This window comes from Phyllostomus discolor, chromosome 2 (assembly GCF_004126475.2).
Source record: "Phyllostomus discolor isolate MPI-MPIP mPhyDis1 chromosome 2, mPhyDis1.pri.v3, whole genome shotgun sequence".
Classification (NCBI taxonomy): domain Eukaryota; kingdom Metazoa; phylum Chordata; class Mammalia; order Chiroptera; family Phyllostomidae; genus Phyllostomus; species Phyllostomus discolor.
Genome location: NC_040904.2, coordinates 148,402,296 through 148,512,784, shown reverse-complemented (window position 1 = coordinate 148,512,784; position 110,489 = coordinate 148,402,296). Strand labels below are relative to the sequence as shown.

The 110,489-nt window shown below is 36.3% G+C and overlaps 1 protein-coding gene, 1 long non-coding RNA gene and 2 pseudogenes across 3 annotated transcripts; 2 read left to right on the top strand and 2 right to left on the bottom strand.

Moving 5' to 3' along the window:
• Positions 1 to 41,913: 41,913 nt before the first annotated feature.
• Positions 41,914 to 109,227, top strand: TBC1D15 (TBC1 domain family member 15). 2 transcript variants are annotated; one of them, XM_028531649.2, is made up of 18 exons: positions 41,914 to 42,017; positions 59,424 to 59,522; positions 59,932 to 60,006; positions 67,480 to 67,618; positions 71,110 to 71,320; positions 80,562 to 80,664; positions 81,561 to 81,611; positions 81,916 to 82,113; positions 84,484 to 84,612; positions 85,014 to 85,117; positions 86,944 to 87,038; positions 94,247 to 94,363; positions 99,743 to 99,843; positions 103,633 to 103,732; positions 104,116 to 104,213; positions 106,668 to 106,784; positions 107,304 to 107,390; positions 108,106 to 109,227. In XM_028531649.2, exons 1-18 carry the CDS (start codon positions 41,988 to 41,990, stop codon positions 108,325 to 108,327), a joined length of 2,076 nt encoding a protein of 691 aa, XP_028387450.1. In that variant the 5' UTR covers positions 41,914 to 41,987; the 3' UTR covers positions 108,328 to 109,227. The 2 variants fall into 2 exon arrangements, with proteins under 2 accessions (XP_028387450.1, XP_028387451.1); XM_028531650.2 differs by lacking the exon at positions 81,561 to 81,611.
• LOC114512684 lies at positions 82,304 to 83,635 on the bottom strand (annotated as a pseudogene).
• Positions 85,124 to 85,678, top strand: LOC114512685 (annotated as a pseudogene).
• LOC118499016 lies at positions 87,924 to 92,560 on the bottom strand. The gene is made up of 2 exons (XR_004901516.1): positions 91,985 to 92,560; positions 87,924 to 90,192 (listed from the first exon to the last, which is right to left on the bottom strand). It is a non-coding gene; the product is annotated as an uncharacterized LOC118499016 (long non-coding RNA).
• Positions 109,228 to 110,489: the final 1,262 nt, after the last annotated feature.

Below are 110,489 nucleotides of genomic sequence, written 5' to 3'. Positions count from 1 at the left end.
GAGACTAAAAAATTTTTATTTTATTGCAATTTCATATATAAATCTAAGGAACAAACTTACAAACTAAAGGGCCTGTTTTGTTGCACTATATATATATATATATATATATATGACACTTAAAAGATTTCATTGTGAGAGGAGAAAAGAATTAGATGCTATGAATGAACAGGAAGAAAATTAGTAGGATCTGACAAAAGTGCTGAATAAATGAACTGGGCAGATTGATAATTTAGCAGGCACTTTGTGTTTCTATTTTCATAATAGAGGTTAATCATGGACCACTCAATGCAGAGCATTTTACTGGTGCTCTGAAAAGTATAAAAAATGTACTGCTATAACATGTCCTCAAGGACCTTAAAAACTCAGGGGGAGAGTTAGAGTATTTAGAGACATTAGAAATGGAGGAGGAGGTATAACGTTAGTATTTGTAGGAGACAATGCAAAGCTCAAGAGAGTCAGCTGAAAGTATCCTAAAACTAATAAAATTGCTGGGTATAAAATTAGTCACAGAAATTAAAAGCTTTCATTGATATAAACAACAGCCAGTTAGAAGACATAATGGAAAAAGAGGCCCCTTTTAAGAACAAAGGAGAGAAAATAGGAATAAACAATAGGCAAAACTCAAAAAGAAAACTATATTTCTTCTGAAGAGAAAGCTCAAACATGGAAAGGCATATATTCTTGGACAGGAACACTCAAATTATGTACATGCCAGTTCTTTCTAAATGAATCTATAAATGTAATGCACTCCCAATGAAAATATCAGGATTTTTCAAAACTGGAAAGCTGATTCCAAAGTTCCTATGAAAAGCAAGACTAGCCAGGAAAGCTCTGAAAAAGCAAAGAGGGTAGATGAGTCTTATTAAAATAGAAAACTCCAATAATTAAAAGTTTTGTCCTGGCATATAGGTAGACAGGTCATTAGAACAGAATTAAAAGGAATTTAGTACAAGATAAAGATGACATTTCAGTTCAGTGGGGAAAATAAGGTTTACTCATTAAAAGGTGTTAGGATACCTGTGCAGCTTTTTGTAGGAAAAACCTAAGTTGTATTCATAGCTTGTAACAAAATAAAATCCAGTTTTAAATAGGAATACTGAAGTGTTTAAAGTACTTGAAAAAATCATGGGGGAATCTTAAAAGATTTTAGTGTGGTGAAGACATTCCTAAATTCAATTAAAACATACAGAAACAAAAAAAAATATTTTCACTATAAAATTACAATGATACATCATAAATACATTCTTCATAGCAAAACCACCATAAAATAATGACAAATTTGGAGAAATATTTGCAATTTCTGTCATACATTGCTTAATATAAAAAGAACTCCTGTAATTCAATAAGAAAAAGTTCAATAGCCCAAAAGGAAAAAGACCTAAAACTATAGAGTTTTTACAGAAAAGGGTACTAATGACTCAAACTAAAAAAAAGTTCAACTTCACTATTAAGAGAAATCAAAATAAAACTATACACTAGACACTAGTGTACAGTACTAGTAGACACTAGTTTTTTAAATCTATTTGACCAAGAAAGATTTTTTTAATTTTATAGAACATTGTGTTGTGTTCTAGATATTACTTTTTAAAGATTTTATGTTTAGAGGGAGGGAAGGGAGGGAGAAAAACAGGGAGGGAAACATCAGTGTGAGAAAGAAACATCAATCCATTGCCTCTCATGTGCACCCCAACCAGGGACCAAACCTGCAACCTAGGCATGGGCCCTGATCGGTAATCAGACCAGTGACCTGTTGCTTTGCAGGACGATGCCCAACAAACTGAGCCACACCAGTCAGGGCTAGATATTATTGGTAAGAATTAGGAAGCAACTGTTTTTACTGGTAGAAGTATATATTGGAACCACCACTAAGGATGGTGAACTGTATATTTTGGATTTTCTCACCCTTCAATTTACATTCCTAGTCAGAGAGGATGGAAATCAATACATTTCCCAGAACTTATTGTAAAGCTAGAGTTCTGGAAACATGAAATTTTCTCAACAATATGTTTTCCATCTGATTTGAAAAGAGAAGTGAGGCATAGGGCATCTTCTTGAGGTTCTTGAATGTTGCAGTGTTGTGGGGAAACATGTCTCTTAGAAATTCAATAGCTGGTGTATTTTATTTTTATATTTATTTTTTAAAATGTTTATTATTGTTATGGAAACATGTTTCCAATGCAGCAGCCACCAAGTGTTCATCCTCCAACTTCCGGATATGGAGGAGTAGTGATGGTGGCGGGAGCATCTTAACCTGACATATTCCTCAATTGTGGTTATCACCGCTTTCTCCAGTTTCCCAGGTGTGAGAGGTCGTGCCGGCCCCTGGCTTCCTGCATGGCTCGGTGATAAGCTTGAGGTAGAAGCTCCCCTAGTGAATCAGTGTCATGGTTGGGTGTATTCTGGGGGGCTCAACCCAGGTTCCTAGACCTTCTTCCCCTTCAGCTCTCCCAAAGACTTTGTAAGCATCATATTCCTTAAAAGTGCCTTCTCATTTAAAATACCTAGAGTGGTTTTGTTTCCTGTATTGAAAACTGACTGATTTTGGCAATAGCAGTCAGAATTTTAAATATAAACGTATTTATTTCAAAAGGAAATATATTTAAACAATTTTACTTCTAAAATATATCCTATAAATATGCTTTTATATGAAACATGTTTGTAAGAGGTTTTCCAATGTATTGTTTGTAAATTGACATCAGTAGGAGAATTGTGAAATGAATATTAGGTGTATAATAGAATCCTAGGTAGCTATAAAAAGGAGGAAGATTTGTGTATTTAAAAGATAAAATCAACAAGCAAATTAAGTGTTTAAAAAAAGCCAGGTGGCAGAACTGTGTATAATGCTTTAAACTTTTTTACTTAGCATTGTTGAAAATAATAGACATAGGATAAAGTACATATAGTTGAAGTTTGCAATTTGACAAGTTTGACCCATGAAACTATCATCAATCACCAATGAAGATAATGAACATATCCATCAATTCCCAAAAGTTTCCTTATGTTTCTTTGTTATCCCTTCCCCATTCCTGCTTTCCCTTATAATAGTTTAGCTTGAATTTTCTAGTATTTAATATAAATAGAATTATACAGTATGTAAACTTTTGAGTCCAGCTTCTTTTACTGCATAATTATGTTACAACTCATCCATGTTGTAGTGTTTATTGATAGTTAATTCCTTTTTATTGCTCAGCAATATCCCTTTGTATGGATATATAACTTTTTGTTTATTCATTCACTTGTTTTTCATTTGTGGTTATACAAATAAAGCTTCTGTAAACATGCATACAAGTTTTTGTAAAGATAGATGCTTTTATTTATCTTAGGTAACTACCTAAAAGTAAAATGGCTGGATTATTTGGTAGGCGTATGTCTAATTTTTCAAGAAAGTGCCAAAGTTTTCACAAAATAGTTGTACCATTTTACATTTCTACCAGCAGTATGAAAATTTCATTTCCTCCACATCCTTGTCAACACTTGATTTGGCCAGACTTTTTAATCATAACCATTCTAATAGGCTTGTATATTATTCTGGTTTCAATTTGTACTTCCCTGATGACAAATGATAAGCATTTTTTATATGCTTATTTGACTTCTGTATATCCTCCTGGTGACATGTGTGTTCAAATCTTTTGCTAATATTATTTTTTAAAAATTATTTAGTTTTGAGAGTTCTTTGTATATATTTAGGCTATAAGTCCCTTATGAGATACATGATTTACAAACATTTCCTCCTTGTTCAGCTTATCTTTTCAGTCTCTTACAGTCCTTCAAAGGACATAAGTTTTAAATTCTGATGTCCAGTGATCTCCTTTATGGAGTATGCTTTCGTGTTGTTTCTAAGAACTCTTCACTTAGCTCATGGTCTTAAAGACTTTTCTCCCACGTATTTTTCTTTGCTTGACTTTTTAAAACAGAATGTATTGAGGTGACAATTAATAAAATTATGTAGCGTTCAGATGTACCGTTCTGTAACACATCGCCTGCAGACTGTGTTGTGTGTTCACCACCCCTGGTCAAGTCTACTTCTATCACCATTTATCCCCACTTTACCTTCTTCTGCCTCCCCCAACTCCCTTTCCTGTTGGTAATCATCAGACTGTTGTGTGTGTCTATGAGTTTTTCCTTTATTGATAGGTACATATTTATTCCCATTTTATTCTTATTTGTTCATTACCATTCACCCCCCCATATCCTCTTCCACCTGCACACCCCACAATCACCACAGTGTTGTTCCTGTCCATGAGTGTTTTCTTTTTTCCTCTTGCTAGATCCCTCTCCCCCACAGCACTCCACCACAGCACTGTCAGCCAGTTCTTTTTCTATGAGTCTGTCTCTATTTTGCTTGTTATTAAGTTTGTTCATTAGATTCCACATATGAGTGAAATCATATGGTACTTGTCTTTCTCTGACTGGCTTATTTCACTTACTATAATGATCTTCAGGTACTGCCATGCTCACGCAAAAGGTAAGATTTCTGTTGTTTTTATGTCCAAGTAATATTGCATTGTGTAAATGTACCAGCTCTTTTTTATCCACTCATCTACCGATAGGCACTTGGGCTGCTTCCAAATCCTGGCTATTGTAAATAATGCTGCAATGAACATAGGGGTGCATATATCCTTTTCAATCAGTGTTTTAGATTTCTTAGGATATATTCCTAGAAGTGGAATCACTGGGTCATAAAGCAGTTCCATTTTTAATTTTTTGAGTTAACTCCATATTGCTTTCCACAGTGGCTGCACCAGTCTGCAGTCCCACCAACAGTGCTTAAGGGTTCCCTTTTCTCCACATCCTCACCAACACTTGCTGTTTGTTGATTTACCCATAATGGTCATTTTACCAGGGTGAGGCAATATCTCATTGTGGTTTAATTTGTATCTCTCTGATGATTACTGACATTGAGCACCTTTTCATATGTTTAATGGCCATCTGTATGTCCTCTTTGGAGAAGTATCAAGTCCATGTTTAATTGGATTATTGTTTGATGTCAAGTTTTATAACTTCCCTTTGTAATGATTTCTATTCTAATTAAGCTTGCAGTCTGGTGGGCACCTGGGGCTTCAACAAAATAAGCAACCTCCATATGTCCTTTTTTTTTTGGCCTTCGTTTCAAATTTTGGTTATGAATTCAATCTAACACTCTGAAAACCTCTAACCGTTTGCTCATCCTTAGACATTGCCATCTCTATAAAAATGCAAGTCATCACTTAAATAAGCCCTTTGGCTGCCACTCCCCCTCTCTGTTCACACTTATTCAGCGCAGGGTAGGGATTGAGGGAGACTCTAAGGCCAGATGCCTGGACTCAAATTTTACTTTGTCTTTCATTGTGTGACTTTGGCAATTTACTTAACTTTCTGTGCCCAGCTTCCTCATATAGAAAATGGGGATAATAATAGAATGTATCTCATAAATTTGCTAAAAACATTCACTGAGTTATTACATATAAAGGGCTTAGAACACCCTCACACATGGTGTTATTCATAAATGGTAGCAGTTATTACTATTAGCAGAAGAGCCTGCTTGTGTCATTTCACCCAAGGCTAACAATTCCCAACAACTGTATCCCTCCCGTCTTCTCCCACCCAGTGGTCTTATAGATAATCTCATTTTCCCCCACAGTATATTAAACAGCATTCCCTCTACTGGCAATTTTTCTAGAATTAGGAACATGATCAAGAACCTCCCACTTTAAACAAACCCGTCCTTAATTATGAGCATGTCTTCTCCTTTCCTATTTATAATAAAATTAACTGAAAATCCACATTAGTACCTCTCTCTATGGTCTCTTATTTTCCTTTCATTCCTCAAGCTACTTGTAACCTTCTATCTACTTCACAAAATTGTTTTTACCAAGGTCACTTGAAAGTCACACTAGCCAGGTGACAAAGTGGTTTCTAAATTCTACTCTGAAACCATACAGCTCCAATGAACTGATACTAGAATTTTGCAAACAATGGAGATTTCAGTTGCCTGGAGATACTGTATAAGTCAGCAGTCTCCAGAGAAATAGAACCAATAAGGGATTATCCATCTATCTATCTCTCCATCTCTCTATCTCTCTATATCTGTTTCTCTGGAGACTTTTTATGAGGAATTGGTTCATGCAACTATGGAGGCTGAGAAAACCCAAATCAGCTCTCCGCAAGCTGGAGAATCAGGAAAACCAGTGGTGTAATTCAATCCAAGTCTGAAGGCCTGAGACCCAGGGGAGCTGAGCATGTAATTCCCAGTCCCAGGGCAAAAGAGGGTGAGATGACAAGTCCCACTTCAAGCAGTGAGATAGGAAAAATGGGGTAAATTCTTCCTCTCTCCACTTTTGTTCTATTCAGGCCATTAACAGATTGGATGAGGCTGAAACATACTGGGGAGGGCATTTCACTGAGTCCATTAATTCAAATGCTAATCTCATTCAGAAACACACACACACACACACACACACTACGTTTTATTCGGGCACCTTGTGGCTGTTCAAGCTGACACACAAAATTAACCTTTACATTGTTTATCCCTTTAATTCATTTTATTTATTAGGATTTTTTGAAAACAGTTCTGTTAAAATAAGTTTGAATCAAAGACAGGAAGGAGAGAAGTACAGAGAGAGAACAGAGGACAAAGTTCTCAACCTTGAGTACACATTTGAATCACTTGAGGAGTTTGTGTCCAGATACCTGGTCCCCACTCCCAGAAATATTGGTCAAGGCAAGAACTGACCGTAAATATATTTTTGAAAAATTTCAGATGATTTTGAATCACTGGAATAGGTAATCCTTAAAAATGGGGCACAGACAAAAGTTAGTCTGTTGAGAGAGGCAAATTGTCTTCAACAGTTGCCAACGGTCCTGTTTAGTAACACTGAGCAGTGGTAAGTCCCTGTTACTGTTTCTGTTGCTGCTGTTTGCAGCCACAACTAGTAATTGGATCCAGACACTTGAGGGGACAAGAGAGCAGATCAAGTGCTTAATTGTTATTGTATGGGACATTAATAGCACTTAAAAAAAAAGTCTTCCTTGAATCTTTCTAAAGGTTAATTATCAACCAGTTCTTTCAATCCTTAAATTACTTTTAGAGAGTATATTAGAAAGAGGAGCATGAATTCTATTAGGAGACTGTAGTACTAGTGTAGATTAATTATTCTTATTAATGGTACCCTGTTGTTTGTTTTCCACTACAAAGAGGTTAACTTAATCCTTGTTGCAAGCTTGCATATTGAGCAATTCTGGATAACTGCATGTAGGACGATAACCTTCATAACAGGCACAATCCAATAAGGAGAAAAATTTGTTTTTGAAATGCAATTTCAAATTCATAAAGTGAAATCCAGTATATTTGAAAGAGAGAATATGAGTTTCGTGCTGTATTATTGTTATTCCTGAGGGAAATTTCCAATATTCTATGACTCAACAGAGACTCAGGATAATATATGTTCTCGGCGCTACCTGAGGCATGCTAACAACTTAACCACATTTGACTTATTAGCAGGTAGGTATGGTTAATCAAAGGTTACACGACTTTGGTCATAGCTACCTATATTTTGTTATTACTCTCTTTATGAAAATACATTTCAATAACAGAAAAACTCTCCATGTAAAGAAGGGTATGTTTAAATACAGTTATTTGTAAAGAGTAAGCTATTTTCATGAGACATATTGAAAGTTTTTTCACTGGCTCTTGTGAGTAAATTTAATAAAATGGTTCATTATAAGAATTGCCTTTTAAATTCAAAAACAGAAGCATTAAAATGAAAGTTAACTTTAACAGAAATAGATATTGCATGATTTCTTCCACAAGCGCCTGTACTTTTTATTTTGTAATGATTTGTGTTTCCTGATATGCTTTATCTCATGCTTGACTGATTACAAGTGTGAAGGGGGGTTAAATGTATTCGCTGTTGGCAATTTAGCATTAATTGTAATACACTGTAATCCAAATTACAATCTGTCATTTCCAGTCAGATTGTGAAGCACTGTAATTGTATTTTAGAGCCCCACTGCCATTGATTATAGCTACCTCATTTGTGTTTTAATATACCATGACGAATTTGTGAATGGAAATACAATGTTGTAACAAGCCAGGACACAAGTATTGTTCTTCCTACTATAACAGCAAGAAAGTTATTTCTTAACAAATGAAAAGGAGATAGTAAAACAGTAAAGAGGATTCATTTAAGGATGAAAGAGACACAAAAAGACTTCAATTTTCTAGCAGTGCATAAAAATAAATGAGCCATGGAATTTTTTAAAACATTTTAAAGATTTTATTTATTTATTCTTAGAGAGAGGAGAAGGGAGGGAGAAAAACATCGATGTGTGAGAGAAACATCTCTCATACCCACCCAGTACCGGCCTACAACCCAGGCATGGGCCCTGCTGGGGATCAACCAGTGACCCTTGGTTTTCCAGGAGGACACTCAATCACCTGAACTACACTGGTCGGGGAGGGCTATGGGAGTTTAAAAACCACTTTTAAACAAAACATTATAAAAATATCTTTTAAAGATTTTATTTATTTATTTTTAGAGAGGGGAAGGAAGGGGGAGATGGAGGTTGCCTTTCATGCACTCCCCACTGGAAACCTGTCCCACAACCCAGGATGTACCCTAGGCTGGGAATTGAACTGGCAACCCTTTGGTTCACAGGCCAGCACTCAATCCACTGAGCCACACCAACCAGGGCCAAAAATATTTTTAAAATTAACATTATTTTTGAAATCTAGTCGTGCTAATAAGGATTGCTTTACTTTATTCATTCAGTTTGCCATGTAGTATTCCACAGCTTATTGGGCATTCTCCCCTGATGATCATTCAGGTTGTTTATAAGTTTTTAGTATTACAAATAATGCTGTTGTGAATATTTTTGTACATGATTGTTCATACAGGTGGAAGATTCACTAGGGAATATATTTAAAAGTGGGATTTCTGAATTTCAGAGTATGCACAGCCTAATGCAGATATATAAAAATATTATTATAATTAGCATAATATAATAAAATATATAATATAATGTATAATATTTATAGTAATATAATACATGTTATAAATGTGTGTTTATATTTATAATATTATTATATATTAAATATATGTATTTATATTTATAACATATATTAAATATATATTTATATTTATAATAGAAATATATAATGTTATATGTTGTTATATATTATAATATAATATGACATTATATAATATTTAATTATTGCAATAATATATAATATTACAGATATTATTATAATACAGAGATCTTACTTTTTTAAAATTAAATCTCATGTAAAAACACTCTACATGAGACCTGCCCTCTGGACAAATTTTTGTAAACACTATCGTTGATTATAAATACAGTGTTGTACAGGCAAATCTCTAGAGTTTACTTATCTTGCTTAACTGAAATTTTATGTCCTTTTATTAGTAATTCCCAATTTACCTTCCCCCCTAACCCTGGCAACCAGTTTCCCTCTTCGATTCTATGAATTTGACTACTTTGGATACATTATATAAGTAGAATCATGCAGTATTTATTTTCCTGTGACTGGCTTATTTCACTTAGCATAATATTCTCAAGGTACATCCACATTGTCATATATTTCAGATTTTCTCCTTTTAAAGGCTGAATAGCATATATATGTGTCTGTGTATAATATATATGTAGTACATATACACAGACATGTGTATATAAATATATATATATATATATATACACATACACACACATACATACTACATTTTCTTCACCCACTTAACTATCAATGGCTATTTAGGTTAATTCCATGTCTTGGTTATTGTGAATAGTGCTGCAATGAACATAGGAATGCTAATATCTATTCAAGACCCTGATTGAAATTCTTTGGATAAATACCCAGAGTGGGATTTCTGAATTTAGTGATAGTTCTATTTTTAATGTTTCTTTCTTTCTTTTCTTTTTACCATGAATATGACGTTAGCTGTGGATTTTTCATAAATGATCTTTCTTATGTTGAGATAATTTCATTCTATTTCTAGGTTTTTGAGGGGTTTTTATTACCAAAGTATATTAAATTTTGTTAAATGTTTTTTTTTATGTATCTATTGAAACAATCACATGATTTTTATCCTTTCTGTCATTGTGGTATCATCACATTGACTTTTCTATGTTAAACCACCCTTGCACCCAAGAGGTAAATCCCACTTGATCATGGTATGTGATCCTTTTAGTGTGTTGTTGGGTTCTGTTTGAAAGTATTATGTTCAAGATTTTTGCATCTATATTCATCAGGGATATAAACCTATAGTTTCTTTTCTTATATCTTTGTCTGATTTTGGTATCAGGTAATGATGGTCTCCCACTTCTCTTTTTTGGAATTGTTTAAGATGGATAAGCATTAATAATTCTTCTTTTTTAAAGATTTTATTTATTTATTTTTAGAGAGGGAAGGGAGGGAGATAGAGAGAGAGAGAGAGAAACATCAATGTGCAGTTGCTGGGGGTCATGGCCTGCAACCCAGGCATGTACCCTGACTGGGAATCGAACCTGCAACACTTAATAATTCTTTAAATATAGAGAGAATTTACCTGTGAAGCTATATGGTTCTGGAGTTTTCTTTGTTGGGAGATTTTTGATTCAATGTTCATACTTGTTATAGGTCTGTTCAGACTTTCTATTTCTTTATGATTTAATCTTGGTAGATTGTATGTTTCTAGAATTGAGAGTCCAGAAATAAGTCCACATGTATACAAGCAACTAATATTTGACAAGGGAACCAAGAATACTCAGTGAGGAAGGGATAGTCTACTTAATAAATGATGTTGGGAAAACTTGGTAATCATATGTAGAAAAATTAAAGTAAACCCCTTCTCATACCACTCACAGGAATGAACTCAAAATGGATAAAAGACTTAAATGCAAGCCCTCAATCTATAAAACTCCTAGAAGAAAACATAGGACAAAATCTCCCTGATATTGGTCTTAGCAAGGATTTTTTAGATATGGCATCCAAAGCACAAGCAATAAAAGCAAAAATAAGTGGGACTGGATCAACTTTAAAGACTTCTGTACAGCACAAGAAACAATTATTAAAATTTCCTGCCTTCAGAATGGAAGAAAATATTTGCAAATCATAGACAGGTGGTCCTCGAATAATGCTGGCTTGTTCAATGCCATTTTATTATAACGCTAATAAGATAACATAAGAACCTAGTTCTTGTTTACATCAATTAGCCTATGTTAAAATTGGTTTTGTTATAAGTTATTTTGCCATAGTTCCAAGAACCTATCAGTGTTAAGTGAAGATGTATGATATCTGATAAGGAGTTAATACTCAAAATTTATTTTTAAAAATTGCCCTGGCTGGTATGGCTCAGAGGATTGAGTGCTGGCCTGTGAACCAAAAGGTCACCAGTTCAATTCAGGGTATACAAGAGGCAACTGATTGATTTTCTCCCTCTCTCTTTCTCCCTCCCTTCTCCTCTCTCTAAGAGGAAATAAATAAAATCTTTAAAGATATATACATATAAAATATTTTTTAAAAAGTGGACTGAGGAACTTAATAGACATCTTTCCAAAGAAGTGATACAGAAGGCCAACAACTGCATGAAAAAATATACAGCATCATAGATCAAAAAAAAAAAAACAACTCAATGTCACTAATTTTCAGGGAAATGCAAGTCAAAAGCACAATGAGATATCACCTCACATCTGTTATAATGGTTGTCAAGACATTGAGAAAAGAGAAAAGTATTGCATTGTTGGTGGGATTGCAAACTGATACAACTGCTATGGAAAAAAATACTCAAAAATAGGACTACTGTATGATCCAGCAATCCCACTTCTGAGCATATACCCAAAATTAAATCAGCCTCTTGAAAAGCTATCTGCACTTCCATGTTTATTACAGCATTATTTGTAACAGCTAAAGTATGGAAACAACCTAAATGTTCATCCACAGATTAATGGATAAAGAAAATGTGGTATCTATCTATCTATCTACTATCTATCTACTATCTATCTATCATCTATCTACCTATCTATCTATCTATCATCTATCTATCATCTATCTTTACCAAAGGCACTATGCTAAGGGAAATAAGCAGACATAGAAAGACAGACACTGTATGATACGACTTACATGTGGAATCTAAAATAGCCAGACTCTCAGAGACTATAGCAGTGGTTGCCAGGGATTGGAGGTTGGGAGGAAAGAAGGATGTCGGCCCAAGGGTACATATTTTCCATTACAAGGTGAATAATTCCTGGGAATCTAATGATCATAGTTAACAACACAGTGCTATACAACTGAAAGTTGCTTAGAGAGTAGGTCTTAAATGTTCTTACCACAAAAAAGAAGTGGTAATTCTGTCAGGTGATGAGGTGTTACCTAATGCTATGGTGCTAATCATTTTGCAGTATATGTGTATCAAATCAACACATTGTACATCTTAAACTTATGTAATGTTATATATCAATTACATCTCAATACTGCTGGAAGAAAGTAAAAATAAAAATATATGAAATCTCCAACAATATCAAAAATTTTAAAAATACATGAAAATAATGTATAGCTCAAAGAAGAAATCGTATTATAAACAAAAAAATACTTAGAGTTAAATGATAAATAAAATTACTACATATCAAAACTTGTTGGATGCAGCAGAAGTGGTCCTTCTGAGAATTTATAAAATTAAGGTTTGTATTAGAAAAGAAGAAAGGAAGAATAGTAATAAGAGAAATGTTTAACTTAAGAAACTAGAAAAGGAACAACAAAATAAACCCCAAAGTAAATAGAAGTAAAGAGAAAATAAAAGTGAGAGAAGAATTTTATGAAATAGAAAACTAAGATATAATAAAGAGAAAAAATAAGTTCAGAAATTGGTTCTATCAAACTCTTAAAAAAGTTTTTAGAAATTTTTCAAGGAAAGCACACATAAGCAATATAATGAATAGGAAGGAAAACATAGTGACAATTACAAATATAAAAGATAAGAAAATATCAATAATTTTATGTACATAAAGTCAAAATAATTAAGAACTGAGAATATCTGTGATAACATTACCTAGATAAGACTGTAGACATCTATATCAACTTGACTTTGCTGTTTGTTCAAAGAAATTTTGCCTAGAAATGGATAGTGCTGTGCACAATAAATGTTTCACTTCTTTACAAAATCCACACAGATTGATTTATCTGAGATGGTTAACTGTTCACTTCTGCAATTAGCTTGCAGGTATCTGCCATCATTTATACTTGTGACAAGTGATGGCAAATCATTTCAAGATTCTCTCTTCTCTAAGTCCACCAAACTCTAAATAATTATATCACAAATTTGCCTAATCCCAATCAGCTCTTTGCCTTGAAAGACCCATTTTAAACCACTTGAACTCAGAATCCAAACCTCACAAACATTTCATTCTGACTCCCCACCACCACCCCGCCACACACACACCAAGCACCACACACCACACACTGCTTAGGCTCTGTCAAGTAGTGTTCTCTTACTGAAGTAACTTCTAGTTACAGCTTTGCTTTGGTAATAGGTCTGGTGCTGTTTTGCAGAGTTCAAAAAGATAAATTCCATCTTCTGAGAGCAGTTCAAAGGGATAAATTCTCTCTTTTTATGAAACTAAATATAAAAAAATAAATTTCTGTTGTTCTTTGTCCTTTGTCAAAGGAAGTCGTAAGTACAGCTCAGATTCAAGCAATAAGGAAATATATTCCACCTCTCGATTCCAGGAGCTGTAAAGTCACCTTGCAAAGAGGCACACACACATATATGAATGGATGGATAAGTGTGACTATTTTTGCAATCTACCACAGGAACAGAGAAGACTTCTAACTCAGTCCCTGCATCTTAGAGATTGGTTGATTTGTGAAAGGTCACACAACAGTTAAGTGACAGCATCTCTTTTGAGACTGTTCCTAGATGTTCCTCTTCAGGACTTTGCTCAGGGTTTCTTGATTCCCGAAATTTCCAGCACATAGCAGGTACTAAGAAAACACAAGACTAGTGAACATCTACATTTTAAAGGTGGGGAACTAGTCAATTACTTAGAAATTCTTACTCTGCCCTCCCACTCTTCAAGGAAAATATTCACATTTATTTGAATAGAAGAAAAAGAGTGAGGACTTGGAGGCTTTAATTCCTCAGTTCTCCCTGTAAAAGAAGATATAAACAGAATCACCAGTCATAAAGTCTTTATTCTTATTTGGTGATTCTGAAAATAATCATCAAATAAGCAGAGCCAGTGTTGAGGAGAGGGGAGTCTTTCACCAAGTTGTCCCCATCCTCTGACCTACAACCTATGGGAGTCTGGAGGGATTCCCAGGGGAAAAGTCAGCAGGAAAGTGGGAACACTGCCCCCAGCCCCAGGGCTATAGCCTCCAGGAGCTTCACAGTCTGGAGGTGTTCAGTGTTCAGACTGCAATGATTCATCCAGATTTCTACTTTGGACTTTGACTGGTCTGTGTGGCACCTGGTGGTGGTTCCATCCCAATTAAGCTACCAGACTTCTGACTCATAGGAACACAAGTTCAGGAGCTTACATACCATCACACTTGAAGATTAAACTACTGCGAAGCTGAGGGAACAAATATCAGAAAATTAGATCACTTGCTCAGCGTCCTACAGCTGGTGGGGATTTATACAGGATTGCCTGCAGATATCACACCTCTACCACCCCTCTACTTTCAACAGGGAATACGATTTCAGTATAATAACTTTCTTTTTTTATAAAAATTTAGGTCATCCTTAAATTCTTTCAACAATATTCTCTTTTTTATTGAGTTTATTGGGGTAACATTGATTGATAATATAGGATTCAAGCATACAGTTCTATAATACATCATCTGTATATTGTACTGTGTGCTCACCACCTCAAGTCAAGTCTCCTTCCATCACCATTTATTCCCCCTTTACCCTTTTTTACCTCCCCTACCCCTTTCATCTGGTAGGCACAATACTGTTAACTGTGTCTATGAGGGTTTTGTTTTGTTTTGTTTTGCTTATTCCCTTCACCTTTTTCTCCTTGCCCCACTATGACCCTCCCCTCTGATAGCTGTCAGCTTGTTCTCTACCTATGAGTCTGTCTCTATTTTGTTTGTTAGTTTATTTCATTCATTAGATTCTACATAAGAGTGAAATCATATGGTATTTGTCTTTCTCTGACTGGTTTATTTCACTTAGCATAATGCTCTGCAGGTCCATCCATGTTGTTGCAAAGGACAAAATTCATTTTTAAGGCCAAGTAGTAAGTATTCCATTGTGTACATGTACCACAGATTATTTTTATCCACTCATCTACTGATGAACACTTAGGCATTTCCAAATCTTGGCTATTGTAAATAATGCTGCAATGAACATAGGGATGCATATATTCTTGCTAATTAGTGTTTTGAGTTTCTTTGGATATATTCCCAGAAGTGGAATTGCTAGGTCATAAGGCAGTTTCACTTTTTAAAAAGTAAGCTTTCATTTATTTATTTTTAAAGAGAAGGGAAGGGTGGGAGAAAGAAAGGGAGAGGAACATCAATGTGTGAGAGATACATTTTGCCTTGCACCCCCCCAACTAGGGACCTGGCGTGCAGCCCCCATGTGTGCTCTGAATGGGAATCCAACCTGTGGTTTGCAGGCCAGTGATCGATCCACTGAGCCATACCAACCACAGCCATTATTAATTTTTTGAAATAACTCTATACTGCTTTCCATAGTGGCTGTACCAATCTGCATTCCCAGGAACAGTGCATGAGGGTTCTATTTTCTACACATCCTCTTCAGTACTTGTTTGTTGATTTATTGACGACAGCCATTTTGACAGACATGAAGTGATATCTCATTGTGGTTTTAATTTGCATTCTTCTGATGATTAGTGATGTCAAGCATCTTTTCATATGTCAATTGTCCATCTGTATATCCTCTTTGGAGAAGTGTCTATTCAGGTCCTTTGCCCATTTTTCTTTTTATTTATTTTTTTGTTTGTTTTTGGTGCTGAGTTTTATAAGTTCTTCATAAATTTTGGATATTAATCCCATATTAGATGTATCATTGGTGAATATGTTCTCCCATTTAGTGAGTTCTCTTTTCATTTTGTTTATGGTTTCCTTTGCTGTGTAAAAACTTTTTAGTTTGAGGTATTCTCATTTATTTATTTTCTCTTTTGTTTCCCTTGCCTGAGGCAATATAATCAGAAAAAAACATTGCTATGAGAAGTATCTGACATTTTACTGCCTATGTTTTCTCTAGAATTTTTATGGTTTTGAGTCTAACATTTAAGTCTTTGATTCATGTTGAGTTTATTCTTGTGCATGGTATAAGAAGGGGGTTTAGTTTCATTTTTGTCACGTATCTGTCCAATTTTCCTAACGCCATTTATTGAATAGACTGTCTTTACCCCACTGTATGTTTTTGCCTCTTTCATCAAATATTACTTTAGTGTAAAGTCATGGGTTTATTTCTGGGCTTTCTATTCTGTTCCATCAAGCTGTGCATCTGTTTTATGCCAGTACCATGCTGTTTTGATTACTACACCCTTGTAGTACAGTTTGATATCAGATACCATGATTCCTCCCTCTTTGTTCTTCTTTCACAAGCTTGCTGTGGCTCTTCGGGATCTTTTGTGGTTCCATATAAATGTTTGGATTTTTTTCTAGTTCTGTGAAATATACAATTGATATCTTGATAGGAATTGTAGGATTATAGATTGCTTTGGGTAAGGAACTTTCTAACATGGGGAGGGGGGGCCAACACACACTGTTAAAATTTCAGACAATACAAATTGCATAAAGTAGGGAATATAATTCCTCTTGTAGTCCTAGGAGTTTGGTGTTTGGTGTAAAATATACACTGTAAATCCTTAAGGCTTTTTGTTTTTCCTCTTTTATCTTTTATTCCCTTTGCAGGTGAGGAAATCAAATAGTTCCACTTAAATAGTTGGCTCCAAAGCATTCTTAAATTCTAATGATAGGTTCTATGTATGCTTTATGTCTTTTCTTACTGTTTAATGTTAACTCAAGGTTGAAAGCATGACATAGGGGGGAGTATACTATTTATGCATGTACATGCTGTTATATAGGTAATGTTCACATATACTACTTAAATAACAGTTGTAGAGAAACATACACCCTCAAACTTTAGAAGGAATGCATAGACTGCAACAGCTGTTATTTTTGAGGCTTTAATTTATGCAAATATTTGAATTTGCCAGTTTCGTTTTTCATTAGCTTCATCAGAGTACAAAAGAGAAATGTTAATATTCCTTTTATCAGCAAACAGCTTATAAATTTCCTGTTTTCTTCCCCCATTTTATAAAGAGTAAAAAGAAAGCATTTAACATAAACCTTCATGACATATTAAAGGAGAGGAAAATGTGAGTGCTTAAGCAATGATGCTGAGAAGGGAACATTTGATACTAGGTAATATGTGCCTTGATGGAAAAAACAAGAATACCTCCTCAGGGTCAACAATAACTTCATTTCTCAGCAGTTAGCTCTGTTATGATTCAGAGATAAATGAAAACATTCCATGAATAATCAGTAGTTTGGGGAGTTATTTTTTATTATTTGCCTAACAGGTCTTTCATTTCAAAAGCATCATAGCAATAAAAAAAAATATATATGTAAAGGCTGTCACTGAGATACAAACACTTGACATTCAAAACTCCCTACATATAACCATGCCTCGGGTTTGAAGTTTTTCATTTGTTTTTCAATTGCTCTTCATTGCTTTTCCAGCTCACTCCTACAATTCTACTAGTAGAAACTCTTTTGCTTATCACTACTAGGATGAAGAATTGTGGAGAAGCATTCCATGAGAAAGCGTTGATGTCCTGGCTGGTTGTTAAAGGATGGGAAGCCATTTCCTAGGGCTGGGAATGGGAAGCAAGGGATGCCATACTGAAGGGAACTAATAAGTGAAGGAAGAAATAGCTTAGAGTTTGGAGAACCATACAAAATTTGCAGGGAATAGTGGAAAATAGGCTGAAGGGGTAAGGCAAGAAAGGAGCCTGACTTTCAAAATGTCAATATTGCTGAAAAATTAGTGAATTATTTTAGGAGGGTAATGATATTGTGATTGAGAACAAAAGAAAGATCACTGTGCTTCACTGTGGAGAAGGGATTAGAAGGCAACAATATTTTTGGCAGGGAGTACAAGGAAGTTGCTACAGACATTTATGGGGAGATGACAGTGGTCTTAACTATAATGGATAACTATAGAGCTATTACTTTCCAACTGCATTAAGAGTTAAACAAATTTTTCAGTCCTGGCTATACACATGGTATTGTAGACATATAGGCTCTTTACACAATAGCCACTTTCCCATTCTTCCTTGCTAATTGCTCTCTGGTACTGAAGGCCATAAACTTGAGCGCCCTACTACATCCTGATACATTCTAATTTGGGAATGAGAATAAGATGCAATTCTGGCCAATAAAACTCGAGAAAATGACTCCTGAGGCCTTTTCATTAGTCTTAAAAAAGGAACACATGAAGAAGATACCCACCAATGTTATAAACGATTAGGGGTCAATATCCATAATCTACAAAGAACTTGTACAAATTAACACCAAAACCCTAACAATCCAATTAAAACATGGGCAGAAGACCTGAATAGACATTTCTTCAAAAAGGATACCCATATGGCCAATAGGCATATGACCAATAGGCAAAGGTGCTCAATGTCACTAGTCACCAGAGAAATGCAAATTAAAACCACATTGAGATACCACCTTACACCTGTCAGAATGGCTATTATCAATAAATCAACAAACAACACATGTTGGTGAGGATGTGGAGAAAAGAGAACCCTTGTGCACTATTGTTGGGATTGCAAATTGGTGCAGCCAATGTGGAAAACAGTATGGAGTTTCCTGAAAGTATTAAAAAAGAACTACCTTATGATACTTCTGGATATTTATCCCCCAAAAATCCAAACACTAATTTAAAAAGATATTTGCACCCTTATGTTCACTGTAGCATTATTTATAATAAACAAGATATGGGAAAGAAAACTAAGTGTCCATTAATAGATGAGTGGACAAAGAAGATGTGGCACGTGTGTGCGCATGCACATACACACACATGGTCTATCCAGAAGGTATCCATCCATGTACTATGAAAAATAGAGACATTTAATGAAGAAGATACAAGATACAAGAAACCACACATAGGACAATTGAACCTCAGACCCCTTCAAAGTATGCACTTTGGGACCTCACACAGTTTTCCCAGTCACCATCAGCTGCCCCACTGTAGTTTCCTGAATCTTACTGATGGTCTGAAATCTCCTCTCTTTCAAAGGTGAATTCAGTTTTGGGAGTGGCCAGAAGATGCAGGGTACCAAATATGGGCTATAGGGAGGGCTGATTTACCTGGGTGATTTGATGTTTTGCCAAAAAATTCTGCATGAGATGTGATGCATGAGTGGTGCATTGTCATGATGAAGCTGCCAATCACCAGTTGCCCTTAACTGTGGCCCTCTGAATCATCCAAACAGTTTCTGTGGAGGAATATTCAAGCTTAATGTAAAATTTGGTACAGATTCCTTGCTCTATTCATTCAATCATTTTGAATATGATGGCCACATAATACACATGTTCACTCACTGGCATCTACAGGGCCCACTGGCTGCAGTGAAGTTGTCATTGTTCACACATATGCATTCCAGTCCACTCACCTTGGTTTCCAGGTTACATTAATGTCATGCAAACCATTAGCATTATATTAGCAACGGCTAGACATTTTCCAGACAGACACATATTATATTAGAATATTAACCATAAAAAAGAATAAAATCTTACCATTTGCAACAACAGAAATGGAGGGTTTTATGTTGAGTGAAAAAATTCTCAGAGAAAGACAAATACCATATGATTTCACTTACGTGTGGAGTCTAAACAAAATACATAAACAAACAAAACAAACAGATGCATAGAGAGAATAAACTGAAAGCTGCCAGATGAGAGAGGGTTTGGGGAGCTAGGTTAAAAAGGTGAAGGGATTAAGAAGTACAAAGTGGAAGTTAAAAATAATCATGGGGATGTAAAGTACAGCATAGGGAATACAGTCAATGATATTATAGTAACTACCATATTTGGTCATGGATAATATGTATTTTTTTTGCCCAAATTTTTGAGGGAAAAATAAGAATGCACATTATACATGGGTAGTACTAATTCCACATCTATATAAATGTTTTTAAATTCTTTTTAAAATTTCTTTTTTTGTAAGCAATATAACACTTTATTTTTAGCTGAATCTCTGACCATGAACATTCTAATAGGCAAGACTTGAACATATGGAGCACCATTTTCAGGCCAATGCTACTATGCCTCTATTTTGCCCTCCAAAATCCAGTCTTATGTCTTTTATCTTACCAATGTAGCCCTAGACCTTGCAAGGTAGGGAGAAGAGAAAAACAGAGACAGAAAAAGACAGACACAGAGACAAGAAAGAGAGACAGAGAGAGAGGGAGAAGACAGAGATAGAGAGAGAAATGAGTATTTGGAAATATTTTAATGGCAATGAGCCTTCTATACCCACTAGCTGATATGGCCCATTCCATGACTTGATATCTGATTAAACACATTAGTATTCTTCTTGGGAAGAGCAGAGATAGAGTGAAAATAAAAAATGTGAAGATAAAAAAAAGAGAATCCTAGTGCCTCCCCTCCCTATAGATCTACAATGATAGTGACGAAGAAAATAAATTCTCCCCCTGGTTGGCATAGCTCAGTGGATTGAGCACGGGCTGCGAACCAAAGTGTCATAGGTTCGATTCCCAGTCAGGGTACATGCCTGGGTTGCAGGCCACGGCCCCCAGCAACCACACATTGATGTTTCTCTCTCTCTCTCTTTCTCCCTCCCTTCCCTCTAAAAAATAAAATAAAATAAAATATTTTAAAAATAAAAAAAAGAAAATAAATTCTCTTTTTAAGCAATTTTCCAAGAAGTGCCCACAGACCCTCAGTTACACAAAAAGCTGTATCCTAAAACTGATAGTGACCAATTAGCCAAAATTTAAAATGGATAAAATAGAACCAAGATGGATCTGTAGGTAGATACATTTTTCCTCCTCCACAACCAAGAGAAGGACAACAATAAATTTAAAAACCAAAAATAAGCTGAACTGCCAGAAAATCAAACCCCATGGAAGTCTGATATCTAAGGAGTTAAAGAAGAAACATTCATCCAGACCAGTAGGAGGGGTGGATACAGCCAGACAGGGTAGAGAGGATGCATAGCAAGGTCGCAGCTGGAGGACTGGGTGGTGGCGAAGCTGTGGATGGTGGAAAGGGAAGTTCCACATTTGCATGTGGATAAACAAGGAGGAACAACTGAGGAGCGAGACAGACCGCTCAACCCAGGGTTTCAACTCAGGAAAACAAAGACTCAGATTCTCTGGCTGTAAAAATCTGTGGGGGTTGTGGTGGCAGGAGAAACTCCCAGCCTCACAGGAGAGTTCATTGGAGAGACCTACAGGGTCCTAGAATATACACAACCCCACCCACCCAGGAATCAGCACCAGAATGGCCCAATTTGCTTGTGGGCAGTGGGGGAAGTGACTGAAAGCTGATGAGAGCTGAGCAAGCAGCATTGTTCCCTCTCAGACCTCTCCCCCACGTAAGCACCACAATGCAGCAAAGTGGGTTGCCTTACCCTGGTGAATACATAGGGATCTGACTCTTACAATGTAACAGGCCCAATGAGACAGAAAAATATGGCCCAAATTAAAGAACAGATTAAAGTTCCAAAATGAAGAAAAAGCCAATCTATCAGATACACAGTTCAAAACACTGGTAATCAGGGTGCTCACAGAAATGGTTGAGTGTGGTTGCAAAATAGAAGAAAAAGTGAAGCCTATGCAAAGTGAAATAAAGAAAAACACACAGAGAACCAACAGTGAAGGGAAGGAAACCGGGACTCAAATCAACAGTTTGGAGCAGAAGGAAGAAATAAACGTTGAACTAGAACAGAATGAAGAAATAAGAATTCAAAAAAATGATGTGAGGCTCAGGAACCTCCAGGACAACTTTAAGAGTTCCAACATCCAAATTATAGGGGTGCCAGAAGAAGAAGAGGAAGACTAAGATATTGAAAACTTATTTGAAAACATAATGAAGGAGAACTTCCCCAATCTGGCAAAGAAAATAGAGTTCCAGCAAGTCCTGGAAGCTCAGAAAGTCCCAAAGAAGTTGGACCCAATGAAGCACACACCAAGGCACATCATAATTACATTAGCCAAGATTAAAGAGAAGGAGAGAATCTTAAAAGCAGTGAGAGAAAAGGAGACAGTTACCTACAAAGAACTCCCCATTAGACTCATTCGATGTCTCAAAACAAAGCTTGCAGGCAAGAAGGGGCTGGAAAGAAGTATTAGGAGGCATTTAAGGCAAGGACCTACATCCAAGATTACTCTATCCAGCAAAACTTTCATTTAGATTGGAAGAGCAGATAAAGTGCTTCCCAGATAAGGTAAAATTAAAGGAGTTCATCCTCACCAAGCTCTTATTATATGAAATGTTAAAGGAATCTATCTAAGAAAAAGAAGATGATCAAAAACATAAATAGTAAAATGACAACAAACTCACAACTATCAACAACTGAGCCAAAAAATGAAAACGAAAACAAAAATAAACTAAGCAAACAACTAGAACAGGAACATAATCACAGAAATGGAGATCACATGGAGGGATGGTTATCAGCAGGGACAGAGAGGAGGGAAAATAGGGGAACAGGTACAGGGAATAAGAAGAATAAATGGTAGGTACAAAATAGACTGGGGGAAGTTAAGAATAGTATAGGAAATAGAGAAGACAAAGAACTTATATGTACAACCCATTGACATGAACTAAGGTGGGGGGGATGATTGTGTGAGGGCCAGTGCAATAAAGGGGAGAAAAAAATGGGACAACTATAAGACTATAATCAATAAAATATATTTTAAAAAAGAAAACAGATGAAATAACCTTAATGTCACCAAGATGGGTAGCCATCACTCCATGATTAGGTATTGCTGTGGATAGATTTGCTGCCATTTTTATGGCTCAGTACCACAAAGCAATTAACAGTGAATGAGTGAGCTTCCCAACCTTTGCTAGAAATGGTGGCTCTTTATCATTGTGGCAGATTCTAAAAATCTAAATGTAACAGGTGACTACTTTCTCCATGGTTGATTGCAGTCAATGGGCCTTCAGGATACCTCCTCCTAGTGTGGTGATCCAGACCAATAAAACAAGGTAAATCCATGCAGATCAGAATAGGTGAAGCTTGCTTTTAAACTCAGACATCTGGTTCCAGAGTCTGTGATCTAAAGTAATATGCAAGAGCTTTGGCATTTTAATTATGATGTGTCTTGGAGTGGGCCTCCTTGCATCCATCTTTCTTGGGACACTCCATGCTTTCTGGACTTGCATCTCTATTTCCTTCACCAAATTAAAGTTTTCTTTGATTACTTTTTCAAGTAGATTTCCAATTTCTTGCTCTTTCTCTTCTTCTGGAACCCTTATCATGTGCATGTTGTACCCCTTGAAGTTGTCCCAGAGGCTGCTTATACTACTCTCATTTTTTTGGATTCTTTTTCCTTCTCATTGTTCCAATTGGTTGCTTGTTGCTTCCTTGTGTTCTAAATCATTGATTTTATCCTCAGCTTCATTAACTCTACTGTTGTTTCCCTATAAATTGTTCTTTATTTCAATTAGTGTATCTTTAGTTTCTGACCGGACTTTTTTTAATGCTGTTGAGGTCCTCATTAAGTTCCTTGAGCATCCTTATAACCAGTGTTTTGAACTCTGTATCTGGTAGATTGCTATCTCTATTTTGCTTATTTATTTTTCTGGGGTTTTGATCTATTCTTTCATGTGGGCCATATTTATTTGTCTCTTCATTTTGGCAGCCTCCCTGTGTAGTCCAGGAAGCACAGAGAGTCTCAAACAAGATGGATGCAAAGAGGCCCACTCCAAGACATGTCACAATTGAAATGCCAAAAGTTAAAGATAAACGGAGAATCTTAAAAGCAGCAAGAGAAAAGAAGTTAGTTACCTACAGCAGAGTTCCCTAAGACTGGCAGCTGATTTCTCAAAAGAAACTTTATAGGCTAGAAGGGATTAGCAAGAAATATTCAAAGTCATGAAAAGTGGGGACTACAGCCAAGAGCATTCTACTCACTGAAGCTATCATTTAGAAATAAAGGCTAAAGAGCTTTCTAGAGAAGAAAAAAGTAAAGGAGTTTATAATCACTGAACCATTATTATATGGAATGGTAAAGGGACTTTTTAAGAAAAAAACAAAAAAGATGAAAACTATGAACACTAAAATGGCAATAAATACATATGTATCATTGATTGACTCTAAAAACAAATAAAGCAAACAAGAAGAACAGAGACAGAATCATGGATATAGAGAGTTTTTTGATGGTTGTCAGATGGGAGGAGGAGTAGGGGAATGGGTGAAGAGGTGAGGGGATTAAGAAGTACAGATGGGTAGTTACAGAATAGGCATGGGGATGTGAAGTACAGTAGAGGAAATGGAGTAGCCAAAGTTGTTATATGCATGACTCTTGGACATGAACAATGATGTGGGGACTGCCTGAGGAAGTGGGGGGTGCTGGATGGAGAGGAAGAAAGGAGGAAAAATTGGGACAATTGTAATAGCATAATCAATAAAATACAATAAAAAAATAATATGCAAGAGCATCTCTCAGTGTTAGGTCTAACATAATCATCTACTTTGGGAATCTGAGCATAAGCAGTTATCTGTGATTTTTAACATAGTTTAGAATTATGTACATGAAACACATATAATTTTATTAACTAAAATCACCTTAATAAGGTTTAAAATATTTTTATTACATAATATTGGTATATTATGTCTATGTACACATATATATGTGTATATATGTGTGTGTGTATATATATATAACTAATACTTTGTTCTAACTCATATACGTTAGAAGCCTCCCACCCTGCCCCACCCTGGCTTGTGTTTTGTTTTTTGTCACGCTTTTAAAATAGTGTCTTTTTTTTTATGAGATCCCGTTATGCTAAGTGAAATAAGCCAGGTGGTGAAAGACAAATACCATATGATCTTACCTTTAACTGGAGCCCAATCAACAAAATAAACAAGCAAAATATAACCAGACATTGAAATTAAGAATAAACGGACTGTAACTGGAGGAGAGAGGGAAGGGGATAATGCAGGAAAAGAGTGAAAGGTTTACAGAAGCAATTATAAAGGACACATGGACAAAAACAAGGGGGGGTTGAAACAGGGGATGACTGGGGTGGTGGAGAGAGGTGGGGGGGAAGGTAGAAAACTTCTTGAACAACAATGAAATTCAAAAGTATTTAATAAAAAATAATAAAAAGAAAAAATAGTGCCTTTTTTATTTCAATTTTATTTTTTATCTTTATTACCATACTTTGCCATGTTTAATGATCACTTTATGTCCAAAATCTTGAGGGAAAAATAAGGATGTGCATTGTGCATGGTAGTACTAATTCTGTATCCATATAAATGTTTTCAATTCTTTTATTTATATTTATGAGTTGTATAACTCTAGAAAGCAATAACAATATCTGTATGTTCAAACTAAATACATTCCTCTATAATACAAAAAAACAAGTATCTAAATACAAATAAATAAATAATTAAATTAAAAAATTAAAATGAAAAATTTTTTCTTGAAATTTTGGGCCAAAAAGGTGGGTACACATTACACATAGCAAAATATGGTATGTATGGTGCTAGGTGGGTTCTAGACTTCTCAGTGAAATCACTTCATAAATTACATACATGTCTATGCTGTAACCTAAAACTAATAGAAAATATCAACTGTAATTGAAAACAAAAGAAACCATGTAAGAAACTTTTTCTCTTATAGCCTTTGCATATTTTTGTAGGAGGATGGTGTTGATGAGGTTGCTGCAGTCATTTTGAGAGCATGTGGACTATTTTAGGACAAAAGCTAATATTCCAGAAATGAAACAGTAGAAATATTTTACTTTATTTTTAATTTTTTCTATCGCATTTTGTTTTATATTACCTTTTAGTCCCCTTATACCTACTCCCTCCTGAAAATCACCACACTGTTATCCATGTCCATGAGCCCTTTTTTCTTTTTGCTCAATCCTTTCATCCCCTCACCTCTTCCACTCTTAGCTGTCATCCTACTCTCCATCTGTGAGTCTGTCTCTGTTTCAATTGTTAGTTCAGTTTGTTCCTTACATTCCACATATAAGTGAAGTCATAATTGTATTTGTCTTTCTCTGACTGGCTTATTTCACTTAGCATAATATTCTCCAGGTCCATCCATGCTGTAGCAAAGGGTAAACTTTTCTTCTTTTTTAAGGTGGAGTACTATCTCATTGTGTAAATGTCACAGAGTTGTTTTATCCACTTATCTACTGCTGGACACTTGGGCTGCTTCCATATCTTGGCAATTGTAAATAGCACTGCAATGAACAGAGGGGTGCCTATGTTATTTTGAATTAGTGTTTTGGGTTCCTTCAGATATACTCCCAGAAGTGGGATCACTAGGTCAAAAGGCAGATTTGATTTTTAATATTTTGAGGTATCTTCATACTGCTTTCCACGGTGGCTGCACCAGTCTGCGTTCCCATCAACAGTGCAAAAGGGTTCCCTCTTTCTCCACATCCTTGTCAGCACTTGTTGTTTGTTGCTTTGTTGATGACAGCCATTCTGGCAGGTGTGAGATGGTATCTCATTGTGGTTTTAATTTGCATTTCTCTGATGGTTAGTGATGTTGAGCATCTTTTCATACATCTGTTGGCCATCTGTATGTCCTCTTCGGAGACATATTTAATCAGGTCCTTTGCCCATTTTTAAATTGGGTTGTTTGTATTTTTGGTGTTGAGTTTTGTAAGTACTCTATAAATTTTGGATGTTAACCCCTTATTGGATGTATCAGCTAATATGTTCTCCCATTCCATGGGTTGTCTTTTTATTTTGTTGATGGTTTCCTTTCCTGTGCCAGAACCTCTTAGTTTGATGTAGTTGCATTTGTTTAGTTTTTTCTTTTGTTTCCCTTGCCTGGGGAGATATACCCAATAAAAATTTCTATGAGCAATGTCTGAGATTTTGCTGGTTATGTTTTCTTCCAGGATTTTTATGGTTTCAGGTCAAACATTTAAGTCTTTGATCCATTTTGTATTTATTCTTGTGTGTGGTGTAAGAAGGTGGTCTAATTTCATTTTTGTGCACATATCTGTCCAATTTTCCCAACACCATTTATTGAATAAACTATCTTTAGCCCATTGTATGTGCTTTCTTCCTCTGTTGAATATTAATTGAGTATAAAGGTGTGGGTTTATTTCTGGGCTCTCTATTCTGTTCCATTGATCTATGTCTGTTTTTATGCCAATACCATGCTGAAACACCAGAAATATTTTATGAAGCTGAGTGCTCGATGATTATATTGAGGTGGTAAATTAATCAACCACCAAACTGCCCTATGTCCTGTTAAATGAGACAAAATCCACTTATTTAATACATTTTTATTTGGATTGTCTGCTACATGTAGCCAAAGACATCCTAACTGATCCTTATGTGAAAATATGGAACTGAATTAAAAAATATCCAATACACAAAAACCTTTGGAAATTTGTACCCCAAAATGTACAGGGAGGACCCATACATCTTCACACAGTTTTCCCCAGTGGCACTATCTTATATAATGACAGTATAATATCAAAACCCAGAACCTTAGAACATGTTACCTGACACAGCAAAGATAGTCCACTGAAGTGATTAAGAGTAAAGACCTTGAGCTGGGGAAATGGTTGTGAATTATCCAGGTGGGTGAATCTAATTCCATGAGGAAAATGACATTGGTAAAATCCACAGAATTTACTAAGATTTTACTCGGTTTTCTGCACCTATTTGTGTGTGTATATAGTGTGTATAGTATGAAATTTGATCTCATGTGTTGATTCATGTACTATGACCAGGATATAGAACTGTTCATCACAATGAGACTTCCTTGTGCTATGCTTTTATAGCCACACCCACCCCTTTTTCCTTTCTTTGCAATTCTTAACCCCTGGAACCACTAATCTGTGTTCCATTTCTATAATTCTACTATTTTGAGAATGCTATATAAATGGAATCATCCAGTTTGTTAAACATTTGGGATTTTTTCCCCACTTAGTTTTATTCTCTTGAGATCCATTCAAGTTGATGCATGTAGTGATAGTTTGTTCCTTTTTCTTGCTGTGTAGTATTCCATGGTATGGGTGTACCACAGTTTAATTATTCATCTGCTAAAGGACATTTGAGTTGTTTCCAGCTTTGGCCAGTACAAATAAGGCTTCTCTAAATGTTAATATACAGCTTTTGGTATGTACATAGTTTTCAATACCATGGGATAAATACTCAAGGATACAGTTGCTCAGTCATATGGTAAATCTATCTCAGTTTTATAAGGAACTGCCAAAATATTTTTCAGAGTGGCTATTCAACTTTATATTCCCACCAGCAGTGTATTAGTGATTCAGTTTCTCCATATTCTTACAAAGAATTTGGTGTTACCACTCCTTTTTATTTTAGTCATTCTAATAAAAATGTAGTGATATTCATTTTATCTTTAATTTGTATTTCCCTAATGACTAATGAAGTTGAACATCTTTTATGTGCTTATTTTGACATCTTTATATCTTCCTTAGTGAAATGTCTGTTTATGTCTGATAGGCAGAACAGTGGCCTCCCAAAGATACCGTGTCATAATAAGGTTCTCCGTATCTTATGGAGAACCACAAGGTTCTCCAGAACCTTAGAACATATTACCTGACACAGTAAATGTAGTTTGCTGAAGTTATTAAGGGTATGGACCTTGAGATGGTGAGATTGTTGTGAATTATCCAGGTGGGCCCAAACTAATTCCATGAGTCCCTAAGTGGAGAAGATTCCAGGAAAAGACATGACTAGGAAAGAAAGATCAAAGATGCAGAGATTCCAGAAAGATGGAATATTGTAAGCTTTCCATGATAGAGATAGGGGACCATGAGCCAATGAATGCATGTGATCCCTAGAAAAGCAAGGATATAAACTCTCCTCTAAAATCTCCCAAAAAGAAATACAGCCCTGCAGACAGCTGGATACTTAACTAGGCCAGTGAGACCTGTTTTTGACTTATGATGGTAAGAAAATAAAAATGTAGGGTTTTTTTAGCAACTAAGTTTGTGGTGACTTGTTATCACAGCAATAGAAAATCAATGCAATGCTCTTTACCCATTTCAATTGGATCACTTGTTTCCAAGGGAGGGAGAAAGAAAGGGAGAGAAACATCAATGTATGGTTGCCTCTCATGCACCCCATACAGGGGACCTGGCCAGCAACCCAGGCATGTGCCTTGACTGGGAATCAAACTGGCAATGCTTTGGTTCACAGGCCAGCACTAAATCCACTGAGCCACACAAGCCAGGGTGGATTATTTGTTTCTTTAATGTTGAGTTTTGATATTCAACATTGACTACCCTAGTCACCTCTTTTCATATTCCAGGTATTAAATGTCCTTTGCTGGTTGCGTGCTTTGGAAATGTTTGACCCTAGTCAGTAGTTTGTTGTTTCATTCTTTTCATGCAGGCTTTCAGAGAACAAAGGTTTTTAACTTTGACAAAGTGAAATTTATCGACTTTCTTTATGGATCATGATTTTGATGCCAAGTCTAAAAACTCTGCTTAACCCTAGATTATAAGCATGTTCTCCTTTTTTCTAATTATTTAAAAAATTATGGTTGAAATGTAATACAAAATTTAACATTTTAGCTATTTTTAAGTGTACACATTTGTGGCATTAAGTATATCACATTTTTGTGCAATTTTCTCCACTGCCCATGTCCAGAATTTTTTATTCCTAACTGAAACTCTGCACCTATTAAATATTGACTCCTATTCTCCCCTTTCCTCTCTCTGCTCCTAAGAATATGGTTGTTCTAGGTACCTTATATAAGAAGAATCATATACAATTTGACATTTTATGTTTGCTTATTTCATTTACCAAATCTTTTCAAGGTTCATCCATGTTGTAGTGTGTATCAGAATTGTATTTCTTTTTAAGGCTGAAAAATAATACCACCTTTTGATAGATTTGGGGGTTTCAACCTTTTGCCATTGTAAATAATGCCTCTAGAAATGTTGGTGTGCAAATATCTATCTCTACTTTCAATTATTTTTGATACGTATCTAGAAGTGAAATTGCTGGATATTCATTTATTTTTTTAAAGTAACTGCTATAGTTTTCCACCGAGGCTGCAGCATTTCACATTCCCACTAGGAACGTCCTCAACATTCTCTGTTACTTTATACCCTTTGTCTGCTTCCCATTTTCTGGATTCTGTATGTTGCTGTCTCATAATTAGCTGTCTTGTTTTGGTGTCACATAGCCACCAGTTGCTTCCTGAGAAAGGGTGCATAAAAGATAGATTTTTTTAACTTGCCTGTCTGAAAATGCATTGTTTTGTTCTGACATTTGATTATTTGGTTGGGTATTTCATCCTAGGTTAAAAGCGTTTTCAAAGACTTTACTTCCTTGAGTTACAGCTTCCAGTGTTTTTACTGGAAAGTTCAAAGAAATTTTTATTTTCACCCTTTCCATGTAACATATTTTCTTTTTTCCCTTTGTGAAAGTTTTTACTGTCTTCTTTTGATTCCTATTCTTCTGTAATTTCACAATTACATCCTTTGTTGTTGGTATTTTCATCCACTGTGCTGGGTACTTGGTGGGCTAATTGAATTTGAAACTTGTGTGACATTTTTGGAATTTTTTTTTTCTTTTTAAAAAATTGTTTAGGCTTCCAGTGAAGATGCCGATATTGGCAGAAATGGCTCACCCTTCGCATAACCACTTCAAAATTACAACTAAAATATAGAACAACCATCACTCAGAACCATCAGAAATCAAGTTGAAAGGAAATCTGATAACTACAGAATTTAAAAAAAAACAACACATCCATTGAGACTGGTAAGAGGGGTGAGATGTGGAACAGGCTGGTTTCCCACCCACATGTGGTGGATAAAAATTTGAGAGGGTTATCTCAGGAGTAAGCAGGCCCAGCTCCACATCAGGCCTCCCAGTGCAGGGTTCCTGTGCCAGGAAGATAAGTCCCCACAACTTCTAGCTCAAAAAGCCAGTGGGGATTGAGTCAGCAGAAGAAACTTCTCGAGCCCCAAGCAGTCCTTCTTTAAAAACCCACACATGGACTCACCTACTCAGACTCATTCCCTCTGAAATCCAGTGCCTGGTGGCAGCTTGAAGGCCCCCAGTGGCATACTGGGAGAGGCTGAAGTGTCTGGCATTGGGGCGATCAGAGGCCATTGTCCCTTCTCTGAGCCCTGCTACCCTGCAGAGCCATAGAACGCACAGGCCGATGCCATATCTGAGACTCCATCAACCTGGCTACATTGTTCAACCTGCCTTGGAGATCCCCAGAGGCTCCACTCCACCCAACTTATGATCACATCCAAGCTACTTTTCCATGTGCATGGCTGATCTTGGCTCTTGTATCACAACTTTCTAAATCCTACCAAACAGGAAACAGTTGGCCTCAGTGAGCTCAAGACCAGGCATTAGCAGCAGCCAGATTAGTTTTGTAGCTTGGCTCCACCTGGGGATCTCCAAGCCCAGCACAAGTAGCAGCCATCTCAGATTGCTTTATAGCTCAGGAAGGGTGGCCCTGGGCAAAACACAGGTAGGGGCTGACCATAGTCTGCACCACCCAGGAAAACCCCAGGGCCAGAGCACCCAGTAGACAGCTACAAACCACTTCGGAGCACTGCCACCATGCCCCTGCACAGCTGATCTTCCACGGAGGGCAGAGGTTGGTGGTAAGTGGTCACAGCCAATCCTTGCAATTGACTGGCCTCAGTAAATCCCTCCCATTGATCTGCCAACAGCAACCAAGGCTCAGCTACAAGAGAAGGGTGTACTCAGCTGACATGGAGGGGCACACCTTGAATACACAGCTTGGATGATAGGGGAGGCTATGCCACTGGACCCTATAGGACACCTAGTACATTAGGGCACACTAACAAGACCCAGAGTCAAAGCAGCTCTATGTAGCACTAGATACAAACACAAGGAGGCTGCCAAAGTTGGGAGACATAGAAACATGGCCCAGACGAAAGAACAGACCAAATTTCCAGAAAAAGAGCTAAATGAAATGGAGATAAGCCATCTTTCAGATGCAGAGTTCAAAACAGTAGTTATAAGGATACTCAAGAAACTTAGTGAAGGCCTTAGCAGCATAAAAAAGATCCAATCAGAAACAAAGGATTCACTAATTGAAATAAAGAAAATTTTTCAGGGAAACGACTGTAGAGTGAATGAAGCTGAGAATCATATCAATGATTTGGAACATAAGGAAGTAGAAAATAACCAATCAGGACAACAGGAAGGAAAAAGAATCCAAAAAAAATGAGGGTAGTATAAGCAGCCTCTGGGACAACTTCAAGAAATCCACCATTCACATCATAGGGGTGCCAGAAGAAGAGAAAGAGCAAGAAATTGTAAATCTATTTGAAAAACTAATGAAAGAAAACTTCCCTAAATTGATAAAGGAAATAGACATACAAATCCAGGAAGCACAGAGAATCCTAATCATGTTGGACCCAAAGAGGACCACACCAAGACAATACATATTTAAAATGCTAAAGGTTAAAGATAAAGAGAGAATCTTACCAGTAGCAAGAGATAAGAAGTTAGTTATTTACAAAAGAGGAACAGGGAGAAAGGGGAAAATGGTGCAGGGATCAAGAACCATAATTGGTAGGAACAAAATACACAGGGGGATGTTAAATATTGTATAGGAAAGGGAGAAGCCAAAGAACTTACATGCAGGACCAATGGACGTGAATTAAGGTGGGGGATTGCTGGAGGGAAGGGGGTTACTAGGTTGAGGGGGACAAAGGGAAAATATTGAGACAACTTTCTTTTCAATTGTTTAAAATGTATTTTTTATTAAAAAACTACAGTTGACATAAATATTATATTAGTTTCAGATGTACAACCCTGTGATTAGGCATTTATATAGTTTATGAAGTGATCACCTTGATAAATCTAGTATCCATCCGACACCATATTTGGTTATTACAATATATTCCCTATCCTGTACTTTCACATCCCCATGACTATTCCGTAACTATCAATTTGTATTTCTAAGTCTCCTCACATTTTTCACCTATCTCCCCAAACCCTTTCCCATCTGGCAACTGTCAAAATGTTCTTGGTATCTGTCTGTTTCTGTTCTGCTTGTTTGTTTATTTGGTTTTTTGGAGTTCACATATATGTGAAATTATCTGGCATTTGTCTTTCTCTGACTGACTTACTTCACTCAGCACAATATCCTAAATGTTCATCCATATTGTTGCATGTAGCAAGATTTCCTTCTTTTCTATGGCTGAATCATAATCCTTTGTATATATACACTTTTTCTTTATCTATTCATCTCTTGATGAACACTAATCCAGGTTGCTTCCATACCTTGGCTATTGTAAATAATGCTGCAATGAACATATGGATTTGTGTGTCTTTTCAATTTTATTTTGAGTATTTTAGGATTAATACCCAGAAGGGGAGTTGCTGGGCTCTTCTTTGTTTCTTGTTATCATCTTTGTTTTAAAGTCTATTTTGTCTGGTATTACAATCTCAGGGGTTTTTTTTTTTTATTTTGTTTTGTTTACATTTTCATGAAATATCTTTACCAAGTCCTTTACTTTCAGTCTGTGTGTGTCTTTTGATTTGAAGTGAGTCTCTTGTAGGCAGCATATGAAAGGGTCTTATTTGTTATCCATTCAGTCACCACAAGTCTTTTGATTGGCGTATTTAATCCATTTGCATTTAAAGTAATTGGTGATAGATTATATTTATTGTCTTTTTATTGTTCATATTTTTAATCTTTTTTCTTCTTTTTAAAGAAGACCTTTAACATTCCTTGCAATACTAGTTTGGTGGTGATGAACACCTTTAGCTTTTGCTTGTCTGGGAAGTTCTTTATCTTCAATTCTAAATAATAGTTTTGCTGGGTAGAGAAATCTTGGTTGTAGGTTCTTGCTTTTCATCACTTTGAGTATTTTATTCCAATCCCTTCTGGCCTGAAACAATCCTGTTGAGAAATCAGCTGACAGAGATGTAGGAGCTTCCTTGTAGATAATTAACTGCTTTTCTCTTGCTGCTTTTAAGATTTTCTGTTTATCTTTAATTTTTGGAATTTTAATTATGATGTGTCTTGGTGTGGGCCTCTCTGGGTTAATCTTGTATGGGACTCTTTGTACTTCCTGGACTTGTATGTCTATTTCTTTCACTAGATTAGGGAAATTTTCCATCATTATTTTTTCAAAGAGGTTTTCAATTCCTTCCTCTCTTTCTTCTCCTTCTGACACCCTCAAGATGTGAATGCTGGTACACTTGAAGTTGTCACAGAGGATTCTGGAACTACCTACATTTTTTAATTTCTTTTCTCTTTTGCTATTTTGATTGGGTGTTCTCTGCTTCCATATATTCTAAATCACTGATTCGATTCTTTGCTTTATCTACTCTACTGTTGATTCCTTTTAATTTATTTATTTCCATTAGTGTATTCTCCATTTATTACTAGTTATTTTTTGTGGTTTCAATGTCCTTTTTTATGCTGTTGAAGTTCTCACTAAGTTCATTGAACATCCTTATAACCATTGTTTTGAACTATATATCTGATTTCCTACATTTCTTTTAGTTTTTTTCCTTCCTGGAGATTTTCTGTTCTCTCATTTGGGAACTTTTTCTTTGTTTCTTCATTTTGGGTGCTTCCCTGTGTTTCTTTCTATGTATTAAGTAGAGCTGCTATATCTCTCTGTCTTGAAACAGTGGCCTATGTAGTAGGTGTCCTGTAGAGCCCCATGGTGCAGCCTCCCTAGTCACCCAAGCTGGGTGCTCCAGGTGCATCCCATGTGAGCTGTGTGCATTGTCCGGTTGTAGTTGAGCCTTGATTGCTATTGGCATATCACTTGGAGGGCCTGATCCCCAGGCCAACAGGCTTCAGTGACTGGCTGTGATTATAGCAGAGGAGCTTCTTTAAAGGGATCAACTCCATGGAGCAGGACTCGCTTCTGTGGAGCTTTGGTGCCTGCCAAGTCCACCCCTTGAGTGTGTCTCTTGTGGTAGTGATTGAGTTTTAAACTGTCATTGTCTGAAGTTGACCACTGGGTGTGATGGCTCTGGGCCTTCCAGGAGATAAAAGTTCATCCACCACCTGTGCCCTGGTAGGGCCATCCAGCATAAACCACAGAGAGATCTACAGATGGCTATAACTTATATTGGGCTTGGATGTGCCTAGGAGAGGCTGACTTGCAAACTGAGGCTGGTTGCTGCTTGTGCCAGATCTGGGGCCACTTAGTGAGAGGTATAGGGTACACACAGGCCCAAAGCTGCTTGTTTGAGAGATTATAGGAATGTCTGAAGAATTAGCCAAGAGAGGTTATTTGTATGGAAAAGCCACTGGATATGGCTTGGGTGGGCCCACAGGCTGGGTGGGGTGGGGTCCTGGAATTACCATGGTGGGTCAAACACTGTTAGCCAGGTTGATGGAGACTTAGATATAATGCCCACCTACTGGCTCTATGGAACAATGGCTTCTGCCAGCATTTTTGTTTGGGAGAATGCTGCCCCACCAGCCCTCATTCTAAAGCCAGACAATTAATTTCCTCCATGTATGTCTCTGGTGCCTTTTGAGTTGCTATCCAGCACTGGAGCTCAGAGTGTGTGAGTCAGAATAAGTCCATGTATGGCCCCTTTAAGGGGAATCCATGGATACCAGGAGCCCTCTGTCTCCCTCAACCACACCCACTGCTGGGTTTTATAGACAGAAGTTATGGGGACATCTCTTTCTCTAACTGGAACCCTGGGGTGGGGAAACCTGTGTGGGACTGGGACTCCTCTCTCCTCAGGTGGGACCTTTGCAGCTGAGGTATCCATGATATCCCATGGTTGTGGAATCACCTTTTCTATGTCTCTGCCCGACCTGCCTGCCTCTATGTGGCTTCTTCTTTACACCTTAGTTATAGGGCTTCCGTTTAGCTAGATTTCAGGCATTTGGAATGATGGTTGTTCTATAATTTAGTTACAATTTTGATGTGGTTGTGGGAGGTTCCATGACATGGTCATCTTGACCAGAACTTCCCTATTTCTGGGAAATTAAAAACATTTTTTGTTTGATTTTTTTCCTTCTATATTCTCTGTTCTCTCTCATTTTGATGTTGGATAACCTTGTCCAATCCACTTAATTTTCTTAACTTTTCTCTCTTTCTTCCAGAGTTTTGACTTTTTGCTTGTCCAATCCAGTTAATTTTCTTAACTTTTCTCTCTTTCTTCCAGAGTTTTGACTTTTTGCTTTTTGTTCTAATTTCTGGGACATTTCCTCAGCATATCTTCCAAAACATTTATGAGTTTTTAAAAGTTTATGTTATTATATTTTAACTTTTAACACCTCATTTTGCTTTGATGAACATTCCTTTACATGACCTTTTATTTTCATTTCATGATTGCAAAATCTCTCATTTCTCTAAAGGTATTTATTATAATTAAAAAGTTTGTTTTCTGTTCTCTGCTTTCTTGTCTTCAATTGCTTTTTTGTTGGTTTTTTATTTTGGTCTCTGTCTTTCAGTTTAAAGGATTTCTTCAAATGTGGAGTGATCCACAATTAACTGTTTATAGGTAAGGGTCCAGAAACAAAAGCTGACTAGAAGTTCTAGGTATGTAGGTGGAGCTCATTGGTTTTTGTTCTTCATTATAGGAAAATGTGGTTGGGTCATTTCAATACCAATCCCCAACTATCAGTAACTGTAGGTCTGATTTCATCTGCTGGTCAGTTTATTTGGAGAGAAATCTTCTAATCTCTTGGCTGTCAGCAAAGTCTGTGCTCTTTTCATAGTACCACCTTGTACAGTTAAGCACCAAAATAAAGTTTTAGTCTGACTGTTGTAAGAGCTCAGGAAAGAGAGATCAATGACCAGTGAAAAAGTTGGGGGATATCTTATCAGATGATGGGATTTCTGAAAAAAATATAGGCTTGTCAGAAACTGAGGTTAGGCATGCCCCTTCAGGGAGCACACCCAAGCCTTTCTTTTCCTCCTCTTCTTTCCCTGCAGGTGTGCATTTCCTAAACTCTGAGGGTCCCCACAAGACTTGCAACCAGGGGAGCAATGGGAAGTGGCGGCTTTTCCTGGGCTTACCCCCTGAGCCTGTCTCCAAGGACTCCTTTTCTCTGACTTTCCAGTGTGCCAAAGTGGCCCTGCCTAAGCTCTCCTGTTGTTTTTTCTACTCTAAACTCTCCCCTGTTTCATCGTCCCTAGCTTTAATAAGTATATTCTCAAAAAAAAAAAAAAAAAAAGAAACTGAGGTGAAACTGAGAGCATCAGATTGAACAAGTAATTATATTCTGTAGTTTAGAGAGGGGAGTGATCCCTTTCACCTGATATTGTAGTACTGATATTCACCTGATATTGCTGACTAAGACATGCATCTCTAATGAAGTCTCTATTCGGTCATAAAATAACCTTGTGACTTTGGTAAGTCATTAATCTCTAAAAAATTCAATTTTTTCAACTGAAAAAATCTGGAGAAACTATCTGTGAAGTCCTGTCTAGGTCTAAAGTTTCTTTAAGGTACTTATTAAGATTTTTTTAATCGAATGACTTTTTGAATGAATGTTATAATTAGTAAATAATTATATAGTTCATGGGAGTGAACTTAAGAACTGTGAAATTACTCACTCCCATGAAAAAAGTAATATTTTGTTTTAAGTTATAGGGAACTCGATGACTTCATTTACATTAAATTTATATGCATGCTACTTAAAAAAGTCTGTCCATCTGTTATATGTAGGTGTACTATGATTATTTTCCTTTTAATATAGTAAAAAACTAAAGTATGAAACAAACTATATTGAAATTGTGACCTTGTTCCTTCCTTTTGCATATAGACAGAGGATATCATTGAAGCCAAAAAATGGTCTCTTTCTTTTTGAAGGCAATGTATAACTGTGCCATTTCTAAATGGGCAAATAATTGATTTAAATTATTTGTTAAACAAACCCTTATTTAGGTGTCTACTATAGGTTAGGCATTTGTGTCAGGTGTGGTAGTCACAGAAGTGAAAAGCATATTCCCTGACTTCCAATAGTTTGTAGCCTAGTAGGGAAAGAAAGGCAATTCAGTACATCACCAAGTATTTTACAGTCTGAGACCATGGGAATGTAGAAATGGAACCTCTGTAATTGATGTCTACTTTGCCTTACCCAGCAGCCACTCTTTTTTCTTGAACAGTTTCCAAATTTTTCTTTGGGAATTACCCTTCCTCTCATTTCATGTACTTTGGCTGGAGCTGTGGGCATATTATTCAAATCTGGCCTATCAGGACATCATATACTTTGGGCCATAGTGATTGGCTCAGGGATGATTGCACAAGCCAAGCCAACCCAATCTGCTGCAGACAGAAGCAATCTAGGGACATAGCATGGTACATTCAGGGGACATTCCAATATTTGACTATAGTTGGGGCTTGGGTCTGAGTGGGCAACATTAGGAGAAAAGGCTAAAATGGTGAGCAGGAACCATTTATGAAGAACCTTGTGTGCTATGCTAGAGATGGGGGAGCTATTAAGGGATTTTAAGCATGGAATTCACATGATCATATTCATGATTTAGAAGAATTAATCTGATAGGGATATGAAATGGGTTAGGAGGAAGATGAAGCAGAAAGCAAGGGAAGAATTGAGATCCCCCAGTAAGTCATCCAAACCATGCGTAATGAGAAACCTGAACTGTGGGGATGGTAGTGGGGATAGGAAAGAGGGACATTGTCAGGGTGTTACCCAGGATCTCTCCAGAAGAAACAACAGAATGGGGAAACATGATAGCAACACTTTCCTAGAGAGATTGTGTTCTGAGTCCATGTCTCATTCAGAAAATGGCGGTAATTTTCAGAAAACAAAAGCAAAATATAAGTTTCACTTAAGACCATGTTTTTTCAAGTTTAACACATACACAAATCACCTGGGGATCTTAAGATGCAGATTTTGATTCAGGATGGGACCTGAGATCCTGCATTTGTAACAGGTTTCCAAGTGACACTGGTGCTGCTGGTCTGCAGACTATACATTGTGCAGCAAAGACTTAGGGCTTTTTGAGATGTGTGTGGGTCATTCAAATAAAAAGGTCCAGCAGTCAGTCAGCGTAGGTTCTAGACTTTAGGAAAGATAGAGACTTGGGCTCAGGATATTTGGGAGTCATCAGCACATAGGTGGTGGTGATACTGGAATATGAAGATAATGGCACAAGGATAGTGTTTGCAAAAAAAAGTAAAAGAAATCCAAAGATAGCCCATGGATAGTGTTACAGAACACCCAAGGGGGGCCTGGGATGATATACTATTATTGAAAGAAGGCCCTGGGTCCGTTATGTCCGCCGCCAGGGGAAAGACGTCTCTCGATGCCAGAGATTCGTGAAAAGGAAAGGAAATGTTTATTTAATGCTATACTAACTTAAAGTAGTGACCTAATTAATGTCTTTACCAAAATCCCAAAGTCCCTTAAAACACCCACAAACAGACACAGTCTTTCCTTCCTTCCCCCTTTGCCCAGTCCAGAGTACCGTATCTCAGGAAAGGAAATAGAAGTCCATGGCTCAGGCAGTCTTCTGGTTCTTCCCAGTTAGTACTCCATCTCGACTGGGAGACCTCCCTGGGTTCCCGGCACCCTCGGCTGAGTCACCGGGATCTCTGCTAAAACCAGGTGGTGGTTCCCCCTTCTAAAGCTGTGGGTGTCCCCACTCTGCCAGGCCGCGTGGTTCTCTCCTCAGGGCTGTGCATGGTTCTCTCTCCTAAAGCAGCATGGTTCTCCTCTCAGGGCTGTGCATGGCTCTCCTCCAATGGCCGTGATCTTCTCTGCACCTCCACAGCCACATGGTTCTCCTCTCTAATGGCCGCCAAATCTGGGTTTTAAATCCCCGCGGCCAATCTTCCTCTGCAGCCCCATTTCCGACTCCTCCCATACTCGGCTTCACATGCCAGAACTCGTATCCTTCCAGCTTTACTGGGCTGCCATCATGAGTCTGGGCAGGCGTGGCCCCATGTCCTGGAGCCAATCCTCTCTGAGCTCCCATGCAGGCGCTGTAACTCAGGGGACCCCCCCCTTCCAAGTCTGGGTGGGGAAGTTACTTTCATTCCCCTGGCTTAGAGCTGATCACAGCTACTTAACATATCTATGCAACCAGCCAAAGGCTATAGATATATTAAATGACCAACCCAGAGGTTAGCTGCAAGGCTGTTGCTATGCAAAACAGCTCTCAATGGCCCTGCTCCATTTGTCCCTTCCCCCAACCCACACTCTGGGGTGGGGGATGGAGACATCTTAAAATCTCCTGGACACCTTAAGTTCTGGACCCCATTTCAAATGCCTATTTGGGGCCCCCCTCTTGGCTGCACCCTGTAACAATAGTACCAGCATTTAAGGGGCAGTTGGAGGATGAGGGTTAAGAATATGAAGAAGTGGCAGATGACTCTAGTGTGTCAAATTTTCAATGATAAGCCTTTAATTCCCAAATTTATTATATAAAAAATAGACACCATTTTGAGTGTTCTATTCCTGGCACTCAACTATTTTCTAAAACATATAAGAGATGTCACATTAAAAATTTCTCTAACCATACCCCATTACTATGAGCTGGTGGAAAATTTAATGTGGGTCACTAGTAGAGCTCTACAAACCATACCCAGGATTTTATGAAGGTTCCAGGGGTCTTACTCAGCCCAGCATTTTTGGGGAAGGCCCTCAAGTTTTCACTGTGTTGGCTACTATTTCTGTGTTTATTTCCCTATCTGTTAGAGATGACCTGCTTTGTTGATTCAGTGCCAACCTTGAGCATGAGGTCTTGGCCATGGATAGAATCTCTGATACTTAGTGTCTGCCTCCCTAATGATACCACACAGCCATTCTCATCTAAGGTCTTGCCACTTCCCTCACCCATTACGGGGTGCTCAATAGTCACAGAACCTGCAACCTTTCTTTTCTGTTATTCCCGTGGGTTGCTACTTACTCAATCAACCTCAAGAGCCTCTAACCTCATTCTACTTTGTGAAGAGGAAGTACCTCAATACATAGGTCTTTTGGTACAAAGAGCCTTTTATTATATCCTGGGGCAATGGAAATCCCCGATCTTGTGCCAGAGCTATCACAGGTAGTATCCAATCATTCTCTAGCATTCTTTTATAGCATTGAGAACAAATTAATAACTTACTACCTTGACAAACCGTCTTACCACATATGCATTGTCCCATGAGATCCCCACAACTACTCCTTGGGTAATTCTCATTTTACAACCCAAAGCTTGGTTGATTTCAGAAACTTGTTTCAAGTCACAGAGTTCCTAAGAGGCATGTACGTTGGATTCTAGATCAGTGAGGGCGTGGTATATTACTGCAGTTCTTATCAAAATACCTTCCTCATTATTATGTGTGAGTGGTAGTGACCAGACTCAAATTCAGAAACTTCACCTACAGAGGGAAAAGTCTCCAGGTGTGCGTCTCGGATAGAGGGCTGGGATTCCTTTAATCTTCACCACAGCCCCACTATCTCGATTTTACAGATGTTGTTGAAGGAGGAGATGACTTGCCTATGGCCACAAAGCGAGGGCTAAGTTTGCTGGTTCCCAATATAGTGTTTTTTAATCAAACTAAAGTGGCAGGTGAATAGTTCAGTCACACCCTCACAAACCCCAAGGCAAAGCACTCCAACTTAGCTTCCCTCTTAGGAAAAGTACCTTGGCACATGCGCACTATGCACGAGAGGCCCCACCCCAGCTGCCTCTGAGCCCTATTCAGCACGCATGCGTCAGGCGGCTCCTCCCGCCCCTCCCATTCTCTTCGCGCAGTTCCCGCTACTCCCCGCCCCTTTCCCGCCCGGAAATAACCCTAGTTTTGCCGGATGTTGTTGTGAGTAGGAGAGACACGTGAGTCTCTGCTACGTCATCACTGGCCCGCGCAAGAAACATGGCGGCGGCGGGTGTTGTAAGCGGGAAGGTAAGTAACGGCCACGGGCAGCACCTTCCTTTTTTCTGGGATGGGGGATGCTTTTGCTGCCTGGAGGCTGGCGGGGAGGAACGCGAGGGCCTTTCTTTATCAAGAACAGCTTGTGGCGGGTGGAGGAGAAGAGGACTTGGCGGTGTCAGCTGTTTTCTGGAGAATGCCGGCTCAGTCCTGGCATTGGACAGCTGGCTACAGCCCCAAGGCCAGCTAGGCCTCCGCACTGTTGTGGTCAGCTCTGCCCCGGGGCGAGGTACTTTTATTTGTAATACTTTTCCTAAGGGACAGGTGGTTGCCCAGTTCCTTTTTTATTCCTAGCTCACTTTTTTAGATCTTCATGTGTGCTCTTTTGACTCCAGCGGCTCTCTCTTCGAGGCCTTTATCTGATTTGCCCCTGCCTTCCTCTACTTCACTCTGGTGGGAAGGCTCTTCGAAAGGAGCTATGAACAGGTGCTGTGCAGCAGTGCGCGTACAAGACAAGTGTATTGAATCCGTTTTACCAGACTGCTGAATTGGTTGGTGGTTGTGAGCACAAGGGCAGATTTGTACTCAGGGAGCTGGAGATTTACACCGTCCCACGCCTGTCTAGGGGGGCATTAGTTAAGGTATTTATTTCCTAGACGTCTGTATGATGTTACCCTGGAATTATCTGTGGTGCCTTCTGAAGGAGACGGTCATTGATCCCCGCCTAGTTGGTTAGGAAATAAGATTGGGTGCGGAGGAGAATTGTATATTGCCCATTCACGTTCCGACAGCACACCTGACTTCTTAAAATTCGCTTGTTATTTAGGACTATCATGACATGCCCTGACAGCATTTCCCATTGCGGGAGTATTTCATACAGTTTGGTCTTGTGATGACTCATTTCACACTAAGGACTATTTACTATCTTGCGCTGTTCCTTGAGTTTAACTCGTTTTCCCTGTGCTGCCCTTCCCATCTCAGTTTGAATTATTTGGCAGCACTTGAGGTTTGGTGTGTGGACTACTAGACTAGGCCACCAAAATAACATGCAGTTGTGGTTTCTGTTGAGCAAGCATGATTTCTCTGTCCTTCATATTGGTTATATCCAGAATGGAGGTGATCTTAGTCATAATTTCTTGTATTGGAGCTGTTAGGATTACATGAAATTAATAAAAACATTAATTAAATAATTACATACTTCCGCATACCTGCTATTTTAAATAAGTTGGTCATTGATTTTTTTGATTATTGGTGCTCTTTGCTTGTCTTATCAGTTATTGTCTTCAGGGCAGATGCTGATCTAACTTGACCGACTACATACAGGATGAGGAGAAAGTATGTTTATAGTTGTTCATATGGAAAATAATACAGTAATTAATGAATAATAATACAAGAATAAACTCTGTGTTTTGCGTACTCACAACTGTAACCTGCTTTTTCCCTACCCTGTATGTGAAGGTTATCCTCTTTGATTTTCCATCTGTGCTGATCCAATCTAAGATTTTCCAAGAAGGGATTATTCCTTTTGAACTAACTACATTTCCCTCTTTGAGGTGTGGATTGGTTTTGAAAGAGCTCTTGAGATGAAACAGCTGTGAAATATAAAACGTTTTTCACCCTTTCTTCCCAGGCACTTACCTTTTATTATCTGGCTTCTTAAAATTAGTCTTTTATTTCATAACTCTGCTCTGTCACCTCATTCTCACTCATTGCAAATTCACACTCATTTCCATCACTCCATCTAAACTATATCTTCATGCCAAAGGCTGCCCCTCTCCCAAGTAATACCATCATGACCCACCAAATCCACTTACTCTTCTCTCAGTAAGCCCACAGCTAGTTTAAAGGCATCATCATTCACCTGGGTGCATGTAAAACAAAAAAAAATATTCATTTCTATGACAGTTTTTTTTTTAAAGATTTTATTTATTTATTTATTTTAGAGAGGGGGAGGGAGAGACAAAGAGAGGAAGAGAAACATGAATATGTGGTTGCATCTTGTGTGCCCCCGGCTGGGGACCTGGCCTGCGACCCAGGCATGTACCCTAGACTGGGAATCAAACTGGCAACCCTTTGATTCACAGGCCAGTGCTCAGTCCACTGAGCCATACCAGCCAGTGCTCTATGACAACATTTAATCAATAACCAAGCCCTAGCAGTTTTATCTTAATGATGTTTCTTAAGCTTGCTGTACCCTCTTCATTCTCAATGCTTTCTTCATTCAGGCCTTTAGTTTGCCTGTAGTTTTGAGTTCTTGGCAGGTTTTTTTTTCCTTGTGTGCATTCTCTTTGCCCACAGGCACCTCAGTACCACTGCGGGAGTTATTTTTCTAATGCACAAATCTGATTGTCTTTTGCTTTAAAAAACAAACAAAATATCTTTTCTTTTGTTACTGTCACCGTTAAAATAGTACTCAAGGCATAAAAACCTATGTTACTTTTCTGGCTTTATCTTATGCCTCCCTACTTCCCAGTCTTTTTTTGGGGAATGGGGAGTAAGGAAAGTATATATATGAGGTTTGTCCAGAAGGTGTCCAGCCATGCAATATGAAAAATAGAGAAATTTATTGAAGAAGATACAAGAAACATTGTACATAGCACAATGACACCTCAGCCCCCTTCAAAGTAGGCACCTTGGGACCTTACACAGTTCTCCCAATTGCCTTCATCTGCCCTGTTGTAGTTTTTTGAATCTCATCATTGGTCTGAAATCTCTTCCCATTTGAAGGTGATTTCAGTTTTGGTAACAGAAGTCTTAGGGCACCAAATCTGGGCTGTAGCAGGGCTGAGTCACCTGGGTGATTTGATGCTTCGCCAAAACTACACAAGACGTGATGCATGAGTGGGCACGTTGTCATGATAAAGCTGCCAATCACCAGTTGCCCATAACTGCAGCCTTCAGAATTATCAGAATAGTTTCTGCGGAGGAACATTCAAGCTTAATGCAAAATTTGGTACAGATTTGGTGCTGTACTCAGTCATTTTGAATGTGATTGCCACACAATATACATGCTCACGTAACAGCATCTATTTTGCCCACTGACTGGTACAGTGAAGTTGTCATTTTTCACTCATGTGCATTCCAGTCCACTCTCCTTGGCTACCAGGTTACATCAGTGTTGCACAAACCATTTTTGTTATATTAACAATGGCTGAACTTTTCCCGGACAGACTATACACCATATTTTGCCATGTATAATGTGAACCCATGTTTTAGTACTAATTCCCATGTATAATGCAAATGGACAAGTACTACCCATATATAATGAGCATCATACAAATTATACATGGGAATCACTACTACCCATGTATAATGCTCATCCTTATTTTTCCCTCAAAAATTTGGTCAAAAAAGTGCACATTGTACACAGCAGAATACGATGTGTGTGTGTGTGTGTGTGTGTGTGTGTGTGTGTGTATTTAAGAGAGAGTGTCTATGTGTGTATTTATTTACCTTTCTCCTGCCATCCCCCCAAAAAGGTTCAGCTGAACCCTGTCTACTTTAGGAACCTAGGGCAGGGGATGTTAACCAGTGTTCACAGGAATCACATGTGGTGCCTTTAAAAAATACAGGTACTGGGCCACAACCTTGGTCTACTGAACTAGAATCTTTCTGTGTTGAGATGTAGGATGTAGAGTAATTTTTTTAATAAGTCTACTTTCCTTGCTTTGAACTTTGAATGTAGGAAGTGTGGAGGCAGGATATTAATCTCTGTCCTATGGATAAGCAGTATAAGAGGTAAGAGTTTGACTCTACAGCTAGTTTCTGAAACTAATTTTATATGTAATATGGGGATGATAATACATACTTTATGGGATTGTTAGGAGAATTAATAAGATATATTAGAACAAAGCCTGGTACATAGTAAATGCTGTGTAGGTGTTATTCATCACCTTCATTTCCCAGTAAGTTATTGGTTGGGTATGGTGGAATTTTGAAGATTAAGAATATGGTTTTACTATGGCTGTGAATTTTATTTTTGAAATTACCTCCAGCTCTAATTCTCATTATTTTGGGAATTTAAAAATACCGTTTTAGGAGTTCTGTATTTTTTTTCTTTTAATTATATTTTATTGATTAATGCTGTTACGGTCATCCTAACATTTTCCCCTTTGCCCCCCTCCAACCAATACCCCCACTCCCTCTGGCAGTTGCCATACTATTGTTCATGTCCATAGGTCATGTGTATAAGTTCTTCGGCTACTCCATTCCCTGTACTGTGCTTTACATCCCCATGGCTACTCTGTAACTACCTATTCGGACTTCTTAATCCCTTCACCTCTTCAACCCATTCCCTCACAACCCCTTCCCATCTGGCAGCAACCAAAATGCTCTCTGTATCCATGAGTCTGTCTCTGTTCTTCTGGTTTGCTTAGTTAGTTTTTAGATTCAGTTGTTGATAGATACGGATTTATTGCCATTTTATTGTTCATAGTTTTGATTTTCTTTTTCTTAAGTCCCTTTAACATTACATATAGTAACGGTTTGGTGATGATGAACTTTAGTTTTTTCTTGTCTGGGGAGCTCTTTAGCTGCCCTTTGATTCTAAATGATACCCTTTGCTGGGTAGAGCAGCCTTGGTCCCTGCTTTTCATGACTTTGAATGTTTCTTGCCAATACCTTCTAGCCTGCAAAGTTTCTTTTAAGAATCAGCTGACAGTCTTATGGGAACACCCCTGTAAGTAACTAATTTCTTTCCTCTTGCTGTATTTTTTTTTTTTAAAGATTTAATTTATTTTTAGAGAGAGGGAGGGAGGGAGAAAGAGAGGGAGAGAAACATCAATATATGGTTGCCTCTCATGTGCCCCCACTGGGGACCTGGCCCGCAACCCAGGCATGTGCCCTGACTGGGAATCGAACCGGTGATCCCTTGGTTCGCAGCCCACGCTCAATCCAGTGAGCTACACCAGCCAGGGCCCTCTTGCTGTATTTAAGATTCTCTCTGTATCTTCAATCTTTGGCATTTTAATTATGTCTTGTTGTTAGTTTCTCCAGTTTTTTTGGGACTCTCTGTGCTTCCTGGACTTACATGTCTGTTTCCTTCACTATATTAGGGAAGTTTTCTCTAATTATTTTTCCAAATAGATTTCTAATTTCTGGCACTTTTTCTTCTCCTTCTGGCACTCCTCTGGTGCAAATATTGGATCTTTTGAAGTTGTTCCAGAGGCTGCTTACACTATCCTTGTTTTTTTGTATCCTTTGTCTTCTTGTTTTGACTGCTTGTTTTTTGTTCTTTTACGTTCCAGATCATTGATCTGATTCTCAGCTTCATTCACTCTCCTGTTTTTTTTCCCTATAAATTGTTCTTTATTTCAGTTAGTGTATCCTTCATTTCTGACTCCTAATGCTGTTGAGGTCCTCACTAAAATCCTTGAGCATCACTATAACCAGTGTTTTGAACTCTGCATCTGATGGATTGCTTATCTCCATTTCGTTTAGTTCTTTTTCTGGAATTTTAATCTGTTTTCTCACTTGGGCCATATTTCTTTGTCTCCATTTTCGCAGCCTCCCTGTGTTTTGATGTATTAGGTAGAGCTGCTATGATTCCCTTGCCTTGGTAGTGTGGTAGGTATCCTCTAGGGTCCAGTGGCACAGCCTTGTCTATCGCTCAGGCTGTGTACTTAAGGTGTACCCTTCATGTGGGCTGAGTAAACACTCCTTTTGTAGTTGAGCCTTGATTGCTTTTGGCAGATCAATGGAAGAGATTTACCTGGGCCAGTCAGCTGCAAGGACCACTGCTGACCACCACCTTTTTCCCTTTGTGGAAGATCAGCTGGGCAGGGGTGGGGTGATGGTGCACCAGTGTGGTCGATAGTTATCCACTGGATGTGCATTCTGTGGGGTTTCCTGAGTGGTATAGGCCAAGGTCAACCCCCACCTGTATTTTACCTGTGGCCAAAGTGTAGTGCCTGAGCTATAAAGCAATCTGAGATGCCTGCTACTTGTGCTTGACTTGGAGATTCCCAAGTGGAGCCAAACTGTGATCCAAAGCTGGCTGCTGCTATTGCCATGCCTAGGGCCACTTAGCAAAAGGTACAGGGGCTGGGGCTCCCTGAGGCCAGCTGTTGCTTGTTTAATAGGATCTAAGAAATTGTGAGGTATGAGCCAAGACCAGCCATTCATATGGAAAAGTCAAGGTAACAGTTTGGGTGGCCCATAAATTGGGTGGGACAGAGTCTCAGGGGATCTCCAGGGCAGGGTAAACAGTGTTAGCCAGGTTGGTAGAGTCTCAGACATGGCACCCACCTGCTGCCTCTGGGGCCCTGTGTGGAGAGGGCTCAGAACAGCAACAGTGACTTGCATGCCTTTCTGTCTGGGAGAAACTGTTCTCCAGCTCTCCCCTTGATGTCAAACGTTTCACTTCCTCCCTGTATGTCACTGGTGCCTTTCAAGGTGCTACCCCAGTGGTGGAGCTCAGAGGGAGTGAGTCTGAGTGAGGCTGTTTGTGGGTTCTTTAAGAGGAACTGCTTGGGACTCCAGAAATTTCTTGCACCAACTCAGTCCCCACTGGTTTTTGCAGCTAGAAATTTGGGGGACTACATTTCTGGCACTGAAACTCTGGTTTGGGGCTGAGACTCCTTGCCTCTGAGATACCCCTCCTGAATTTTTATCCACTACACGTGGATGTGGGACCAGCCCATTCTGCCTCTCTACCCTTCCTACCTGTCTTAATGGATATGGTTTCTTTAATTCTGTAGTTGTCAGACTTCCATTTCACTCAATTTCTGATGGTTCTGAGTGGTGATTGTTCTGTATTTTGGTTGTAATTTTGATGTGGTTGTTCAAGGAGGTGGACTATGTTTACCTATGCCGCCATCTTGACTGGTAGTCTGGAGTTGTGTAGTTTTGATGAGTTTTGATGAATGAAAAAAGTCACAGGCAGGGTTTAAGGAAATGGAACATGATGTCCTGGGTTCAAGCCCTTGCTCCATTGCTTTATAGTTGAGTTACTTTGGGCAGCTTTCTTAATTTTATTTGCCTCATTTTTTTCATTTGTGAAAAGAGGGGTAATAATTATATTTCCATTGTGGAATTGCAGAGAGAGTGAAATGAATTAATATTTGCAAAGCATTTGGAACAGTGCTGGTGTCAAGTGCTCAATAAAGATTCACTGCTGTTACTACTTTTGTTAAGAAAGATCTTTTGGTAAAGAAAAGGATCCTGTATTTCCTCTTAGTATGCTGTTGTTTTTTGCCTGTGGGCAGTTCAGGAGCTCAGTGAATACAGGGTACTAATTTGTTATATTCAGTTATCTGATTTGACTAAATTCAAGGGTAGAGTTTTTTTTTTTGTCAGTATGTGTGTATGAATTTTTTTCTTCTTTTTAAAATATTGTTTTCCTTAGCTGAGCTTTTGAAAGTGGGTTTAAGTTTGACAGTAAATGCTGGTTTTTAGAATTCAGCTATTCTTTGTTGCTATGTATGTATAGACCCATGTTTTTACAACCAAACAGGGAAGGAGTGACATCCTTTTGTGAATAATGAGAGAAACAGGGACATGTCTGTAAAGGTGATCCTTCTTTTCTAACAGGTGAACAGAATTGAATTAGTGGAATGAGTTGAGTTTACCTCATAGAGAAGGTGGGAGAAAGGAGATAGCCTGAAATAGGTTTGTCCTTATACCCAGTGCCCGTGATGGTCACAATTTACTTTCATTTTTGAACAAATATTTATTAAGCACCTAATTTGTTCCAGTCACTGTATTAGGCAATGGGGATACATTAAATAGCCTCTTACTTTGGAACTTACATACTGCAGTTGTTTAGAAGGAATACATTCATTAAAAACCACCTCTTACCATGTCTAAATAGGCAGTGCAGTATGAACTTCAAGTCCTTGAAGTTGGCGTCATTTTAGTGAATATTTGTAGTTTGAAGACCTGAAGACTGATGAATCATCAAGAAGGCAGACCCACAATGTTTTACCTGCATTTAGCATAGATTCTGGCACATAGTAGGTATTCGGTGAAGAGAAATGAACAAAAAGGCAGAGAAAATGAAGGGGAACTAGAGTGAGAGAGATGGGCTCGCTAATTATAGCACTCTTGTTTTGGAGTTAAAAAGTCCTGTATTTTAGTACATTTGCATTTCACTCTAGGTTTGTTTTTACTGTTGTGTTAGAATTTCGTTCTGTTGAAAATACCTTGAAACAAATGGGAAATCAGCTGTTATTTTTTCTTAAGAGTTTGTTTTGGTGGCAATCTTAGTAAGAATGTATTTTGAAGCTTAAATTTGGCCCCTTCCAGTTTCTTTTAGATATACTTACAATCTTGTGAAACCCTTGTGCTTAAGAAAGATAAAGGATATTTTTGGTATCTTGTCAATTTTCCCAGAGACTTTTTTTCCTAGACTAGATCTTGTAACATGGTAGTACCTTTCTGGTATGGGGTACAATATGAGTGTGTTATCTTTATTTTTTCTGGCATTCTTTAGTTTAACAAATGTTTGTGTAACTTCTGTTTGCTGAGTGAGTTCTTTGGATATGAGAGTGGTTAAACACAGACTTCTTTCTTGATGGAATGCAGTGATTTGCAATTTTAAAAAGTTCAATATATGAATTAGTAAAAATATGTCTTTTTGAGAAAGAATTCAAATGAATTCTTAGGGACATAGCTGCTGGGACTAGATGAAAAATTATAATGCAACCTTTTCATTTTCACTTTTTTGTTGAAGGAAAACCTTATGAAATCTGTTAACTGTCTCTTATTGTGCAATACTATAATTGTATATGTAGTTGTTGGTATAAGAGAAGTCATTCATTTAGTCCTCATTGTAGCTCCCCAGACTGCTAAATTATTCCTGCTGTCCTGTCTGGCATTCTTTGGCACACTAATGTCCTTAAGCAATAATAGTTCTGCACATTATTCTTCATTGAGAATTGTACCATTCTCAATATCTCAGTGTCTATATATCTTCACTCAGAATTTCTGTGGTTTGTTTCCCTTAAAACCACCTATGTCCTACATTTCTTTAGTTCCATACTGATTACTGATCGACATGTCCTAAATAAAACTCATTGTTTACTTTCTTCTGTATTCCATCCTTATCTCAAGTGAATGACCTTATCCACTCAGTTTTGTCCTTGACTCTTCTTGCCTTCACCTCCCATGTATGATCAGTCATGAAGTCCTATCATTTTGACCTTTTAAAATAACTTTCTAAGCCATCTGACTTTCCTTATCCCCACTGGTGCTACCTTAGTTAAAGACACGAGCCAGTCTTTTCCTCTCTGGCATTACTGCAGCTGTTTATTCTTGGCTTTGTGCCAGAGTGTTAGAAAAAGACAAGTTGGACTTGGGCACTCCTCTGGTAAAACTAATGGCTTTTTAGTGGCAAAGATTATTTTCTGAGTAAGTACAAACTCAAATTTTTGAGCATAGCTTAAAAACCCTTTATGATCACATCTCTACTCTTATTTCTCAACACTAGCCTCTGCTTTCTGATCTGGGTTGTAGCCATGCACTGAACTGCTGTCTTTATAGAACATATATCATCTTTTCTCAAATAGTTAAAATTGCCATTCTTCAGGTCTCAGCTTTTATGTCACTCTGGTTAAGTCTTCCTCATTTCTCATTCTGCCCAAGCCCCTTAAGTCTAGGTTAGATATCTTTTATAAGAGCCTGCTGTGGCAGCTTATTAATACTTCTTTTATATGTTGTGATTACCTGTTTTCCTAATGTTCAATTACTTTGTTAAGTGCTATGAAGGCAGTCACTGAATCTTATCTTATTTATACCTAGAAGCTTGCTTTGTGCCTGGGGTATTGTAGGTCTTCACTGTATATTTATTGAAGACATAACTGAAATTGGTATCTTTGTTCAGGATTCTGTGCATCACATTCTGCTATGACCTTTGATTTTCTGACTTATATGACGTTCTAGTTTAGTCAGACACTTTTTTTTCAGTATATGTGTTTTTCTGTCAACACCATTTATTATGTGAGAAGCATCAATCGGTCATCTATTTATGCTTTAAAGAAAGAGATTGGTTAACAAATAATAAAATATATTTATATATATAATTACCATTTTGGTTGGATTTTATTTCTGTGTATGGATCCATATTTTCTTCTAGTTTAATTTATTCTGCCTGAAAGACTTTAACATTTTTTTTTGTACTGTAGGTCTGATGGTGATGAATTTTTTTAGCTTTCATGTCTAAAAAAGCCTTTATTTTACCTTCTTTTTTTGAAAGATATTTTCTCTGGGTGTAGAATTGTAGGTTAACAGTGATTTTCTTTCTGTACTTTAAAGATGTTGCTCCAAGGAGGTGGCAGGAAACTTTTGGAGGTTTTGGCTATGTTTATGGCTTGATAGTGATGGTTCCCAGTTATATACTTACCCTTGTACCTAGATGTTAAATATGTATAGATTCTTATACTCGTATGTTAGTCATACCTCAATAAAGTGGTTTAAAGTTGCTCCTTCATTGTCTGCATTGTTTCTAAAAAAGAAATCTGTTATAATCATTATACTTAATGTTTTTTCCTTAGACTGATTTTAAGATTTTCTGTGTATTACTGATTTTGCAATTTTATTAGGATGTACCTTTATGTATTATTCTTTGTGGTTTTTGTACTTTGGAATTCATTGAACTGTTTAGATCTGTGGGTTTATGGTCTTTGTCAAATTTGGAAAAATTCTGCAGTTATTCTTTTCAAAGGTTTTTCTGTTTCTCCTCACCATCATCTCCTTCAGATATTTCAGTAATGTGTGTACTAGACCGCTTGAAGTTTTCCTGCAGCTCATTGATGCTCTGTTCACTTTTCTCAGTCTTTCCCCCTTTATGTTTTGTATAGTTTTATTGCTATAATTTCAAGTTCGTTCTTCTGTAGTGTCTAATCTGCCATTATGCCACTTGGTGTCTTTTTCATTTGAGACATTGTAGGTTTCATCTCTAGAAGTTTAGTTGGGTCTTAGTAATATTTTTGATGTCTTCTCTTAACTAGTTCTAACTTTTCTCTAGTGTCTGAATAATACATAGGATTCAGTTATAATAATGTCTTAATATCCTTCTCTACTAATTCTATTATTTGTGTCATTTTGGGTCATATATTATTGGTTGATTTTTTTCCTCATTATGGGTCATGTTTCCCTGACTGTTAGCATGCTTGGGTGTTGGATAACTTTGTATTCCTATAAAATATTCTGGAGTTTTAGCCTAGAAGTCAGTTAAGTTATGTGGAAACAATTTGATACTATTGGCTCTTGCTTTTAAACTTGTTAGATGGTATCAGCACAGCATTTATATGAAACTAATTTTGCCACAGTGCTGAGGCAAGACTATTTTGATTGCTCTAGCCAATGCCCTGTAAATTATGAGTTTTCCCACTCCAGTGGGAACAGCTTTTTGTGAACCTGCAGACTGTTTTCTCTAATAATTTCAGGTGGCTTTCCCCCTCTCCTTAGGTAGTTAACTGATACATCTGCACTTTCTGAACACTCAGTGACCTCTATAGACCTTTTGAGTTCTCTCTCTGAGCACTTCTCTTTTCTAGTACTGTTTTGTGAAATCTGTCTTGGCTCTCCCCAGTTCCTAGCTCTGTGTCCTCAACTTAGGGAGATTTTTGTATAAGGTGCCTGGTATATTTTAATACTTTTAAGATATTTTCTGAGCTGGATTACTTAGGAAACTAAACTTTTTCTTAAATGAAAAATAGAATGGGCAACAGTTGATGTATGTATGGGAAAGAAAGAGTTGCGTAATGTGCTTCAGTTAGGTAAAGTGTTGCATTTGATTCTTTAGGGTTGACTTCATTAAGCTTCCAGAATCTCTTCAGTGTTAAGAGTATCACAGAACCTTAGATTGTGTTGTAATGATATGCTTTTCTTGGCAGGCGAGTACCCCTTTTTCTGTGAGAACTGTGAAGTTTTTGGTTATTTTAATACCAGAGTATGTTAGACTTAGGTGAAGATACGCTGAAGTGTTGTTTCTGGAAATGTCTCTGATCTATTTGTCACTAAAGTTTGAGATTTTAAGAGATTTTTTTCCATAACTTTTTTCATACATCCATTTTGTGGCTCCCAATATTAATTATCCTGTTTTATGACTTGATGAATGGAAGTCTGGAAAGGTTAGTTTAGCTTTTAGAATTTCTCTGTATTTTCACTTGACTCATCAAAATTATTTTTTAATTCTTATAACAATATATAACTTTTAACTTTGAGATATTAAAATAAGTTAGAGGAATTCACATAAAGGTTACAGTTGTTCTTTCAACCTTTCCCCATCCCATTCTCTCTTCCAGATGTAACTTCTGTTGATAACTTAAAGTGTGTCCTCTTCTAACTTGTTTTATGTATTTTACAGAGGTACAGAAAAACTTTTAAAAAATATAAATGTTATCATACTATATTTAATTGAGGTTTTTCCATATATGTTTGTCCATTTAATCTCTCATTTTTTTAAAACTTCTGAATACCATTCACCATAGAGTGAATCCCAGGATATAGTTGGTCATTTCTCTTTGTGGACATTCAGATTCATACCTTCCATTTTTCCTTTCCTCCCTTCTCCTCTGATGTCATAAATAATTAATGCTATTGTGAATATTATTATGCATAACTTTGTGCATGTGTGTAAATCTATATGCCTTAACATTTTTCATCTCTATACAAATGATAGAACTGTCTCCCACCACTCTCCAACTTTTGCCTTCAGCTTAATGCTAGTTTGTTGCTTCATAACTATTTTATTGAAGGCCATCTTGAGTTTTTGAGATTAGAACTTCTCTGGTGATCTTGATTACCAGAAGATTCTTTTTTGACATGATATAAGTCCCTAGCCCCACTGGCTAGTGTGGCTTAGTTGGTTGTGGTGTTGTCCTGTACACTAAAAGCATGGAGATTCAAAATCTGGTCATGGCACATACCTAGGTTACTGGTTTGATCCCTGGTCCGGATACATATGAGAGGCAACTGATTGATGTTTCTCACATAGTGTTTCTCTCTCTCTAAAATCGGCCAACACATTTAAAAAAAAGAAGTGACTAATGTAACACAGTAGAGGCATTAAAATACTGTGGGAACTTTATAGCACAGTGTCTAAGAGCAGTTTTCTGGTGTCAGATGACCTGGGTTTCAGTCTCTATGCCACTCCTTTCCACCTTTTACTATTTGTGTCATTGGCCTTAGGCAAGTTATTTAAGCTTTATTTCATTTTTTAAAATTATGTTGTATTGTTTATGCTATTACAATGGTTCCAACATTTCTCCCTTTGCTCCTCTCCACCAAGCACCCCCAACTCCCTCAGGCAAAGCCCGTACCATTGTTCATGTCCATGGGTCCTGTATGTATGTTCTTTGGCTATTCTATTCCCTATGCTGTACTTTACATCCCCATGACTATTCTGTAACTACCAATTTGTACTACTTAATCCCATCACAGTTTTTGCCCATCCCCTGACCCACCTTCCATCTGGCAACCATCAGAATGTTCTCTATACAGTATCTATGATTCTGTTTCCATTCTGCTTGTTTATTTTTTTTTTAGAATCAATTATTGATATGTATTTATTGCCATTTTATTGCTCATATTTTTGATCATCGTAAAGAAGACCCCTTAACATTTTATATAATACTGGTTTGGTGGTGATGAACTCCTTATGCTTTTTCTTGTCTGGGAACCTCTTTATCTGTCCTTTGATTCTAAATGATAGCTTTTCTGGGTAAAGTAATCTTAGTTGTAGGTCCTTGCTTTTCATCACTTTGAATATTTCTTGTGAATCCCTTCTGGCTTGCAAGGTTTCTGTTGAAAAATCAGCTGACAGTATTATGGGAGCTCCCTTCTAGGTAACTAACTGCTTTTCTCTTGCTGCTTTTAAGAGTCTCTCTTTGACTTTAAACTTTTGCATTTTACTTATGACGTGTGTTGGTCTGGGCCTCTATGGGTTCATCTTGTTTGGGACACTCTGGACTTCTTGGACTTGTCTCCCATACAAATACTAACCAGGCCCAAACCTGCTTAGCTTTTGAGATCAGATGAGATCTTCTTGGACTTGTGTGTGTATTTCCTTTACTAAGTTAGGAAAGTTTCCTGTTATTTTTGCAGCAGGTTTCTGATTTCTTGCTCTCTGTCTCTGCTTCTTCCCTCATGATGCAAATATTGGAATGTTTGAAGTTGTTCCAGAGGCTGCTTACACTATCCTCATTTTTAAATTTTTTTGTCATCTTGAGGTTCTGATTGGTTGTATTTTGTTTCCTTATGTTCCAAATTGCATGTTGATTCTTGGCTTCATCCACTATACTGTTGATTCCCTGTAAATTGCTTTTTTATTTCAATTAGTATATCCTTTGTTTCTGACTGGATCTTTTTTTATGCTGTTGAGGTTCTCACTAAGTTCCTAAATATCCTTATGATCAGTGTTTTGAACTCGGTATGTAATAGATTGCTTGTCTCCATTTTGTTTAGTTTTTTTCCTAGAGTTGGGTTCTGTTTTTTCATTTGGGATATATTTCTTAAGCCTCCTCATTTTTGTCAGCCTCCTTGTGTTTGTTTCTATGTATTAGGTAGAGCTGCTATGTCAGCTGGCCTTGATACAGTGGTCTAATGTAGTAGGTGTTCTGTGGGGTCCAGTGGCACAGGCCTCCTCTGTTATTCAAGTTGGGTACTCAGGGTGTACCTACCATGTAGGCTGTGTATACCTTTTTGTTGTTGTTGAGCCTTGTTTGCCGTTGGCTGAACCAAGGTCAGCCACTGTCTGTATTCTGTCTATTGTCACACAGCATAATCTCCAAAGGGATTATGTAGCAGCCAGTGGCTGCTACTTTTTCTGGGCTTGTGCCCAAATGAGGCCAAACTGTTAATCAAGGCCAGCTGCTGCTGGTGCCGGGCCTGGGGTATCTTAGTGAGAGGTACGGGCTTGCTGAAGCCAGATACTGCTTGTTTGAGAGAATTTAAGAAAATATGAAACATAGGCCAAGAAAACCATTCATATTGAAAAGCCACTGTAAACAGCTTGAGTGGGCCCTAAAGTTGGGTGGGACAGGACCTCAGGGAATCACCAGGGTGGGGTAAACAGTGTGAGCCAGGTTGATGAAATCTCAGGTACGGCCCCCACCTGCTACACTGTGGCTCTGTGCCAGGAAGGCTCAGAAAAGGAACAATGACTTTTTCCAACACTTCTATCTAGAAGAAAGCTGCGCCCCATCTCTTGCTTTGGTACCATACAATTCTGTGCCTCCTCATATGTCTGTTGCCTTTCAATCTGCTACCCCCACACTGGAGCTCAGAGGGAGTGAGTACCAGTAAGTTGGGCCCAGGCCCTTGAACAGGAACTGTCTGGGATTCCAGAAGTTTCAGTCTTCCACAGTCTTAATCTGCTCTGCTTTTTACAGCCAGAAGTTATGGACACTTAGCTTCCTGGCACTGGATCCCTGGGCTGGAGGGCCTGGTGTGTGGCTGGGACTCTTCATTTCTGAGATATCCCTCCTGATTTTTACCTGCCACACGTAGTTATGGGTCCAGTTTATTCTATATCCATCCTTCCTACCAGTCTCCATGTGGTTTCTTCTTTAATCCCATAGTTGTAGAACTGTCATTCATCTTGATTTCTGACGGTTCTGAATGATCATTGTTCTAATAGAGGGGGTGTCCAGCTCATTTTTACTGGGGGCCACATCAGCCATGGCAGTTGTCTTTAAAGGGCTGAATGTAATTTCATCTCCTAAACAGTTAAGGAGTAGTTACATTTATACAGTCCTACAACTATTTTAGCCCTTCAAAGGCAACTGCAAGGCTGATGTGGCCCCCGGTGAAAATGATCTTGACACCCTTGTTCTATAGTGTAGTAATTTTGATGTGGTTATGTGAGGAAGCAACCTTCATTGCCATCTTGACTGGAAGTCCAGTTTTTTCATTTACACATATGGGCTTCTATCCTAATGACGCAGTAGGAAACAGTTATAGAATTTATGGCCCTGGGTTATGTAAAGATTAAGCTGTAATTTATGGAGGCCCTAGTGCATAAATGTTCCATGAATGTTAGGTAGAAACAGGAGAGAGTACAGCCAATTTATATTCTTAAGCTAGTTGGTGATGGTGATGGACTGTGATGGTGCTTATCTTGCATTGTTGATCCTCATGCTATTCTTAATAGTGATATGATTATATTAATAAAAAGTCTATATAAATAGTAAGTACACTGTATTCCAAACTTACTTATGTCAAAAGTACTTAGGTCTGGAAGTGACTATTTTATTTCTCTTTTACTTATTTTCATAATGAAAAAAATTTTAATGGTTCAAAGGAATATAGGAATATAATATTAATTTATAACATTATTCTATAGAACATCAATTTTCAGCCTTTTTCATTTCATGGCACATATAAACTAATAGCTAAAATTCTTCAGGTACACCCAAAAAATGTATTACACTTTTTCTGATCTGACCAAAAAATAGACATATTTTTGATTCGTTCATACCAGATGGCTATTGTTGTGTTTGGCTGTTGTCATTTATTTTTCAAATTTGATAATATAAGGGAAAAGTGGTCAGTGCCCTTGACTCAGGTATTACATGTTTTAAATTTTTTTATGGACCACCAATTGAAAATCACTGCTATAGAAGATAAGACTTCACTTTGGGACCATGTTTTAATCATGTTTGTATACCTGTGGCCTTTTACTTGCTTTTACATATAGAGCACTCAATAAATATTAGTGATCTTGAACTAGTTAATATAGTCATTCGTAGAAGTCTTCAACATTACTATTTGAAATTCTCATATTATTCCCTGAATTTACATGCCACTGTGCCACAAAAAACACATCAGAATGATCTTACAGTAAAAAATGTGCTATTAAAACCCTGACTGCTGTGGCTCAGTTGGTTGGACACCGTTCTGCATAGTGAAAGGTCACTTTTTCAATTTCCAATCAGGGCACATGCCTTGCTTGTGCGTTCGGTCCCCTAGTTGGGGTGCATATGAGAGATGATCAGTGTTTTTCTTTCTTACATCAGTGTTTCTTTCCCACTCTTTCTCCCTCCCTTCCCCCTCTCTAAAAATAAATGAAAATCCTTTTTAAAAGTGCTATGATGGGAATAGTTAGAAAGCATTGATTCCTGATTGTATTTCATCTGTTCTTATTCTTGAATATTTTTAGGTGTGTTTTCCATTTGAGTTCAATATTTTGTTTAATGTTTGTTAAAAATATATTTAAGTAAAATTTGCTTATTAAGACATAGCCATTAGCCTTATATCTTTGTTTATGGAGTAGGTTAAAATTATGATAATCACAAAACCAAAACTAGAAAGCAAACATCCAGTGTACCTTTGAAGTGATCTTAAGTCTGAGTGCTCTTTTTGTAGTAATAAATTGATATATGAAATAATCAGAAACTTGGTTCAGACATTATAGAAGAACATCTCAATGTTTTTTAATTGATGTTGAAATAGTAGTGAATAAAAATGGTGTGATTCATCTTATTTTTGCTCTTCCAGATTATATATGAACAGGAAGGGGTCTATATTCACTCCTCTTGTGGAAAGACCAATGATCAAGACAGCTTGATTTCAGGGATTTTACGTGTTTTAGAAAAGGTATGTTTCCAGTAAATGATTTTATTTAATAATTGTTCATGGTAGTGCCTCATCTTTGGGGCATTATCAGCAAGTTTGAATTTCATGTGTAAGATAAAATTATGTAATTTAACAGTGGTTAATAAAGTTAACATAAATGATGTTAGAAATATCATATTTTTAGATAAGTCAGTAAAATAGCAAGAAATATTATGTAAAAGTTGCAGTAATTTTTATGATAAAATGTAAGCAGAATTTTAAAATCTATGTAACATTTGTTGCCCAATTGTAGTTTAGATATAATATTGCATATTTAAAGTGCTAATATTTAAGAAGTTATAATTTCATTTTGTGTACAGGGAATTAAAAGCTGACTAAGAATTTAAGATACTGCTGAATAGTAAATATAGTTCATAATTTTTTTCTCTAGGATGCTGAAGTGATAGTGGATTGGAGACCATTGGATGATGCATTAGATTCTTCTAGTATTCTCTATGCTGGAAAGGTATTTAAGAAAAAAATATATATTATTGAAGTTACTGTAACTGAACAAAAAAATAGAGATTTAGCTGTCTGTCACCACAAAATCCACACTTGTGAGGCAAATGCTGGTGTGAAAGGAAAGAGGTTTTATTCAGGTGCTGCATGATCTTGGAGGTTGGTGGACTTTTTTTTTTTAAAGCCCATCGCCTCAGTAAGACTAATACAAAAGCCAGTGTCTAGAGTTCCTGCTCCTATTTAAAGTACAGTCCTTTGGAGCCCATAGGTGGCTGTTAAGTGATTATAGTCCCCATATAGTTAGCTTAGGTTGTTTCTGGCTATTGCCCATTTCAGGCTGCTTCTTGCATGAGAAGCCTGTTCGGCCTTGGGCTATGCAGCTGTTAAGTGCTGCCTGGTTTTATGCTCCTGGCTGAGAGGATGTGTGAATGAACTGGTTTGTGCATCACCAGGTAGACAAGAGCAAGAGAGAGACTCCCTCCTGTATTCTGTGGGCTGCATGGCCCATGGAGAGAAAGGCTAGTGCACTGTGTGGATGATAAGCCCGAGAGAACCTCTTTATTCCCTGGGATTATATTAGTTTGGATGTAGGACAGACCAAATGCTTTTTCAAAATGACCAATGAGCTTACCAAGCTTTCCTCTGCATTGGGTGGGTCCACCTCCTAACCAGTCCTTTCTTTCCCCAGGCTAGACTTACAGGCGTCTTTGGTCCAGCACTTCCCCCTGCACCATTTTGACTTCTATGGTGCATATTCCTGCCTTCTCCCGGTCTGATACCAGAAGGGAGGGGAGGGCTTTTTCCTATTATCTTGCTTAGTTTTCATGCTCAGACCCTCTCCATTGATGTTTTAGCTTTCCAAGTACTCAGTGTAAGAACCTCTGTATGCTACTGTCTTGGACAGTGGGTGAGACTCCTTGACATTCCTGAAAGACTGTCTACTGGTAACCGTATGTCATTGAAAACAAACAGCTTATTGGGGTATAATTCACATATCATAAAGCTCTTTTAAAGTCTATAATTCTGTGGTTGTAGTATATTTACAGTTTTGTGCAACTATCACCAATATCCAATTTTAGCACATTTTCATCATCCCTGAAAAATAAACTACTTTTTATTGGTTATTCCCCAATCCACTCTTCTCCCAGCCCCTGGCAACCACATTGTGGATATTTCATCTATATGGAATCATACAAAATGTGGTATTGTGACTGGCTTCTTTCACTTAGCATAATGTTTCAAGGTTCATGCATGTTATAGCATCTATTGGTATTTTGGGGTTTTTTTCCTTCTGAATAATATAGCATTTATGGATATACCACATTTTATTTATCATTTGATAGACATTTGGGTTGTGTTTACTTTTAGGCTAATAAAAATAATGCTGTTGTGAACAGTCATGTACAATTTTTGTGTGGACATGTGTTTTCTCTTGAAAACCTGGAAGTGGAATCATTGGGTTTTATGGTTATTTGTGTTATAACATTTGTATCATGTGTTGATTTCTCACTATGGGAAATTGATTTAGCTCTATCTTATCTCTTGAAATTCTGGCTCTGCTGTCCACATTTCTTCTCAAAGTATTTAATCATATAGATGATCTAATTTCATCTTCATAGAGACTTTTTTTTGCTAGAGTCTTACTAGCTTCACTCTGAACTGGTTGCTCTTTTGTTTCCTGTGCAGCAGTTATCCTGGGAATTATGTTTTCCTATTTCCCATATTTTAATCCCCATTTTCTATACCCTATGCTATTGTCTACCTATTTTGGATTACTCCCTTGTTTTGGTGCAGTTCTAGTGCTTCCTGAGAAAAATGGTGTATATAAGCAAATACATTTCTTCTTACAGACTTTTCTTTTTTAAAAATATATTTTATTGATTATGTTACTTACAGTGGTCCCAATTTTTCCTTCTTTGCCCCCCTCTACCCAAAACCCTTCATTCCCTATGGCAATCCCACCCTTAGTTATGTCCATAGGTCATGCATATAAGATCTTTGAATATCCATTTCCTATATCATTCTTAACATCCTCTTGCCTATTCTATACCTACCAATTTGTACTTCTTAATCCATGCACCTTTTCCCCTTCTCCCTCCTCCCCCTCCCAACTGGTACCCCTCCAACTAATCTCCATATCTGTGATTCTGTTTTTGTTCCACTTCTTTGCTGGGGTTTTTTTTTTTTGTTTTTTTTTTTTTAGGTTCAGTTGTTGATAGTGGTGAATTTTTGCATTTTAATGTTTTGCTCTTTTTCTTTTTTCTTTAAGTATATTTTATTGATTATACAATTATAGTTGTCCCATTTTTTCCCCCTGTATCCCCTTCTGCCCTGAACCAGCAGTCCCCCAACTTAGTTCATGTCCATGGGTCATACATATAAGTTCTTTGGCTTCTCCATTTCCTATACTATTCTTAACTTCCCTCTGTCTGTTTTGTACCTACCATTTATGCTTCATATTTGCTGTACCTTTTCTCCCATTCTCTCCCCTCTACCTCCTGCTGATAACCCTCCATGTGATCTCCACTTCTGTGATTCTGTTCCTGTTCTAATTGTTTGCTTAGGGTTTTATTTGTTTTAGGTTCAGTTGTTGATAGTTGTGAGTTTGTTGTCCTTTTATTGTTTATAGTTTTTAATCTTCTTTTTCTTAGGTAAGTTCCTTTAACATTTCATATAATAAGGGCTTGGTGATGATGAACTCCTTTAGCTTTACCTTATCTGTAAAGCACTATCTGCCCTTCCATTCTAAATTATAGCTTTGCTGGAGAGAGCAATCTTGGATGTAGGTCCTTGCCTTTCATGACTTGGAATATTTCTTTCCACCCTGTTCTTGCCTGCAAGGTCTCTTTTGAGAAATTAGCTGATAGTCTTATGGGAACTCCTTTGTAGGTAACTATCTGTTTTTCTCTTGCTGCTTTTAAGATTTTCTCTTTATCTTTAACCTGTGGCATTTTAACTATGATATATCTTGGTATGATCCTTTTTGTGTCCATCTTGCTTGGGACTCTCTGTGCTTCCTGGACTTATATTCTGTTTCCTTCACCAAATTAGGGAAGTTTTCTTTCATTATTTTTTCCAACAAGTTTTCAGTTTCTTGTTCTTTATCTTCTCGTTTGGCACTCCTATGATTCAAATGTTGGTATGTTTGAAGTTGTCCCAGATGTTAGTCTTTTTTTTTTTGTATTCTTTTTTCTTCTTGCCATTCTGACTGAATTTTTTTCTTCTTTTGTTCCAACTCACTGATTGATTCTTGGCTTCATCTACACTACTGTTGATTGCCTGTAAGTTTTTCTTTATTTCATGTAGTGTAACCTTTATTTCTGGCTGGGTAATTTTTATGCTGTTGAAGTACCCATTGAGTTGGTTGAGCATTCTAAACACCAGTATTTTGAACTCTTCATCTGCAACATTGCTTATCTCCATTTTGTTTAGTTGTTTTTCTGGAGTTTTGTTCTGTTCTTTCATATTGGCCGTATTTCTTTGTCTTCTCCTTTTGGCAACCTCCCTCTATTTGTTTCTCTGTATTCGATAGAGCTGCTTTGACTCGCTATTTTAGTAAATGTGTCCTAATATAGAAAAGCACATGCACTGGGTGTGGTGGATGGAGCCTTAGTTAATTCCCTGGCGGGGCAATCTTTGTGAACTGCATTGATAGAGTCTCAGTTATGGTATTCCCACTCTGTGGCTCTGTGTGGGGGAGGACTTAGAACGAGGACTATGGCCACTGCCTGGCTTCTGGTGTTCTGTCTGGGAGGGACCTGTCCTCCCACTCTTGCTGTGATGCCAAACACTTCAGTTTCTCCAGTTTCTCCCCATATGCCACTGGTGACCTCCTTTTTTTTTTTTTTTTTTTTTAAATCACTGGTGACCTTCAAGCTGCTGTCCCAGTGCTGGAGCTGAGAGGGAGTGAGTCTTAATAAGTCATAAGTTGGTTGTGGACTCTTTAATAGGAGATGCCTGATAATTTTGCAGTTTCTTTGACCACCCACCTCCTATTGGTTTTTACAGCCAGAGTTATGGAGACTTAGATTCCTGACACTGGGTCCCTGGACCGGGGGACCTGGTGTGGGGCTGGGATCCTTTGCTTTTGTGGTATCTCTCCCGATTTTTATCTACCACCGTGGGTGTTAGACCTCCCATTCCACTCCTCCATATGTTTGCCCCTCCTACCTATCTAATGAATATGACTTCTTTAATTCCTTGGTTGTTGGACTTTCCTACAGCTCCATTTCCTGGTGATTCTGGGTGATACTTGTTTTATAGTTTAGTTGTAATTTTTGCTGTTGCTTTGGGAAGAAGCAAGCTATATTTACCTACACTTCCATCTTAATCAGAAGTCTCCTTTTTGTAAACTTTTCTATTCTTATTCTGAACTGGATTCCTTGGCTGGTATAGAATTACAGTTTAAAGATAAATTTTCCAACCTGTTTTTGAAAGTTATCATCCCTGGTTTATCTGTTTTTTATTTTTTTTTTTTTTGATGTTAGGTTTAATATATTCTAATTCCTATTCCTTTATGTGTTTTCTTTTTAAAATCTTTTAGAATTGGCTGTTATTTCTAATGTTTTATATGTTCTGGTAATGTGCCTTTGTAGTTTTTTTTATCCTTCGTGCTGAGTATTTCATGGACCCTTTTAATATGGAAATGTTTTTGAGTTATTTTGGTGATGATTTGTTCTTCTCCATTTTCCATTTTTTTTCTTAATGGAATTTTTTAGACTTTCTGGACTAGTTCTATAATTTTTTAAAAAGATTTATTTATTTTTAGAGAGAAGGGAAGGGAGGGGGAGAAAGGGAGAAAAACATCTCATTGGTTACCTCTCACACACCCCCAGCCAGGGACCTGGCCCCACAACCCAGGCATGTGCCCCAATGGGGAATTGAACTAGTGATTTGGTTGTCAGGCTGGTGCTCAATCCACTTACCCACACTAGCCAGGACTGGTCCTGTCTTTTTTTAAAACACTTTCTTTCCTATTTTATAATTCTTTGTCCGTGTATGTGTGTGTAGTATTTTCTGGGAAATTTATGCAAGTTTTTGTTCCAAATCTTTTATTGCCTCTTTCGCTTTTATTATAGTTTTAATTTCAAAGACATTGTGTTGTGTGTCCCTCCCCACCCCTTTTAAAAACAGCATCCTGTTCTTAGTTGATGTAATATCCTTCCTTATTTCTAAAGAGTTTAAGGATAGTTTTTTGGATGCTTTTTTTTTTTTAGATAGTCTACTTCCTCTGACTGACTTCTTTTCCCTTGTTTCATTTGGACATTGTCTTTTGTGTAGACATTTGCCTTTGATGTTCTATGATCTTTATAGGACTCATATTTCAGCACACCCAGAAAAGTGATTATACTCTCTCTAGGTATGGGTGAGCTTGGACTCAGGGTGACCTGTCTAGGCTCTTTTCTTGGAGATCCTTGGTATTGAAATCTAGGTCTTTCTTTTAGGCTAGTCATTTTTCACAGAATAATCTTCAGATTCCTGCCTGGAAAGGGTAAGCCTGGATTCCAGTGTTCTGAGAATTGAGTAGGGAAAGAGGGCTAGGAGTCTTGCCAACTAGGTGTCTCGCCAACTCATTGTGTAGGTGGAATTTCAGTTCTCCTGTTTTTAGAGTATTCTCCCCTTACTGAGTGTGCTTAGTTTCTCCTAATTCAGAAATAGTCTGTGTTACCTTTACAAATGAGTAAACCTCTAGCCTTCTGGACTTTTGTTAGTAGTTCTGTTTTTAGCTTGACCTTTATCCTAGTTTCCAAAAGGACCTGATAAGCTAATCCAAGCCTTTGTGTGAGGTGGGGTTCTGTAGATTTTTCTTAACTTTCTCTAGTAGTGATGGTAGGGTTGGTAGTGATAGTGGTAAGGGTTGCATTTTTTAAATTTGGCAAATATGTGGTGGGCTTCCCTATTAAGGACCTGGAAGAAGAAACACTACACTTCATACTTTCATTCATTTAGTCCCACCCACCCAAATTTTTCAGTCTCTATCTATTCTTATTATTTTTTTCCTGTGCCTTTATAATATCTTCTCACTCCTACAGTTTTTTCCCCTTTAAAAAGAAAAGATCGATGCTAGCAATACATGAATACATTCTTGTAAAAATTCAAATAATAGAAAGTTGAAGTCGTTCTGCTTGATTAGAACCCTGTCCTTCACCTGTCCCTGTTTTTTAGTGTATTGTCTTTTGAGAATTTATCAGTTTTCCTCTAGTTCTCTCATCTGTGCTTCTAATTACATGTATACATGCAATTGTTATATTGCACACATTGTGACAACATTTTTATTTACTGTTACATATTGAACATATATAAATATTAACATATCAGTCCTTAAACTACTGCTTAGTATTTCACGGATAACCCCCTAGTTTATTTACTCATTTCTTCATTGATGTATATTAGGAATTTCCAATTTTGTTTCACTTTTACAAACAATTTTGTAATGAAAATTCTTGTATTTGCACCTTAGTATTTCTGTGGGGTAGATGATGAAAAGAGAATTATTGTGGTAAAACACATGCCTATTTTGAATTTAAATGTTTATCTGAATTGCCTTTGGGAGTAAGTACTGTCATCACACTGTCTTTTGTATTTTTGTTTCTTAATTGAATAGGGCCAAAGAATTGAAATTCATCTTAACTTGCTTTTCTTTGACTGTTTTGGAAATTGGACATCTTCCTATATATTAGTTACTTCATATTTCTTCTTTGACTTGCTTGTTCATACCATTTGCTTTTCTCTTTTGATATTTCTAAATAAATAATTTCCATTTGTTGATTTCTGAATAAATTGGTAGGAGTTGTTTTTGTATTCTGGGTGTTTTTATGTCATCTACTATATATTTTGGAAATATTTTCACCCATTCTTTTACATATGTGTGGTATCTTTTGCTGTATAGAAATTAAATTTTTTGATTTAGTCAAATTGTTCACATTGCATTTTAGACTTTTGGTTTTATCCTCTTTTTAAATGAAATATCCTGTAGAACTATACGTTTGGATATGTTTTTTGTAGCTTTTAGCTAATTTTGATTGAGGGAAATATGCAAATACCTCCCATTAGTTATTTTCCTCAACCAGAAGTCTGAAGACTTGGAGCTATTTGCCTGTGGTTCTCTTGCTTTTTTCCCTTATGGTTAGAAGATGGCAGCCATATTTTTAAGTAACACAGCTGCATTGAAAGCAGTGAAAAGGGGGAAGGGATGAGCCTTGCATTAGGAAAGCAAAAGCATTTCCAGAAGTTCTGCAGTTGACTTCTACTCATATTTCATTGACAACCCTAACTGAAAGGAATCTGGGTAAGCTTTTCTTATATTTTTGGTAAAGATGGGAAAGGGAGAAAATGATAGGAAATAGTGTTTCTTGTTTCCACTGGTGATATCTGCCAAAGTATACAAACTTAATTTATATAAATGCTGAGAAGATGTTACTGATTGAAATTAAATTCTACTTTTAGTCCCTAAATATTTTATGTGTTGTAATTATTTTAGGACTCCAGTTCAGTTGTAGAATGGACCCAGGCCCCAAAAGAAAGAGCTCATCGAGGACCGGAACATTTGAACAGTTATGAAGCAGAGTGGGACATGGTTAATACAGTTTCATTTAAAAAGAAACCACATACCAGTGGAGGTATGAATTAAATCTTTTGGAATCTTAAACTGATTGCTGCAATGTAATGTAAACAAAAGTGCAAAGCAATTCTTTCAGATTCCTCAGAAATAAAGGATGCTTTGGTTGATACATATAACTCTCATATTTTTTTAGTTATTCTCTTTTCATCTCTGTTGTTTTATTGGTTGTGACTTCATGAAAAAAGGCTTTTAAAAACTTTTTCTGTTGTGTAGTTATTAATGGCAGAAAATAGAAACACTTTAGAAAATTGCTTTGGCTTTCTCTCATGTACTTTTTTCTTAATCTAGTAGAATAAAAAATAATGTTATTTTATTCTGAAGCACCAGGGGGAGACGGTGTATACCACTAAACCATCTGTTCTAATTTCAGTGTTTACTGGGATCTTCAAAGCTCATTGCAGTCTCCCCTTTATACAAGTTCAGTGACTCTCCTCCTTTATATATAGTTAAATTTGTATTTGCTGTGTGATAATTATCTGCACGTACACTACAGTAACAACAAAAAGCCAAGCTAGCAGCCTGATAGAACACATGTACTACCCCAAGTATGATCTAGCTAGCCCATTTGTGATGTAGCCAGGTTATTTGTGATTGAGCTTTCAAAAACATTAAGCAGTTGTGTAGAGTTAAAATGTCTTTTTCCTATTGATTTCTTTGTATTTTATAATGAAAAGTATATTTTAACTCTTTAATGATTTTGGTTGAATATAGGAATTCATCCATGTTTACGAGATTCAAAAAAGCTGGCCAGAACTTATTGGAATATGTTTTGCTACATTTATACAACATTGTTACTAAGTAGATTTTGTTTTTATACATGCGTGGCCTTGGAAATAATTCTCATATATAATAGTTGTGTTTTGAACTGTATCATTTCTCCGAAACAGTGGCAATTAAATAAATTGTAATTCTCAAGATGCCATTATGAAACATTTTCATATTTTTAAATAGCATTTTTTCAAATAAGTTTCTCATTAATTATAATCTCTTTTTTTAACTCTGGTGATTCACAAAGAAAACTTGGGACAAACCTTTAAAAAATTGACTATCAAAGGCTTATTTAACTTTATATTTCTTAAGAGTTTCTACTGCTAAGTCTTTGTTTTTATGTACCAGATCAAATGTTTTGAAAATATATATTCCCAGAACAACAGACTGCTGGGATTCCGTAAACGCGAACCTAGATTTCTTTATGTCATGTCGTTGGTATTAATTCAGTGTGTTGGAGATGTTTTTCATATGTATTTGGTAACAAGTTCATCAGAACTAATTTTGTTTAGGATAAAGAAGAAAATTTTAGCTAACTCTTGGTTTTTGTTAGTTTTTCTTTGTAACCATTTCTGTTTCTGGTTAGTGATTAGTGATAGATTAAATTGAAGATTACTTTCATGTTGCCTTGATATTAGATTATTCATTTATTCTAAGCATTTTGAGTACTGATTGCATGTAGTCACTCTTCTAGCTCCTGGAGATACAGTTGTGAACAAGATAAAGTTCCTGTTCCTGTTCCTATGAAGCTTATATTCTATTAAAGGGATATCTAGAATTGACTTGAAGTGTTTCTTTCATCATTTATCAGCACTTGAAGTAAGGAAACGTGTGAGGCATTTTCTGTTTTATTTAATATGTAATGTGTCTCTCTCGTTAATGAGGGAAAATCTGTGTAAAATTTTTGCTTTTGAAAATGCACAAATTCCCTCCTGATTTATATAACCTGCATTTATTATTTAATATTCTCCACATGATTTTCTTACATTAATTTGGGTTAAACACTTTTTGATAATTTAAGAGTTTTATATAAAGAATTGTTTATATCTAATTATTCATTATTCTTTTGCTATGAAAATATTTTTGGTCTTTGCAGATCATATAATAATATGTATCCTTTCTAGGTAGTCCAAGTATATTCACACTTAAATGATTCATGAAGATGTTGCAATTGTAGAATTGTTCTCGTTTTGATTTTAGCTCGTAATAGTATTATAAGCTCTATATAAATTCCATTAAAACATGATGTGTAGTAGCCAAGTGGGAACATGGCATTTAACCTAGTTCCAGCCTTACATATGAGTTCACTGTTTGAACTGGTGTGTTGCTTTAGCCTTTTTGGGGTTCCTTTGAAAGGATACTTGCTAGAGTGTCCATGAAATAGTAATGGTGCCTGTATACCTTACAGGTAGAGATTTCTGTAAGTTATAGATTTCTTTGTGTCAGTTTAAAAGATCTTTTGAGGTGATGGAGCTATAGTGTTCCTCACTATATAAGAAGGTGATATACATGCAGGTTAATACCAGTTGACCTGTGCTTTGGTCGAGTTCTAGAAGCATGTATCACCTGTGCAGTTTATCTTTGTAGAACTGACAGTATGGGACAGAATTAGTGAAGAGCTTGAATAGCAGAATAGTATGACACTTCTTAGGAAATAATATTAGGGAAAAGGTGTTTTAAAATTCCAGAGATATGACATGCTTATGTCTAAGTTAAAATATTAAAATGATTAGAAATTATAAACAGATTAGAAAGTATATGCATTAATGAGAGAAACATAACATTTTTCCATTCTCTAAATTTTTATTTAAATAGGTAATCTTTAAGTTGCTTGTTATCAATTATGATATTCACATACCTAGAATTTAAAGCTTCTATAAACAGACCACAAACTCAGAAAATGCTTTATTTTTACATAACTGTAGTTTGGTTTGAACTGAGGTCTTAATTTAGTGAAAGATTGATTTAGCAGGAAAATTTAATGTACTCATTCTTTTTGAAGCATTCACAGCTTAGTGATCTTTTCACTCGTAATTCTCCACTGTTCTTTGGGGTTTTCATAAAAAAATAGTTCATTTATTCCAATGTGATTTTTTTGCTGGTATACTTACCCACATTCAGTGTAATGTAGTAGAAATAATTGTGAAAGGAAGTGAGGGAAATAAAGGTTTTGTTTTTGCTTTTTGTTTTAAAAATGACTGTCCAAGAGCATCATTACCATTCATATTTGGGGAGACTGGAAAAGATGAACATTTTTTGAGTATTTACTGTATATTTTACATTGTATCTAGTTAGTTGACAAGTACTATATGTCCTAATTCTTAGAATAACATTGGGAGGTAAGTATAATTATCTCCGTTTTATGGATGAAGAAATGGAGGCTCAGAAAAGTTCAGTTATTTACTCTGATCATTTAGTTTGCAAGGTGGTGGTACTGCAATTTCAAACCAGCCATCCTGCTTTCAAAACTGTGTTCATTTTGGGCAAAGCTTATATTTAAATATGGATAACCGTTCAAATTTGTGTGCAGTAGGATCATTATTTTAAAAATTATTCTTTTAAAAACTATGATGCCATTTTTAATACAGGTGGAAGCCATAGTGATAATGGAATAGTTATACCCCAGGGTCAACAAATTTCTGTTAGGCAATCATGAAGATCATTGTCAGTACCTTTTAAAAAGGTGAAAAAAAATTTTTGCCCCACTTTCTTGTTTTTAAGATACTCCAAGTCATAGAAATGGGAAAAGCAAATGGTCATTCCTGTTCAGTTTGACAGACCTGAAATCAATCAAGCAAAGCAAAGAGGGCATGGGCTGGTCATATTTGGTATTCTGTCTAAAGGATGATGTCGTTCTTCCCGCTCTGCACTTTCATCAAGGAGATAGCAAACTACTGATTGATTCTCTTGAAAAATATGTGGTATTGTGTGAGTAAGTATCAAATTATTTTCTACTTATTAAAATTGAATTGTGGTAGTGGTCCCAAGACAAACTATTTTTACTTGTCATTGGGTATCAGTAACCTGTGTGTGTATCAGGGCACAAGCAGTTTTTATTTTTCTGAGACGTGACTGCTTTGGATGAATAATTGCATAAAATTTTGCCACTTGAGTAATTTGTATCAGCTACCTATCACCTTATCACTGTTTAAAGAAAAGAGTGTTCTAATATTTTATACACATTTAAATGAGTGATGATACATCAATAACTTATGGATTATTTATTTACCAAATTTACCTTTTATTATGTAGTTTGTATTACACATTGAATTTTATTTGAAGTGTTGCAAACTTTAAGTTGGGCCCTTAAGTTTAAGCCCCTTGTAATTATAAGTATGGCAGACAGGACTTCCTCATTTTACAGAAATCTTGTATCTTACATTTATTCATCTGTGTGCCTTTGTATACACATAGTCTCTCTTGCTTTCACTGTCATCAAATATATTTTGGGTATCAGTTATGTTCTGAGCACTGTGCTAGTTGCTTGATGTTTAGTAGTGAACAAAACAGGCACATTTCTGGATATCTGAGAGTTTCCATCCTTGTGAAGGATGCTGACCATTAAATGGCATTAAAATTCAGGACTTAAGATGGAGGAGGTATGAGGTACTTTGGGATCTCCCAGGAAGAGAGGAAGGGTACCTCATTCATACTGCAGATTGGGTAAGAGTCAGGGAATGCCTTCTGAGGAAGTGACATCTAAATTCAGACCTGACAAATGAGTGAACATTAGCATGAAAGGGAAGGAAATATTAAGAGGGAGAGATGTTTTAGATAAAGGAAAGAATGTAAAATGTGATGTAATATCAGAACAGTAATCGAATATCATAGGTTTGCATAGTGGTGGAAGGGAGGGTACCAAATGCAGAGATTAGACCAGATCTGGGAAAAGGCCAGAACATGAAGGAGCTTGTAAATTACATTAGCAAGTTGTTCCAGTCATCCAGATGAGATTATAATGGCATGAAATAGGAGGGTGACAAGAAAGATGGAAGTGTTAGACAGATGTTTAGGGTTGGAGTTTGTGACTGGATATGTAGAGGCGAAAAGAAGGAAGTTGAGATTTTTTAGATTGGGGAACTGAAAGGATGATTGATAACTTCAATAATAATGTCCTCACTTTATAATAGAAAATAGAAAAATGCTTTTACTTTATCGTATCTAAATTTAGATTATTTAAGTTAGGAGTGATCCAAAACTTGGAAGACATTGATGTTGTGTTCTTTGTGTTTTCTCGCATGATATTACTCCCCTATTGTGTTGATCACTTCTGGCTGGCACTAGGTATGCTGATCAGTACCATTAACCATAAGAAAGTCTGGCCCGCTTGGTAGTGTTTGGATCTTGAACTTCAAGTGAGAAGTTGTGAATAGGCTACCACCCAAGGGGTTAAGTTGATTTCAGGAGGGGCATTATCATGATTGAGGCAGAAGGTTTGGCTGTCTGAATAGCAGGTGTTAAAGACTTGGGGTTTTAGCTCAATATTAATCAGTGTTGTGATGTAACAGGCATAAAAGGGCTCATTCCATCTGAGACTCTTGATTAAAACATAGTATCAAGGATGAAGTAGAACCTCTTTATCTTTTTTTTTTTTTTTTTAGATTTTATTTATTTATTTTTAGAGAGGGAAGGGAGGGAGAATGAGAGAGAGAGAAACATCAATATGTGGTTGCTGGGGGCTGGGGCCTGCAACCCAGGCATGTGCCCTGACTGGGAATCGAACCTGCGACACTTTGGTTCGCAGCCAAATCCACTGTAGCTCAATCCACTGAGCTACACCAGCCAGGGCAGAACCTCTTTATCTTCACTGGTGAGATCATGCTCTGGAGAATTAGTTTTCAGCATTGTATTTTAAGTGTGTTAGACTAACTATACTACATGGAAAATATGACTAGTGTAATGAAGAGAATTAAAATGTTATCATGAAAAACATTAGAAGGATGTGACAATTTAACTTGAAGAAGAGTTTTGGTGTAGCATTAAATAAAGCCAAACTTCCTGCCCTATCTTAGTTCTGTTCATCTCTTAAACCTCATCTCACACTATTCTCTTATGTAGTCTGGCCACATGGTTTTCTTTCAGTTCCTAAAACACTCAATGCTTTCTTGCCTTAGGGTCATTACATGTGCCGTTTCTTTTATATGGAGTATTTTTTTTAATTTCTGATTGTGGAGGTCTCAGTTTAATGGCGCTTCCTCGAGGGTCTTTCCTGGATGCCTTCTCTCCCATTATCTGTGGGTTCCCATGCCCATTCCTTTTCACTGTCTCAGTCCTTTGTTAGCTTCCTTCATGGCCCTTAACAGAATAAAATAATTTTGTCTCTTTTTTAATATTTTGCTCTAGAATGTAAGTCCATAAAGACAGAGATGCTTCTGTCTTATTTACATTGTCTCCTGAGTTCCTAGCCACAGTGTATAATACATATCTGCACAGTAAATCTTAGTTGAATGAATAAATGGCATGTTACTTTTACAAGTAAATTTAAAGCGTTGTTATAAGAAGTAAGTCATATATTTGTGTATATTTGTGTGACTCCAAAGAGAAAAATAGAAGGAAACAGATTTTAGTTCGAGAGGTAGGAGTTTTCTATCCTGGATGGGTTCAAGGATGTACAGCAATCACGTTATAATGTATTGTGTAGCTTGAATGTGCGCTGGTGGTGTTTTAATGAGAGCTCTAAGTGAAACTTTTTCTTTCCTGCATTTGTAAATAATTGAGAAGTAAATATGAAAATCAGACAGTTGGTGATAAAAATATTACCATTTTTGGTGAGGCTTAGATATGTAGTATCATACTAATTCCCCTTGAGTTTGTTTTGAAGTCAACCAGTTTTTGTCACTTTTGGGCAACTGCGGGTCTCCCTGGTGAGGACAGATCACTTACAATGGGAATGAGAGTAGACTAGAGACCACTTTTTCTGTTGGCAGGCAGATCAGAGAGTAGGACAGAGCTGGGTGGGATTATGTTAGGCATCCGCCTTACTCTTTCCTAATCTTGGCAATCAGATGTGTCTCTGTGAGGAAAGAGTTTCTTTTAGAACAAGTGCATATTTCCATTTGGAAACACGAAATTTTGGGAATGGTGTTCCTCTTTCTCCTCCTATTTTTTTACTCAACAACTGATTTATCTTGAGGTATGCCAAGTTCTGGAAAGAGAGCAATAATAAAACGAGATATGAACCCTGCCTTCAGGGAGTTTGTACTATTGTAGGAGAGACTAACATTGGTTATACAAATATGTGTAAATTTTCAGCTGTAGTAAGTTTGTTGGATAAGAGACATATAGCATTATGAGAGCATATAAGATAATAAGATAACATACATAATAATTTTTTGTGTCGGTAGTAATTGAAGCCCTGAGAGAAAATGAGATTAAGTAAGCAGAGAATAAAATGGGACACTCTATGAGCATACCTGATTAATTGCAGTCTTTAACGACCTGGTCAGAGAGAAAAAGCAGAGGAGACTAACCTTACACTTTGTTCTCTGGTCTCTTCCCCATTCTCTTGTCTTTTTCCATTGGGCTTTATCATTAAGTATCTGGTCAGTCAGGGATGTGGCTATTTTGTGGTGAGGAGATAGCTGTTAAAGTAAGTCATTCAAAAGCTCACCCCAATACCAGGCACTCCTCTATTGTGTATTCTCTTGTGATAGTGGGGGTCAGTTTACTCATTGCCCCTGAAGGGTTTATATGTATACAAATAGTACATCAGGTATTTTAACTCCAAGGCTCCTCTTTCCTTGGAGTTAAATTAGCTGAAAATTAGCATTCCCTGTTCTCTTTCCCATCATAAATTATGACCAATTACAATGAGCCTTATAGTTCATCAGAGATTATATGCTGAGTCCAAGTGTTAGAATGTAGATAATCCAGACAAGCAGTCAGCAATATAAAAGAAGTCTCAAATTGGTATAAGCCATTATCAGGTACTTAGGGAGATATTAAAGTTCATTATTCTTTATGTTCATTAGTTATTATCCAAATAAATGGAATTCCCAATTAAGTTAAAGTCCAAAGAAATAAAAATCACCAAGTACCCCCCTCCCTTTTTTTTTTTAACTGGGTGTCAGCCATGTACTTTCATTTCCTGTCACTGTAGTAGTTATCCTAAGGAAAATGATGTTTCTAGAGTCATATTTCTGTGGTTAGAGAGTATTATAGAGACCAAAAGGAGGAGGAATAGTCTAGGAAGAAAACCTTGGTTTAAGCAGCCTCACTGGGATGCCAGCCAGTCTATGCCAGGATACTCCCTCCTTGTCTTCTTCTGAGTTCACAACCAATAGAGGGAAAATTAGTCAGACCATGTTATTTTTTCTCTGATTAATGTAAATTAAAAAATGTGGGGCTTGCATCTTTGGCCATGTTGTCTTCCTAATACTTCCCCAAATGATTTTAAAGGCATGACCATACAGATGGGTAAAAGAATGAGCTGCGAATACGTTTTCGTTACCTTTCTGGAGCCAAGTTGGTTGTTAGGATATGGATCAAGGTTATTGTTTCCACTAAAATTATATTGTGTATTCGCCCTGGCTGGTGTGGCGTAGTGGATTGAGTGCTGGCCTTCAAACAAAAGGGTTGCCAGTTCAATTCCAAGTCAGGGCTCATACCTGGGCTGCAGGCCAGGTCCCCAGTAGGAGGGAGTGCACGAGAGGCAACCACACATTGATGTTTCTCTTCCTCTCTTTTTTATTCCCTTCCCCTGCCTCTAAAAATAAATAAAATCTTTGAAAAACACTTAAAAAATTATATTGTGTATTGGACCATTTTTACATCAATACATAAATAAATATAGAAGCAGTGAAATATTCTTCCTAAAGGCCAAATTCGTTGTACCAGCTGTTTACAAGATTAGGTTACATACCCTCATTTATTTCCTGTGAGAGATATGTATCTCTCATATGGAAAGAGTTGTTAATATGGAAAATACAATTAATAAATTATAATACAGAATAAACTCTCATGTACCCACAACTGTAAACCTATTTCTACCCCACCTTGTATGAGCAAATCATATATATAGTTTTGTTGTAAATATTATGTACCCTTTTAGTGATCTTCTTGATTGGTTAATTTTGCAATGAAATTTTTATTGCTTTAGCTTTACATTTTGGTAATTCTCAGTAGCGATATAAAATAGTTACTTCTGCATCTCTACACACACAATCTTAAATTCTTATAATTTCCGAATTTATGCTGAGGTCTTTGGGAGAGGCTCCCTCAAAAGCCTGGGAAGTACTTGTGAATTTTTAGGAGATATGCTTCAGTAGTTGCAATACTAGACTATGGTTTTTTTAAAGCCCTTTAGTAGTAGGCTGTAATAGAATTGCTAATATTAGTATTATTAAAAGTTTTGTCTTACTACTGCAATGAATTTGAAAGTCTTGAATAATGTTGTCATGAGAGATCAACTTCCTAGAACCCATAGTAGTCCCAGAATACATAAATATAATATTTATAAATCTATAATATTTAATCTTCCCTTAAATCAATGTGATAACCTACAGGTGGAAATGTAACAATATTTAGAATGCCAACCCTCTTTTTCATGAGCTCTGCAATTGCCTACCAATATACTACTTGCGTTTTGCCTCATGTACTTTAAAAAAGTATTTTGTTGATTTCTTTAGAGTCAACCAAGCCTTATATTTCTTATATTTCTCCTCCTGAACCTTCTCCTGGCCCCTCTTCATAGAGCATTGGGTATAAAAAAAATCCTTCCTTTCCAAAAAGTATCTGTGGTTCCTTGTTTGTTGGGCAGTCATTTTTTCCCTTCTACAATTTCCTGGCTACAGCTTTAGGTTTGTAGCTGTAACAATGATCTGAGTTGAGATAGTTGAAGGCTGTATATTTGTTCCCCTTCTCCACACATAGCCAGTGTTTCAACTTTCTTATTTGGATTTTAAAGAAATAATTGGACTTAATTTATTGTTAGAAACAAAAGTAATAACCACTGTGCCAACAGCACTGTGCTAGGAAAAACTATGTTGTCTATATTAGTTGTTCTGGTGCTACACTTAAATGTTGTTCTATCATTTACAAAAAATACCTTGTGAGAACCTCTAGGTTGTCATATAAAGTATGACCCTGTAAGTGTTCAGAAAAAATGGTGTTTAATGAAAGTTGAACATTTTAAACTGATTTTTCCCCCTCCTTCAAATGACTCAACCTCAGCTGCTTTTAAAAAGCCAAGGGGCTTAAAGCTCCTGTAGTCTCTGTAGATTAAGTACTGTTTCTGAATATCTAAGAATAAGATACTCGTTTGGATTTCATACTCCCCTTCCATTGCTTTTGCATCCTTTATGTGAGAATTGGGAGGAGATAACTGTTATTAAAGTTTTTATCTCAAACATTTATAATAAACTAGAAATAGACATCAGCAAAATAACATTTAATTTTTATTTTAAACACAAAACTTGCAGGTTCATTATAGCTAAGTTATCAAACTTACTGAATAGAAGAAATGGATAATTCATCTGATTACTTGAAGTTAGACATCTGTCTATTTGGAATGAATTTTATTTATTCTGTAGCTGTAAAGAAATGTGGGGGAAAACTTGTGTGTAAAGTTTGATAAACAAGAACTAAAAAATATTACTACTGGACTGTATGTTATAACCTTAAATATGTTTGTTGTCAGTAATTATGGTGAGCATGATTAATGATCTTTAACAGATAATTAATCTATTGTATATTGTATTTTTTGTGTCAGAACTAAAATTTAAACTTTTTTAAGTGTATTTTATTGATTATGCTATTACAGTTATCCCATTTATTTCTCCCCTTTATTCTCTTCCACCCTGCATACCCCCTCCCTCCAGCATCCCCCTCGCCTTAGTTTGTGTCCGTGGGTCATACATATAAGTTCTTTGGCTTCTCCATTTCCTATACTATTCTTAACCTCACCCTATCTATTTTGTACCTACCATTTATGCTTCTTATTCCCAGTACCTTTACCCCTGTTTTTCCCCCTCCCCCTCCTTGCTGATAACCCTCCATGTGATCTCCACTTCTGTAATTCTGTTCCTGTTCTAGTTGTTTGCTTAGTTTGTTTTTGTTTTGGGTTCAGTTCTTGATAGTTGTGAGTTTGTTGTCATTTTACTGTTTATATTTTTGATCATCATCTGTTTCTTAGATAAGTCCCTTTAACATTTCAAATAATAAGGGCTTAATGATGATGGACTCCTTTAACTTGACCTTATCTGGGAAGCACTTTATCTGCCCTTCCATTCTAAATGAAAGCTTTGCTGGATAGAACAGAATAATCTTGGATGTAGGTCCTTGCCTTTCATGACTTGGAATACTTCTTTCCAGCCTGTTCTTGCCTGCAAGGTCTTTTTTGAGAAATCAGCTGATAGTCTTATGGGAACTCTAGTTAGGTAACTGTATCCTTTTCTCTTCCTGTTTTTAAGATTCTGTCCTTATCTTTAATTTAGGGCAATGTAATTATAATGTGCCTTGGTGAGTACTTCTTTGGGTCTCTCTGAGCTTCCTGGACTTCTTGGAAGTCTATTTCCTTAGCCAGACTGGGGAAGTTCTCCTTCATTATGTTTTCAGATAAGTTTTCAATTTCTCGGTCTTCATCTTCTCCTTCTGGCACCACTATGATTTGGATATTGGAATGTTTAAAGTTCTCCCAGAGGTTGCTAAGCCTGTCCTCATTTTTTTTAAATTCTTGTTTGTTCATTCTGTTTTGGTTGAATGTTTATTTCTTCCTTCTTGTCCAAATTGTTGATTTGAGTCCTGGTTTCCTTCCCATCATTGTTGGTTCCTTGTACATTTTCCTTTATTTCACTTCACATAGCCTTCACTTCTTCCTCTATTTTGTGACCATACTCAACCGTTTTGTGAACATCCTGATGACTAGTGTTTTGAACTCTGCACCTGATAGGTTGGCCATCTCTTCATTGCTTAGTTTTATGTTTGTATTTTTGATCTGTTCTTTCATTTGGACCATATTTCTTTGTCTCTGTGCATCTGCTATGTTCTAAGGGGTGGAGCCTTAGGTATTTGCCAGGGCGGGCAACCCACATCAATGTGACGTGGTGCTGTATGTTGGGGAGAGGTCTGAGGGAACAGTGCTGTTTGCTCAGCTCTCTGTGACTTTCAGTCACTTCCCCTGCTACCCACAAGGAAATTGGGCCCTTCTGGTGCTGATTCCCAGGTGGGTGGGTGGGTTTGTGTATGTTCTAGCACTGTGTAGGTCTCTCCAGGGAACTCTCCTGTGATGCTGGGATTTTCTCCCACTCACAGGATTCTACAGCCAGAGGTTTTGAGACTTTCTTTTCCCACGCTGGAACCCTGGGTTGTGCGGTCTTTCTTGTTCCTCATTTGCTCCTCCCGGTTTATCCTCACTTAAATGTGGGACTGTCTGGTCCTCCAGCTGCTGCTGCCTTGCCCCAGATTCTCTCTGCCCTGGCTGCCCGTCTCTGTCCCTCCTATCAATCTGAATGAATGTTTCTTCTTTAACTCCTTGATTGTTGGACTTCCAGTTTGATTTTTCTGGCAGTTCTGGTTATTTTTTGTTTTTAAATTTGTTGTCCTCTTTTGGTTGTGCAAGGAAGTAAAGTGTATCTACCTATGCGTCCATCTTGGCTGGAAGTCATATCTTGTATTTTTAATATCTTATATACAGTACTACCAAGCTTTGGAGTGAAATTGGAGCCATTTTAAAATAGCACATTTCCTATAGTGTATATAGTATATGTCCTGATGATCCTAAAATGTATTTTGACTTGCTTTAGTTTTTATGATAATAAAGGAAGATATATTTACAAGGTTTTCTTTTCTTTTTTTAAATTACTTTACTATTGTTCAATTACAGTTGTCTGTGTTTTCCCCCCACTATTGCCCCCCCACCAGGTTTCCTACTATTTATAATTCCAAACAAGAATTTGAGTTCATTACAATTTAGTACTCTTGGCTTTGCCTAGAACAAAAATATACTTCAACCCTTTCATATTTGTTAATTTAATATTTCATGTTTCATGTACTTTTGGAACTCAAGGTAGTTCCTAAGTACTTGTTACTATTGCATAAATGGGAAACAGTTCTTAAACTGGACATTTAAGTTTTCTGTTTTTGTTAAGGAAAAGTAACTATGTACTAGTAGTTATTCAGGTGGTAATTGATGCAATTTTCTAGTATTTTCAACACATTTCTTCTTTTTATTACAGATCTCCACAGGATAAAAGAATACTTCTTGTGAATTGTCCGAATAAGAGTCTTTCACAGTCTTTTGAAAATCTTCTTGATGAACCAGCATATGGTTTAATTCAAGTATGTTTTTTTAAATCTATCCTGTATTGTTCATTTGTAAATCTGTCTTCGTTATTTTATATACCCCCTGCCTCCCAACTTTCTCAGATTATACAGAATGAGGCAAATGTCTCTCTGTGTGTAAAATTTATAAAATTATCCTCTTTAATTTTATAGAAATAATAGTATGTTTCTTATTTGTTAGACTCAAAAGCTTCCTTGGTTCTTAGTTACTCTTAAGGCAGTGTTTTCTTTTATACTGAGATTGGACATCAGCAGATTTTTATTATCATAGCTTTTATTGGTTAAGTGAAAGGTCATTCTGTAAGGCACTTGAATTCATTGATGATAAACTTAGGCAAAATGTGGTTTGAATTTTTATTTTTCACTTAAGTAGAGTCTAATTCCCCTTAAAGTATTTGAGTGTATTCTTGAATTTGACTAAAAATGTTCACTTAACGCAGATAAGAATAAAAGTTAATTTATTTTTCATTCAGATTTCTATGTAAACTAACAAAATGGTGGTTTATTCATTCATTATTCACTTATTTATTCCTCAAATGTTTTGAGTGCTTACTCTTTCTCAGGTGCTCTCTTCTTGGTTCTGAGATGAGTAGTAAGAGAAGACAAAAAGATGAGAGCTAAACACTGATTAAAGTAAAAAGTGAGAAAACTATTTTTGCTAAATATGAATAATCAGTTTGGAATTTAGAAATAACTTTAGCAATAGAAAAGCCTTTTGCTATTTTCCAGGACAGCACTGCCCAGAACAAATTAAGCACGGTTTACTAATCATATAATTAAATTAAAATATCAGCTAATATTTAAATATTGTGAGCTTTTAAACTTAGCTACCAGATGTTTTTGTTAGACTCATATGGTGCTATCCATTTCAAGAAATATATTTTTTTGTGAAGGCAGGACTGCTAGACAGAAGAAAGCTGTTGTGGGCCATTCACCAATGGCAAGTAAGCACTGCATATGTTTCTGATGTGCAGATTGAACGAAGCCTGCAAATCACTTGTTTATCTGCAACTCAATCAGTAGCATTAATTTGCCATTTAATATACTATTTTAACCAAATGAAAAGATTGGCTGAGAAATTTTAAATTTTTCTTCTCAGAAAAAAATAAAATTTTAAGATAATCTTAGAACACACTGTTTTAGTTCTGATTATTCCCCTTTTAAAAAACTTTGCCCTTTTTCCCCATTCGTGAGGTATTTTTATTCTTTATTTGAATTAATAATGCTAATATTTTTTCTACTATATAGAAAATTAAAAAGGATCCTTATACCGCAACTATGGTAGGATTTTCCAAAGTTACAAACTACATTTTTGATAGTTTGAGAGGCAGCGATCCCTCTACACATCAACGACCACCTTCAGAAATGGCAGATTTTCTTAGTGATGCTATTCCAGGTTTAAAGATAAATCAACAAGAAGAACCAGGATTTGAAGTCATCACAAGAGTGAGTGGAGCTTTATATTCATGTAAATCTTATATTTTAACAGGAGGAATGTTTTTAAACATCTATGAATGTTGTACAAATAGAACCTCAATAGAAACTCAATTTTGGTTATATTTGCCTTTTTCCTTGTAACTTTTTGCTAACATCTAACAACTAACACTTGTCCAGCCACCAAATTGGTGGTTTGTTCTTTGATTACTACATACACTTTCTGTTCATTAATGTTGGATCTCTTTTCTTTGATTACTTTTTTCTACTGTTAGTTATTGTTGTTAATTCTTAATATGCCTAATTTAGAAATAAACTTCATCAATGGCATGTAAGTAAAGGAAAACAGTACATGTAGGGTTCAGTACTATCCATGGTTTTAAGTGTCCACTGGGGGTCATTGAACCTATCCCCTGTAGATATGGGGGGGGGGGCTACTGCATATTGAAAAGTATGCTAAAGAATTTAGGTGTTCAAAAAATTGTTAAAAACAGACACAGATACTAGTAGTACCCTTTGAAGTAATTCTGACTTTAATATTTAACTATTCTACATATTATCCATTAGTGGTATAGTACACCGTATTTAAAAACAACTATTTATAAAGTTTTCCTTTCTTAGTAATAGCCTGTTAAGTTTACGGGTCCACCCCAAACTGTTCTTAAAAGATCTTTTTTGGTCTGTAAAGTCTTCTGGAAATAAAGCTTCTTTGACTGAAAAAAAAAAACCCCAGAACTTTTCAAAGCTCTGATTACTTCTGGTGGCCCGTTGGTAAACTACTTTAGCCACTCTTATGCGTCTTCTGGATATTCAATTTCATCTGAAGACTGCAAGACCTCTTTAACCATCCCTAAATTTAAAGCTAAAACCTGCTTTGAATCCAGTTTGAGGGCCACACTTAACACTTAAGAGCTATCCACTACTGATAATTTCATCCAGTGAGGTAGTACTGCCCCAGCTTGGTATTATACACATCTCCTTCTGAACAAATCTGATCTAATTCCCTAGTCATTAACCTGAAATTATGTGCTGTAATAAATTCTGCACCTCCACCTAGTACCCGACCTTGATCCAGGACACCACTTTTTAAAGGAAGTCTCAATAAATTTTGTTAAAGTGTTTTGAATGAACATACATAGGGCCACTCCATCCTCTGGAGTTCCTAGTGCTTTCACAGCATTCAGATCAGATCCTGAGAAGAAAGTATTTTTTGCCCCACAAATAGTGAGACCTTTCCCCTCTGTTCAACTTTCCTATTCAATCACTTTTCCCAAAAGTTGTACCATCATAACAGCTGAGAAATCATCCCTTTTACTTGGATTATTCAGAGTAAGAAAAGCCAGTGCCATTGTCTTGCTTCTGAAGGTCAGTGGATCCACCAGGAAACTGCTGAAGTTTTGTTTTTAATTTTTCCTCATGGAAGCCATGAGATGTATTATAAAGGGACAGTAATCCCATTGGATGTAGCAATTTGTCCTTAGGGACATAGATATATCTTTAAAAGGCTTCTTGCCATTTCCTCTTTGGATTCCATTTCTCTTTGCAAGATGGTTTCTCTTATTGGAATGATCTGATTACCTTTTGATAATGATGAACAGGTTGGTTGTTTCATTGAGTGCGTAGCAGTGAGTAAATAGTGACCCTAGCATGTTATCTCTAGTTCTGTTCCTAATTTGTGTTTTCTTAGTAGACACCATAGACAGACAGGACACTACTACTCCAAGGCTCTTATTCTCATGGAAATCTTTTCTTTTTCAGATAAGATGGACTTTGGCCCTGAATTATGACAAATCTTCATGTATATGCTGAACACTTTTAAATTTGCTGCAGTGCTAGGCTGCACATAGTTAGAACATTATAAATACCTAAATTGTGGTACTTAATTAAGGGGCTTATCTTGTAAATGGCATTTTTAAATTACCAACATCTGTTAATTGAATAAAAAACTGTAGAAAATATCCAGTGGAGCTAATGGGTCATGAATCAATTCTGAGAACTGCAAATTTTAGTTTGGAAGAAAAGCTAATTTTAGAATATGATTAATGGGATAGTACTGTTTTTTAATAATATAACATACCATTTAGTTTGAAGGGTCCCTTATAGAATTTACATGTTAACTGTTCTGCACTTATGTAACTGAAACACAAAATAGCAAATGATTTCCCATCTCTGAATTTATAACCTCATTATTTATATGTTTAATAGGAGGGAAAAATGTATGGAATACTAGCTGTTTTAGTTCATGAAATAAATATTAGAAAATAAGGGAAGATATTAATAATGTTAGAACATTTCTGAGTAACTGTATTTTAAATTTCTATTACCTTGATTTCATTTCACTGGCTAAAAGTGTACTCCTTATTGCTTATCTTCCTAATTTAGATTGATTTGGGAGAACGACCTGTTGTTCACAGGAGAGAGCCAGTATCAGTGGAAGAATGGACTAAGAATATTGATTCTGAAGGAAGAATTTTAAATGTAGATAATATGAAGCAGATGATATTTAGAGGGGTAAATACTTTAAAATGGGCTGTATTTTAAACTGCTGGTATTCAAATTTTCTTTTTCTTTTTCTTTTTTTTTTTTTTGTGGGGAGGGTGAGGGGAATAAAGTACTTTTTGAAAAATGTTGCTTTAAAATCCCTGATGTCAGGTGGGGGAAGACCATTAAGTGTAAGGAAAGGTATCTTTCCTTACTTGATATTTTATGAGTTATATGAAGAAGATATGTATGTACCTCAGTGGTAGTTTAATGATTGGGCTTTGAAAGACTTAGTCCTACTGTCTGCTGTATATCCTGCTGTATACTCTGCATTATTTGAGCTGTATTAGTGTTTGTTTATTTAATTGCAAGTTTTGTGAACTTAAAGTATTCTTTTTCATGAATGTGTTTAATATACATGTTTTCTTCAGGGACTGAGTCATGCATTGAGAAAGCAAGCATGGAAATTTCTTCTGGGTTACTTTCCTTGGGACAGTACCAAGGAGGAAAGAACTCAATTACAAAAACAAAAAACGTAAGTAATTGTCTTTATATGTTCATCTAAGAAATTCAAATAACTCACCCATACAAATTAATAAAGGGTGGGAAAATAATTTTTATCTTTTTAATTTAAGACTTATGAACACCAGTGTGAGGGAGGCCACAGATCCCATTTGGAGGTATCTTTGAGATTGCTGAGTAGACACCAAGAGTAAAGTTTACCCTCCCAACTTAAAAAATATTATGGGCAAGAAGGTATCATTGAAATTACATGGTGGCAGATGCATCTAGGGATATTGAGGGGATTTGATCCCTTTAGGAATCTTGTGATAGATGAAAGTGGAGATGGCAACTAGTGGACAACAGAACAATATTGGAATGGTGGTAATATGAGAAAATTGTATCATCATGTTAGAAGCTTCTGAAAGAGTATAAAGAATGGCTGTTCATCAGAGAAACCAATTGCTTCCACATGCCCCCTCTCCATAGCACCTGTTTTACTACAATATAAAAATCGAGTCGTATGCATTTTCTTTTTTTTTTTTAAGATTTTATTTATTTTTAGAGATAGGGGAAGAGGTAAAGAGAGAGAGAAAAACATTGATGTGTGAGAGATATATCGTGAGAGATACATTGGTTGCCTCTTGCGTGCCCCCAGCTGGGGACCTGGCCCCACAACCAAGACATGTGCCCTCACTGGGAATCGAAGTGACAGCCTTTCATTTCTCAGGCCAGCATTCAATCCACTGAGCTACACTAGCCAGTACATGCATTTTTATATTGAACTTTTGTAATAATCTAAAAAAAAATTAACACCATAGTTATTTCAAACTAGAAACATTTATTAGAAAGACCTCGTTGCAGTTATGTTAGGGAATATGTAGAAAGATGGTAAAAAATGTTTCAGTCCCTTTGTAAAAACATATTGCATACTTGAAAAATAACTAGTAAGATTTGGGTTTTAAAATATATCTCATTCAGTCCTAGCTGGTAGCTTAGTTGTTTAGAACATCGTTCCAATACACTGAGGTTGCGGGTTTGATTCCTCATTAGGGCACATACAAGAATCAACCAATGAATGCGTGAATAAGTGGAAAAACAATTCGATATTTCTCTGTCTCTCCATTCCTCTTCCTAAAATCAGTAAATTAAAAAATTTAAAATGTTCATCTTGATTCATTTTTGAATTATTTTTTTGAGATTATAAAACTGGCTCATAAGAAATATACTTGCTATTTAGGTTATTTAAGTAACTTTTCTTGTGCTCTTGTAACATAAACTGATCTTGCATTCTTTGTGGAAGAGTGTTTCTATTTTAAAACAATTTCTCAGATTTGAGAAGAAAAACTACAACTTTCCAGGTACACTTCTTATTTTCAACTCATGAGTCTAACTTTTGATTTAAAGGTCACTCCTAATCATTATGTGCATATTCAAATTCTCAGACAATTCTTTCTCTTCAACACTCACCAATCCTGAGACATTTTCACTTTAACAAGTTTGCAGTAAACTCCTTGTCACATTTAAAAAAATAACAAAGTGTAGATTTACAATTATTTAGAAACTTTCATGGTTAAAATATTTAATGACTGAAATAATTTTCAGTATGATACTAAGGATTAAGGTAACTTTCCTTACAGTCATATCTAAATGAATATTTTAAACTAAGTTTATGACATGTATAAGGTTTTATTTTTCCTTTGTTTTCATAACTTTAAACATTTTAGTATCATATTTATGAAGTTAAATCTCACTAGCATTGTAAATATGTTGCTATATTGTTTGTAGAAAAGCTCAATTAAATTTTTTAAATGGTCAAAGTAAAGTAAGCTGTTTTTGATGTAACATTGTATTCTGTAGTGATGAATACTTCAGGATGAAACTACAGTGGAAGTCTGTCAGCGAGGAACAAGAGAAGAGAAATTCGAGGTTAAGAGATTATAGAAGTCTTATTGGTAATTTTTTCTTAATTTTGGAAGTACACAAGAGAGTTTTACATTGAAATCTTGATAAGATTTAAGAAATGAATGTATGTGCTACAGAGTTGGGCCTCAAAAGAGAACTCAGAATTTGAGATTACATTAGAATGTGTGCTTACTATTCTTGGCTGTACTCTTCAAATAGGTGTATGAATTCAGTCAGTTTATAAATAAGTACTAATACATCTCATTTTTAATTTAAAAATGTAAATTAGTAAAAAGAATAACTTGACTTGCTTGCTGAATTAATTGCATTAAAAATTGGCTTCCTTATTTCAAAAACAATTTGTTTATCATAGAAAAATTAAGGCCTTGGCTGGGTCAGTTGGTTAGATCGTCATCTCGATTAGCCATGGTTGTGGGTTTAATCCCCGCTCAGGGCACATTCGAGAATCAACTAATGATTGCATCAGTGAATGGAACAGCAAAGCAATGTTTCTCTTGCTCTCTTTCCTTTCTTCCCTATCTGTAAAATCAATAAATAAAAAATTTAAAAAGGAACTGTATATAAGCAAAAAGAAAATAAAAGTTAGTTTGTTTCTGTCATTCAGAAATAACTTTTGTTTTTTAATTCTCACCTAAGGACATTTTTTTATGGCTTTTAGAGAAAGAGAAAGGGAGAGAAAAACATTGATACAAGAGAGAAGCATCAATTGGTTGCCTCCCTTACCTGCCCAGACCAGTATCAAACTTGGAGCCTTTCCATTATGAGATGCTATAGCCTACTAAGCCAAACCAGCCAGGGCCAGAGATAACTGTGTTTAATAGATTTTGGTTTATATCCCTCCAGACCTTCTCTAAATACACATGTATTTCATTTTTTAATTAAATGACTCCAGATAGATAATAAGTTTTTGTCAGTTTTTATTAATTGAATAACTAGTCCTAAAAAAGAAGTGCATGATAGAATTTACATAAGAAAATTAGACTTATTTCCAAATAGTGAGTACTAGGGTATCTGGCTGTTAGGGTGAAGACTAGGTTGGTATACGTTATTGAAGGAAAGCATAGTTATTGCTGTACATGTCTTACCTGAAAAGTTTCAGTTCGTAATCTCCATTTTACAGATAAGAAAGCTAAAGCACTGAGAGCCTAATGACTTATCCAAGGTCAGCTGGTTAATAGGACAATACCCAGTTTCAGTGTTCTTAACTGGCTTATTACCTCACCTCTAGGTAATTTTAGGATAGCTTTGGATCATAGTGGAACTTATTTTTTAAATTCTGTTATTTTATTTGGATTTGTTTATCTATAGCTTTATGAGTGAAAATAGAGGGATGTTTTTGTACCCTCATGGTTATCACCACCATCCCGTGGAAGAAAAAGAAAATCCCTAAAAGCCCAACATAATAGATTTGGTAGTTTTTGGACACAAAAGACAAGTATAGAGATCTTTTTGGCAATAGTACTTTCGATTGAAAAAGAATTTTATTTTTCTGAAAATAAATTACAGCAGAATAAACTATTCTTTGTCTTGCTAAGGAAAAGGTGGGGGATCTTGAAGCATAGCATTATCCGAAGTTGCCCACTGAAGCCCTCTGCTGTTTTCAGTTTCACTAGGGAAAAAGATTACAGACTCCTTTTTCCTGCTTGGACATGAAATACTTGAACTATACGGAATCCTAAAGATCAGCTAATCCAGTATTTTAATCTTTTCTTTCCATGTGTCAGATCCTCTTCCATTTTTATGAAGCAACAGTGATGATGGCTCTGATCCTCTCAATCTTTCTTGTGTCCTTTTCTCACTCTTTCTAGGAGATTGGAGGAAAAGTTAGGTGTTTTAAATCCCTATAATGTAATTTGAATTGAGACATACTTTAGCAGATAATTTTCTCACTCTTTAGCAGATAATAAAATTAAAGTGCAGGAAAGTAATCTGTTTAGTAATTAGTAATCTTTAGTAATCTGTTTTGTTAGTTCCATAGCCCATACTCATTCATAATCAAACCTAATTCTTAATGAAGTGACCTTTTAGCTATACCATGCTTTCTACCAGAAGTATACATACGTAGGTTTCAAAGCATTCTTTTTCCATAATAATTTTCCAGAAGTATTTTTTAGGAAAGATTATTAAAAACTTTTTTTCCCTATTTGGTATAAACTCACTTTATTAGAAAATACACAGGTAAGCTCTAGGCCTTGTGGATTGTGCCAAGAAGTTGGATTGTAAGTATGAAGAGAAACTATTGGAGCATTTTAAGTAAGACCATCTTATTTATATTTTAAAATTAATTTTTTCTTCGGTGTAGAAAAGGGATTAAATCAAGGTTAAGAGTAGGAACAGGGAGACCAATTAGTAGAAATGACTCCAAATAAGAGATGGTTAGTGGAGATGTAGAGAAATAGATGTATTCAACATTTATTTTGGTGATAGAATTAATAAGACCTGATTAAATGTGGGATATAAAGGGGAAAAAGAAATCAAGAATGGGACTGCATTTTTTGACATGAGATACTGGGCAGTTGGGTGGTATCACTTACTGAGATGAGGAGAATGGGGTATGGTGAAATTTAATTAGATGTTGTATATGTGTACTGTACCTTAAGGTGAGACATACAAATGTAATGTCAAGTGGCTAATTGAATAATCTGGAGTAGTTTGGGTATTTACAGTATAATTATCCATGGGAATAAAGGTCATCACCTAGAGAAAAAAAGAGATGGATAAGAAGACCCAGGAATGCCAGTCTTTAGAGCAGTGGTTCTGAACTTTGGCTGCCCATTAGAATCACCAAGGATCTTTTTGAAAATCACAGTGATTATTTTAAGCATTCCCACATTTTTTCAATATTTACTCAGTGCCTATTATGTAGTAGGTTCTTCTCTAGGCATCAGGGAACAAAGCAAAATTCTTGTCCTCAAGGAGCTTCTGTTCCTGTGGAGGGGAAATGACAGTAAAAAAGATAAATAATACATGACAGGGGGACCCCCAAAACCCTGGAATTATCTTCTGAAGGGTGGGCACCTTGTAGTACCAGCTTGCCCTGCTAAGTGAATGTTCTAGAAATCCACCTGTATCAGTGTACCAGTTGACATTGTTGTGAGAGGCTGTGTTTGGCTCAGTGAATTTGTTTTGAAAACTCTTTTCAACACATTTTCCCATTTCATGATGGGTGATTTAAGAGTGTACCTGCCACTTCCAGCAAGATGGAGGCATAGGTGGACGCACCGTACCTCCACATACAACCAAGATTAGAACAACAACAATTTAGAGGCGGAATAACACCCAGAACTGACAGAGAATTTATCTGAATGGAAGTCGGACAGCCAAGAAGTTGAAGTAGACCCGTTCATCCAGACCGGTAGGAGGGGTGGAGACAAGCTGCAGCCAGGCTCGGGTCTCGGAGTGCAGAGAACAGGGAGAACTGGGCGCAGAGGGCAACAGGGAGTGCGTGAGCCATCCGTAGGCCATCCAGAGCATGCAAGATCGCAGCGGGTGGACCCTGAGTACGAGAGCGGCAACTGGCGGACCCAGTGAGGCTGCGATTGTGAACCAGGGCAGAGCGAGCAACCTCTGGGATCCTGGGAGGGCAGAGCTACCACCATTGTTCCTTCCTGCCCCCGCCCCCACATACGACGCCACAACCTAGCGGCTGGGGTGCCCAGCCCTGGTGAACACCTAAGGCTCCGCCCCTCACTGTAACAGGAGCGACACGTCTCAAATAAAAAAACAGATCAATGCCCCAGGGCTCATCCTTTTGAGCGACCAAGAGATTGCCACTCTATCAGATGCACAGTTCAGAACACTGGTGATCAGGAAGCTCACAGAATTGGTTGATTTTGGGCACAAATTACATGAAAAAAATTCAGGTTACCATAAAAGAGACGAAGGAAGATGCACGGAGAACCAAGAGCGATGGGAAGGAAACTGGGACTCAAAACAATAGAGTGGACCAGAAGGAAGAAAAAAAAACCAAGCAGGAAAGAATGAAGAAATAAGAATTAAAAAAAAAATGAGGAGAAGCTTAGGAACCTCCAGGACATCTTTAAATGTTCCAACATCCGAATTATAGGGGTACCAGAAGGGGAAGAGGAAAAGCAACAGATTGAGCACGTATTTGAACAAATAATAAAGGAGAACTTCCCCATTCTGGCTAAGGAAATAGACTTCCAGGAAATCTAGGAAGCTCAGAGAGTCCCAAAAAAGTTGGATCCAAGAAGGAACACACCAAGGCACATCATAATTACATTAGTCAAGGTAAAAATGAAGGAGAGAATTCTAGAAGCAGCAAGAGATAAGGGGACAGTAACCTACAAAGGAGTTCCCATCAGACTGTCAGCTGATTTTTCAAAAGAGACCTTAAGGCAAGAAGGGGCTGGAAAGAAATATTCCAAGTCATGAAAGACAAGGACCTATATCCCAGATTACTCTATCCAGCAAAGCTTTCATTTAGAATGGAAGGGCAGATACAGTGCTTCTCAGATAAGGTCAAGTTAAAGGAGTTCATCATCACCAAGCCCTTATTTTATGAAATGTTAAAGGGACTTATCTAAGAAAAGAAGATAAAGAAAAAACATGTACAGTAAAATGACAGCAAACTCACAATTATTAACAATCACACCTAAAGCAAAACCAAAAGAAACTAAGCAAACAACTAGAACAGGAACAGAACCACGGAAATGGAGGGCACATGGAGGGTTAGCAGCAGGAGGGTTAGCAACAGGGGAGTGGGAGGAGGAGAGAGGGGGAAAAGGTACAGAGAATAAGTAGCATAGATTGTAGGTTGAAAATAGATAGGGGGAGGGTAAGAATAGTATGGGAAATGTAGAAGCTAAAGAACTTATAAGCATGATACATGGACAGGACTAAAGGGGGGATATGGGTGGGAGAGGGGGTACAGGGTGGAGGGGAGTAAAGGGGGGGAAATGAGACAACTGTAATAGCATAATCAATAAATATATTTTTTAAAAAAAGAGTGTACCTGCCCACATTGTGCTGAATGTTCGGCAATCTTTGACCAAAAATGCCATGACCCCTCTGCCCACCCTCCCTATTCACCTGATCTCCTGAGTGACTTTTTCTTATTTCCCGGTGAAAAAAGTCCTCAAAGGGAAATGTTTTGCTTATGTGGAAGAGGTAAAATAAAAATCTGCAGCAGCACTATAAGGCACCAAAATTGGAGTTCAAAACTTTTTTGGGCAGTGGAAGAAAACATCTTGATAGGTATATTGCATCAAATGGGGAGTATTTTGAAGGTGACTGAAGTTTAAACATGTAAGAATAAATACACAATTTTTTATAAATTTCTGGTTTTTCTTGGGTTCTCCCTCGTACGTGGTATGTTGGTGATAAGTGCTTAATAGAAAAATAAAGCAGGGAAAACGGTTAGGGGATTTATGTGTTGTGTTGTTTTTCACTTGGATGACCAGAGAAGGTTTTTTTTTTTGAAAAGGTGGTATTTGAGTAGAAACTGGAAAAGGGGGATTGGTGAGCTATGTAGGTATCTAGGTGAGGGGCATTCCAAGCAGAAAGAAACATGGTACACTTTTTTCTATTCCAGGGTCTCTGCATATTTGAAGTACAGTAGAGATATGAGGCTGGAGTAAGTTGGGTTGAGTATGAAAACTGAAGAGGTTAGAGAAGAAAAGATCATGTGTTGGAGGCTTGAGGAGAAAGAAGTTCTAAAATAGTTACATGAGTATGTAGAGGGAATGGATAAGAGGGGTTAGTGGTGGTGAATGCAAGATGGGATTAGTTAGCATGGCTGTGTTTTTCTTCAGCTTTTTAGATACATCAAGTTAGATGGAGAATTGGATTTAATGAGGGTTTTATTTTTTTAACTTGAGTACTCATTTTTTTTCCTAGAAATAGTTTCTAGAAATACATCTGTTATAAAATAGTGTTTCTGTTCCCTTTTTGTTTTCTGCCTGGCAGAAATATAAAAGAGGAGAAAAGTAGATCGTGAGGGCACAAATAACTTTTTACTATGTTTAAAACATCTGTTAAGCCAGATAATCTAGATTGGCATTATGACTGTGTAAGTTGTGTTTGAATTAACAAAAAAAACCCCTTTTATGTACTCTTTATTAACTGTGATATGAAACAAATATTTTGACATTTTTAAATGAAATTTTGCATTTGTAGCATGGTTTTTCTGGTATTGCTTTTCCTCACTAGTTTGAAAGATATATTCACCATTCTGTAGATATATACTTCCTTTCATTAAGTCTAATGTAGTGTATTTTAACAGAAAGCTAGAATATTGTTCTAATAAAATTTTTAAATGTTCTTACGGAACCTAAGCTTAAGTCATCTTCTGTGTTAGATTCTGCTCTGTTGTATAATACCTCCCCATCTCACCACAAGTACTGAGAATGTTTTCAAATTATTCAGTTTAAGGGGGAGTGGGAGTCATTTATAACTGTTAAACAGAATTGGTTATAGAGTAAATTAATCATTTGAGTTTAAAAAAATTCTAGGGATTTAATTTAGAGGAATGCCTTTGTTTTTTTAGTTATAAAGTCTTTCCAAGATACATTTAATAGGCATCAGTGTTTATAAGTTGAATTGTCTGTATAACTTGGGATATTCTTATAGTGATATTTTCAGATCTCTTTTTAATGACGTGAAATCGTTTTCAGCAAAATCTGGGTTTTCATTTTTTCAAAATTAAAATGAATTGCTTATACTAATGTATAAACTGAATAATGTATATATGAGAAAAAGGAGATAATTTGTATTGAAGATGATTATGGGACACAACAAAGAAACTGATAATACTTCTCATAATGAATGAAGCAAATGTGAATGAAACAAATCTCTTTGATTATACTTGACTGTATACTAGCTTTTTTCATTACTGTTTTCAAATAATATTGCCTAATCACAAGCATTTATGACTGGCACTTTAATTGCTAACTAATGTGAATTATTACTTCGTTTTGCTTTTAGTTAATGGGAAGTATTGCCAGTTATCCAGTTAAAAGATTTCTGTGTTGAGATAAAAACTGAAGTATATTTTAAAATATACCCATGAGGAGGTAGACTAATTTTTGAAAAGTATTCCAAAATGCTACTTTATTGCATATTTGAAATGGAATTGGATGAATTATTTTCATTAAGTCAGGGATTGGCGAGAGAATAAAATTAATGGCAAGGAAAATAATCCTGTACTTGTAAGGTGTGAGCTTTATAAAAATCTTTTTTGAAAGGTTTTCAAATATGTGATGATTTTCCTCCTCAGAAAAAGATGTTAACAGAACAGATCGAACAAACAAGTTTTATGAAGGCCAAGATAATCCAGGGTTGATTTTGCTTCATGACATTTTGATGACCTACTGTATGTATGACTTTGATTTAGGTAAGTTCTCTTCTAATATTCTAATTTTAAAAGATTTAATTTATATTTATTCTAGAATTTCAATTTATTAACCTGTTAGACATATGTAATATAATAGCTCTGTGGCCTAGTTTTTGTAGGAGCTGTTCTACAGGGCGCTGGGAATTTTTACAAGGCCATGGTTCCCACATTGTGCACTGAGGGGCACTGTGTTATAGTAAAGTCACGGGGACAGCGTGGGCTATTTTAAATTTTTGAGGGAAATATAGTAACATCTTAGCTGTTAACCACTAGCTGAAACAGTTTAGGATTTCAACATTAGATCACCACATTCCTGCTGATGAAGTTGTATCTTTGCAAAGTAGTATTTTTAGCTTTGCTTTGATAAGCAAGTACTGGTGAAAAATGATTGAAGAACAGAAATGAGGACGGTAGTATCCAGTTGGATTTCAAGGTTTGAGAAGTAGTGTAGTGCCCAACAGGTGCTAAGTTCACAGGGCATAGAAACTTAAGTTTTTTGGATCTAAATACTAAATAAATGGAATTGTTAATTGTTTGAGTCTAGGGGTCCCTTGGAAAAATTTACTGAGACGTGAAGGATTCTGTGAAATGAGAATGTTTTGGAATCTTTGTTTGATAAATGTACTCCCTTGTTAAGGAAAATACTGATTTGGTATGTTAGACAGTGCAGATGATTATATAGGGCATGTAGAACTTTATTTTCTTTTCTTGGTAAGTCTGTTCCCTACCAAGAATGGGTTGGAAAGACTGGGACTGGAGGTGAGAGTTGGGGATTGCATGGGAAAGAGATGCGAAGGGATAGAAAACTTAAGGAACCAATGTTTTAAGGGGCAAGAGAACTTGAGCTGTTTCTTTAAAGGACCAACAAATTCCCTAAGCATAAATCTTTAAACAAATATAAGCAATGGGAAATTTCTGAGGTACCTACCATGTGTGAGTGACTCTCAAGTAGAGGATAGTGGAAATAAGTGTTTTCCAGATTACTTTACTACAGCTAGAGACATCTTGGGAGAAGGTAATTGGATATTCTGCATATTAAATGCAAGTAAACCTTGAATTATGGGTACATTTTCTTTACCATTTGTATCTATGTGAGTTCCTCTTGGCTTCTTATATGTAAATTAGGGGAAGATATAAATTCTGTGGTGGATCTTAAGGCATTAGCCCCTTTGGTGACAGAAGTTGAAAACCACAGATTTGTCTTTAAAATTTGTCCAGACCTATCTATCATACCTATAATGAATCTCAGATTGGATCATTGAAAACATTGGTAGAGTGCTTTTTGGGTTATATAGTGCTACCATAGTTGATTTGGATTTGGATTCTAATAGCAGCCTTTTGAAGAAGTGGAAAAATAATGCCTACTTTATGAATAAGGTTACATTGATTCAGAGAGTGATTGAAGGTTGCTCAGGTAGTAAATATTGGACCAAGGGGTGGAGACCCTGGTCTTTCTGGCTGGCAATCTTGCCAATATACATCCTGCACCCCAGGTCTTTGCCATTTTGGTTTCTATTACCACTGGAGGGAATAGAACAACCATCGTCCTAGGGAGCAAGAGGTGTTGCCCTGAACTCTCTGATTGTCATTTTGAGGTAGGAGTTCATTCATAGCCTCAGCAGGAGTTCCTGAATGCTCAGGTTTTTTCAGGGCATAGGTCCAGATCAGCTAACTGGACAAATTGCTGTTTTAATTTGTCTGTATTAACTCTACATTCTTTCTAGTTAAACACTTAAGTTATCTGAAACATAGCCAAGATTCCCATTAAGAACTCGGGTCTTGTAAGAAGCCAAGGTAGTTTGCATAAAGCAGTGGACCAAATGTCTTGCCTTTTACTCATAGCAAAGGACCTTGGGCTATAAGTTTACTCTTATAGGTGATTCTGTCGTATTCAGTTGTTTACGTTCTTAGCCCATAGATTAAGTAGATATAGGTATATTTATATTGAATATAATCTCATTAATAGTGAGGAAGGAGCCAAAAATTAAAAGCAGACAGAAGATAAAAATTACCAAAAGTGATAGAAGAACTCAAGGAGAAGCAATTTTTAGTTAGTTCAAAGACCCCACACCCAGATGTGTCTATGGGAGGTATATTTTTTACAGTGTGTGTTCATAATGATAGTCCTAAATAACCAATAAAAAGTGAAATTATACTTAAAATACTGTATATAAGAAGGCAGGAAGTGCTTAATGTAAAAAAAATGATTTCCAACTGGTAAGATTTTTTAAAATTTGATACTTTAAGGCCTTAAAGTTCAGTTAACCTGGAAAAATGAGCTACATGTAGATGAAATTTTCCTTATCAGTGTGAGAGTATACCCTAGGATGGTAAGGAGATCATCTCTCACACCTCTCCACTGAAACAAATTCGCTATGAAAATAAGTTTAGGGAACTACTTCAGAAATTGTGGTAGTGCTGATTAAGATGTGCATCAGTCAACCCTAGTGCAGATTCTGAGTGTCACTGAATGCTAATTTAAACAGCTTTAATCTTTCCTTAATTAAAAGGAATTTGTACATTAATTCCACCCCGGCAACTCATGACATACTCCAATGAACATCATGTGTAAAATAAAATAGATTAAAAGCAACTAGAATACAAAGATGAATTTGCCTACTTGCTTTAGCTAAGACTTGGAGAAGAAATATGGTAGTGATGCTTTATGAAAGCTGAATTCTCAGGCTTAAATTAGCTTCTCATAAATTTTTATTAATTGTACCTTTATAATAAAGCACATTTTTTTCCAGAGGAAAGGTGCTTTGTACATCTTTTGAATAGCACCCTTTGAAATGTTTCTATTGTAGACCATATGCAGTCAGTCAGACCCGGTCAGGTAGTAATCTTTTGCACTTTGTTTAATTCAGATCAGATTTCTTTCATGCTTTAATTCATTTAATCTTTATGTTACTGCTTTCACTCTGTTAGGGCCATGTAGGAAAGTTTTGATGATAACAATTTAGTCTTTCTTCCAAACTACTTTTTCTTTCCTTCTATTAGTTCAGGGTTCACCAGAGAAACAGAACTGTTAAGATTATATGTATACATGCGCGTGCACACACACACACGAAAAAGAAGTCTGACAATTTGCATCTATAAGCTGGAGGCGTAGGAAAGCTGGTGTTGTAGTTTGTAAGAATTGAGAGCAGAGGAGCAGTGGTGTAGACACCAGTTCAAGTCTGAAGGTATGAGAACCAGAAACACCATGGGTAGGAGAAGGTTGATGTCCCAGCTCAAGCAATCAGTCAGAGAGCAAACTCAGCCTCTCTCCATCTTTTTATTCTGCTTAGGCCTTCTCAGTGGTTTTGCTTTTGTCCACCCACATTGGGAAGGGCCATCTGCTTTAATCATTTCTCCAATTCAAATGCTAATCCCCTCTAGAAATACCTTCAATAGGCATTCCCAGAAACAATGTTTACCAAGACAGACATCTGGTCCTCCTGTGGCCCACTCAGGCTGACAAAAAATTAGTCACCACAACTGCATTTAAAAAGCATCTGCAAAAGTATGTAGAAATGTTTACATTTAGTCATTTTCACTGGGGGCCATATCAGCCTCACAGTTGCCTTCAAAGGGCCAAATGTAATTTTATGACTGTATGAATTTAACTACTCCTTAACTAAGGGCAAGGAGCTTGGTGCTGCTGCTGGGTAGAAACAAGGTGGAGGGCTGGATTTGGCTCCTGGGGCTTGTGTTTGCCACCTGTGCAATAGATGATGGGGCAGAGGCTCAGAGCAGATGGAGCTAAATGTTCATTTGTAAGGAGATCCAGAAGTGACCTTGAGTGCCTCTCTGTTATACATTTAGTCTAAGATTTTTCAAGAGACTTTGGCTTATATGCTTCCTACATCATTTTTTTTTGTTCAAGTTTTCTTCCAAATTAGGAAGAGGGATGCAGAGTTGTATATCATTTCTAGCAGAAATATCCTCTTCCTTTTTAAAATGTATGCTCTTTAAATGACTTCAGTGTACATAGATTTTGATGAATGATAAAAATGTAAGCTTTGTATCTGCACATGAAAGACTGATTTCCACAGACTTCCCAAGATACCACTGGGAAAAAATCTCCATGTAACTTTGACAAATGTACAAAACTTACCAAAGTTGAATGATAATATGTATGCATGAAGGGTTAGTATGAGCTCTTGTCCCTTTGTTGTTTCAAGTATCTTATGTCTTATCTAAAATCTAATTGTAAAACACTTAAGGAAATGAGGGTTTTATAAGTTTGAGCTAAAAAATAAGATGCTTGACATGTTCAAGTGAAAAGTACAAACAAGACTTTTTGGTCATTTTTAACTAAGGGGGCTGCCTGACTTTTAATTTTCCATTTTTTCTTTTAAGTAAGGGCTATAATTAGCGTCATGACTGAAATTGTAATAGTATTGAGAGGAAGGCGGTTAAAGTAGCAGTCTTAGGCACAACATATTGATTGGGTTAAACCCATTTGCTAGCAATGTTTGGTGGGCATAGAACAACAAGAAAAGAAAGAAGACATAGACTCAACTGTTTAAAAGAGGTACATGATTTTGTGACTCCTTTTATTTAGATTACCAATGATCTGGTTACTAAAGCAGTTGGATCCTTCTTAGTGCTTAGTTTACTTGGCTTATTCAAGGCAGGTTGGCACTGTTTACTACTCTGGCCTGGCAGCTTTCATCCTCTTGACTTTTACAAAAAGCTTCTCCCTTGATTTCGTGTTTGACTATTTAATGTCTTCTGAATATGTACTCTTAAATTTGATGTTTCTTTTGAGTTTTCTCTCCACCTCTCTTCTTTCTCATAATGCTTTTGCACATTATTTTTAAATAATATTACCCACTATTATCCTGGCCAGTGTGGCTTGGTTGGAGTGTTCTCCTGTAGACCAAAGGGTTGCAGGTTTGATTCCTGGCCAGGACATGTACGCAGGTTGCAGGTTTGAGCCCTAGTTGGGATGTATACTAGAAGGCAACTAGTCAGTGTTTCTCTTTCACGTTAGTGTTTCCCTCTTTCTCCCTTCCCTTCCTCTGAAAACAATGAAAGAAAATGTCTTTGGATGAGGATAAACATAATAATATTAATAATTATTACCCACCTTGATAGTGATATCTACACTAAGACATCTAATGGGAGATGTGTGTATGCTTGACATCTCTATTTAAAACCACTCATCTTTCTTACATGATTGCTAAACTTCCTCTTTCTTTTCTTTTCTTTTCTTTTCTTTTCTTTTCTTTTCTTTTCTTTTCTTTTCTTTTCTTTTCTTTTCTTGATGAACATCATATCTACCAATTTCTGAAACAAAGGAAAGAAATTTTAAGTGAAATGGTGGTGATATGCACAGAAGGATATATAAAGCTTAGGTTTTCAGAGACATGATTATTTTTTTCTTCTTAGGATATGTGCAAGGAATGAGTGACTTACTTTCCCCTCTTTTATTTGTGATGGAAAATGAGGTGGATGCCTTTTGGTGCTTTGCCTCCTACATGGACCAAATGGTAAGAATGAGGTTCCTTCCTTTAATAAAACTAATTTGAAAATTTAAGTTGTATAATCTTATTATATAAGATTGATGCTTATATTTAGCCAGTTAGGATGGAGTGTTAGAAAATTGCTTTGTGTTGTTTTTTTTTTTTTTTTTTTCTTAAATAGCCTTTTCAAGAGGCTTGGAAATGCTGGCATTATTTTTAAATCAAAAAGTAGATAGAAAGTGCCTGTAGTACAAGAACAATCAGGTTTTAGTATCAGTAAATGCCGTGAGTCATTACAGAATATTGATGAAATAGATGAATTCAGTTTTTGTGAAGTAGTTGAACTTTCATATCATCTGTTTCAGAGATAAAGCTTAGTCATACTAAGTAATATCCTTACCTTTTGTGAACATTTTGGATTTTGTCACTGATTTTTCTCCAGATGCATTTCAACTGTTGGTAACACTGACAGTGAACTCTTAGTAATTCACTGTTATTTTCTCAGAAGCATGTGGTTATTAGAGTTGAACTTGATCTATATATACATATTATTACAAAGAACATTTTATCTATTATCATTGATATATCTTGGCAGTAGAGTTCTAGGACAATAGTACAGAGACAGTATAACAAGAAAATAAAATAGAACAGTCTTCTCAGATTATCTTTAAAAAAAAAGCAGAGGGTATAAGAGTGATAAAGCATATGAAACCCAAAGATTTGACTGCATAGGTCACTGTACTGTTTCAGAATAAGATTAATATGCTTCATGGTGGACCTTGATGTCAGATATTGAAATGACTTGCAGGGAAATAAAGATTTTGAATATGTAATCATTTAAAATGTTTCCTTGTAATATAGGTTTTAACTTAGAGTTTCTGGGACACAAATGTGGAATTTGAAAGTGGTATCCTTCTCCTTTTTGATTACTTCTGTTCTTCCCCTGTTGCTTGCCAATTTTTCTTCCCCTGCAATTTTTCCCACTTTTGTCTGTTCCCTCAAGTCTCATCCATGGTTCCAACTCATCCTCACTTTCTTACTGTGTTTCCACATGCATGATAAGATTTGATGGCTTAAAAATATCTTTTGCTATTAAATTGATAAATACTCAAATTATGTAGTTCTTTCCCACAAACTAATATTTTTGGATTATTTGGAAAGGTTATTAATTGCAGTAATCTAGTAATATCATAGTTTGTCTTCCTGACCTTTTTAATTGATTGATTTTACCTGACTTCTTAGTTCCAATTACTCCCAGGTGCTCTAGAAACTGGAGACATTTATTATAAAGGTCTGTACAACTGATAATAATTGTATAGAAACCCTGGTCTGCCTTCCTTGTGTTTTTGTTGTTTTACCTTCTTTTCACTACATATACCCCTCTTTTTACTACTGCTAGTACGTTCCTTGATAAAGGGTTCATGTCTTTGCGTAACTGTACACTGGTATGCTTCCAGAATTTTCCTAATGCCTGATAGGTTTTTATTCAACAGCTTTTTGTAGAATAAACACATGAATATTTCCCCAGTGCTTAGTTTAGACCTCTATAGTAGATACTCCAAAAAAATTAACATGAACATACTGTGTTTAGTTTTTTACAATAATAGTTTTCATAAAACTGAAGAAATACTGGCATGTTCAAATATATTGGCTTATAATACCAATTGCATACATAAGTGTGCATGTATTTAGGTCTCAAATGTAAAGATTACTTTCTGAACATACACACATTACTTTCTGTAATACACACATCCAGTCTCTCTGTCATTTTTTGTGTATGAAAGTTCAAGTTCTTCTGTCTTTATCACAGCCAATGATCTCTGTGTTTGCCTTTTCCACTGAGGATGGTCTGGGGATTTTTCTAGTCTTTATTTTAAAAAGATCTCTTAATATATTGTCTACTAACATCCCTTTTTCCATAAAATTTGAATGAAAGGGCATGTGTTGGAAACAAAATAACCTGCACGACCATTTTTCACTGTATTGCTGTTGTTCAGTGTCCTAAGTCGGTGCTGCTGCTGTTCAACTCCATTTTGTTTTAGAGCTTTATTTCATGTAAGATTTTATTTCTTATTGTGATGGCTGAACCTGATGTATGCAGATTTACTTTTGTTGATATTTTCTCACATCTAATGTTCTAGGTATAGACTTTGTTACAGAAAATTATGGAAACATTTACAAAACAATCTAATGAGCTCTCTTATATCCACCATTTATTTTGCCATAAAGTTTAGTCCCTCCTGTTCTTCTCCTCACTCCCTACCCCCATATAATGTTTATGCATGTGTATATATATGTATCCATTCTATGTGTGTACAAACATTTACCTATAGATACAGTTGAAGCCCTTTGTATATCCATGTGGATCTTATTTCTTCTTCTCCAGGCATCGCTACTTTCAAAGTTGGCTTCTGTCATTTTGGGAGTGGTTATTTTTATAGCCGTGCCATGTGGATACTCGCAAACCAACTAGGCTTTTGGCTGGGCTGTAACAAAACTGATGCTGTTAATCAGAGAGTTAGTCCTGCCTTTCCCCTGCAGGTCCATGGGGTAAATGTGAAGAAATGGTATCTCAAAGGCTTATGTTAGTCTGTTAAACTATTCTTTAAATCATTAAAGAGAAACTCCTTTATTGAGAATCAGTAGCCTCTAATTTTTTTTTTTTTGTTTTGACCAAGAATGGGTGATTTCTCTGATATGCACTTAAATTACAGCACTGCTCTTGTCTCGAAAACTAAGAAGTGTGAGAGGGGATGTTCCTCAGATTTTTCACAGGGTTAGGGCAGAGGTCACCATAGAGAGGTCCGGCACATTTTAAAGGGATCAGAATCATCTAAGGTGCCTTTTATTTATTTTGTTGCCCCCTCCTTTGACTGAAGTGTGTTGGTAGGGAATCTACTCAACTTTGAAGATTTTTGAAAGCATGCAAACCACAGCAGTTCTTAAACTTTGTGATCTCAGGAGCCCTTCACACTCTTAAATGTTATTGAGGACCACAAGAGCATTTGTTCATGTGGGTTATATTTATTGATGTTTGTCATATGAACAACTTAGTACTGAAAAAATTATAAATATTTATTCATTTAAAAACAACAGTAAACCTACTATACCTTAACACATACAACATTTTTAAATGTTTTTTTATTTTGTTTTTATTTTAAAGTTTTTTAAAATAAAAACAAATTTACTGAGAAGAGAGATGGTTTTACATTTCCATTTTCTTTAATGTCTATTTTAGTAGAAGACAGTGGGATTTTCATACCTGCTTCTGGGTTATCTTTTTGCATTGATCAGTACACATTATGTGGCCTTTACACATGTGGGAGATATTAAATTGCAAGCTGCATATAACAAGTATTGTCAGAAGATGGTTTTGACATAGATTTCTCTAATGTCATCAAGTGTAAGAAATAGTCAATTATTTAAAATGAGATACATGTTAAAGCTGAAATTTTATGTCATGTGATAATTTGAAGAAATATTTAACAGTGGAAGTGATTTGATAAAAGCTTATTCCCCAAATGTGTGTTCCTTTCACCAAATCTCTTACTCGTTGTCAGAAATAAGTATATCAATCATTCTGTAGTTGCTGTTGCTACATTCTTTATCTAAATCAAATGAGTAGAGGGAACAAAATACTCCTTAGTTTGAGGATTCTCTTTCCCTCCTTTTTAATGTTCCTTTTAGCTTTTTAAAAATATAACCAGTGTGATATTAGTCCAACATTTGTCTTTAGACTCATGGTTTAGTTGTTATGTACAATAAAGTATTTATTAAATATTACTCATGTGGTAACATCTGTTTCCTTCTATGAAGCATCAAAATTTTGAAGAACAAATGCAAGGCATGAAGACCCAGCTAATTCAACTAAGTACCTTACTTCGCTTGTTGGACAGTGGATTTTGCAATTACTTAGGTAAGGTTAGTGAATCAGAGATACACCCAGCAAAGTGTAGGGTAGTACCCAGACAAAATGTAAGTGATTCTTTTAAAGACATATATATTCTACTGCTGTTGCCTGGGTTCCTCTGAGGAGTAAAAGTGTGGGACCAAATTATCTTTGGGTAATTATGTCTTAAAAGTTTGTTTATAAAATTAATTATTTGTTGTTATTTGGTTGTTTTCTTTTAAAGAAGTTAGTCTGCAAATTGAATTGTTTCCTTGAATTACAAGACAGTTAATTCTGTAGGGCTTTTAATAGTCTAAGATGCATAGAAAAGTTTGAGTTTAAATAGGTCACTGTATTCTGAGATAATTAGCATAAGAGTAAGCCATATATATATTTTTTCTTCTGTGTAGAATCTCAGGACTCTGGATACCTTTATTTTTGCTTCAGATGGCTTTTAATCAGATTTAAAAGGGAATTTAGTTTTCTAGATATTCTTCGATTATGGGAGGTAAGTTCTTAAATTATTCAAATGTAATATTGATTATGGAAAACATCTATTCTATAGACTATAAATGGATTGTAGTAGTCTAACTGAAATTTCTAAAGCAAGTGTATTCAAAATTCTGATAGTTTGTTGTCTTTCCTTAAAAATTAATAATCTTGCCCTGGCTGGTGTAGCTCAGTGGATTGAGTGCCAGCCTGTAAACCAAAGGGTAATCGGTTTGATTCCCAGTCAGGGCACATGCCTGGGTTGCAGGCCAAGTCCCCAGTGGGGTTCACGTGAGAAGCAACCACACATTGATGTTTTTCTGCCCCTCTTTCTCCCTCCCCCGCAATAATTAAATAAAATCTTTTAAAAAATTAATGATCTTAAACTAAATATCTGGTCTTTGGAGCCTTTTTCTGGAAACCATAATTCTTATGAGAGATTTGGGGCCTTTTGGTTGCCTACAACCAATTCTCTAGACCATTTGTGTCTGTTCTTTCCTAGGGGGACTTGCCACATTCTAGTATTGATTGTGTAGAGTGTGACAGGTCAGTACATTGAAGTGGCACTTTATTCATAGTGTCAGTTATTGGGATGGAGCTGACTTGTGTTTTGCTTTGTAGAAGAAATTTAAGTTAGAACAAGATACTGAGAATAATACAACACACATACTATCATCCATGTTTAACATTTTGCCATATATATTTTTTTTCCTCTTTTTTTCCCCCCAAGGAAAAAAAAAATAAAGAAATCATCAACTTCTTTAATCACCACCCAAGTCCCATTTCCCTCTCCCCAAATCTAGGGGATATTCAAGATCAGGTTTGTGGTGTGTACCCTTTCATTGCATTTGGTATCCAGGGCAGCTCTTGATGAAAACCAGAAAATCATTATTTTCTTTTCGAATATCTGCTAATATCAAAATAGAATATTGGCATAACGGCTGATTGCTATGTTTTCTTTATAAAAATAAGAGATTACAGAAATTTTCCTAGGGAAAGGATAGGGGAGATAATTCATTTGGATAAATAGATTTACATGCAATAGAAACAACCCCAGTGCCCTCTGAGGCTTTTATGGCTAGAAATTGTTTCCTATATTTATTGTAACTGTGTTATCACTGGAGGAGCTCATGTGTTGAAGGATCATCGCTTCCCCTGTTTGAAATTAGGTAAAATCCACATGTTCTCTCCCCCCCCCACCCCCCCATATTTCATTTGTCAATACAGTCCTTAAAATGGAAAGATAATTTTATACTCTACATTTTCCAGATGAGGAAACAGGAGTTTAAAGGAAAAACTCACATATTCTTGACCTGGAATTTTCTAAAGTTTATAGATTTTGTTAAATTAGTATCTCAACTTCTTTTAAAGGATGAATTGAGAATATTATTACCACATAACTAGAATAATTCCCTAATCTGTGTTTACAAATACATTGGGACTCTAAATGAAATCTTGGAGGTTAATTAAGTTTCATTTAAACATTTAAAAATTAGATTAGTCTGAAAATTATACAACTTTATTTACTCCTGATAAAAGAAAGTAAAAACATTTCAGGCATGCTTTAATACAATGGTTATGTGGGTCCAGCAATAATTCTGTCTGTTAACCAGGAGGAAATTGAGGCCTTAAATTTGAAGGCATTACTTAGTTAGGAAGAAGTGCAGTTGTTGATCAAACGTTTTATGCATTTGGGTATAAATTTTGGGTAGTTGATTCACATTTGGGTAGTTTATCATAATCAGGGATACTCTGACAGTTCTAATATGACGTTTAGGCCTGGACCTTTGTGACTTGGTTGGTCATCGTCCCACAAAGCAGAAGTTTGCTGGTTTGATTCCTTTTTGGGGCACATGTCTGGGTGCGCATTTGGTTGGGGCTTGTACGAGTGGTAACCAGTGGGTGTTTCTCTCCCACGTTGATGTTACTCTCCCTCTCTTTCTTTCTCTTCCCCTTGCCCCCCAAAAAATAAAAAGTAAATATAATAATGTTTAAAATGTAGAGTTATCTCTGGGTGAGTTTCATTGCATGTGTTATATAACTGGATCTTTTTTTATTTATAGGATTTAGCTTTCTTCTTCTTTTTAAAGAGACTGAGGGTGATTTAAAAGTGAGAAATGGAATTTAAAGTTCAGAAAAATATTGAAAATGCCTCTAACCCTGTGACATCTTAAACTTAACCTCATTGCTATGGCTCCTTAATTAATGCCATTTATCATATTGGTTAGACTTGGTGATTAGTTTATTTTAGTTACCCAAAGAGCCACATTTGGAATTCATCAGATTCACATAATTGTTAAGCTTGACATTAGTTACTTCATAGGTAACCTCATTTGCTAACTGGAAAACCGGTGGATCTACCAATCTAGCAACTTCTGCTTTGCATAGAAGTCATTTAGAGTTCAGCATTGTATATATGAGGGAAATATTGTAGAATTCATATATTTTAATAAATGGTTGTTTTGTTTTATAGGTAATGTGGACTGAACTGCCATGTAAAAATTTCCACCTTCTTCTCTGTTGTGCTATTCTGGAATCTGAAAAGCAGCAAATAATGGAAAAGCATTATGGCTTTAATGAAATACTTAAGGTCATTATTCCTTTAATTTAGATTTTAATATTTTGGCTCTTTTGTCTGTTTGGTTGTACAGATACAGAAAACATTTTCTGGGAGCATTATTGAATCCCTTGAGTAACTTCAGTTGTATCAGTAACAGTACCAGGCCTGACTGAGAATGACAGCTCACCAAATACATATTGGCCAGTTGTTTTTACCTGGCTAATTAGGAAAAAAGAAAATTCAACAAATGCTTTTTTATGTAGTTTAGTTTTCTTAAAAAAATTGTATTTTGCTTATAACTTTGAGGTGGTAGACTTGAGATAGCTGCTAGATTTAATGTTACTTAAGCTTATTTTTTAGCTTTAAAACATGAAGTGATCTAAGAGGGGCTAAGGAAAGATATATTGAATTTTCTGTTTATTTGTAGTATGTGAATATTTTTATTTTAATGATTTTATTTGCAGTGAAATATAACATAATAAATTATATAGTAGAATATAGTAGTGCTTTTAATTTTGATTATCATTTTATTTTATTGATTCATTTTAGCATATCAATGAATTATCCATGAAAATTGATGTGGAAGATATACTGTGCAAGGCAGAAGCAATTTCTCTACAGATGGTAAAATGCAAGGTACACAGTATTTTAAATAATTGTAAGATATTTTGTATGTTTTTGGTGGATTGAAGTCAGGAAAGAGTTTTTCTTAGAAGTAATATAAATGGCAGTTTTAGCAAGTTGAAGCCAGACACAAAGCATTGGCTAGCATTTTGTTTATCATAGATTTATAGCACATAATTGAAAAGTTGATTAATTATGCTAGGCACAATGGCAAAAGGAATGAAAACATTTCTGTAACAACCAATGAGGCTGTGGAATTTAACTAAACAATGGTCTTTGTGTCATTTGTTCATGGTTCCAAATACTTATTTTGGTTCAGTTCTATAAAGATTTACTTGGTAGCTATTCTGTTCAAAATATGTCAGTAATACCTTCTTATTTTTAAGGAACCTTTGTTTATTGAGGGGAAAGGACTATGTAAGTAAGACATTGTAAAAATAATTAGAATTAAATAAATGCTAAATATTAGTAAACTATGTGGGAGTGGTAGGGTGTGGTGGAGAGTGATTACATTCAGAATAGAAGATCAGGGAATGACTTAATGAAAAAAGTGGTTAGGAATTCATTTGGAGTGGAGAAGGAAAGTTTGAGAGGGTACATAACAATTACACTGTTAGAACAAATGTTCAGATTCTGGAATCAGTATAGTCTCCATTAGAAGTGTTACTTTGTGGGTAGTTTCCTTCTGTAGTGAATAATGGTTCTGTGTTTGATTTTTCGTATTCAGGAATTGCCACAAGCAGTTTGTGAGATCCTGGGGCTTCAGAGCAGTGAAGTTACAACTCCAGATTCAGACATTGGTGAAGATGAAAATGTGGGCAGGGCTAGTTGTCCCCCACCTGCGTTTCAGAGTACCTCCTTGCCTGTTCTTGCTGCCAGTGGAGCCAGAGATGACAGCCCACCACAGATACCAGTGTCCCCCAGTGTTAGCAGATTAACACCTGCATGATCCTTCTTGTTGTTTAATTTTTAAAGAGACACTTTGTTGCAACTTTTTTTCCAGTACTTGAAAGACGGAAATTGAAAATCTCGGTAATGATCATGCTTTAAAGTTTATGGAAAAAAAGTGTACTGATGTTATTGCATTAAAGCTTTACAAAGATTTACACTAATTATTTTTGTAGTTACTTCTACCAAATAGCCTTTCTTTTTCAATAACATTCCTTAGTATTTTTATAGCCGAGTACATTTTATTTTCTTGCTGATGAACTGGAATTGGATAAATATTACAAGTGGATGAGTTGGAAATTATGCACTTTGAAAACATTCACTTTGTTTACTCAGTTTAGTGGGTTTGGATTTGATTAAATTAAATGTTAAGCCTTGCTATGGCATCCTAAGCTGAGAAGTAGATTGCTACCCAGTAACAAAATAAAATAATCTGTTTTTCTCCATTGTTTACAACAATACTCAGCTTAAATATTTATGCTGGTTGAATGTGATTTAAATTGGACATTTTCATCAATGCAATTTAATGTGTAAAGAGTTATTTCAACCATAATAAGTGGATTGGCAGTATATTTTTTACATTGAACTTTTCTTCTCGTATGTAAAGACTGTATAAGTACTTATTTATGAGTATAAGAAAGGATAGGCATATTTTCTTTAACTGAATAAACTTGACTATTGATTTATATAACCTGATTTGACAAAATTAATACATAGCTTCAATATAAGATCTTTTTCAAAACTATTTTCTTAACTAAGCATTTATTTCATGAAACTACATTCAACCCTTTACATGGTGTAATTTTGAAATTAATTGCTTGTATCCTCACTTTACTAATAATGTTTATTATCTTTCCTAATAATGTATTAACTAATCAGGTCTTTAAATTTTTATAAAATACTCTGCAAAAAGCTTGTCAAAAATTTCAGTATACTATCACAAGTCTCAAAATAGTGTTCTTTTGTATATGAACAAAACTGTTGTTTTTACCATGCAGTGTTGCATGATTTTAAGTTATGTGGAATTAGCATAACTGATTCCATTTTAATTGTAATTTGTTAATTCCTGTACATATCATTAAAATAAATTTGAAATTAAAGTAGTGGTTTCAGTTAAATTACACCTAGGTATAGTTTGCTAGTTCTTCATTAGGAGAAAAAAATTCAAGATGGGCCCAGTAAGTTTTATATTTTTATGTGATTGAAACAATTGTTTGAATGAGTTGTGGAAAGGGGAAAGAAAAATGACTCCTTTTAGAACTGAAAAAAAAGTGTTCACTGGCATGAAATTGGGCATACTATTGCCATGCAGGATATAATTACATGACACAGTGAAGCAACTTCCTACAGTCGATGTTTATAATATAAAATGTGACGCAGTTCTAAAATGGTCTAATAGATACATCCCCCCTAGAAAGCTAGGGAACCAAATAAAATTTTTTTCCTACTGAGGCACTGACTGACAGTCATGACAGTAGAACCATTAGATGTTGGTTTTTAATATCATATGTCTTATCTTTCATCAGTTAATAATGAGTAAGCTTATTCAGAAAAAACGAAGTAAACTGATCAAAAACTCAGCATGTCCAGCCTTTCATTTCCTGCTGTTCAGGAAATTGCTTAGAACATCTTGATGTCCTTCTTGTTCGTCCTAGACAGGGGCTTTTTGGACGTCTGTTCCCACTACATAATGTGATACCTACTTCAGAGTTTTAAAAAATCTTTATTTAATAAGTTGAACTTCTGTCAAGTTTTATTATAAAACTACTTTAAAACATTTTTACTAAACCACCCGAATTTATATGTAGCGCATTTTTGATATGGAAGTGATAGCTAGATATTTTTGTTAGTATAGTATAGTCAACATTCAATATTTTTTTAGTTTCAGGAGTACAACATAGTGACTTAACATTTATATACCTTACAAAGTGATCTCAATAAGTCTAGTAACCACCTGTCACTGTACAGAGTTATGATTTACAGACTATATTTTCCATTCTATACGTTACCTCCCTGTGACTTACAACCGGAAGTTTTTTCCTCTTAAGCCCCTTCACCTTTGTGGCCTTTCCCTCTATCCCCCTCCCCTCGGGCAACCCTCAGTTTGTTCTCTGTATCTATGAGTCTGTTTTGTTTGTTTGCTTTTTATATTCCACATGTTAA

Coding starts and splice junctions, on each gene's coding strand:
- TBC1D15 (XM_028531649.2), top strand. CDS start 41,988: ATGGCGGCGGCGGGTGTTGTAAGCGGGAAG. Junction 84,613..85,013: donor AGCAGATGATATTTAGAGGG/GTAAATACTTTA, acceptor TGTTTTCTTCAG/GGACTGAGTCATGCATTGAG. Junction 87,039..94,246: donor AGATTATAGAAGTCTTATTG/GTAATTTTTTCT, acceptor TTTCCTCCTCAG/AAAAAGATGTTAACAGAACA.